The sequence below is a fragment of the Schistocerca americana genome, chromosome X (genome assembly GCF_021461395.2).
Source record: "Schistocerca americana isolate TAMUIC-IGC-003095 chromosome X, iqSchAmer2.1, whole genome shotgun sequence".
Taxonomy (NCBI): Eukaryota; Metazoa; Arthropoda; class Insecta; order Orthoptera; family Acrididae; genus Schistocerca; species Schistocerca americana.
In genome coordinates, this window is record NC_060130.1 from 799,532,444 (window position 1) to 799,657,929 (window position 125,486).

General features: G+C 40.5%; 1 protein-coding gene across 2 annotated transcripts; it reads left to right on the forward strand.

Moving 5' to 3' along the window:
• The first annotated feature begins 10,501 nt into the window (after window positions 1-10,501).
• On the forward strand, window positions 10,502-115,145 carry LOC124555644 (actin-like protein 6A). Of its 2 annotated transcripts, XM_047129627.1 has the most exons (5): window positions 11,177-11,301; window positions 60,777-61,038; window positions 67,355-67,606; window positions 93,540-93,719; window positions 113,616-115,145. In XM_047129627.1, exons 2-5 carry the CDS (start codon window positions 61,021-61,023, stop codon window positions 113,823-113,825), a joined length of 660 nt encoding a protein of 219 aa, XP_046985583.1. In that variant the 5' UTR covers window positions 11,177-11,301; window positions 60,777-61,020; the 3' UTR covers window positions 113,826-115,145. The 2 variants fall into 2 exon arrangements, with proteins under 2 accessions (XP_046985582.1, XP_046985583.1); XM_047129626.1 differs by lacking the exon at window positions 60,777-61,038 and having other exon boundaries at window positions 10,502-11,301.
• Window positions 115,146-125,486: the final 10,341 nt, after the last annotated feature.

The following is a 125,486-nucleotide window of genomic DNA, read 5'->3' on the forward strand; positions in this document are numbered from 1 at the left end:
AACAGAGCTGCAGCTATTCCCATGACAGATCTGATCCCTGAAGCCACAACTACATGTCAGGGGCTAGGCACAGGTGCAGCCTCACAGTGGCAGTTTCTTAAATAGGAAAATTTCAAAACACTTTTTTCCTCATAGGTTGTTAGATTTGTCATCACTTTATGCATTTAAGGATAGACTTACATAACATGTAGTCTGGCAGATTTTTACATTGATATGACACAGTTTCTATTATTTTTCTCTTATGTTCTTGACAGCTGATATAAAATGGAAATACAACTTCAAGAAATTAATCCTATCCAATCACAATGTAATGGTCTCCTCATTCTTTAGTGTAACTTAGTACAAATACATCTAAAACCAAGTAAAGCAAAGGATATGTTTTAGAAGACACCAGAGCAGCGAGGTTTTGAAATATATTTCAGGGAAACAATGAGTGTTACTGATGTGTATAGTTCCATAAAAATATTGGAAAGTGTCACCTTGTAACTATTGGAGTATCATTTGCAGTAGGCTTATGCTGTCTTACTAAGTTTAAGACTCTCAACATTCTGCTTTCATGTGCCAGGCTTTCTAATGATGAACTTGGGAATCAGCATTGTAATTCTTAAAATCTAAGAGATTAATAACAGTGAGTTGAATGGGAAAAGATATAAATTGGTGTACAGATGTGACCATATTAGTTTCTGCTTTGCTGCCAGGATATTTACATATGCAATAAGTGGGTGAAAATGTGGCATTGGAAGAAATATTTCGTAAGAAGAGGTACATATGGGCTATATAAAATATATCTTGCTCATATTTCGGCTTTTGTTCACCATTTTGTGCCTAACCAGCACTAGTGGAACACCATTTATGAGAGATAGTCATTGAGTGTGTGTTGAAATCATCAAGAGTTGTAATGTATGAAAATGTTTGAAATCACTGAAATTCAGCTAATCTTTGGCTGAAGGGATATGTATATCTGTGAAACTGTAATTAACTGTACTGAAATAAATTAAATACCACAGCACTTCCATTTTCAATATCAATGCTCTAAGACAAAAAAAGATGCACCATGAAAGGATTGGGAGCCAGTAGGTATGATGTATATGTACAAGCAAACAAACTGTTGCAATTTCAGAAAATCTGGATGATTTATTCAAGTGGAAGAGCTTCACAAATTGCGAAAGTCAGTAACACATAGGTCTACCTCTGGCCGTTATGGAAGCACTTATTCGGCTAGACGCTGATGGACAGACTTGGTAGATGCCCTTCTGAGGGATATCGTGCTAAATTCTGCTCAATTAACACATTCGATTTTCGACATCTCAAGCTGATTGGAAGGTATTGCTCACAATGCTCCAGACTTCCTCAAGTGGGGAGAGATCCACCAGCGACCTACCTGACCAAGTTAAAGTTTGGAAAGCACAAAGACAAACAATAGAAATTCTCACCATGTGAAGATGAGCATTATCTTACTGAAATGTAAACCCAGGATGGCTTGCCATGAAGGGCAACAAAATGGGGCGTAGAATATCGGCGATGTGCAGTTGTGCTGTGAGGGTGCTGCGGATACTGCTATGAAAGGAAATGGTACCCCAGACCATCACTCCTGGCTGTTGGGCCATATGGTGGGCGACAGTTAGGTTCGTATTGCACCACTGACTGTGGTGTCTCCAGAAACATCTTCGCTATTTATCAGGGTTCAGTTTGAAGAGGGACTATTAACTGAAGACAATTCTGTTGCAATAATTGAGATTCCAGGCGGGTAAGTGTCTGTAGACACCATGGTCAGTGGTGGGAAACCGATCTGACTGCCGCCTGTCATGCAGCCCGACAACCAGGACTGATGGTCTATGGTGACACTCCTTTTCATAGCAGGACTGCTTTGGCTGTTGATGATGTTATATGCACCATTCCGTTTCCCTTCATGACAAGACATCCTGAGATTAAATTTCATCAAGATAATGCCTGTTATTGACTGCTAAATTTGAGAGTAAATCATCCAAGTTTTTCTGAAATTGTAATTGTTTGTTTGTTTGTACATTTGCATCACATGTATATGTCAGCTGTAGTACTAGGTGAACTTAACCCCATTGTGAAGCCATCTAGCTACTTATAGATGTTGCCATGAAATGTAAAATAGCTGTAACTTTGGCTTAGCTGGAGGAGTTCAATAATTTCAAAATTACCTGTGCATGCAAGCTTCTTATGATTTGCAAGGTTCTTTTGCATTACTTGCACAGCTTCTTGTATAGGTATGTTTGAGTCAAAGGTGTAATGTATGCAATACAGACCCACCTGCAAAAATAAAAATCTGAACCCTCTAAAATATTATATATAACTTACCAGTAACTGACATAACTTCAAATAAAGAGGGTAGAGTAAAAATTTAATGCAGTTTGTTGTTTTTATCTCATGTAATATAAACAAAGGGAGTATTTGTGCCCCATTATCAAAGTATTAAACAAAACGCCACACTGTTCTCACCTTGATTTCTGGTGAAACTGGACTATGCAGGTTGTTTTCTGTGATGCAAAGTTATTGATGATTTCCCTGACATCATTAGATCTAGCTCTCTCACTTTTGATACTGAGGAGGCTGAGTTCAGTGAGTCAGTCTTGAGCCATAGGATTCCACAGATAGTTCTTTATAAGTCGGATATTCGAAAATAAGTATTCAGCTGAAGAAACAGCAACAGAAATAGTTAAAAACAGGTAAAATATTGTACATAAATCTGGAACACTAGTAGAATTCTCTGTTACTTATAGTTTTATTATGTCAACTACAGAGATTAATGAGGCTACCTGAACTTTTTTTATAGTGTTTTAGAAATGTATTACTTGGTTTGGGAATTGCTTGGATAAATTCTCTCATATTTATTTTGAAAAATTGCCATTGTATAGTAAATCACATTGTTGAATGCAGTATTTTGAAATTTTGGAAAATAATTTTGTAGAAATGGTTCACATTATGCATACACTCAAATCTGATTTTCAACTGGTCTAAAATAATGTCCAAACAGACATAAAAAACAGTGATACCTAAGTACATATGTTGACCCACTAGCCATTCATCTTGACACAGTTCATCAAAATGATTTTCCCCTTTATGAATTATTTTATTTTCAAATGGTGATGAAATGCCTAATGACATTGCTTCTTAAAAATTGTTTTAATAGCAATGTAAATTACCAGCTGCATTATGAACAAGAGAACTTGCTTTATGAGACTCCACATTTTTCGACACCATAATTTGAGTTGCTAAATTAGTAATCTTTGATTACAGCACTATCTGGAAAACGAATTCAAATTTCTGTAATTGGTTTTTCAAAATAACAGCTTGTTCTCCTTCCCTTAGAATCAATGTTATTTTTGAGAGAGAATTAAGTATATAGACATAAACATAATGAAGAGCTTTAACAGAAAAGTATCTCAAAGACTAACTTGTTGGACAAAGCCTTTTTAATGGGTTGGTTCTTGAACTCAGAGGGAAATCTTGAAAAAATTGTCACTTTTCTAAATATTGTATCTCAAAGAAAAAGAGTTGTGAGCCCATATGATGCTTACCATTTTTAACAGAGATTTTGGGAACGATTTTTGATGTATGAACTACAGATTTTGGTCTCATATTTTTATCTGAATTATATTTTGAATTGCAAGTGAAATTAAGTCTGTTAATTATTTATGTACAGCATAGATGCCTATGCTGTACATAAATAATAAATAATAAAAAAGTATAAAGTAGAAGCATGAATTTTTCTGGAAGATCTTTACACTAGTATGTTTAAAGCAAACTTTTAAAAAGCTGTTGCAGTGATAAATTATGGTTCAAAATTTTTTTAGTAATAATTGTTAAAAATTTCAGTAATTAACTCACACTTTTTTTTCAAAAGTCACCAATTTTCAATTTTAAGTCATAAGTATAGTTTACTTTTTAATTAAGTATGTAATAAAACAGTATACAAAATTTCAACCATTTATCTTTAATGACTTTTACTATTGTGTACCAGATCATAAAAAATCGGAACTTCTGAGAAATTTATATTAAAGCTTGTTTCTCTACCAACTCTGTATAACACTAATGCATCCCAGGTCTGTATTCATCATGTTTCTGGTGTTGTTCTCTCTCCCTTTTCTTTTTCAGACTTCTTCTTATTCTTGCTTCTTTGATGGCTTTCAACACTGGTTTCTCTTCTTTGAAGACTCTCTTGCACTCAGTGGCGATTAATGCGCTTTGCATATTTAGTCCATAACCTCAAACCTTGACACTGCACAATCATTGAAACATAGCATACCATCCAACCAACGAGTTGATTTAGTCTGTGGGAGTGACAAGTCGATAGTCGACAAGACACTGAAAGATTCTCTTTACGAGCGGGGTTCTTTGGAGGACACGAAGAGTGTTCGTTTTCCCGCGTTAACGTATGTATCAAGTGTGTTTGTGCGGTACAATAAAGGTGGTCGTTCACAGTATAAATTCCACACAAGTGTTTTCCTTTATGTAGTGAAATTACCCCTACATAAGTGGTGACCCCGTAAGTAAGCAGTGTGACAGTAGGCAAGTTTCTTGAGATATTTTCCGCGACGTCTCGTATCGACATGTCGTCTGCACAGAACCTCTTCCGCGACGTCGACGGCGTCATCCAAAACATCAAAAAGGAGCTCGACACGATGCAGCAAAACCCTCAGTTCACAGTGCCACGGACGCCTACATCTCAAACCGACTTCGCCCACGACGTTACGTTTCCAACCGCGCCGCGTGTGCCGGCGGGTCCCGCGCCGCCGCCACAGGACATTGCCTTGCACAACCAGCGCGCAGGACACGCCGATATCAGACCCAAAGTGCTCCCGTTTGCATCACCCCCCAGTTCCGACGAAAGGTATTCGACAGCATTCACAACCTGGCACATCCGGGAACCAATGCCTCAGTGAAATTAGTGACGGACCGTTTTGTGTGGCCTTCAATCAAGAAAGATACACGGGAGTGGGCCCGCAGCTGCTATCAGTGTCAACGTAGCAAAGTGGGACGCCATGTTCACGCTCCAGTAGGACAACTCCCAAACCCAACGGCACGTTTTGGGCATGTACACATTGACTTGGTTGGACCCCTCCCCCCTTCAGAAGGTTACAGGTACTTGTTTACGGCAGTGGATCGTTGCACGCGGTGGGCAGAGGCTACACCAATCAGGGACATTTCTGCAGAGACTACTGCACGCGCATTCTTGGAAACTTGGATGGCTCGTTTTGGGTGCCCATTTTTCGTTACCACCGACCAAGGACGCCAGTTCGAGTCAACACTGTTCCAACAACTGTCAAAACTCTGCGGCTTCCAACGAAACCGTACTACTAGCTACCACCCGGCCAGCAACGGTTTGGTGGAAAGGTGGCACCGGACCATAAAGGCTGCCCTGATGTGCCACGAGGACTCATGGACTCAAGCGTTGCCATTGGTTTTGTTGGGGTTACGGACCGCATTAAAAACAGACATCAATTGTTCCTCGGCAGAGTTGGTATACGGAGAACCACTCCGAGTCCCAGCTGAATTCCTTGCACCAGTTCCTCTCCCAGATGACACACAACTACCCCACCTCTTGCAACAAATGAGGAAGCAGGCAGAGACACTACGTGCAGCCCCGACATCTCAGCACGGCACGCATCCAGTGTTCATACACAAGTCCCTCAATACTTGTTCCCACATCATGCTCCGCACAGACCTGGTACGTCATTCGTTACAGCCACCGTACACTGGACCATACCAAGTGCTAGGACGGGACACACACACAATGGATATCCTCCTCCAGGGAAAGTCGACCAAAGTTTCCATTGAGCGAGTAAAACCCGCTTGGACAATGCCAGCACCGACGACAGTCTCACAGACGACTTCAGACACAACTTGCAACGAACCCACACCTTCCGCAGAACCAGACAGCTGTGTCCCACATGAGCCCTACACCAGGGGGCCTAATGCAGCAACAGAATCAGCAAACAGGACCCACACCCGCACTATCCGCACTCGGGCATTCCGAGAGGTGAAGTTTAAGTACCCCACCATACCGGGTGCTCCGCACTTCAGGGGGGGGGGGGGGGGCTGTGTGGGAGTGACAAGTCGATAGTCGACAAGACACTGAGAGATTTTTTTTACGAGCGGGGTTCCTTGGAGGACACGAAGAGTGTTCGTTTTCCCGCGTTAACGTATGTATCAAGTGTGTTTGTGCGGTACAATAAAGGTGGTCGTTCACAGTATAAATTCCACACAAGTGTTTTCCTTTATGTAGTGAAATTACCCCTACAAGTCCTTCCTGAACAGTTTTTGGTATTCGCTCCTATATACAGTTGTTAAAACTCTTGTCTAATAATCTTGTGTCACTAAAACATTAACGGCTAAAAAGTCGTAATAAACAAACAAGTGAGAACGAAATTATGTTTTAACACAGGTGTGCAGACACATTCAAATTCCTCTAATTTTGGGAATTTCTTCAGTACAATTTCCTTGAAGTAAACTTTTTCTTATTTAGAAAACCACGGATAATTCTTAAGTCAAAAATTAAAAAAAAACCATTTTTGAAAATAACTCACATAATAGCCCTCTTAAGATACAAGTTATACCTAAAGCTCACATCTTTTAGTACTATAACTCAAGAAAAGGTACAACGGTTCAAATGTGTCATAAAAGGACCTGACTTCTTGAATTCCACATGCATTATCGTTAAGCACTAGATTTGAATTATGCGCGGCACAATATACATATTTTGCAGTTCTTTGTCTTTGTTGAATTCTCGTTACACAACTGTCATCAGCCTGACATGGCATTTAATTAACAAGAATCCCTTTCTGGCGGTTGTATTTAGTATTTTCTTTTGTATTCCTAATGCACTTTCATCTTTTATTTCAGAGTAACCTACAAATCTTTTATTTATCTTCATGTCACTAGGCTTCCCAGTGACATATCTAAGTATCTGAATTAATTGATCTCTTTTTGTAATGTCCTGTGTTGTACCTGTAATTACAGAAAAGAATGGGGTACCTGTAATGTCGTTAATAATTTCTTTGTTAACTCTGTGGTATAGGACATTAATTAATACGTTTTTAATTTAAGGGCTAAGGTTCTTTGTGCATACCTTTTAGTTTGCTTATTAGGTCATGTAATACCTGATCATACTTTGTGATGAGAATTTTGATAATTGTTTTAAAGTCTCCACTGTTCAATTTTACAGTGTCCTTCCTATATCTGAAAGGGCTATATTACTGGATGTCAATATTAATGTCTCATTCGCAATGTGTTTGAGAACCTGTTTCCATATATTCTACCTTTTCTTTAGTAATATTTAGTGGAGAAGGACCTGCTTCTCTGCTTAACATTTTTGGGGAATGTACTCACTGATTAACAAGGATTGTGTCTAACAAAGAACTTTTTAGTTTCATCATCCACATCAAAGTGATAAACTGCAAAGTAATTTGAATGGTTTGCGATATTGATATGAATTATATTTATGGCGATTTTGTGACAATATTCTTTTCCACTTTCACAATTGCTGTTATCACTCTTCACTTCAGAAGTGCACTCACTTATGGCGCTGTAGACTTCAATAATCATTGACCTAGCACTACCACTAGGAAGAGACAATACATTTTCACTCATTTATATGTTTCTTTTAGTAATTCTTGATTCTTTCTTTTTTGTGTAGAATTTAGACATTCATAATTAATTATAAAAGTTTCATATTTCTACAGAAGTACACAGATAAATACGAAAAAATGTTTAAGTTTAAACTGTTCAATTCAAGTTTGAAAATATCACAGCACTTCACGAAACATCTGTTATTAACCTCCTGCAAACAGAGCTCATCTGAGTTGTCTGTCATCTGCTCGTTACTACATCACAATACATTACTGGATACTTGACATTGTTGTAGAATAAAGGTGTGACAAAAGTCAAATATTTAGAAAAAATAGGCATTATACAGTCTCTGGTACACTACACAACAGCAAGGAGAAATTTTCTACCTAAATGTGATACTTTGCTATAAATTTTCATTGTTGTCATTGTTTTGTAAAAACTAGTATGCGCTACTCTTTTGTGATGGCCAAGGAGTATGCTGCAAGCCAAGTGTTACGAGAGACGGCGAGGTGAAACATTTTTCACACACTCTTAAAGCTATGCTACTGACCGACTCTACGAAATCCTTGTGATCTGATCATTTCTGTGGGGGCTGGCATTTGAGTTGCCTATTTATCTTATGCATATACCTGTATTTATATTTCTATATATGTTTTAATTTTATATTCATTTAATATTAATACGAATAATGATATTAACAATAATATTTTATTTGGTTTTCGTGAGTCCCTAAAGTACCACGTCTGCATGCATTCATTACACCTCTCGTTTTCGTAAAGACTGACAATGTCTGGCGATAAAAACTGAGCATCTTTAGGGAGACTTTTGGCTTACAGTTCTTCAGCTAAGACCATGCTGTTTTTTATGGAATATATTGTTTCATCTGTACAATTCTTCGTCGGTATTTTATTCAGTTTCTGTGAGAGCTTGTATACTTGTTATTTACACAGGCTGTAGATGACATATAGTGTTCCTTCTGTTGACTACATATAAAAACGTCTTTGCAACCGTTTGTTTATGTAATTTTGCTAATTTCGTTGTATACCTTGTACAGAAAATAGTGTGAGATATTTAATTTGTATGAGTTTCTGCACAACTGTAAAACAGGAAAACTGTAAGTAGAAGCTCTTTCCAGATCTCGCCATTTACTCTATACAAAGATCAATCATTAATTAAAAACTGCATGTGTTTTTATGCATTACAGTAAAGAGAACAAAACAATGCAACATCTCACACATCGAAAACATCACTTAGCATACCGAAAACTGAAATCATTACCCGAAACGTGTCATGCAAAATATAAATAAAAAGAAAATCTTGACTTATAAGCAGAAAAACTCTTTCGTTAGTAAATCTGTAAAATCGTTTCATTTTAAATAGCAGCTATTACATAAGCAGGAAGTAATTACATAAATCTGTAACACTTTTATTGGCGACCTTCTGGAGCAGAAGTACAGAAAAGATGGAAAATCAAGAAGGATTCGTATATGAAATATGTGAAAAACCAACAAGGAAGAAGTGGTGATTCTGCTATATCTAGCGCTGTATCACAGTGTGCTGAAGAAATCGAGACAACCAGCGAAGAACCTTTTGTTTCACTATTTGATTTGCAGTGATACGTTTTGTAAGTTGTTTGAGAGCAAAGAATTTTAACATTGGCATAAACTATTTAAAAAATTATTTCTGCTTAAATTATAGAGAGAATAAAGGAAAACGAGCGTACGTTTTTAAAAAAAGGAGTATTGTGGTTTAGCGTCCCAGTGGCATCGAAGTCATTAGAGCTGAAGCACAAGTTCGGATCGTTTCAAGGATGGGGAAGGAAATAGACCGTGCCCTCTCAAAGGAACCGACCATGCATTTGCCTGGAGCGGGATAGAGAAATCGCGGAAAACCTACATCAGGATGGTCAGGCTCGGATTTGAGTCGTCATGCTTCCAAATGAGCCTATGTTAGGTTACTGGGAGTTTTTCCTCTGCACTGATACATTCTGTCGTGGTTGTGTTGCTTTTAGAAACACCGACTCTAACAATGCTCAAAGCATTTCAAACGGGTTAACAGACGTACTGCAGTATTCGAAAATCTTGTCTAGATTTGCTTTTCAGTTTGTTGAATAGAAGCGCAGACTTTCCGTATATTGATCTCTCGTTTAATAGCGGATTAACCCAATATTTTTACTCACGCCGTCATTTCCGACGTGTATGTACAATTATCACAGAATATAATGCAAGGACCGCAGTCTTATTTAACGAAATTTAGCCCATAGTTGTTATAAACTACGCACAGTAGATGTTGCCGCAGCTCGCCCCGACGCACTACGGATAGGATTTCCCAGGGTCGGACGTGTTGCGTGAAACAAGGGCTAGCCGCTGCATATAAACGCGGTCATTTGGCCGTTTTGTTGACGTCGAGTTTTTAAATAGACCTTAATCAACCACTATCTCTATTTTATTCGGGGATGAATTTCACAACATTTGTTTCTAAAACGTATAATTGATATCGTCTTATTGTTTGAGAGCTAATTAGTTAGTGAGTTAGTTGGTTGTGTGTGCAGTCTCGCTTAGAGATTAAATACAATTACTTTACATATCTTGTTGATAACTTGAGAGGGGTGTCTTATTGTTGGTATATGAGAGCAGTCTCACTGAGAGATTTAATACAGTTACATTACATATCTTGATGAAATGAAATGTCGTGTGGCTAGGGCCTCCCGTCGGGTAGACCGTTCGCCTGGTGCAGGTCTTTCGATTTGACGCCACCTCGGCGACCTGCGCATCCAAGGGGTATGAAATGATGATGATTAGGACAACACAACACCCAGTCCCTGAGCGGAGACAATCTCCGACACAGCCGGGAATCGAAACCGGGCCCTTGATAGTCTGTCACGCTGACCACTCAGCTACCGGGGGCGGACTCACATATCTTGATAATTTGGTGGAGTTTTGCTGTAGGAGCACACCCTGATGTGTTATCGATTACTCGAATTTGTGTATTGTGTATCGTTTTGTGAGTGCGAGAGAAGCATTGTTTGTTTACAAACTTAGTTCTACCGGTAGAAAGTAGTGAAGCTGTAGTTCTATTTGGGGCGGTAGTATGGAAGTTTCAGAAGATTCTTATTCAGTGGTGATAGATGTTGGACATTATACAGTGCGAATAGGGTGTTCGCAAGATGATAGTCCAAGAATGGAATTGCCGTCTCAAGTTGGAATTTTAGATCATTTGAGTTCGACGGAAGCTGGAAAAGCGTCGTGCTCCTACGTAACACAACCGAAAAAATATTTGTTTGGCAATGATATTAATATACCCCGGGGCGGTATGGAGAGCGCATCTTTCTTCAAGGATGGTATGATTGACGATTGGGACTCATTTGAAAAAATGTTGGAGTTTGCTTATGACACATGTTTTCACTCACGGTCCGAACACCATCCCATTCTCATTTCGGAACCGGCGTGGAATGTAAGAAGGAAACGCGAACAATTGACAGAACTTATGTTTGAAAAGTTCAAGGTTCCAGCATTTTTTTTAGTAAAAAATGCTGCCTTAACCACGTTCGCAAACAGACGCACGACTGCGTTAGTGATTGACAGTGGAGCAACTCATACCTCAGCAGTTCCAGTCCAAGACGGATTCGTTCTGTCACGTGGCATTGTGCGAACTCCACTTGCTGGTGATTTTTTGACTACACAGTGTGGAGAATTGCTGAAGGTTTGTATAAATGTAATGTAATAAACATTCCCTGCGCAGTGAAAAAAAAGAAAAAAAGTCAATAACTACTCCACCTCGCCGTTTCAGCCAGCTGCTGTTCGTGGTTGTGATCCTCTTTGTGTAAGATTGAGCCTAATTGGCTTTCATTGAGATGGAACCTGTTTCAGATATAAATGTAGCCGTGTACATAGAATTATCTTTATTTCTTCAATTCACCTTGGATGGATGCTAGATAGTTCCCTTGATAGCCCCTTTGCCATGATTTGTACTCTACAAATCCTGGGGGGAAGGGGGGGGGGGGTCGCTTTTTATTGAATCATACATTAAGATTTGTTCCTATTCCATTAATTAATGAACTAGGATGGGACTGCATGTTTGCACACGTCCAACCAAGCTGCTATTACTCTAAGTTGAACTTATGTGGTGGCCGTATAATACTCGTAGCTCTTGCCATGAAATGTTGGGACCGATGACCATAGCAGTCTGATCCCTTCAATCCTCCAAACCAATCAACCATGAAATGTTCTTGTATTTTCTGAGTAGATTTTCAGTCAGTGTTAAATATATTTGTTTGATTTCTGCCAGTTATGATTCCTCAACATTTCTGTGATACTCTTCTATGAGTCAAACAAGCCCGCCATTTGTAGTGCAGTTCATTTTAGAATCTCATGTGGTGTATAATTTGATTGTATCACTACTGTCAGTAAACTTGAGGAGGATTCCTGCTTACTATATACTTAATAATTCTAAGAATTATTTATCACCTGTAGTAAATTATAAGGTTGTCCCCCACTGATTTAAATCATTGTTTATCCTGTCCACCACTCTGAGATGCTGTAAATATTGGGACAAAACTTAATTCATTTATGGTGAGTTTTGAGTTTGTAACACCATCAGTGTAAAGTATGATCTAACCATTAATTCAAATTTATGAATTTCACTTGTCATGACTGTACATAATGTAAACACATCATGAACAAACAGGATTACTCTGCTGTTGTGTCTTCTGTAGCCTATTGTACACCTTTGATTTACTGTCACAATTATTAGTAGTATTTATTGCCATTTGCCATGCATAACCTGAAGTACATATTCCAGCAATTGTAACGTAAGCAAATCTGTTTTCACTTCTCTGCTTCAAAACCAGCTCAAACATTGCCCATCAATGACAATACTACCGCAGATCATCTACAGTGTTCCATACATGCTTGGTCAGACCTAAGAAAACACCGAAGTTTATACACATGCGTGATAAACTACAACTGAGCAGACCTATCTGTAGTTGTGTTACTTGTGATACAGTCATCTTAGAATAAAGTTGCCCTGGAACAGTATTTAGACCACTGGAAAGACTTGGTGATGTATCTTCATAAGTCTTGATCATAATTCTTCCTTGGTGAGCATCAATAAAACCAATATACTACTGGTAATGGCATCACAGGGCTATCCCCATGTGTAGGGCATTCAGTTTGTGCAGCTCATGGTTGAACTTGAGTGTAGAAACAAATTTACAAGGTGGCAATTATACAAAAAAAAAATGTGAATGTCATACGGCTTCATTGGCTGGGATATCCCAAGAGGAAGTTTCAGCCACCTGTTGAAAAAGATGTTCTTCCTCTGTACACATTCGCCCCTTTACTTGCGGATGCGTGAGAGATGTGTCCAATGTATGTTTGTGGAGTGTAGGTGAGTGTAATGGATGTGTGTCTAATGTAGTGTTATGTTTGTGTTCTGGTGTTTCTTAACACTTTGTGTCATGCCCTTGATACTGCGTTGTCTTCATTGTTGGAATGCCCGTAATATTGCAGGCTCATCATCTTAGTTAGGACTGCCATATGTGTAATATTATAGGCATGGCAGTCCTTGTGCCCATAGAACTATGGGGATGGCATTCTTTCCCGCACTGAACACAGTGTAATATTACAGGTATGACAGTCAAAGTGTTAAGTGACATTACATTTACTTTCATGTATGGCAATCCTCTTCAGTGTCTGGTGTTTCTGATCTCTCATGATTGACTTTTGCCTTCTATTAGTCACTGTTAAAGATGTGTTCCTGTGATTCATATGTAGCTTATTATTCTTCTAGGTATATAGGATGAACGGGTCTAGTGTAGCAGGGGATACAACCCGTCGGCTTTGGACAATGACGTCACAAGTCGCCAGAGAGCAGTTTACCATTTTCGCTTTTGCTGTTATGTTTCAGTTTCGTTTTTTTACTGATTGCTTAATAAAGTAGATCTGTTTATTCTATCTCGTGAGTTTTTTTTTTTTAAAGCCAAAAAACACTTATCAGCCACAGAAGGGAGCTACAACACTAAGAAGAATCGCTTCTCGATTGGCGACTTGTGACGTCATTGTCCAAAGCCGACGGGTTGTATTCCCTGCTACACTAGTCCCGGATGAACCACCTAAATTTTCACCTGTAAAAACATTTGGCTCTTTAAAGAAATTGGCAATCTCTCTTTACAAACATAATGATGAGTTACTCATAAAACAAAGACCAATGTACTTTTACAACTTCGTTTATCACCCAGATACAGTCGTCAGCTTTTTTAATGTGAAACTGTGGAATATGTTTTGTTCCAGAATAGCAGATCTGTATGGGACAAATTCAGTGATACAACTCTTTTATAGGTCTGGCAAGAAATTATGGAGTATAAATGCATGGAATGTAAGGATTTTGTTGTTTTAGCAGTTTGAATGGCATCTCACTTCGAAGTTTGCCCCATTCTCAATTGAGAGTGGCTCAAACATCATGCATGGATCACACTACTTTTCATGCAGAGAGCCATAAGGAAACTTAAGAAATTCAGTCTTCTGAGATAGAAACTGAGGTTGTATGCAAGATTATGTGGGCAAGAACCAGTATCAGGAGAGGGCATAAAAATATAATTGGATACTTCTAGCAACAACCAGACTCCTCTACTTACGTAATCAAAAACTTTCAAAAAACCTCAGTTCGCTAATATGTAAGTACACCAATTATATGGTAATCAATGGAGGAGCCTTTTGACAATCCAACAGTCAACTGGAGTAATTTCAGTTTTATTAATATGGGTGTGATAAGATATTCTACAAATAAATGCCTTCTCAGAAAACTACCTAGAACAGATGGTTCGGAACAGTGTGTATGATGGAAATATATTGAACCTGGTGGCAGCAAATAGACCTAATCTATTTGAGAATGTGCACTTTGAAACTGGTATCAGTCACCAGGAGGCATTTGTTGCAGTAATGATTACAAAAGCATGTAAAGGATATGTGAAACAAGTAGAAATATTGGTATGTTCAATAAACTAGATAAAGAAGCAGTGTGTCACATCTCAGTGAAAAACCTGAAACTTTTAGCCCATGACAGGAGGAGGCTGAGGAACTGTGGCTTAAGTTCAAACTCATAGTTGATCATGCACTTGATAGATATGTACCCAGTAGAAGAGTTCATGATAGGATGAACCCTTCATGGTAAACAGTCACTGTAAAGAAACAGAGACTATTGCATGATAGGTGTAAAACAGTGTGTAGGGCTACAGATACTGAATGAAACCTGTTTGGGTGTCAAGAGAGCAAAGTGTGATGGCATCAATGACTAGCACAGCAGAATATTATCAAATCCAGGATGGACTAATGACAATGTTCAAAGATGGAAAACATGGATGATGTGAAACCCAGTTTGTACTTTACACATGACATGCTGAAAGCCATGAATCAAGGCAGTCATGTAGATGCAGGATTTTTAAATTTCTGAAAACCTTTTGACTCAATGCCATACCTATGCTTATTATCAAAAGTGAAGTCATATGGGGTATCAAGCGAAATTTGTGATTGGATTGAGGATTTTCGATAGGGAGGATGCAGCAAGTTATCTTGGATAGAGAGTCATCAACGGGCGTAGAAGCAGCTTTGGGCGTGTCCCAGGGAAGTGTGTTGGGGATCCTTTCTGTTTTTTATATACACTCCTGGAAATTGAAATAAGAACACCGTGAATTCATTGTCCCAGGAAGGGGAAACTTTATTGACACATTCCTGGGGTCAGATACATCACATGATCACACAGACAGAACCACAGGCACATAGACACAGGCAACAGAGCATGCACAATGTCGGCACTAGTACAGTGTATATCCACCTTTCGCAGCAATGCAGGCTGCTATTCTCCCATGGAGACGATCGTAGAGATGCTGGATGTAGTCCTGTGGAACGGCTTGCCATGCCATTTCCACCTGGCGCCTCAGTTGGACCAGCGTTCGTGCTGGACGTGCAGACCGCGTGAGACGACGCTTCATCCAGTCCCAAACATGCTCAATGGGGGACAGATCCAGAGATCTTGCTGGCCAGGGTAGTTGACTTACACCTTCTAGAGCACGTTGGGTGGCACGGGATACATGCGGACGTGCATTGTCCTGTTGGAACAGCAAGTTCCCTTGCCGGTCTAGGAATGGTAGAACGATGGGTTCGATGACGGTTTGGATGTACCGTGCACTATTCAGTGTCCCCTCGACGATCACCAGTGGTGTACGGCCAGTGTAGGAGATCGCTCCCCACACCATGATGCCGGGTGTTGGCCCTGTGTGCCTCGGTCGTATGCAGTCCTGATTGTGGCGCTCACCTGCACGGCGCCAAACACGCATATGACCATCATTGGCACCAAGGCAGAAGCGACTCTCATCGCTGAAGACGACACGTCTCCATTCGTCCCTCCATTCACGCCTGTCGCGACACCACTGGAGGCGGGCTGCACGATGTTGGGGCGTGAGCGGAAGACGGCCTAACGGTGTGCGGGACCGTAGCCCAGCTTCATGGAGACGGTTGCGAATGGTCCTCGCCGATACCCCAGGAGCAACAGTGTCCCTAATTTGCTGGGAAGTGGCGGGTGCGGTCCCCTACGGCACTGCGTAGGATCCTACGGTCTTGGCGTGCATCCGTGCGTCGCTGCGGTCCGGTCCCAGGTCGACGGGCACGTGCACCTTCCGCCGACCACTGGCGACAACATCAATGTACTGTGGAGACCTCACACCCCACGTGTCGAGCAATTCGGCGGTACGTCCACCCGGCCTCCCGCATGCCCACTATACGCCCTCGCTCAAAGTCCGTCAACTGCACATACGGTTCACATCCACGCTGTCGCGGCATGCTACCAGTGTTTAAGGCTGCGATGGAGCTCCGTATGCCACGGCAAACTGGCTGACACTGACGGTGGCGGTGCACAAATGCTGCGCAGCTAGCGCCATTCGAGGGCCAACACCGCGGTTCCTGGTGTGTCCGCTGTGCCGTGCGTGTGATCATTGCTTGTACAGCCCTCTCGCAGTGTCCGGAGCAAGTATGGTGGGTCTGACACAGCGGTGTCAATGTGTTCTTTTTTCCATTTCCAGGAGTGTATATTGATGGTGCTGAAGACAATACTAAGAGTAACATCAGACTTGTCTGAGAGAGGGTTCACAAATGTTCAACCAGTTCTTAATAACATTTCAAAGCAGTGCAAAGATTGATAACTTATGTTAAATGTTCAGAGATGTATAATTGTGCATTTTGCAAAATGAAAAAAATCTGGTACCTTATGACTCAGGCTCAGTCATAAATAAAGTGAGTGGCAGACTGCAGTTCAATGGTGGAATACCAGGGAAGTGTGATCAGTCTACATAGGAGATTGCATCCAAATCACTTTTGTAACCCATCCTAGACTGTTGCTCAGTGTGTGGGACCTGTACAAAATGGGACTGAAAGCAGATTTAAATAGATGCAAAGAAAGGCAGCACAACTGATCACAGGTTCAGTCAACTCATTTCAGAGTGTCAGGAAGATGTTGAAAGGACTGAGCTGACAGACTCTTGAAGCTCAACAGCAATATTCCTGAGAAAGTGTACTAGCAAAGTTTCAATAACCAGCTTTAAATGATGACTCCAGGATTGTACTACAACCCCCGACATATCACTCCCATAGGGATTGTGAGGACAAGATTAGATTAATTACAGTATGCACAGAGGCATATAAACAATCATCCTTCCCATGTTCATTTGTGAATGGAATGAGAAAAGCTCCAATAACTGATACAGTTGGCCATACCCTCTGCCATGCACTTAATGGTGGTTTGCAGAATGGAGATGTAGATAAACTTCCTGGTGGTACGACATTCAAATAGCTGCAACAGCAGCGCAAAGTTTGCATGTTCAATGTATTTTTACTCTTTAATTTCTTGTGAGGCCTAAAAAAAAAGATTTAAATCGCCTAATTTCACTCACATAGATCTGCTCTTGCAGTGCAAAAATACTATGGTTCCATTTAAAATTGAAAAGCAATGGTAATACCTGTAATTTGGTGGTTAATGAATCTACGAAAACACGTTGGCCTTCGTTTCATGAGGTCCTGGTCACTTTTATTCTGGTGAAAATGATTGAAAGTATCTTTAATGGGTCAAAAGTTAGTTGAGGTGAAATAGATAGGCATCACTGGTAAGCAGTAGTTATCCACCATACATGTTCACACAGTGGTGCTGTTCACTCACTTGCTTTGAGAGAGTGGCTAGCTTTAGTATTTGGAAGGAAACCACAGCAATACTGAAAATTTGAGTCAATCTGTTCTTAACTTCTGCGAGCCATGTTCCCCACATTTCCTTCCATTACTAAACTGATAATACCTTGATGCCTCAGGATGTGTCATATCAACTGATGGCTTCTTCCAGTCAGGCTGTGCCATTAATTTCTTTTTTTCCCAATTCAATTCAGTACCACCTCATTTGTTATTCATTCTACCCATCTAACTTTTAACATTCTTCTATAGCACCACATTTTGAAAGTGTCTATTCTTTTCATGTCTGAATTGCCTGTTGTCCACATTTCACTTCCATGCAAGGCTACACTCGAGACAAATACTTTCAGATAATACTTCCTGACACTTAACTAATATTAGATATTAACAACTTCCTCTATTTCAGAAATATTCATTTTGCCATTATCAGTCTCGAATTTATAGCTTCCGTACTTTTCCCATCATCAATTATTTTTCAGTCCAAATAGCAGATCTCTTCTACAACTTTACTGTCTCATTTTCTAACCCAGTTCCCTCAGGATCGTCTTATTTAATTAGACTACATCCATTAAATTGCATTACTTTTATTGATGTTCATCTTATGATCTCGTACAGCACACTATTCATTCCTTTCAGTTGCTCTTCCAAGTCTTTAGCTGTCTCTGGTGGAACTAAAATGTCATTGGCAAACTGAAGATCTTTTATATCTTCTCTCTGTGCTTTAATTCCCTTTTCTGAAGAGGATATTGTTGTTCATATCTCACTCTGCACAGATTTTCATACATAATTATATATTGACTCAGACGTGGTCTCACAAGGGCTTTGTAACAGTCCTGTATCATACATGAATTACCATTAGGATTCCGCTGATAAATCTGACATCTGCTTTTCCCACAGCTAGAGATATGGTACACCTAGATACTGATTTCAGTACCTGACTGTTAATTATGTGACTACATTTTTTTCTCCTTCTGTCACATATGGAGGACGAGAAAAATGATTCTTTAAATGTGCCTGTAGTTATTCTAATCTTATCCTCACTATCCCAATGAGAACAATATGTAGGGGTTTGTAATATATTCTTAGTAATGATTTACAGCCGGTTCTTGAAACTTGGTTAGTATACTTTCTCAGGATAGTTTCCATCTATATGCAAGAGTCTGCCAGTTTAGTTCTTTCAACATATCCATGAAACCCTCCTGCGGATCAAACGGACCTGTGACCATTTGTGCTACTGTTTTGTGTATACGTTTCATGTCCCCATCTAGCCCCATTTGGTATGGGTCCCACACAATTGAACAATATTCTAGGGTGGGTTGCACAAATGGTTTGTAAGCAATCTCCTTTGTAGACTGATTGCATTTCCCTAATATTCTACCAATAAAGCAAATTCTGCTACCTGCTTTACCCACGACTGGGCCTATGTGATTGTTCCACTTCATGACCATACTAAGTGTTCCACTCAAGTATTTGTATGAGTTTACAGATTCCAACTGTGACTCAGTAATATTATATTCATAGGATACTATGTGTTTTTTGTTTTGTGAACTCCAAATTTTTATTTTTTTTGAACATTTAAAGCAAGCTGCCAATCAATGCGCCACTTTGAAATTGTACCAAGGTCTGACTGAATATTTGTACAGCCTCATCCAGACTGTATTTCATTGTAGATAACTGCATCATCTGCAAAAACATCTGAGATTACAGTTAATATTGTCTGCAAGTTCATTAATAAAACAACGTGAACAGCAAGGGAGCCAACACACTTTCCTGGGTACCTGTAAGTTACTTCTACATCTGCCAGTTACTATCCATCCAAGATAACAAGCTGCATCCTCCCTAACAAAATAACCTCAATTGAGCAACAAATTTTGTCTGATACCCCATATAATCATATTTTTGATAATAAGCGTAGGTGTGGTAGTGAGTCAAATGCTTTTCGGAAATTGAGAAATGCTGCAGCTACCTGACTACCTTGACCCATGGCTTTCAGGATGTCATGTGAGAAAGGTGCGAGTTGGGTAGATCTGAATTTTCGAACCCCATGCTGATTGTCAAGGAGGAGGTTGTTCTGTTCGAGATGCCTCATTATGTTTGAGCCCAGAATATATTCGAAGATTGTACAACAAATGGATGTCAAAAGTATTGGACAGGAGTTTTGTGGATCACTTTTGCTACCCTTCTTGTAGACAGATATGATTGGCACCTTCATCCACCTGCTGGATGCTGTTTTTTGTTTGAGGGCTCTACAATAGATTATACAAACAGAGAGGATAATGCAGCTGTGAATTGGGTATAGAATCTGATAGGAACTCCATCAGGCCATGGGGCTTTGTTCAGTTTTAACGATTTCAGATGTTTCTCAACACCACTGAATCTAATATCTGTTTCACACATCTTTTCAGTGGCACGAAAATTAAGTTGGAGCAAAGAAACTTTTGAAAACAGGATTAAGTATTTCTGCATTTGCTTTGCTACTCTCAACTTCAGTTCCAGTCTCATCTATTAGTTATTAGACACAAAATTTGGTGCCACTGACAGCTTTCACATATGCCCAGAATTTCTTTTGGTTTTGTGAAAGATGATTTGACAGTATTCTGCTACGGTACTCACTGGAGGCTTCACACATTGCTCTCTTGTTTGCCAAATGCATTTCATTCAGCATCTCTCTATGTATGTATGACTTGTTTATGCATATTAAGCAATAGTGTCTATTTCTTTAAAAGTTTCCATACAGTGCCTTTGTACCATATGGGATCTTTCCCATTTTGAACTGTCCTGCTGGGTACATATCTATCCAGTGAATGTTCAACTGTTCTTAACTTGAGCCATAGTTCCTCTACATGCTCCTGTCCTGAGGTAAAGGTTTCAAGTTCCTCATTGAGGCAAATGATATAAGTTCATTTTATTGATCTATGTACTCTAAATTACACTTGTTTCTGTAGGGGGGAGGTCAACTGCAAGTCTTTTCTATCTTCACAGTTTTCTGCAGTTTTTAGACCATATAACTTCCCTGTATACAACTGCTGTCATCTGTGAATTGCTTCAGAAAGGCAACTTTTCCATTTACAGTACTCCCATTAACCCAGATGCTTAAGTGACAAAAGTAGTGCAAAACAAATGCCTGATGTTAAGCTATTTGCATTTTTAGTTTTTTTATTTCAAATTCCTCTGTAACTGTATGTAAAATTGAGGTCAGCCTTATGGATATCTTATTTAGTATAGTTTAACAAGTAATGTTTATTTTAATTTTGTTATGAACCTTTCTTTTAGTGTCCTAATCAAGAGTAGCTCTTTTAGAAAGTGTGATTGTTTCAAAAATTTTAGTCTGATTACATTCTCTGGTTGATATCTCCTCTCTGGAATGTATTTCTTATTTTAGTGTCTTCTGTTGTGGCAGTTTGGGAAGGAGGAATGCATTAAAAATATCTGTTAGTATTTCATTTTCCCCTCAAATGTGGCTGATGTAGAAGATACAGCTGACAGTCGTCAGACGTTAACTCTCCATTGACACTGATGTTCCACCTGTCTAAGCCATTGTGGGTTGTCACTGGACCAATAATGCATGTTCCTTGTATTTACCTGGTCTTTGTTTGAGAAGGGTCATTCATCTGTAAATAGAACATTGAAGAAGTAGTTCGGATTGGCGAGGATTTGCAGCCATGCCCACTGACAGAACTGTACACGATTCTGGGAATCATTCCCATGGAATTCTTGATGTAGGTGTACATGGTAAGGATGGAACCGATGACATGTAAGAATACTGGTTTGAGGAATACCAATCTCGTGTTCAAGCTGTCATGTGCTCACATGTGGTTTCATAGCAACAGAAGCGAGAACAGTAACTTCGGCAGCTTCGTCTGTGCTAGTGCTACGACAATTGCATTGTCGTGGGTTGAAACATCCCTTTTCCTGAAGCGTTGTAACAACAAGATGATAAAACATCCATCAGGAAGGTGGGTTCTTGTCAGGACATTGCTCTCTGTACAGTTCCACTGCCTGCATAGCATTTCGCCTACCTTCAAGAACAAAAATAAAAGAAATGTTATGTCGATGCAGTTTACTTGAAAAAAGAGACAGCATTGGTCGTATATTTTTTACTATTGCAAAATCGATTTTCTGTCACTGAGTGACCATCTTCAGTGCTATATTGTATAACTTAAATTGGGATGCACTGTTGTCACTAATCTTACGGCAATCACAGACATACATATATCAGCTCAGTCATATATCAGCTCAGTCTGTGATTGCCGTAAGCTTAGTGACAACAGTGCATCCCAATTTAAGTTATACAATATAGCACTGAAGATGGTCACTCAGTGACAGAAAATCGATTTTGCAATAGTAAAAAATATACGACCAATGCTGTCTCTTTTTTCAAGTATACCTGTTATCTGGTCGTAGTGCACAAGACAACATGGAGTCGCCAATCGATGCAGTTTGTAGGAAGGGCAGCCTTTACTGTATGCCTACTCTACACAACAGTATTTAAAGGAACTAAACTACTGTACTAAATGTACCTATACATAAGAAAACATTATTGCAATTACTGTTCTGGTAACTTACATTCCCCATAGCTGAGTAGCATTTCTACCTTCGTTTTGTTGGTTTACATTCTACTCACACAACTCTTCAACTGACAATGGTTGATGGAATGATGGGTGTGCATTCTACTGATGTATACATTTGTCCTCTGTCAACGTCAGCACGTGGATGTGTTCCATTACCCCGAGTACCTTCCCTAAGCACTGGGAGCATCAATGTTGTGTTATGTAATTAATAATGTGTTTCAGTGAATGGTTCATTGTGATACATTTTTGAATAGGTCTTTAGGAGAGGAAATGAATTATTGAATAAAAAATACAGGGTGCCATTTAAAAAAAGTCATACCACTGTTCATATCGTTGTAAAAAACAAAGCTACAACAAAGGCAAGTATGCTGATTGATGTCCCCGTGAAGGCTAAAGAACATTTGCTTGAAACATTTTGTAACTTGCACCTGGACAAATAGTTATTTAGAGTGGTCAAGATAAATGGGACATCCTGTATACCACATAAATTAATAAGTAATGATACTGATCCTCCGTGACGCACAAAACAGCTCAGAACACTGTTGCAGAAGGGGCGGGGGAGAACATGCCAAATTTAAAAGTATGCAAAATCTCTGAGATTGGCAAGGCTTTACAGAAGCTTGAAATTTAGCACACACTTCAATGCGAGATGCTTTTAGTAGTTTCCACAACGAAACTGTGTCTCAAAATGTGGCAGAAAACCCAAAGATATTGTGATGATATGTAAGGTACACCAGAAGATGTGACCAATACTTTCACTGTGCGATAAAAATGATGATGTCATTGATGATGGTTCCACTGAAGCATTATTACTAAACACGGTTTCCTAAAACTCCTTCACCAAAGAAGAAATGTAGAACAACTGCCAAGATGAGTAACTTTGACCTAGATATCCTTGGTGTTAGCAAAGCCACTTATATCAGTTAATAAAGGCAAGGCAGCTGATCCAGATTGTATACAAGTCAGGTTCCTTTCAGAGTATGCTGTTACAATAGCTCCATACTTAGCAACCGTGTACAACTACTCATGCGTAAAAAGATCCGTACGTAAAGACTGGAAAGTTGCTCAAGTCACACCAGTACCCAAGAAAGGAAATACGGATAATCCACTAAATTACAGACCCATATCACTAACATTGATTTGCAGTAGGGTTTTGGAAAATATACTATGTTCGAACATTATGAGTTACCTCGAAGGAAAAGATTTATTAACAGATAGCATGAATTCAGAAAATATTTTTCTTGTGAGAGATAACTGGCTCTTTATCCTCACGAAGTCATAAATGCTATCAATATGGGGTGTCAAATTGATTCCATGTTTTTAGATTTTCAGAAGGCTTTTCTCATTGTTCCTCACAAGCATCTTCTAATCAAATTGCGTGACTGAGGAGCATCACCTCAGTTGTGTGACTGGATTCTTAAGGTCCTGTCAGAAAGGTCACTGTCATAGCAACTGACAGAAAGTCTTCGAGTAAATCAGAAGTAATATCTAGCATTCCCCAAGGAAGTCTTATAGGCCCTGTGCTGTTCCTGATGTACATAAATGATATAGGAGACAATCGGAGCAGCCCTCTTAGATTGTGTGCAGATGATGCTGTCATTTACCATCTTGTAAAGTAATCAGATGATCAAAACCAATTCCAAAATGATTTAGACAAGATAATCTGTGTAGTGTGGAAAGTGGCAGTTGATTGTAAACAACTAAAAGTGTGAAGTCATCCACATGACAGTTACATGATAAATCACACACATCTAAAGCCTGAAAATTCAACTAAGTACTTAGCAATTACAATTATGAATAACTCAAATTGGAAGGATCGCATAGATACATAGATAGTATTATTGGTAAAGCAAACTGAAGACTGTGGTTTATTGGCAGAACACTTAGGAAGTGCAACAGGTCTACTAAAGAGACTTCTTGCACCACACTTGTCCACCCTCTTCTGGAGTATTGCTGTGCAGTGTGGGATCCACATCAGACGGTACTGACAGAGAACATTGAAAAAGTTCAAAGAAGGGAGCTCGTTTTGTATTATTGTGAAATAGGGGGGGGGGGGGGAGAGAGAGAGAGAGAGAGAGAGAGAGAGAGAGAGAGAGAGAGAGAGAGAGCGCCATGAGTATGATATGTGAGCTGGGGTGCCCTGATTGTGAAAATATTCTGTTGTGCCCACCTGCATAAGGAGAAATGAACATCGTGATAACATACGATAAATCAGAGCACACAGAGAAAGATTTATGTGCTCATTTTTCCTGGATGCTGTTTGAGAGTGGAACAGTAGAGAAATTCTTAATACGCAAAAAGTGTTATGGAAAATGAAATCATGGTGTAAGAAAGATTTCCCTCTTTATGCTTTTCCTTCACTATTTTAAATGTATTTCTGTGTTCTTGTAGGTAAGAAGTAAGTTTAGAGTTATATCCCTGTAGACTCAAAGCCAAATGAGTTAACTATGCACCTTTCATTAGATTCCTTCCTTGTAAATTTACAGACAGTTGTGGAACATTCGGTTTTAGCAAGAATACCATAAAAATTTACCCACGCTTAAGAGAGTTTGGTACATATATCAAGCTAGCTGTTTCTGAAAAGTAGCACATGTGATTAGAGCTGATCAAAATTAATCATTCATAATTAAAAGTCACATCTATTTTATAAATGTGCAGGCCTACCCCTGAGAAAGTATTTTATCTTTATTGAATGTAAGGAAATTGAAGTCCCTGAAATGGTAAACCATATCATTTAAGCAATGAAAGTGAATGTACATATATCTCTGCTACATTCTACACTTCAGTCCTCTGAGAACCAGCCCCAATTTGTACAAGAAGTACAGTCACTGACAGTAACCTGTAATATGTGAAAATACGACTGTGTACTCTGTACTACACATAAATAAAAAGTTGGCACATAGAACTTTATGCTGCCACCCCTCCTCATCTTGCTGGCCATACAGACAGTGAATATATTCCTCCACCAGGTTTTGAACCAGATTACCTCAGAATCGAGTGCCACCACATAGGTGTGTGTTAGTGACTGCGGCTATTGAGGGGCTAACTAACTCCGTAAGTTTTAATAAATAGTGATGTAACTTAAAAAAACTTGGCACTGCATAGTGGCAAATAACTGAACATTGAATCATGACCCAGTGACCCAAACAAAATGTAACTTTTTCTTGACTTGTTTGTAGCCAGCAGTGTCTGTCAGCATTTTAGCATCAACTTGATCCTTGGACTGTGTAACAATTGGGACTTGGTACAGGCACTGATGACCCCGCAGTTGAGTACCCCACAAAACAAACATCAGCTTGATCCAAATGTTCTTCGACCTTTTCGAGTTGAGTTCTAGTTTGGAATATCATAACGTCTGTTCAATATCTAGTGTTTTGAATTTGTATCAAGATTGCCATAACCTATGAGACAGCTTTCTCAAAAAAGAATTCAATCAAAATACATTTGCCATTAAAGATGCCTATATTTAATGTTGTTCTGTCAAAAACTAATGCTATACATAGGACTCAAAACTGTATTCAGCCAGAGTTTCATAAACAGCCTGTTCTTTTCCACGATATTATGGGCACAGATATACACAATTTACTAGATTGTTGGTTTTAATACTTGCTCCAATCTTGGGGCCTTTTGTGGCACCCTCTGCTTGCTCAGCATCTCTGTTTTGTCAAATAACTGGTGTAAATGTTGATAGATTCCATGTATGAACCTTGTCTTCTTTCAGTCATTGCTAGACCAAAAACTGTGGATCTTCTACAATAGTAATTATATCCAAAGCATTTGTATGTAAAGAAACTTGTTTTTAACTCCAGCGATCTCTTAGAATGCTTTTTAGGGTTCTGCACCTCAATCGGTAAAAGCAAACCCTTATAGGATCACTTTGTTGTCCATCTGTCTGTCTGCTGTCTGCCTGTCTGTCATCTGAGACCCCTTTTTCTCAATAACATGTAGAGATATCAACTTGAAACTTATGTCAAATACTAAGGTAAGCAGTCCCTTGCTGATGTGAACTATTATTTAAGCTTCTAAGTCAATGAATGCAGTTAAAAGATACAGCCATTTATGTCACATATTATGATACTCGCAAACTCACCCATTGAAACCTGTAGGGGATTATCTATACACATAATTAAGTTTGTACAGAACCCTCAGAGTTAAAAGTCCTACTCATTCTTTGATTCTTGTAGCTACCTCTGTTGTTGATTCAAAGATTCTAATTTTGGTCTGCAGTATCTCAACCTTTGTGTCAAAATTCATGCTTTTCCTAATATATCTTTACTTCTTACACAGATAATGTGTCACTTTGATGCACAATTAATCTGCACAATCACAAATTAAATGATTGATTAAATTAAATTAAAACCAGTAATGTTTGTTTGACATATGGCAATTTGCTTTCAGTTTGTCCATCAAAACACTGCCTGTGCAAATAAATTATCTCTTATAAATTAACTAAATTCAAACACGTTGTATTTGGTATGATTGATAACATCTCTCAAAATCGAAAGACAACTAGGATGGTTGGGGCAGGGTTGTAAAAAGGAATATGTCTGCTGGATGTGCCCTCTCTCTACCTGTTTTGGGGTCACTGACCCATCACCTCACCTGACCAATGTGATAATGTGAAACACAAACTCCATTTTGTCCTGGAGTTAAGAAGACTGTAATAAATACTCTGTATACATTAGGTATTGATTAAATTTTTCTTGCAGAAGTACTATTTTACAAAGTTGATTTTTGTTTCTCCTGAACTTTGATCTGAAGGCCCAGGGACAACTTTTCTCCTTATAATACTGACCCCAAATTTCTCACAGCTCATGTTTACATTTAATTAAAGCATTAGAGAGTAGCCAAAAATAATCTGAAGCATGTAAAAAAGTGCCATATGTACTAGCCACACTATTGTACATGTTCCTCATGTGTCTCCTGTATTTATTGCTACATATCTTTTAACATCTGATATCATTCCATGTAATATATGGTCACTCAGTGAGGCACTTCTCATTATTGTAGACATAAGATATTTTCGGACATTAGAAGCTCTCATTCTTGATGGCAAATGTGAAATTTATGAAACAATTGAATCTCGTGGAAGTGAACAAAGTGCTCAAAATTGTTTCCTTAGTATACATTTCATGCTACAAGCATTGCCATTTGCAGCCTCAGTTAAGTTGTCTTGTCTCTTTTAATGACTCATTGCTGCATATACCCTCTATGGTGTGGAATACTTAATCAATGTAATATTACTCGAGAGCCAAGACTGTCTAGATTACTGGATGCAGATGTTCATATTAAGCAGTTATACTGATAACTTTGTTAATGAGTGCCCTAAAGTCACCATCACCATCAATATTGCAATGACCCATCTTGGAAATAAAAGTTACCTGTCTAGTAATGTGTCTGTGGCTGTATGGCCTACAAAAAATAAGAGTGTTACTTGTCTTCATCTCTCCTATTCAGGTTACCCACAGTATCCAATGCCTATGACTTTGATTGCATCCAGAGGATTGCTGTAGTACAATGCACAACACATTTAACTTCGTAGGAAAATGCTAGAGTTTGGTACTTATTTATGTGCATTCATAGATATCATTGTTTCAAATTCAGTGTGATGCCTTTACAAATACAGTGTGGGAATTTCTGGCAGAATGTAAATTATGTAGGGGTAAAGGTAACAAAACTTTCAGACAAATCCTTTTTCAACCTAGAATGCACGCGTGCACACACTTGTGTGCTCTCTCTCTCTCTCTCTCTCTCTCTCTCTCTCTCTCTCTCTCTCTCTCACACACACACACACACACACACACACACACACACTTGTATGTCACTTATACCACTTTCCGTAATTGTGATATCCGTATTTGTCATGCACTTTTGTTCTGTATGTTCATAATACCTGCACTTCTTTCTACTATGATATGAGGGAAGGGGAGGGTATGTACGATGATTGGAAGGAAAGAAGTGTACAAGGTAACTCATTAAAATAATCGATTGGATATGCTTCTGAGAGGCATAGAGATAAAAGATACCGTTATACTTCGGTGACATCAAGAAGGCCCAGTTCTTAAAATGCTGAACTATAGTTTAGGAGAGAGCACAATGAAAATGTCATCCTGATTTTTTAGGTTCTCTGAATCACTTTAAAACAATTCCAGCATGGTTCCTTCAAAAAAGACCATAGCCAATTTCCCTCCCCAATCCTTGTCTAAATGACTTTGTCCAGTGTCCCTAATGATTACACTATTCATGGAAAACTGTAATGTTCAAGCTTGATTTAATGTACCTTTTTTATGCAGTCAATAGCAAACAGTGCACATGAGCATAATGATCATTAAATTTATAAAATTTTGGCTTTATTTTTAAGATAGCATCCTCAAGTAAGCTGAATATACACATTTATAGTTCCAAACCCTCTGACCTTATTAGAATAGGCGTGGTAGAAGACTGATAACAAGAATGACTAACATGCAAGAATTTGTGTGTGTGTTCCAAAGTCTATAAAATATCCTCCACAGAACATTTTCTCAAACATCATGTGGATACATTTCCATTCTTTAGAGAAGAGGAAGGGAGAAATCTCTTTTGGAGTACCACAAGATGTGAAATTATAGCAGTCGTTTTACAGAAACTTATGAACTTCGGCTCTCAGGTGTAGAATAGAAATGGGAAATGCTGAAAGTACAAAATGTAAGACATTAGGAAAAAACCATTACAGAATCACATTACTAATCATTTTATGTGAAAGGATGAAAATTATGATAGTTTCACATAATTTGTATTTTCTGACACTTTTACGTGTAACAAGTTTAGAATTTTAAAATATATATATATAAATGAAAATTTAGGTAAAGATGTAATTGCTATGCTTCACTTCCAAGGAAACACTGAATGTGCACAGTATCAATTATTTCTGAACAGTAGGAAACAGTATTTATGTCGCTGACACAATGAGAAATAAAATTACCTGTATTCTGATTCAAGAAGATTGACCTTGGCCAATAGTTCCTTCTTTTTTTTCAGCACTTAATTTGTTGGCCAATAGAAGATGAAGAACATTTCCTAGGATGGGAAGATCATACAGTTTGAATTGCAAAATTATGTGGTATTCTGTTTTATTTAATTTTGCTGCTCAAGACACAGTTCATTTCTAATGATTTCAATTTATATCACATTGTGGCGGTTCTTTGTGACCGACAGCTGTCCTTTTTTTTGTTACATATCGTTTTCTTTGAGTTATTAGCTCAGTATTCATTATGTTCCATCATAAAACACTGGACACAAAAGATTCTTGTCAAAAATAATTGAAATGAAGTAAAATGTACTATAGCTTGTTGCGCGTAGGAAAGTGAGTGAGATACAGGTTGAAATATGCATACCACTGTGGTCAGACATGCTCAGCACATTCAGCGTTCCTCATGTCATGAACAAAAAAACTTACACACTGCTAAATATAATAGAGGTATTTTGAATTACAAGGAGGCTTCTGTAACACTTCCAACAAGTCACAGTTTATTAGCCATGGCGCATTAAACAGTGTGCAGGAGAAAAACAAAAATGTCCAATTTCAGCCTGCTCAACATTTCCCATTACCAGTCTTCAGTTGCTAGTTTGTGTGATGACTCTGTCAGCATCCATTCACCAAATTTGCAGCATGTTCTTCAGATAAATTGTCAATGCAGACATCAACATCTGGTTCTTAAAACATAATGCAGCCAATGGAGTAACCAAAATTGTTTTATTTCGTTTATATTTATATTGGTGAATCAAGACATGGCCAGATGTCAGTGTAATTTTGTATATATTCACACCATTGGCAGGTATATAAATGATTAGAGTTGTAATTCTCTGTGCCATGTAGCAACAGCTTTCAGAGTCAGTTAGTGTTGTCCAAGTTTAATGGTGTCACCAGGTCTGGTATGGTATATAAGGAGCATGACCAACGTCAAATGTTGAATGATCACTGTGAAGGACACAGGTATTATGCGTACTCATGTGAGACGCATTATTGACACCTGACAGAATTAAAAATGTACCTCGTTTTGTGTATCCATTTGGCCAGCTGGGCAAATTGTGGAATATTCACATTTGTGGGGCATTTGGATTTAGCAGTGGCCCAGTGTTGGACTGCATGGGAATGAGAGCAGGCATAGTAGTCGTAAGGATCTTGGTCGACCCTGTCTGACTACCACAAGCGAGGATCGCTATATTCTGCAGAAAGCACATTGTAACCCCCTTCACATTTGCATCTGGTATCCAAGAACAAGTAATCCACTCTCTTCTCATTTTTTGTCATCCTGCAGCTTTTGTTGAAGAGCACCAGCAGGTGGCTAATGAATTACCATCTCATGTAAGCTGCTGCTAACAACGCAACACAAACAACTGCATTTAAATTGGTGCCATGGCTGGGAAGCAGTGACTGGTGATGACCAGCATCACACTGCACTACATCAGATGACTATTTTTGACGAGCATGGTGGCAACGTAGGAAGAGGTACCATTCTTCCAGTGTTTGGAAAGGCACAATGACTTCAGGCATCATGCTGTGGGGAGCCATCATGTATCACTTAAAGTTGTGGCTGGTAGTCATTGAGGGAACTCAGATGGCACAATGGTACATCACGGACATCTTATGTCCTCGTGCGTTACCTCTCATTCAAAAGCACCATCTTGCCATTTTTTAACAGGACAGTGCTTGTCGACACATGGCTCCTGTGTCTATAAATTACGTGCATGACACAGAGGTCTTGGCCAGTAAGATCCCTAGATCTGTCTTCCATAGAACATTTGAGAGACCAGCTTGGATGTCGTGTCATTATCCAGAATATCAGGGAACAGTTACGACAGTTGTGGGCCAGCTTTCCACAGAAGAGGATGCAATGGCTTTTATACCCTTTACAACCAAATCAGTGGCATGTCTTCAGGCTAGAGAGGTACAACATCATACTAGTAAATGGGTTCATACCGCAAAGTTCTTCATAAATTTGACTCGATAATGTAAATTCATTTCATTTCCTGCGCTGCTTCTGGATGTTTGAAATTTTTTTGTCAGGCAGTGATGTTGTTGTATAGCTGTCCACACTCAGCAGTGGAAAACAGCTAGTTACACAAACTTTTGTGTAAAATGTTGACATGTCAGTAGTGGTTGTGTCATGTACTTACATTTTGTAATTTTAGTGTGACATGTACGAATATGACTGTAACATCACCCAAATGAATATAAATCCTAATGTGGAAAACCATATTGAAGTTGAGGTATTAAGCCTTGAAATTAATGCAAAGACAAGACTAGTTTTAATCTTTTATACTACTATCTTGCATGGTCACATTAGGTCAAACATCAAAATACATGCTTTCAAAAGAATATTAATGAATTTTGCTTTACTTATACTTCAAATGGTTAAACCAAGGTCCCTAACCTCTGTCGTATATAACATTCTATTACCGAATTTTAATACTTATTTATTGAAATTGTCCTTGTACACAGTACATTAAATCGGTTCTTCACTTCTTGCTGTGTGCATTCTTATTCCTCCTTGCTCACATTCATTTCATATGTTCCAATCTCTGCTTCTGGAGCTGTGCAGTGTTATAAGGCTGTTTTATTTTTCTTTCTTATTTGTCACTGAAAATCACTTTTTGAATTTTGTTCTTAAATAAATCCTTGTAATGTGTGTCAATTATGTTGTTGTTTGCTTTTTCGAGGTTATTTAGTGTCAGTGTAAATCATGCTGTTGTCCTTTCAGCTTCATAATTTTACTAAAGATATACTTTGTCAGTCTGTCAGTCCGTTCTAGCCAATGTCCGAAGAACAACATTCTTCTTTTGTGCATTGTGTATATTATGTCATCTACACATTCATAGATCTCTTTGCTAAGTCATGGCGTGTTTTAATCTGTCTCTGTTGTCCTTGGGCTAAGTATGCTTCAAACCAGCCTTCTCTCTATTTCCATAACTTTGTTTACGCCACCTTTCTCCAGTAGTTTTAGTGTTTCAGCATTATACAATGCCTCGGGTCTCACTATTGTATTATTATATTTAATTTTTGTGTCCCACAATAAAGCTTTTTTTTCCAATATGTTGCTGGTGTACTGGTATGGAATGTTCATCTTATTTGCTCTTATCTTTAGACTGTTCTCATTGTTGTGTGTTCTTAGCCATTCACCTAGATATTTGAATGAGCTGACTTTGATTTTGTTTTGATTTGTGAGTAATTTCTGTGGAAAGTCTTTAATGTTTGTTATAAATTCTGTCTGTGGGGGAAAAAATTGTAAATTGATTTCTGCTTGTACAGTTAGGTTTTCGATCTGGATTTTGTCATTTTCTTGTGTGTTTGCTATCAAGACAATGTTGTCTGCAACTTCCAGGCAGTCCACATAGATATTATCTCTTTGGTTTCGCAAATTGATGCTTTTCTTGTTGGATTTTCTCCTCTCGAAGTTCTCCAGAGTGCAGTTGAAAAGCGAAGGTGACAGTCCGTCCCCCTGACTGACACTTGTTTCTATGTCAAAGTTTTTGGAGAGTTCTCCACAGAACTTGACTTTTGATGAAGCAATTGTTAATATACCTTGGATATTGTTTGTAGAGTTTGGATCTAAACCAGATTGTTTCATAATTTTGATGAGGGATTTTCTGTTAATGGGATTATGTGCTCGCTTGAAATCTGCAAATGTAACTGTTGTATCTTTGTTTTACAGTTGTGTTATTTGCAAGATAGCTTTTAAATACCAGATCTGTTCTCTGCATGCCCTATTTTTGCAAAATCCACCTTGATATTCACCTAGTTGTGGGTCCAGTTGTGCACAGTCAAGCAGTGCTTTAGACAAAATTTTGTCACACTGCCAAAAGTTGATTATGTAGATTTTCCTGGCATAATTTGCATTTGACATGGTGCCCCATTGCAGGCTTTTAACGAAGGTATGAGCTTACAAAATAGGTTCCCAGATATGTAAGTGACTTGAAGACTTCTTAAATAATAGAACCCAGTATGTTGTCTTCAGTGGCGAGTGTACATCAGAGACAGGTGTATTACCAGGAGTGCCTCAGGGAAGTGTGATAGGACCACTATTATTTTCTATATACACAAATTATCTGGTGGATAGAGTAGGCAGCAATCTGCAGTTGTTTGTTGATGACACTGTGCTGTATGGGAAGGTGTCAAGGTCGAGTGACTTAGGATGATATAAGAAGACTTAGACAAAATTTCAAGTTGATGTGATGAATGGCAACTAACTATAAATGTGGAAAAATGTAAGTTAATGGGGATGAGTAGGAAAAACAAACCCATAATGTTTGGATACAGTGTTAGTAGTGTTTTGCTTGACATAGTCATGTGAGGATTGTAGTAGGGAGGGCAAATGGTTGACTTTGATTAATTGGGGGAGTTTTGGGAAAGCGGTCCATAAAGGAGATGGCATATAGGATGCTAGTGTGGCCCATTCCTGAGTACTACTCGAATGTTCGGGGTCTGCACCACACTGGATTAAAGAAAAACGTTGAAGCAGTTCAGTGATGGGTTGCTGTAATTGTTTCCGGCAGGTTGGAGCAACACACTAGTATTATGGAGATGCTTTGGGAACTGGAATGGAAACCCCTGGAGGGAAGGTGACATTCTTTTCAAGGAACACTATTGAAAAAATGTAGAGAAGCAGCATTTGAAGCTGTGCTGAATGATTCTACTACTGTCAACATACATTTCACATAAGGACCACTATGATAAGATATGAGAAATTAGGGCTCATATGGAGACACACAGACAGCCGTTTTTCCCCTGCTCTATTTGCGACTGGAATGGGAAGGGAAATGACTCATAGTGGTACAGGATACTCTCCGCCACACACTGTATGGTGGCTTGCAGAGTATGGATGTAGATGTAAATGTAATGGCTGCTCTAGTACATGGATGTATTCATTTTACTCATAGACAACTGGATTTTATATCCAAAGATTTATATACTGAAGAGCCAAAGAAACTAGTACAACTGCCTAATGTCGTGTAGAGGCCCCGTGAGCATTCGGAAGTGTCACAACGCAACATGACATGGACTTGACTGATTTCTGAAGTGGTTCTGGAGTGAACTGACATCATGAATACTGCAGGGCTGTCCGTAAATCTGTAAGAGTACGAGGGGGTGAAGATCTCTTCAGAACACCATGTTGCAAGACATCCTAGATGTGCTCAATAATGTTCATGTCTGGGGAGTGGTGGTGGCCAGCAGAAGGTGTAAACTCAGAAGAGTGTTCCTGGAGCCACTCTAGAAATTCAGGATGGGTGGGGAGGTGACATTGTCCTGCTGGAATTGCCCAAGTCCATTGGAATGCACAATGGACATGAATGGTTGCAGGTGATCAGACAGGATGTTTACGCATGTGACACCTGTCAGTCGTATCTATACATATCAGGGGTTCCATATCACTCGAACTGCACATGCCCCACACCATTACAGAGCTTCCACTAGCTTGAACAGTCCCCTGTTGACATGCAGGGTCCATGGATTCGTGAGGTTGTCTCCATACCCATCCACGTCCATTTGCTCGATACAATTTGAAACGAGACTCGTCTGACCAGGCAACATGTTTCCAGTCATCAACAATCCAATGCTGGTGTTGACAGACCCAGGCGAGGTGTAAAGCTTTGTGTCATGCAGTCATCAAGGGTACACAAGTGGGCCTTCTGCTCCAAATGCCCATATCGATGATGTTTCGTTGAGTGGTTCACACGCTGACACTTGTTAATGGCCCAGAATTAATATCTAGAGCAATTTGCAGCAGAAGGGTTGCATTTCTGTCATGTTGAACGATTGGTTCTGTTCTTGCAGGATCTTTTTCCTGCCGCAGTGATGTCAGAGATTTGATGTTTTAGTGGATTCCTGATATTCATGGTACACTCGTCAAATGGTCATATGGGAAAATCCCCACTTCATCGCTACCTCGGAGATGCTGTGTCCCATTGCTCATGCGTTGACTACAACACCACATTCAAACTCACTTAAATCTTGATAACCTACCATTGTAGCAGCAGTAACTGATTTAACAACTGCGCCATACACTTGTTGTCTTATATAAGCATTGCTGACTGCAGTGCCATATTCTGCCTGTTTACATATCTTTGTATTTGAATACACATTCCTATACCAGTTTCTTTGGTGCTTCAGCGTGTTATTTGCAATTGGAGATTTCATCTTGGCTTTTGGCCGCTTCGTGGGAATGGATGGATAGTTCCTTGTGGGCATTTTCAGACTCATTGCAGAGGAGTGCTGTCAGTAAACAGTCATTTTACATTTTACCAGCTTTGTGCTTAATCCACTATATGTGATGACAACACCCATCGATGGATTGTGATGAATCTCACTAAAAAGGAACTGGATGATAATCATGTTATCTGTCATAGAAAAAGGTATAAATGTTACTCCCACACATAGGAGTGTTTTTATTATTGATTTCCTGCAGATGAAGTGGAGGTCTCCCATAAGCTTCGACGAGCACCACCCCTACAGAGCAATATTTTATCTCGTATAAAAGGTGACCATCCAATCCATAAGAGAAGATCAGAATTTACTTATTCTTCCTGGCGAAAAAGGCAGTGCCATTGCTTTTCCCTCTCGTGGAGGTTATTTGGCTAAAGTGGATCTTTTATGGGAGGACTTGGCGTATCAAAGACTACACCAAACGAATAAAATGAAGACACTCTCACTTCTTAAGAAGAACTCCTTTCCTGATGATGAGGTGCTTAGAAAACATCATCCTAGAGCTGTTGTTACTCCAAGATTGTATGGTTTCACAAGCATGTGATTCCTCTTTAGCCAATGTGAATAATCTGGGTACTCCTAGCAACAATTTGGCCAAATATTTAGCTTTTGTTCTTAGGCCCCACATCGAAAAATGTGAACATTACATTTCTAGATCGGTGGTATTTATCAGCCCGGTTTCCCCTGGATGAGTCCTTGTTGTTAATTAGTGAGAAACTCAACAATGAAACAACTAAGTTATGTCAGCATGTACCAACATTGATACATTTCTTATTTAATGATTCGTACACCGACACAAAAGAGGCAACATCCAGAAGTAGTAGTGCGACATAAATGTAAGTTTGTAGGCGTGTTTGTACATCTGGAAGATGATGTCTAAATGCCACTATGAGGATGCAAATCAAGTTCATCATAAGCATTAGTTGCCTTTGAGATTGGACATGGTGAGTTGTCGTTTGTCAAGAATGCCTTTAAGGCAACAGACGACATTACAACAGGTCACTGAGTTTGGATGAGGTCATGTAACAGGGCTGCAAGAAACTGGATGTTCCTTTTGCAATACTGCAGAAAGTCTTGGCAGGAATGTAGCCACTGTACATGACTGCTGGCAGTGGTGGTCACAAGAATGAATGTGGTCGCAAGAAGACTGGGCTCTGGATGGCCACGTGGCACTACCGAGAGGAAAGACCGTCGTATTTGGCTTGTGGCTCTGGCGCATCGTACTGCATCTGCAGCAGCTATCTGGGCAGTTGTTGGCACCACGGTATCACAATGAATTGTTACAAATAGGCTATTTCAAGGAAAGCACCGAGACAGGTGCGCTGAAGCGTGCGTTCCACTGACCCCAGACCACCGCCATCTTTGGCTTCAGTTGTGTTGAGCGAGAGCTCGTTGGAGGGCTGGGTGGAGGTTCTACCTTGGTGCCAGTGATGACTGTGTGTTGGTTAATGAGACCAGTTGAGGGCCTGCAACCAACCTGTCTGCATACTAGACACACTGAGTCTGCACATGGAGTTATGGCAATAAGACAGCAGGAGCACTCTCGTGGTTATCTCAGACACCCTGGTGGCAAATTTGTATGTCAGTCTGGTGATTCAATCTTTTGTGCTGCCATTCATGAACAGCATTCCAGGGACTGTTGTCCATCAGGATTATGCTCGCCCACATACTGCTGTTGTATCCCAACATGCTGTATAGTGTGTCGACTTGTTGCCTTGTCCTGATCGATCACCAGATCTGTCTTCAGGCAAGCACATATGGGACATCATTGGATGACAACTCCAGCATCATCCACAAACAGCATTAAACATCCCTGTATTGACCAACCAAGTGCAACAGGCATGGAATTCAATCCCACAAACTGACATCCGGCACTGTACAACACAATGCATGCATGCTTGCATTCAACATTTTGGCTCTTATACAAGTTATTAATGTAGCAGCATTTCACATTTACAATGGCTTATCTTGCACCTACATTAACCTGTGACCTTGCAATGTTAATTAACCTGTGACCTTGCAGTGTTAATCACTTAAATATGTGGCCTAGACAAACGTATTCCCAAAATTTCGTTACTGTACAGTAATTATTTTTTGGTGGTGCAATTTTTTGACATCAGTGTATTTTGAGCAAACTGACATGGCTATTTGGAGCCTCCTTTTCCTCCTATAGTCACCAATCTTTTGATGAAAGACTTTGAGTAAGTGGCGCTCAGGGTTTCATTTCGTAAACACACTTGGTTTTGGAGATACATTGATGAAACTTTTATGGCATGGCCTCATGGATTCATGCTGTGAAATGCTTTTTGGATCATGTTAATTGTTCTCTTCCTAGTATCAGATTTAGGATGGCAGACTTCCTTTTCTTAATGTTTCGGTTCACAGAAATGACAATGGGACTTTGGGGCATAGTGTATATCATAAACCTACACATACTGATTATTGTCTTCATGCGACCAGCTGTCATCCAACACACAAGTGCATGGGGGTCTTGCACACTTTGGTGCATGCCATTTCTGATGCAGAAAATTTGATGCAGGAATTGGATCATCTTAAAGTTGTTTTTAAGCAGAATGGTTATACTGACCAAGAAATATGTCATACTCTTCAGTTCAGACTGCCGGGTAAACCATAAAATAATACTTGTAAAGCTGTTGCTTTTTTTTACTTTCACTGGGAGTATATCCTTGAAAATTTCAAGAATTTTAGGAGGATATGACATCAAAAGTGTATTTATACCAGCAACTAAGGTTAGAGCCCTTCTTGAATCAGTAAAGCATGACTTGGGACCAAGGGTTGCCCATACAGTAGTTTGTGGGAGGGTTAGGGGCTAGACCTGGTTGTGTGGACTGTTTTTAATATTTTGAAAGATGAATGGAGACTTGTAAGTAGCGATAAAAGAGTTCCAGTTCTGACCCTGTTAAAATCTTGCATAATACTGACTTTTAAACCATTTTCTTGAAAGAAAAACACCTGATTACCCTTTTTTTTTTTCTTTCTCTGAGAGCTGTGCGGAGGAGGGTGGACCTGGCTCCCCCTTGCCCCCTAGTATGGGCTTCCTTGCTTGGAACTGAGGAAACTCAGAGTATACAAAATTCCTTGTCATTGTGGGATGGCTTATATTGGCCAGTCTATCCGTGCTATTCAGGACAGATGTATAGAACACCATTGTCACACTCCAGCCAGAGAAATCCATAGTGGCAGAACACTGTCTTAATGAGGGACATAAGATGATGTATGAGTTGAAAATAATCGCTCCTGCTTGCCGCCGCTGGAAATTCGTTCTAGAGGAATCTATTGAAATTTGATTATCTGATAATATTATTAACAGGATAACAGTTACACTTGAAGTAAAGACATGAAACCCAGTTTTATCTGGTATTAAGCAATGGCCTTAATTCCAACCAGAAGATTATTTTAATTAGTGTTCTGCTAGTGGTATATCATTTTGCTTATTTCTTTCATGGGTCTGATACTAGTTGACATGCACTTGAGGGCAGCAGTGGCGCTGCTCGCACACATGTGGTGGGCCAGTTGCAGAGTAAAGAGGAGCTGCTGATTCTTTTGGGAACTCAGTTCTGCCGAGATTGTGCATCAGCATACTCACCTGATGGTGGTGGCCAGTTGGTCTGTTGAAATACTGTGTCAAGATGACTACATTATCTGGCTACATACCCAAGAAGAATATCAGTATATGAGGTTTGTTTTCCATTCCTCTGGTATTTCTTCTTTCTCCCAGATTCTACCTATTAGATTTTTAAGTTTAAGAAGGACATCATCATTCTGCCTTAATTCCATCCTCACCAACTGCCTGATTGTTTTTCAGTGAGCATATAATTTCTTCTAAATCTGGGGCCATTGAGTAATTGTTTTGAATACATTGTTTGCTGATGTTTCATGGCATTTTAGTAAATCTTCAAAAAAGGTTGCCGGTATCTCACAGTTTTTCATTTACAGTGAGCCATCTGGTTTGTTTTTGAGTTTACAAGTTGAAAAGTTGGTGATATAAATTTGGTCTGTTGTTTCTTAAACAGTTGATAATAGTTTCTTATCTTATGATCTTCACAAAGTGGTGCTGATGAGTAACTTTCTGTCTCCTTTAAAAGACTAGTGGCTTCTCTTCTTTTTCCTAGAAGGTGGTTTCTGTTTTCCTTACTTTTATTTTCATCCCAGTTTTCCCATACCTGCTTTCTTTTTGGTAGACACTTGTCATATCGATCAATCCAGCATGTATGTATGTTTGTTTGTTTGTTTGTTTTCATTTAGTGGGTTGTACCATTTTAGAAATGATGAAACCTGTGCTGTAAATAGGCGCACTTTTTAATATGCTGCTTTTGGATTTCCTCTGTAGCTTTTGTATCTGTTTGATTCAAAAGGTTCATTGTCCTTGTAGCAAGTTTCCTATACAGATGCACTCATAACGCTCTTTTATGTAAAAAATCTGTTATTGTTTTTAACTTTCCAAGTTTAGTGAGAGGCTGGACTTTTAAAGTTGCAATGTAGTTCAGTTGCTTGGATTTAATTTTGCATGTGTGATTGTCAGGGTGCTCCAATCCATCCAAAACTTTATGCAGTTGTCCCCCCAGAATCCACATGACTATTTGACACTTTACCTGAGGGTATGGTGGAGAATTGGTCCCATAGAGTATTCTGATTGCATAAAGGTTTCTTATCCATACTGGTTTGGTGATTAGACTATGCTAACTGGAACCAACTTTTACTTTTGAAGGTGAGATGTACAGGAAAGATTGCATCTCACATAGTGAACAGATCCCTACCAGGGAGCAGCTCAGTATAAGACAGGTACTGCTGGATTTAATCCTCTTCCTAGAGTAGATAGTGTTGCTTTTTCCAGGAGTTTCTCCATACCAAAGTCCTTCTCTTATACCATCATTGTCATTGAGATCTTAATTGTAACCCCCATGAGGGGCCTTCACGAGGTACTGCCACCCAGAGCCAGCTGAACCAAGGGTTTTTATAGAAGTTATAGAAGTGTTCCTCCTCCTCCTACTCCTCCTCTCACAGACGGGTTTCGGACGAGTTAAATTTTATCATACACATTATAATTTATTTAGGCGTATTACTGACTTTCAGCAAGTATGTGGTGAAAAAATCATTGTTGCTATTGTTTTGTAGAACCTCATAATTTACTGCAAGGCTGTGGACTTACTGAGGCTGTTGAACATAAGCAAGCACACTTCCTCTATGAGTAATACCAAGTCACAGCAAATGTTAAGATATCATATGGAATTACTTATTAATCATGATTTAAACATTATTTTAGTCCAACTTCCATTGGACTTGTACTGTAACAGTAGCTGTAGCAGAGGGTCATAATTGTTCGCACTGGAAAATCATACCATCAGTTTTGTAGCCAGTGTTTTTAACTGGCTGGCTGCAGCTGAAGAATAACAGTGGTAAGGAGATATAATTTATGGCTTCACTGTATTCAATCCTTCCTTCAGATAACGTAGTAACATGCAGTTACAAATGGTTTAGTGAAGCACCTGTGCCATACTCTGAGTGTAGTTAGATGCAACATATTGCTTATAAAATGCCCATTTTATGGTGTTCTGGGTATGTGTGGCATCTTGGAGGATTAACTTCAGGCCTCTTCAGTTTGATTAATGTATGGTAAGTCTCTGCAAGGTCTGAAGGGGTTATTCATCTCATGTGACGTATTCCATAAGACTGCAATCATTTTCATCATTAGAACTAAAAACCAGATTGACCAGATGCAGTCAGCTATTTATGCCATTTTAAGCACATAATGTAAATATTCAAAGTCTTGACCTCGTCCAACGAAGAAAACTTTATGGATCAATGTGACAGATCAAGTATCAGAATGAGAGACCTCTTTTTGGCTCCTTTTTAGTGTACCTTAATATCACTGGTGCTGGGGATATCTCTCTCTCTCTCTCTCTCTCTCTCTCTCTGTGTGTGTGTGTGTGTGTGTGTGTGTGTGTGTGTGTGTGTGTGTGTGTGTGTGCGCGCGCGTGTGTGCGTGTGTGTTTCTCCAAATGGAAAACCTGTCAGTCTACTGTGATTTTGGAGTCCACGTTAAACAGTAACTTGCAGAACCAGTTCTCAGATGGGAGGAAGGAAAGGGCATTTGACATCTAATAGGACCATACTGAAATAAGTGCTATGACATTCAAACCAGCTTTGTTGATGGTTGCTTTAATTTCTACTTTTAATTTGGTAATATATGAAGTATTCAGTTGCATAAAGTACTAAACATAGAACTAAAACTAAACTCCATCCGAACAGGCCTCAGAAAGCCCAACAGTACTAGCCGACCGCCGTGTCATCCTCCCTCGACAGGTGTCACTGGATGCGGATATGGAGGGGCATGTGGTCAGCACACCTCTCTCCAAGCTGTTGCCTGTTTTTGTGACTGGAGCTGCTACTTCTCGATCATGTAGCTCCTCAATTTGTCTCACAAGGGCTGCACCCCACTTGCCGACAGCAATCAGAAGACCGGACGGTCACCCATCCAAGTGCTAGCCAAGCCCTATAGCACTTAACTTCGGTGGTCTGATGGGAACCAGTGTTATCACTGCGACAACGCTGTTGGCTTCTAAACATCGGGCTATCTGATTTTTATTGTAAATATGAATATTGTAAGAAAGCAGTTGTGTAATGTTTGAAAATTTTCAAGTTAAGTGCACCCTCATCCACTCAAAACACTATTTTCACGTTGTCATATGTTGTTTGTGGGCCACCAGAGGTGAAGCAATAGCACACAAAGGTAAAGATGGGGAAACTGTCAACTGTGAGTGCCTTCACAATACAACTGTAACTTTAGTCTGACGTACTGTAGATTAAGAAAATGCGTCAACTTAAATTGGAATGAACCAGATCCATAAAATAGAGTTTAAATTTTTTGTTATTATACCACTACAGTTAGTTGATGTGATACATTTTTGTAACAATCAAATGACTGGCTGCACAAAATGTCATTAACTCTAGTCATTTGAGAGTAAGAGTATTTGCATGAGTCAGGCCACAAACTTTATGATTAAAAATTGTTTCATTTATTTTATCACCAGATTTGAGCAGTGTTGCCAAAGGGACATTTATTCCATAGAAGAATGGGATGATTTTGGAACATGTAGGGAGCATACTTGAATCGAAAGTCTGTGAGGGGCCATACAGCATTCTCTTGTGCGTACTGCCAGAGATCTGCATGCAAATAACAGAGGTTTTCTCGCAGATCACTGCTTGTGACCTATGATTCATGCATCATGTTTATTGACATGTGGGACATCTCAGAATCATTATTGTACTGATTGTTCATTGTGTTACATCTTTATTATGTATTAATGGCCCCATAGCTGAGGAACAGCTTATCTGCCCCATTTCCTAAACCATGAATAATTTATTCATTGCAGTGCCACTAACAGAATCTAGGAGCATGAGACACTTCCTTTGAGGCCTGATTAACTGCTTGAGTTAGGAAGTTATAGTTTCCTAGAAATTGTCTGTGTTCCTTAGTGGTGCAAGGAGATCATTAATACTTTGTTTGCAGTTCAGGGGTTTGATCAGTTTTGTTTCATTGACATGAGTATGCATTTCAATTATGTGGCTTTGTAGTCATATTGAATGTTAATTGTTACTACAATGATGAGTGGTAGTATACTGAGTTGTTTTGTGCAGGATTGTGCTGTAGATAACTTCCTTAAAGTTCTGTGTAGCCAGGAGTGTACTACGTGTGGATAAATAGTGTTTTATATGTATCGCTACAAAGATATATTCATGAATGACCTTTCTTTCATTTTTCATGTGTTTTTTATCTTGACAAAGTGTAGTTCAGCAGTAGGTTTGTCTCTTGTATGAACAGTATTTATGGTGTGTTTCACATACAATGCATACACTGCATCTGGTGTTGTGTTGGAACCAATAAGGGTAGGAAAGCTCTGATTGCCACATATGCTTCAGATCCTTCCTTGGACTTCAGCAGGTGGCATATTAGGTTTAGCTATACAGCACTTCAAACTAGTGTTTGTTGCATCTGCTCTGACCTGTACACAAAATCAAACTGAAATCTTACAAAATAACTGTAGTGCATCAACTGAAGAATTCAGATTCTGATACTGGCTACTGCAGTCTGTGCATGGTGGGGAGGATTGATACTTAAATGCTCCTTTTTTTCTGATGAAGTGTGGCTGCATTTATCAGACTACATGAACTTAAAAAACAGTTAATGTTGGAGTTCTGAAAATCCTTATCATTTCTGTGTGATGTGAAAACAGGAGTGTAGTGTTCAGTTGGAGCAACACATATTACTGGATTGAGCTTTTCCAACTAAACTGTAACTTTCGATAGGTTTGTAAACAATATGCTGTAAACTTTTTTTATAACTAACAGCAAATGAAAAGAGGGATTGTTATTTCATACAGGACAATGCAAGAGCACACAGCAGTGATGTGTGTATGAGAGTATTATGAGGATAGTTCTTAATATCAGAAATACTTTCCGCTACTGGTATAAATACAGTCATGTGAGGAGGAGGAGGAGGAGGAGGAGGAGAGGGGAGAAGATGCGGAGAATGTTGCAGTATATTGTTCATATAGTTTTCATGTCATCCAAAGGGCCCTTGATGTAACTGATGAGGATTTTCAGACCTTCAGCACGGATTGTTGTAAAAGTTCATGTATCCCAATAGATGGAGCCCTACTTGATTAGAATAAAGAGCATTTCAGGATCAACCTCTCCATCATGCACCGACTTCAATAGCCAGTTGCAGTACTGATGTCAGGCAACTGTATCTGCAGCCATATTTATCAGAAAAAGGACATTTTGGGATAAATCTGTTGATTAGTTTGTAAGGTTTCAGTTTGATTTCGTGCACACCTCTGTGAGCAGGTGCTGCCAACACACTAGTCTGAAGAGCATTTTCCTCTTTCCAAGGCGATGGCTAATTTGACTAAATCCGATGTGCCATCTGCCAAAGTCTGAAGAATGGACCAAAGAATTTGCAGCAGTTGGAGGCTCCATGTTCAATATTAGTTCCTGTCTTATATCCCTTCGAACAGGCCCGTACAGCTCATACACTCCCTGCTGCACTGCGGAGCACTCACTACTCCATGGAGTATTGTGACTCACAGTGAACAATCGAATGGCCATCATGGCAGAGTCTTGTAATCTGCCGGCTGTACCTTACACAATCACCAGTCTCATAGTTGTGGTCACTATGAAGTAGCATCATGCTATGTCTGAGAAATAAGGAAGTTAAGGAAATAAGAAACAATTGTTTTAAAAGTATTGAATGTTTTTATTGAGCTTTTGAAATCTGACATTTTCTTTTCAGATTAATGGTGGAAATATTGAGTGTCAAAGTGTTCGCAGTGTTAATGCGGAAGATGCTCTTCATTGTCAGGTCCTGAAGAAAAGATTGTACTTTCGTTTTTATTCTTTTCATTGCTCAGAAAAGCTGCTCACAACAGTATGTAGACACAAACATGTATATGATCTATGTGGCATTTTTGTGCAGCTTGGGAGATATTTTTTGCTGTAATGGATGATACCATCGTGACAAATTCAGCTTGTTGTACTATCTGTCTTTCATCAGATTTGAATTTTTCTAATGTGTAACTTCTAACTGGAGTGATGTTGATAAATCATTGGGTGATACCAAGAAAGGAGTGCTGAACAATTTTATTACAGAATGGTGAGCTCTTGCCATTTTATTTCAAAAGACATGATGAATTGCATTATCTCAGTTTGGTGCTCACAAAAACTGGTACCTTCAGGTAGTTTCAAAGAAGATTGAAGATTGTTAAACTTTCTTTACTCATTTGGGTCTCAAACAAGTGTAACTTTTCCATGAATGCTGATTTTGTCGTGAATGTCACCTATTAGCTGCACTTAGCACTACAATTATATATTTAAATTTTTGAGATGCATAGTTATGCCTGCTAGGAATGCTAAGCCTGCAATCCATTTTAAATCTTTAAGTTAACTTCTTCCTCTTTCATTTAAAGTAAAACAGATATTTCCTCCAGAACGGCAATGAAAATTCAAGAATTCTCCTCTGACTAACACAACAAACTGTTCTGTGGCAAGGCTTCCATATCTTCCAACAATCGGAATCAGCAGTGATTTACGCTGTGATATGTAAAATTAAGACATTTGACCAGAACTATAATTACATGACTGAGCTGCTCTGTTTCAGTACATAACCTCGTGGTGAATGAAGCAGTGAATAGTCACAAGGTCTTTCTCAATTTCACTTTTGAATTTATTTTTTAAACAAGAAGTGTAACCCTGGTGATGCTAGATAATTTTAGATGCACCATCTGTGGCTACAGAATGGAGCTTGCCTCATGGCAAATACGTACTATCTATTAATCACAAACAGTTTGAAGGATGGGTAACTGAGCAGTACCACATCTGACAGCTCATCAATTACTAACAGTGCCATATCGACACCACAAACAAATATTGAAAGCTGAGTGCAGTCAGTTATAAGTATCTGTACTTTCATCCAGAGTGAGCAAAAATGCAAGAAAATTTTCCTATTTTTGCTGAGCTGTTTGCCTAAGCCCACTGTCACGTCCAGGATTCGACACTCCACTGGTTGCTTCGAAAGGCAAACACCTTCAACTGCCTGCAACTCCCTTGGAAATAAACGTTTTGTAACTGCTGTCATATACGATTTTATGGGGATGAAAAGGCTCTGCTGTAATGTACTTGCTTGAACTGTTGAGTTTTCTTCACTGACATTCACCTGGAAAGGAAAGTATTAATACTTGAACTAATGCTACATAGTTCTACAACCTCTGTACTATGAATTCTGTTTTAAACTTATGCCTTGTTGTGTATTATTTTTAAGCCTAGCTCAGTGTATGCTCCGCTTTCTACCTGCTCGTAATGCACTGCTTGTAGGTGTGTATAATGATGCTGTAAGTTACACTTATTAGCATAATGAGTACTTTGCTACAAGTAAGTCACTGCGGGCATGCAACCGTATCAGTAACTAGAAATCTCTCCAGTTGATGGCCATTGCAGTCATTGTTTTAACTAGGATTTTTCGTAAATGCGGTCAAGAGCTGTGAGGTTGTTTTCCCCCAACCATGGCAAGGCCTCAGACACTGCCAACTGATTCGGCTCAAATTTGGCAGGTCGCTTGTGTACAACCTAAGACGAAGGACTCTAAGATAATTTGTGTCAGCACCCTCCCGTTCTTGTGAAACTCATCCCTAAAGGTTATGACGAACAATCGATTAAAAATTGGTGGGATCGATAGATAATTGTAAATAGAGCACTTTTCATCAGTGGGTACGGGGTCCACAAATGCATACTTTTCCAGAAATCGAGGAAAGAAACTTTCACAACTGCCGCTTGTTTACCCACATGGTAAACGCTTTTCGGGGAGAGCGCCGATTGCGCAACGGCCAAGGTAACTAGCTGGGAAGCAGAGAACCCGTATTCGAATCTCGAAGAAACTGTAGGATTTTCATTTTTTTTTTTAATTGTAGTTTTTTGTATCAGAATTCGTAGGGATAGGGGGCTTAATAAGGTACGCAACTCAACCCGGAATAATAATTGTAATAAGGTAGGCAAACTAATTTCCTAAACGACGCGAATTATTACAGAATTAAACTTGAAAGCCGCGCGGTCTGGGCGCTGCAGTCATGGACTGTGCGGCTGATCCCGGCGGAGGTTCAAGTCCTCCCTAGGGCATGGGTGTGTGTGTTTGTCCTTAGGATAATTTAGGTTAAGTAGTGTGTAAGCTTAGGGACTGATGACCTTATCAGTTAGGTCCCATAAGATTTCACACATATTTTTCTGAAACTTTTTAGCCTTGTCACATGAAAACAACTCTGAGTAATGGTGCTGCGAATTCCTCACGAGGGACCACAGATAGCCAACCGCGCGAAGCTGGTTTACAGCGATGCACGGGACAGAATGTACGCGGGGAGAGTTATGTTGTCCCGGTCGTCTGTTCATCATATCATAGTTGTGAACCTCGAAGAGTGAGGGTGTTCAGCACGAATCATATAGAAGTTAATCGGAAAGAGTTGTTTTCCATCTTCAGGCTGCCGCGAACCTCGAGGATACACGTAATGATTTTTCATCGTTAATCCGGCGAATTGTGAAAGAATACAGTGAACTTCCGTAAATAACATACGACTTGTACTGTATGTATATTGCAGTAATTAGCTTTCCTGTTTTTGCCGTAGTAACTAGTTATTGTTTGTTGTGTCATATCTTTCAACTGCATAATCTGAATAATGGAGGGTGTACACTCTTCGTCCAGTGCTGAAATATATAGCTGGGGGCCTGTCATAGACGACAGCAAGCGGGAAGTTACCGACGCTGTGTTTTGGTTTGTAAAAGTATTGCAAGACAGATGTATTATCAATGCACTACCGGAAGCAGGCAGTCTGTTTCTCGGCGTTCCAGATTGGCTTCCCAGCCAGTTACCTTGACGGCGTTCTCTCCGAAAAGCGTTTTTCATGTGGGTAAATAAGTTGCAGTTGTAAAAGTTTCTTTCTTCGGTTTACGGAAAAGTATGCGTTTGTGGACACCATACCTGATGAAAAATGCTCTGTTTACAATTATCTATAGATTCCGCCAATTTTGAATCGATTGTTCGTCATAACCTTTAGGGGTGAGTTTCACAAAAACGGGAGGGTGTTGAGCCAAAATATCTTATTAGAGTCCTTCGTTTTAGGTTGTACACAAGCGACCTGCCAAATCTGAACCGAATCGGTTGGCCGTGTCTGAGGCCTTTCCCATGTGAGACATTTTGGTGAGTGCTCCTGCTCTGTGGGGCACTGTTGGAACAGCCTGCCCTAGACAGACATATTTTTAAGAGCTTTTTTAATGGTATAAATTGTAATTTTAAAGATATCAATGGTAATGCCTTAAAACTTCGTGGTGATTATATTTTGTGTGTGTGTGTGTGTGTGTGTGTGTGTGTGTGTTTTACTGTAAAACATATGTCACATGACTCACATATACATTCAAAACTTCAATCTTTTTGTATTTTATTGGGCGTTATTCATAGAATGTCTGACCAAATCCACTAACATAAGATCTGTGTGTAAATTTCTAAGGCTTATAGTTGGTATGGACAATGTAACGTTTGAATAAGCATTCTTCTCCAGAGAGACAGAATTGCCCTATTAAAATTACAGCAGGTGAAATAGTGTTTCTAGTGCACAATTTTGCTGAGTCAAAGAACCATACGCCATTCTTGTTTATAGGATGCAATCAATTTTTAAGGGATAAAGTGATTTCATAGTGTGATGAGCATCAGATAATGTAGCATGTCTTAACTTCTGCTCTGAACTGGAATTCAGATAATGTTGAATTTTTGGTGAAAATGTTTGAATTTATAGGAAATATTCCCTGTCTCTAGCAAAACGCCAGGGTCACATGCTGTTTCCCCGCCACCTCCGTACGCACACACCTGCCCAGGGGGCACTGTTGGAACGGCCTGCCCTAGAAAGCCGTATACTGCCTCCTATAGCCTGATTGTCAAAATTGCTCTTTTTTCTGCAACATCTTTCACAATTACAACCAAGTTGAAGTCCCATAAAACAAACTACAGTGAAACCCCGTTTTTACACTTTTCCAGGGACTAGAAAAAAAGTGTAAAATGTGGGAAAATAATATAATATGTTGGAAATAATGTTTTAAGCAATAAAAGTTACGTACAGTACCCCCTTATATTTTCGCACATAATAAGCATGATAATTCTTGTCAGGGACTTGTTTATTATCTGATAATGCTTTATCATCTAATAAAAACCGCTGATTTAACTGGAACTGGTAATTGTCTGGGAAGTACAAAAGTTTGACTTAATTACATACATGATTTCCGATGTTTCTGGAAAGCCTGCAGCTGTCATTCATCACATAAATACGTTGGAATGAAACACTGCACCAGTTACGTATTTTTTCATGCTTAACATGACATGTTTCGAGAATTTATTCTTGTTGTCAGGTGCAAATGTTTACGTAAGTATTTTGTGTGGCGCTTGCATATGTGTTGTTCTGCGTCTTCTGCACTAATCGTCTTTTTGAGATTACCAGGTACTGTGCTGTCTTGGTTATTTGGAAAACCACATACACGCAAACTATCACTCACATTGTTTTTGTAAACCATCGCAAAAAATACTTACATTAATATTTGCATTTGATGACGAGAATAAATTCTTAAAACACGACTTACTAAGCATTTAAAAATGTGTAACTGGTGCTGTGTTTGAACCGAAAACATTTGCCGCAAGTGAGCATGGGTGTAAACTAGCCCTATTTTTATACATACGGTTCGAATAACGCAAAGGAGTTACGACGAGAATTAATCTCGAAGCTGCGCGTGCGCAGTACAGTTGGCCACCATGCTGAGTAGCGCTTGACAGCGGCAGGAGATATAGGACGAATTCTTCCGACTTCTATCCATTTATCGCCTCAGATCTGCTGAGTAGAGTTACCTGGTGTCAAGAAACGTAACCATGTAAAGTTTGTAAACAATAGTTGACGGCAAGCGTTATTTAACGTAAATTTCGTGAGTTAATTTCGCCATAACTCGCGGGAAAATTATAAATGCTAAACGCTAAATCGGGTGCGCATCAACATTGTGAACACGAGAAATTTGACCCGATCGATAAAAAATGTCTTAAACGTTAATTGTGGGAACAGGGTTGCCAATGTTAGGCTGCGGTGACAGTGACACCGATATCGGTTGATTCCGCCGACGGCCGACATCGTCCGAAGACGGCGGATCTTTTCAAATCAGTACGCCATTACATGCGCGGTCACAATGTAGCAGACATCATCGTCCGAGCGTGCAGATTTCGGACGACAATCTCTGAAATTCAAAACAGTTTGTTTTTCCAATCTTAATGGCCGACACGACACGAAACGTGGTTTGTGAGAAACTGATACGTTTGGTTGAAGGAGCAGCTTGTGCCATCCTGAGGCAGAAAAATACACTCCTGGAAATTGAAATAAGAACACCGTGAGTTCATTGTCCCAGGAAGGGGAAACTTTATTGACACATTCCTGGGGTCAGATACATCACATGATCACACTGACAGAACCACAGGCACATAGACACAGGCAACAGAGCATGCACAATGTCGGCACTAGTACAGTGTATATCCACCTTTCGCAGCAATGCAGGCTGCTATTCTCCCATGGAGACGATCGTAGAGATGCTGGATGTAGTCCTGTGGAACGGCTTGCCATGCCATTTCCACCTGGCGCCTCAGTTGGACCAGCGTTCGTGCAGGACGTGCAGACCGCGTGAGACGACGCTTCATCCAGTCCCAAACATGCTCAATGGGGGACAGATCCGGAGATCTTGCTGGCCAGGGTAGTTGACTTACACCTTCTAGAGCACGTTGGGTGGCACGGGATACATGCGGACGTGCATTGTCCTGTTGGAACAGCAAGTTCCCTTGCCGGTCTAGGAATGGTAGAACGATGGGTTCGATGACGGTTTGGATGTACCGTGCACTATTCAGTGTCCCCTCGACGATCACCAGTGGTGTACGGCCAGTGTAGGAGATCGCTCCCCACACCATGATGATGGGTGTTGGCCCTGTGTGCCTCAGTCGTATGAAGTCCTGATTGTGGCGCTCACCTGCACGGCGCCAAACACGCATACGACCATCATTGGCACCAAGGCAGAAGCGACTCTCATCGCTGAAGACGACACGTCTCCATTCGTCCCTCCATTCACGCCTGTCGCGACACCACTGGAGGCGGGCTGCACGATGTTGGGGCGTGAGCGGAAGACGGCCTAACGTTGTGCGGGACCGTAGCCCAGCTTCATGGAGACGGTTGCGAATGGTCCTCGCCGATACCCCAGGAGCAACAGTGTCCCTAATTTGCTGGGAAGTGGCGGTGCGGTCCCCTACGGCACTACGTAGGATCCTACGGTCTTGGCGTGCATCCGTGCGTCGCTGCGGTCCGGTCCCAGGTCGACGGGCACGTGCACCTTCCGCCGACCACTGGCGACAACATCGATGTACTGTGGAGACATCACGCCCCACGTGTTGAGCAATTCGGCGGTACGTCCACCCGGCCTCCCGCATGCCCACTATACGCCCTCGCTCAAAGTCCGTCAACTGCACATACGGTTCACGTCCACGCTGTCGCGGCATGCTACCAGTGTTAAAGACTGCGATGGAGCTCCGTATGGCACGGCAAACTGGCTGACACTGACGACGGCGGTGCACAAATGCTGCGCAGCTAGCGCCATTCGACGGCCAACACCGCGGTTCCTGGTGTGTCCGCTGTGCCGTGCGTGTGATCATTGCTTGTACAGCCCTCTCGCAGTGTCCAGAGCAAGTATGGTGGGTCTGACACACCGGTGTCAATGTGTTCTTTTTTCCATTTCCAGGAGTGTATAATCATTACATAATTCGTCGGAATCTATGAACTGAAATCGCAGGTTTAATGGAAACCACTAGTAGGGAAAATCTTAATCGGAAATTTTAGGTGCAGATTATAATCTCGAAAAATAATTTGCTCAAGTAACAGGGATTGAGTATCTTATGACTGATGTTACTGTAGTTGATCTTTTTGTGTTCTGGAAGGGGGACAAAAGCTGTCTACAAATTATTGTTATGTTTACTGGCGTTTTTATGGCAGTAGGCTGGAAATTCTGTTACATAAAGTAGTTTCCAAATGTGGAGCACATGTGTGTTTCTACTTTACAATGCTTTAAGTGTTCAGGGTATCTTATCCCACAATTTGTGTTTGTCTTTCACACGTATGCTGAATGATAGTCATGGAAGGTTAACTGCCATACATCTGCACAACTTCAAATAAATTCAACGAAATAGATTTCGAGTGCTTGTAGAGGTGTGATTTGAGCTCTATTAAAAAATTCATTCTCACATTACAGATGCAGTTCTGGCTCAGGTAAAACTAGAAGTGACACTTCGATATTCAACATCTGGAAGTTACATCTTTCCAGTGATTAGGCCTATACTGCTTGCTGAAAAGTAATTTTCAAAGTTTTTGTACGATATGTTGGATGCTATTTACGATGCGCTAAATACTAATTTTAAAGTAAATATTTCCACTCGTACGCCCCAAATACTACGAAATTTTTAAAATTTTGGAGCTATGCTTCATGCACGTGCCACAAAAGACACTGTAATAGTCGATATTCTTTATTAAAAGCTTCACTGAATCTGAAATAATAGTCTACTGACCCTCAGAAATCTTGTTCGTCCTTTCTCATATCCACTGGGCAATTGTTCAAAGAGCAGTGAGGTTTTCAGTATTAAAATCTGATTATACCAACTGCCAGTATTGCATTAATATTCACCGTTTTTAGAATAAAATGAGCTACTGTGAAACCACAAGTCTATCTTTTTAATCAATTAAATAATACTTGCTTACTCACACACAAATTTTGTGCATTCATCATATAATAGAAACATCCACTTTCACCATGTAAATTCACAATTATCTGCTCATAACCTCATTGACAAAATCTTTATACACTGAAGTCGCCACTGTATACTAATAATAAACCATATTGTGAACAACGCGTTTTGTCTATATCTTAATGCGATGTATCATTGAAACTACGTATTTTCGTACTAGATATGTATTTCGTAAAACTTGTGTGGTAATTCAAATAACTGAAGAGTGTGTGTACAGTACTCGACACGTTCTGTTCGAGACAGATCTCTCATTCGTCATATTTTTAATAGCAAACGTCGCATTGCAACACTCTTCTCCAATCACAGAAGCGCCGTGGTATCCAAAATAAATTTGAGGTTAAAATCTAACGTACTTCATACACAGAATATATTCTGTAGTAACCTAACCTTCTCGATCCCGTCAGAAACTGGCGAATGAGATCGGACGCACCGTGACAAAGCTGTCGTCCGATATTATCGGCCGACCTTTCGCGTCGCCGTCTGACGACCGTTATCGGTGCCACTGTGAACGCAGCCTTAACTGGAGCCAAAACTGAACAACTGAAAAATGCATTGTTATTATTGTTATTCACAACACATTACACAATACATACATTATAGCTGCTGGAACGGGAAGCACGCATTTATTTAACACGACATTCACAGTTAATACTGCGGATCCAGCCTTTTGTGCGAGTCTTTAGTTTTTTTGCTGTACTTCTTTCCTTACTTCACAGCTTTAAAAAGTTCTTTCCTGTTGTCGGATTTCACAAATTTAGCAAATTCAGAACATTTCATACGGTAGTTAAAATCCTCAAATAGTTCGGCTTTCACAATTTCCACTTTGTCCGTTGCTTTCATTGCTCCGGATATTTAGCATCACACTAAAAATCGACTTTACAAACGCATTGGACGTTGGCACTGCTAACGCAAGTTGAACAACTTTCAGCAAATTATGTGCCATTTCATAAAAAAATCTTACCCATTTGTTGGAATTGTTTGCGTGTGGTAAGCCCTTAATGAATGGCAAGCAGTCGTTCAATGCACATATTTCAGAAAACAGTTCGTCACCGTTTACATTTATGTTGAAATAATCTGCAAGTTGCATTATGTTCTCCATTTCAAGGAGCTCTTCAAGATTGAACCGAGAGCTAAGCTCGAAAATCTTGACTGAAGTCAAACCATTTTTCTAGATAGACCAGAATCCTAGTATGGACTTTCTGAGCTTCTATGAGAAATTTTGCTTGTTCATATTGACATTTTTTCAGCTTTTTTATCCCTTGAATCCAAAGAAATTATTTCTTTGTCTATTAATAATTTCTGTACGCAACTTCAGGAATGCAGAATATATTACAATTATCTGGGAGTTTTCCACGCGTTGTATGTTTGTATTAAATAAATGTATAACGTTGTGGACAAAATAAGTGTAAATCTCTGGGAGTGTTACTTCATCGTTCACTTCACTGCCATTTTCATGGGCTTAGAAAATAGGATTTCAACAATTGCCAGTTCTGGAGCAATCTGTCTACAGCAGAAAAAAAGCGCGTTGGAACATGCCGGATTAGTGTGTAGTACTCGGGTTGCAGGGACTCAAGAAAGTTCTTCAGCTCACTTACCTTCTATGCGCTTGAAGAAAACTCATTAAATATCTTAACCACTAACGATTCAACAGTTTTAGACCATATTTCGCAGTTTGTGCAGTACATGCTTGTGACAATGCCCTGTAATAAGATGTAGTGCTTCAAACATATTTTCAATTCCACGAAAGCAGATTGGTTTCTCCCGTAATTGACAGAACAGTTGTCCGCACCATCTACTGTCGTTGCGATCCTGAAAGGCCAGCCTGAATGATGCTCTCTTTAAGCCTCGTTGCTATAGAAGTTGAGGTTTCGTCAGCAACTTCGTAAAAGTCTGTAACAGCTGAAGTTCTCGTTTCTTGGTCAAAGTACTGAATAGCAATTGGAAATAATCTCATATTTCCTTTATTTGAGGCATCACATGCAATCGAGAATGGAGTTGTACCAACTTTCTTCAGAATTTGTTGCAGAGAATGTGTAGCCAATACATCCTCTACTACTGTAGTTTCAGCTTTAGTCCGACAATAGTGAATTTTTGATGATAGTTTCGAATCTTGAAGAAGGAAAAAAGTGAGATAGGAGTGCATTATTACAGCCTTGTGAAAGGTAACTGTGATATTTCACTCCATGAATGTTAATATTAGTTCCGTTGCTGACACCTCCTCTTCCTCACTAGTTCCCACTGTCAAGAAATACCTTGGAACAGTGGAGTTCAACACATCCTGCGTCTTATCAATATAAGTCTTAGTAATCGCATGATGATTTACTGCTTTCACTTAGTCGTATTTCACTGTAAAACTTACATGGCACGTTTTACAATATCCGGTATATTCATCATGTTTCGAAAGCCACCCCAAGAAGTCTGTTTCTTATAGGCACTTGTCATTTAACTGACACTCACGGCACTGTTTTTTTAGCCTGCTGTATTTGAGCTCACCATAATACTGTGTTATATACGTACACGTATCACTCAGGGACTACAGTGCCGTTCTTGAAACACTTCAGTTATAAATAAACGCTTACCGTGTGCGGTTCATCTAATACATTCACGACAAAATATTTCGTGACAGCAATCAGCCGCGTAATGGGTATACTCGGCGCGTTCATTTGTTCGACAGCGATATTCCTGTTAAAATTAGTAGGTCTTTATTGCAAGCACCGATAATAAAATGAAAATGCAATACTGTCGCTTAGTTTTTTTACCCGCTATATAATTTAACTGTGCAGAAGAATAAATAGTCGTAAATTGATATTGTAACTCTGCCCTATTGTCCACGTGGAAGTGACATGCAGCTGTCATAAGAAAATAAAGCTATTATTGGTCTGTCTTTCCTAGTTCATGCTTATTCGGGCGGACTTCAAATGACTTGACGACAATGGGCACCACGGTGTAATATAAGGGGCGTTCAAAAAGAAACTAGCAGTGCCTAGTCATTTCAATTTGATTGCTTGGCGAAGGGTGGTCAAAGTTTGTGAGTAACGCTGGGCATACACTGTTGTCCCATGCTGCAGGAAGTGAATCAGGAGGAGGCCATCTCGTTCAAAGCAGAACTTCAGCATAACCTTTTCTGCACACATGTGAATGGCCTTGGCCTTTTTTTTTTGTGGTGGTGGCCCTGGATGCTTCGACTGGAGACTTTGTCGTTTTGATTCTGGTGCGAAGTGATGACACCATGACTCTTCTGCAGCCACCACTCGTGCCAGGAACGCATTCTTTTCCCAAGCATAGCACTGCAGATGAGCAAGACAGTGGTCCATTTGACATGCTTCCAGGTGTGGTTGAAGGCTGTGCTGCACTCATTGGGCACACACTTTGCGCATGTGCAGTCTTTCCTTCATGATGGTGTAACATTTCTGATGCTCAATCTGACCATGACTGCCATGGCTTTCACTGTCACTCAGCGGTCCTGGGTAATGAATGTGTCCACCAGCTGGATGATGTCATTGGTAATATAGTGTGGTGCTCCAGACCGTGCATCATCAGCTAATGACACCTATCCTTGCCTGAAGCGCTTGTACCATGCCATGACCCTTGCAAGGGACATGCAATGTTTGCTGTACACTTGTGACATTCATTGATGAATGTCCGTTCCTCCTACTCCTTCCACTGTTAGAAAATGAATACCACCTCTATGCCGATCTGTGTCACTGTTTGCAATCCGACTGGCAGCACTGGACGATTGATGCATGCTGCTGCTAGCTCTGTATAGTCATGTGATGTGCACGCGTGCTCTCTAGCGACGGGCTTTAAACTTCCACGCACTGGTTGGAACCACACCTCATTACACATGCCATGATATTACCCTCCTGCCACTGGTTTGTGCATTCCAGACTCCGGCTCGTTTCTTTTTGAACGCCCCTTATAAAAATGCAAAGCCTCTTTGGCACGGCTTGTCAAACAAATGAATGCACAAACTTACATTGGGAATTCATTGCAACAAGTCCACAATTCTACAAACTTGTGACACACTCTGATATAAAATATTGAAACCAAAGAATAATCAAATTGAAAAGTTTAACTGACTCAATTTTCATTATTTGGCTTCTGTAAAAAGTTTTAAAAAATGAAGTTAGTAAATATGAATTTAGCCTAATTTAAGGGAGCCCAAAAACTGGACTTTTGATGTTCAGTCAGAACATTCGACGAGACACCACAGGTTTTATTAAAAAACCAGACTGTTTGGTCTAAAACCGGACAGTTGGCAATCCTGTCCAAGGACATAAAAGTGTGGTTATACTAGTTTTGTGAAATTACATTACATGACATACATCTGCTTCCTGTTCTGTTATCCTAAATTTCCATGTCCCAGATCAGAACCCTTGCCTGTCAACATGTACAGTGCCACCTTAAAAAGACCTCTAAATCCGTACCTTGGAATACCACCACCCACCAAACTCTCAAACCATTAAAACTGGTGTGCTAAACCTGCCAAAACCCCAGAGGTTCTTCCCTCCACCCAATAGAACCCGTAACACAAACGGATCTGTAATATATAGTCAACCCTTCTTCAAAAAACCCCAGTTTCAACACTGAAACCTAGTGAGGTGGCGCAGTGGTTAGACACTGGACTCACATTCGGGAGGACGATGGTTCAATCCCGCGTCTGGCCATCCTGATTTAGGTTTTCCGTGATTTCTCTAAATTGCTCCAGGCAAATGCCGGGATGGTTCCTTTGAAAGTGCATGGCCGACGTCCGTTCCCGTCCCTCCCTAATCTGATGAGACCGATGACCTTGCTGTCTGGTCTCACAGCCCAACCCAACCTCATCACTGAATACTGTCTCTTAGCTTTTACCTCTATTTAAATGTGAAACTCTCCTACCCCTACTTAACCATCCCTTGGTAACCTTCCAGGAATTCTCATTCGCACCACTTCTTGGACACCCAGTTTCTACATTCTTCCTAAAATCTGTAAGTCCAACCTCTTTTGAAATCTATTCTGCCTAGTTAATATCCACCATTGAAAGTATCACTACAATTGTTAACAACCACCTTCATTTTGTTACTGAAAACCTACCTTCCTATATAAAATGCACTAACACTCTCTCTACTTGTTATCCACAGGTTCTGTTTCTTTACCACCACATGTATTGCTTTACATTGTCAGTGCCTCCTACCTCTATAGCAATATCTACAAGGCCCATGGTCTTTCTGAACATGAACTCTCTCAACACTTGGCTGACTTCAAACCCAGAATGTCTTTTTTGGTAGCCATGACCACTCGCAATTACTACTACTTTGAAAAACACCTAAAAAAATATAAATAAAATAAAACAAAACAAATTTAAAAAAAAATTGACGCATTGCTGTTTGCTCTTGAATGGCGTTTCTGCGTACAAACCTGCTCATGACATCTTGAGGCATGCTTTCAAGTCATCCAGTCCTTGGTTTGTTGAGTAAATTTTGTGGGGGATGACTCCACGTCACTGACTTTTTCATAAGTACCTCTGTTCACATCAGACCTACCAATCACCAGCAATGCCCCCACTTTGATTGCTGCTACCCATTGCAAACCACAAAGTCTTTTCCATACAGCCTGTCCTTCTGAGGGTACTGCATTGTAGTGACAAACAGAGTAAGGGTAGCTTCTATGCTAAATGTCTTGCCAAAGCCTTTACAGACCAAAACAACCATCCAAATATCATGTACCATATTCCACACACACTCAACATTTGTTCCACTCTTTCTATGAAGGAGTTCCCCCTGGGATGGGGAGCCTTCCCTTCCCTTCCCTTCCCTTCCCTTCCCTTCTCTTCCTTAAGGAAAACTGTATTTAGTAACTCTGCTTTAGTGGCGCCGTCATCGGTAACATTTCCATCGCTATCGCGCAGTGACGGTATTGACTGTTTTTTGCCACTGATGTACTTTACGTACGACCAGAATCTCCTCGGATTTTCTACCATATTTTGAGACAATGTTTCATTGTGGAAGCTATTAAAAGCATCTGACATTGACATCCGCACTTAATTTCGAGCTTCCGTGATACTTAGCCAGTCTTGGGGATTTTGCGGTCTTCTGAATTTGGCATGCTTTTTTCGTTGCTTCTGCAACAGTGTTCTGACGTGTTTTGTGTCCCATGGTGGATCAGTCCCGTCTCTTATTAACTTATGTGGTATGAATCTATCTATTGCTGTCGATACTGTATCTTTGAATTTGAGCCATATCTGGTCTACACTTACATAATTAGCTTGGAAGGAATGGAGACACTCTCTTAGGAAGGCATCAAGCAGAATTTTTATCTGCTGTTTTAAATAGACATATTTTGTGTTTATTTTTAGTGGTTTTGGTTGATATGGTTTTGAGCCTCACTACAACGACCTTGTGTTCCCTAAGTTTGTATGTATAGCCTAAGTTGGTATGTATAGCCACTTGCAAACTGCAGCTAAGGTTCACAGTAGAAAATAATGTGGTCACCTTTATCTGCTGCTTCACAACTCATGCTATCTTGCAGCATTTTTCTTGTTCCTTCAGATCTCTCCTCCTCAGCTTGTCACTATAACCTATTTTCCTCCACCCCACCATGCCCCATTCCATCCTCGTGTTCCCATAGCAATCTCACAGTCCCTCAGTCACTTTCCTATTCAGCCCTGACTTTCACACTGAAACTTTCCTTCATCTCTTTCTGTTGCACTGAACCCTTCCTCTTACTTCTGTACTCTTTTTCTTAATGTTTCTTCCAGTGGACCCCTACAGCGTATCCTGCTTCACTGTATGTAGGTATGTGCCAGACACTTCCCCTGCAAGCAACTACATGTTTGGCAGTGAAGCAATCTTTGCTAACCACCTCCCATTCTATTCCTCTCTCTTGCCACCTTACAACCCCTTCCTATTCTCCACCACTTATCTCAGTCAAAATCACGATGTTCCCCAGTTTGGATTCAGTGCTTGTGTTAGCTCTGTAAAGTGACCATATCCAAAATCTAAGTAGTGTTACATCCTTCGACATGCCTGACCTGCCTCTTTTATTTTGGTCATATTAACAGTAGATGGTTTCATCCCAGTGGCACACAAGCGTACTTATTCTTCTCCCTCCTCCTAACCCCCCTTCCCCCACAGTCACCAGACTAATCTTATTTGATTTTTCACCTTTAGGGCAACATGAAGAACATAATCGGCAAAATTTGTTGTTTTTTCCCTTTAGGGCAATGTGAAGAGGGCAACGTGAAGAACATAATCGGCAAAATTTTGATAGTCAGTGGCGGGAAATCTCGCACAGTTTCTTGGTGTGGTGGACATGCTTTCCAATAGGAAAAATGTGAAAACATTTGTAGCTGGATGTTTAATTTGCTCTGGTTTACCGTTTAACTCAGCAGGAGCTGGAGACATAAACATTTCATTTTGTGTTGCTTCTAACAGGGAAATGATTTATTGCTGGACATCAAATCATTGGCACATCAACACCAATGGTTTATGATAGTAATTTAAAATTTTCATCTAGTGTAAACTCCAGGTACAACTAATTAATCATTCAAATGCAGTTTTATTACAGCTGGATTTCTTTCCTCCATTTAGTTCATTATCATTGCTACAGTCATCTATGCCAACAACACAAGTATCATTTTGCTGATTTCAGCAGTTTATAGAATTAATTTTGAGTTGATAGTGTATTATTAACTAAGAATTACTACCCTAGTCTCTTAAAAAAATTCTTATTTTTACCAGGAGAAAGTAGTCATAAACATTAGTCCCAGGATGAGGTACAACATGACCTCCGCTTCTCCATGGGAACTGACTGTCATTCTAGAGGACAAGAGCCAGTCGTCAGTCAGAATAATGGAAGTGAAAAAATGCTCAGTGCTGGGCATCTTATGATTAAATGCAGCCGAGACAAGTGAAATCACATCTTTCACTTGTAGAGTTCCTGCTTTTGGTGAACTGAAAACTGCTATGCGTGTGCAGTCTATCAATGCACTTCAAATTCAAGGTCATTCACTTTGCATTACCATTACTAAATGGGATGGTTTTATCTTCATGCATGCTTTATTATCGCACCTAGAAATTCCGTGCGTTCTTTAACAGGGATGAGCCTGCTTTTATTAGAAGATTTTGGTTGCTCATATGGTGAAGGAATTGGCTTGCATACCTATTTTTAAGCATCTACATACTAACTGAAGTAAATGGGGTTGGGTAAACAACTTATGTAAGGGGAAGAGAGTTCATTGAGGTGTACCGCAGTTAGTGTGTGTGTGTGTGTGTGTGTGTGTGTGTGTGTGTGTGTGTGTGTGTGTGTGTGTGTGTGTGTGTCAGTCAGACAAATGATAATGAAAGCACTCGTATTACAACTGTCCTCATGTGTAACTACGGCTAGCTTTTTAAATAGGCATAACAAAGACTAAACTACATGTGTGAGTGCACACAGACAGTGTTTGCCTATTCTGATAACTCACAGTGCCTCATGAAAGAGTACAGACTGTGACACAGCTGCCATAACCTCATTACTTGCGTCATGCTACAAACAACGTGTATATTTGAAACTCCCTGACGGATTAAAACTGTGTTGTGGACTGGGACTTCTGTCTTTTGTCTAACTGTCTGCATTATATGAGCCCAAATCGTGATCCACCCTCACAGCTTTATTTCTACCAGAACCTCATGTGCTATCTTCAAAAGAAACACAGCATTAAGAAAAGGATAGATAGCTACTCACCATATAGTGGAAATGTTGAGTCATAGACAGATACAACAAAAAGACTGCTAAATAGGTAAGCTTTTGGCCAAAAGCATTCTTCTAAATTGGACAACACACACACACACACACACACACACACACACACACACACACACACACACTTGTGTGAATGCAACTCTCACACACATGACCACTTATAATTATATTTGATAACTCTTGCAGAAGAAAATAATACTCTGAATTATTTATTCATTTTACTTTAACACTCCAACTGCATATTACTGAGTTCTAGAACATCCACCAGATTTTATTTGTGCTTTCCCAAAAATATTGTAGATCTTCACTCAGTTTGGAGGCTGCTTCCTGGCTATCCCACAACTTATTTCAAAATAATAATAATAATATAACAAGCATTTTGTTTCAAATGTAGTACTGAACTTTTTTAACTGTAATGATTGCAAGGAATTGGTAGGTGGTCAAGTTGATGATTATTATTGTGGGTACTGTGAACTTGTGCCTCACTCTGCCAGCCCCTGGGGCTACAACTAATGTGTGTCTTTGGCCTGCTCCCTTTCGTGCTTGATCTTTTAAACTCCTCTAAAATATAAATCTTTACATTATATGTGTAACAGAAAAATGTATATACCATAGTGTTGGACATAGAAAGGAGGACAAAACACCTGTAAGAAAACCATATCGTATTCTATTTGCCTTAGGTATTTTACAGTGAGAATTTTGTGAATTTATATAAAACATACAGGTAGCAAAAATAAATATCTTCTGTGTGTTAAGAAGCAATTTTTGTAGCAACTCCTAGACACACACAAACTGCTTCTGCTTTACATCCCTGTATGACATTGGCTGATGTAATTTAATTCCGTAAACACTGCTAGCTGTGATGTCTGCTAATTGCACTGTTATTGAGTCAGTTCCACCTGCACTTTGGCTCACTACAGCCAACTTCCATGTGAAAAGCTGTTCACTTTTTCCAGTGGCACCTACTGTACCTGAACTGGTTTCATTGCGTGGCATTTGTAATTATCTATTCTTGATGCACAATACGAAGGAATTAGCAAACATATAAACATAAGTTGACATGGATACACTTACTTAAAAATTAAATTTGCTTTATACATGTATTTAACAACACAATGATGGTCTTTATAGTTACTAAAGTGCACAATCTCTCTTAACACCACTCACAGCAGTACCCTCCAAACAAGAACCAAGGGTCTTTTTTTTTTTTTTTTTTTTTTTCCCCATGCAAGATCCTGAACTATGGAAGTAGACTGTAATGTGATTCTCCCTTGACCAAACAGTATTTTGTGACCTTCTCCATTACTTTTGAAGGAGAACTTGATAGGCGGGTTCATAACTGATAAGGTATTTGTTTTGGAAATAGCCACACTTTGTTTCGTTTTCAACTAGTTTCAGGGTTGCAGGCTCATTCTGAAACTATTAGTCATTCCATTGGCCAAACTAAAATTGCACTTCCTGTGAAATGGCTGTGACCAGTGGTGATGCCATATCCCAGCCTGGTGGCATGAATAATTGCTTAAGAATGAGGTTATTGCTCTGAAACTAGTAGCAAAGAATGAAAGGTAAATAGATAAAACAAACAGAAACAAAGTATAGCTGTGAAATGGTTTTTTTAAAACCAGCTTGATCAGCTATTGGCCTGCCAATAAATGATCACATAATACATCACTGTTCATGTTTCATGTAACATTCTAATCTAAAGTTAATGGTTTTACCATGGGGTATTTCCTTTCTCCACTAGAGATATCATGGGCTTGCTCCTTCATCCAAGATATTCTGTGAAACAGCCATATATACATGTAGACTATGGTTGCGCAACTGCAACTCTTAGTTTGCAGGCTCATATCGTGGGGTAGGTACTCTGTATGGGAGGCACGCACGTGTGTGTGCCACTTTTGAGTTGCAATGCGAGTACTGTGAAGTGGAATGCTTAATTTCCCAACCTGAATATTCTGAAGCATGTTTGGGATGCTCACACTAAGTGTGTTGTTGCTCACAATCTTTCCTAGATCCATGCCATGTTGAGGGCAGTTTTGTGAGAGGAATGCCGTCCACTTGCTATGAATCTCTGACACCAACAATAACAGCATCCTCCCCTGTTGTGACCTCATTTATGAACTAACAAACTGACATATCCATTCTGAATATTTCAAATGTATTCTACATCTGACCATAAATTCATTGCCTTGGATTGGTTTGCAATATTTTATTTATGTTATGACACATACTCCGCACTATGATTTGTCACAGTCAACACATTACTTTTTGAATTGCTGCTATTTTTGTGAATTGTTGTTGGTTTATGGATACTGACATACATAAACTTTTTTCCTCTTGCACAAGTGCTGCAGATCTATATTAAAGTAGCCATTAATAACTACTGGGTACATAACTAATGAGCAGTTTCTAGTGAAATGTCTGTCTGTGTGTAGAACTGTAGAAGCAGTTTACTGGATTCAGTAGGAAGCAGTTGGTGATCTGTTTTTTTTTTTTTGTGTGTGTGTGTTATTCTAATGGCAGTAACTAAATTCCCAGTCTGGATTATGAACAGTATTTCTTTACTGCATTCATGGTAATATGTCGTACCACCTCTGTTTGTTCCTGGAATCTAGTAATTTGCTGCACTGGCTGTAGTTTCTGTTTATTGTGAGATACAGCTGTTAATTGTCATGAAATGTCTCGTTTGCCTTTCAGGAGTGTGGGAAGTATGCATACTACCAAAGTAATTTTTCCACAAAATTAATATTTCTTTTTGTGGACTGCGGGAAGCATACTTACTTCTAACTTAATTGTTTTACTATGCTCATGAGAGCATGTCTTACCACCTCTGTATGTGCCTAATATTGTATGGTAATACACTGTACAAGATGGATAAAAACTGCAACAACAGCCAGTTTCCTTTTGTCATGACATCATTTGGGAAGTTTGAAAACATTGCTTTGTTTCTACAATATACGGGTTGAGTCACTAACTATTGCCACCTAGAATAACTCCGAAAATATGATAGTAGCTGAAAAGTTTGTGGGACAAATGTTGCATGGGACACCTGGGGCCATAATATGACGTTGATTTTTTGTAGCTATATGGGGTCGCATCAGAGATATGAAGGTCAACTTTGTTTTTTTAAATGGGATGCTACAGTTTGGTACTTATTTTCTGATAGCGGCTATCGAGGTAAATCCAGGGATGTGTAACAGTAAGGTCTTTGAAGGTCAACAAAGGTCAAGAAGGTGGCATGAACATCTATTTGCAGAAGGTGTTCAAAGTGATGACCATTGGTACCAGTGCAGTGCTGCAATCTTCTTATCATGGATTGAGTGGTATTCCTTATCACTTTGGCAGTTATTGAAGCACATGCTCTGACAATTCTCTTGTATATCATGCAAATAGTAAATATTCGCCAAATACGACGTATCCATCTGCCGTGCCATTGACATGTAAACACCATTTGACGGTTTGACAATAGAACACTAATAGGAATGGTAAGACTAGTATCGTCAAATCAAGCAAATATGAATGATGTATTCCTTTGAAGAACAAGTCGATATGCTTCTCATTTATGGAGAATGCCAACGAAATTCAGAGGTAGAGACTTATATACTGAAAGATATCCTCAGTGTACTCATATCCTCAGTGTACTCATCCTACACGTCGTACATTTAACTGTGTGTGTGATAAATTGAGAACAACTGGATCTTTAACACATTGGAAACATATCAAGCAAAGGAAAGTTACTAATGGGGAAACGGAAAGTGGTACTCATGCCACTGTGGTTAGAGATCCTTGTGTTAGTTCACATCAAATCGCAAGGGAATCTGGCATGAGCCAGAGTAGTTTTGTTCGTGTTCTGCATCGCCACAAGTATCATCCTTACCGTATCAGTCTCCACCAAGAATTAACTGGTACAAATTGTATGTGTCGCATTGAATTCTGCCAATGGGCTCAACTTCAGATTCAGAGGGATGACACATTATTAATTTGATTTTATTTACTGGTGAGGCTACATTCATGAACCATGAAAATGTTAATATGCGTAACATGCATTATTGGGTAACTGAAAATCCATGTTGGCTGCGGCAAGTTGCACATCAAAAATCGTGGTCACTGAATATATGGTGTGGGATTCTGGAGGACAGGATTATAGGTCCCTATTTCATTGAAGGAAATCTTAATGGTAGGAAGTACACCACATTCCTGCGAGAAACATTGGAAGAAATACCTGTAGGAACAAGGAACAGAATGTGGTATCAACATGATGTTTGTCCAGCACATTTTTCGCTGATGGGTAGAAATGAATTGCAGAGACCATTCCCAAATCATTGGATTGGATGCGGAGGGGATGTGTCAGGGCCACCTCATTTGCCAGACTTGATGCCTCTGGATTTTTTCTTGTGGGGGGATTCCTAAAAGACATTGTTTATAAAGACATTCCAACTACACCTGAAGATATGAGAGAGAGAATTATCAGAGCATGTTCTTTGACAAGTGCCGATGTGGTAAGGAATACCACTCAATCCATGATAAGATTGCAGAACTGCATTGATACCCTCGGTCATCACTTCGAACACCTTCTGTAAATGGACGTTCATGCCACCTTTGTGGCCTACGTTGATCTTCAAAGACCTTACTGTTACACATCATTGGATTCATCTCGATAGCCGCTATCAGAAAATAAGTACCAAATTATAGCATCCCATTTAAAAAAACAAAGTTGACCTTCATATCTCTGACATGACCCCACGTAGCAACAAAAAACCAACGTCATATTATGACCCCCGTTGTCCCATGCAGCTTTTGTCCAACAAAGTTTTCAATTCATTTCATGCTTTTGGAATTATTCTTGGTGGCAATAGTTAGTGACTGACCCTGTATACTACTGTGACTTGCTGCATATTGATACACTTATTGTAATGAACAGAAACTGCATAATTTTTGTATATGGTGCATAGTGAGTTGGCTTCTTATATAATGGCAACCCATAAAAACTCACAAAAGGGCAGTGGGAAGAATGCTTACCATTCTAAATCTCAGTAGTAAAATTATCAAAAATTAAATAGTCAGTTGATGACAATTCTAGTATGGCTAACAAAAAATCACTGGGGGCTACTGCTTTAATTTTATTTATATTGCAGTTTCACTTTTTTGTGATAATGTTATGTGAGAAATCTGTAGCCTTGATTGTGTGGCTGGGAAGGGAATAATGTTTAGTTGATAATGAAGGACTTCGAAGAAACTGCAGTTTACCTTATTACACATTGCTCATTTCGTGTGTATGTGGCAAATCACACTACTTGAAACTTAGAGCAGTTTGCAAGTGCAAGCTGTAAGTATTCTTGTACATGTCAGGACAAATTTTAATGATATTATTAAGTAAAGACAGAAATTGTTTAATAAGTGACAAGGTGTTTCCACAGGGCAGTAAAATTAGCAATATTTGTGAAAAACAGCAATATTATTATAGTATGACATCTCAGAACATATTAGTATATATCCACCTCATTTAAATATGTGATTCTCAATTTTATTTAGTTCTTAACTTGAATGTTTCTTTATTCTTCAATTGTAATTCCAGGGATTTGCTGTTGAAGTTGTCCCACCCTACATGGTTGCATCAAAGGAAGCTGTTGCCAAAAACGAGAAGTCAAAGTGGATGAAACACTCAAATCTGCCTGCAGTCACTACATCGTGGCATAAATTTATGATTAAAAGGGTATTGCAGGATTTTCAGTCAAAAGTTTTAGAAGTGAGCAGATCACAGCTGCACGAAGAAATTTATGCCTGTATACCACCAGCAACATATGAATTTCCAGATGGGTACTGTCAGGTATGTGCAACACTGACTTTGAAAATGTCAGAGTAAGTTATCTGCTTTTAATACACATTTTTCGAGAAAGATATTATTGCACATGTCCTCTGAATTTCATTCCCCGTATAATGATAAACAAGAGTATTAAGTCAACAACTAGTTTGACTAATAGATGTCTTAACTGAGTGTTATTTACTTTCAACTAACAGAAACCACTTTTATTGTAACATGCTAAAAGTAATTTGATTACAATGCCCAAATGAATATTTGTTTTTCTAATTAACAGACACAAATATAGATTATTGCCAATAAGTCAACTGTACTTATTGTTGTGAAACACTGCACAATTCATTTTAAATTCCCATTTATAACCCTTGTTTTTTATCATTATCTGTTAAACTGCTGGTATGAAAGCCTGGTATGTTCTCCATCATTGAGATTTGCTGCTAAGCAATTCAGAAGGGAAAAAAAAGGAACACAGATACATTTTTGTGAAAAGATGCACACATTTCACATTACTTCTTTTTGCATGTTTCCTGAACAACATAAATTTTTACCATTTTTGACAAATTCATTGCAAGAGACTCCACAGTTGTGTAGATATTTACACTCCTGGAAATGGAAAAAAGAACACATTGACACCGGTGTGTCAGACCCACCATACTTGCTCCGGACACTGCGAGAGGGCTGTACAAGCAATGATCACACGCAAGGCACAGCGGACACACCAGGAACCGCGGTGTTGGCCGTCGAATGGCGCTAGCTGCGCAGCATTTGTGCACCGCCGCCGTCAGTGTCAGCCAGTTTGCCTTGGCATACGGAGCTCCATCGCAGTCTTTAACACTGGTAGCATGCCGCGACAGCGTGGACGTGAACCGTATGTGCAGTTGACGGACTTTGAGCGAGGGCGTATAGTGGGCATGCGGGAGGCCGGCTGGACGTACCGCCGAATTGCTCAACACGTGGGGCATGAGGTCTCCACAGTACATCGATGTTGTCGCCAGTGGTCGGCGGAAGGTGCACGTGCCCGTCGACCTGGGACCGGACCGCAGCGACACATGGATGCACGCCAAGACCGTAGGATCCTACGCAGTGCCGTAGGGGACCGCACCGCTACTTCCCAGCAAATTAGGGACACTGTTGCTCCTGGGGTATCGGCGAGGACCATTCGCAACCGTCTCCATGAAGCTGGGCTACGGTCCCGCACACCGTTAGGCCGTCTTCCGCTCACGCCCCAACATCGTGCAGCCCGCCTCCAGTGGTGTCGCGACAGGCGTGAATGGAGGGACGAATGGAGACGTGTCGTCTTCAGCGATGAGAGTCACTTCTGCCTTGGTGCCAATGATGGTCGTATGCATGTTTGGCGCCGTGCAGGTGAGCGCCACAATCAGGACTGCATACGACCGAGGCACACAGGGCCAACACCCGGCATCCTGGTGTGGGGAGCGATCTCCTACACTGGCCGTACACCACTGGTGATCGTCGAGGGGACACTGAATAGTGCACGGTACATCCAAACCGTCATCGAACCCATCGTTCTACCATTCCTAGACCGGCAAGGGAACTTGCTGTTCCAACAGGACAATGCACGTCCGCATGTATCCCGTGCCACCCAACGTGCTCTAGAAGGTGTAAGTCAACTACCCTGGCCAGCAAGATCTCCGGATCTGTCCCCCATTGAGCATGTTTGGGACTGGATGAAGCGTCGTCTCACGCGGTCTGCACGTCCAGCACGAACGCTGGTCCAACTGAGGCGCCAGGTGGAAATGGCATGGCAAGCCGTTCCACAGGAGTACATCCGGCATCTCTACGATCGTCTCCATGGGAGAATAGCAGCCTGCATTGCTGCGAAAGGTGGATATACACTGTACTAGTGCCGACATTGTGCATGCTCTGTTGCCTGTGTCTATGTGCCTGTGGTTCTGTCAGTGTGATCATGTGATGTATCTGACCCCAGGAATGTGTCAATAAAGTTTCCCCTTCCTGGGACAATGAATTCACGGTGTTCTTATTTCAATTTCCAGGAGTGTATAATTTTTCATTTGTTTGTGTGGTTTTAAATGAAATGACCAGTTTTGATAAAAGTCATAATCAACAAGTGCCTAAGGTACAACCAGTCATTGTTGTATGTGAGGAATTGACAGTAAATTGTGGCTCATTCAGCTGAAGGCTTTAGGATGTGTTTATGCTGTCACCTTTCTCTTTGCTGGTATGGCTCAGCATTGATGAAAAAAAACACACTGAGTCTTACCAGCCAGTTTAACCTGCATTGTCATTGCTCTCCATGCTGCTCGCTACAATTCTTGCCAGTTGATGATGTCGAGCTGGTTTGTGTTTTGCACCACGACCATTGCCATATGTCCTGAAACTTGAGCCATGGTTGGCTGCTTCGAGGTCACTCCAGCAGTGCCGTGTTTGAGTATGTTAGCAATGTGAACAGCTGCAGGTTAATTGCTTCCAGCAAGCAGTGAGGCTGCAGCGTAAATGTAACAAGGCTTCCAACGAGCAGCGAGGTGCAGTGTGCCAGAAGCAAGCAGCGAGATGCTAGCAGTTCGGTTGCAGCATAAACATACCCTTAGTTGTCTGCTGAATGATGACTGGAACAGGAATACGAATGAATGAATCATCTATAAAAGGTTGAGATGCAACCCTCGTTACTTATCTCACCATCAACCACATTCACTGGTACTAATTACAATCCATGATCAATCAACATCCAAATTCTTACAGACTGGATGCAGTGCAGTCCAAGATCTGTACATCCCCCTCAAAAGCCTCTCAGAGGTCATAAGTAGGACTGAGTTCAGATGATATCTTGGGGCCAGACAAGTACTCCCATTTCTGTGGAATGTTCATCAATATCTGCACTGTTAAGATGTAATTGGTTGGTGCACTGTTTGAATGTACTGGTCTCCATCATGGTACTGAAGGTAGACAAGCAGGTGCACATAATATGCCAACACGTATTATTCACTTTTGGGAGATGATGCAGTTGTACCAGACATTCCATTTCATTCTATGTAAACATTCATATGCACTATCCTAGAATGTAGCATCGGGTCAAGGGGGATCCACTGGCCCATGTATTTTTGGTTACATTCATCTGCATTTGATGTATACCAACATGTATCATGGCTTATTAGGAGAGACATGAAAAAAATGTTTTATGTTATGACCAGTTTCATATTACTTTTTGGCAATTTTGATGTTAGTTTCTGACTGCTTGTTTTTCAAGTAACCTGTGTTCTTTATATTTGTCTGTTTCTCAGCATTACGTTGAAAATGAAAATATACCTACCAATTACATTATATTTATTGACATAACATATATTTACATTATTAAAAAAGAAACGTCTATGTTACACCTATTATACCTTATTAAAGAAAAAAGGTAACTGCACACTGTTGAAAGTTTTTTTAAAAGAAACCATTGTCATAACTTTGAAGTTGTCTTCTTTGATATTATTCCATCAATCCTTCAACACTTCACTATACTGGGAACCAGCTGCTCAAAGCTTGTATTTGAACATTTCAGCACAATGACAGACATTTGACTAGGTACAGATTTGCTTCTGGCATGGGAAGTTGCTTTTCCAATAAATTCTGAAGGGGTTGGTGTCCTTTCAAAATACCTGCATTGCTGAAACCTGCCATTCGAGGCATATGTAGCACTCTTTGCCATGTCAGCATTAATAGAGTTCACCACCATCCTAATGTTGAACAAGAACCTGGGACTGTGAACATAGACTTGAATGGATCTGTGGCCATAATACTTGTCGACTTAGTTTGAAGGTGCAACCCAGTGCACTTCAGAGTTTCCTTAACCTCCATGTGCTTTGGGACACTACGACACTACGAATGTGGTGTGTGGACATACAAAGTGAGAATGTAGGTCTCGCAGGAGGCATGTGCGAGATAGTCCCTGCAGTAGCGCTATCCTCTGTGCCCTCAGTGGCTCAGATGAATAGAGCGTCTACCATGTAAGCAGGAGATCCCGGGTTCGAGTCCCGGTCAGGGCACACATTTTCACCTGTCCCCATTGATATATATCAATGCCTTATTAATATAATTGTAATTCCATTTGAAGTATTTATCTGTTCATGTCTTGGATGGTTTCATCACAAAAAACTTTTTCCCTGATTATGAAGCCACCTTCAAACTCTCTAACTTGGAACAGAGGTTACAGTTTTATCCACTGATACCCCTTTTTCTAATACTTCTGCACAACAAATCATATAAAAAATGACGTTTTCCAAAGATCTTTAATGCAGTGCATCAGTTACACTGCATATTTTTGTTGTACACAAGTATAAATACAATACCATGAAGTACAACATTTTTATCTTCACAAGCACATAGAGAAACATGGCATCAACTTGGTATTCTGTGCTGTGATTGGTTGCTAGATGCGCAACACATAAGGAAACAGTTCACAAATGTCATAAAAACTACTGATTTCACATTATTTTTCCCTTTATAGTTTCCATGAAATTTGCACATCCTTCCTCATCAGTGCTGAAACACTGTCCCCAGGTGCTGGGTGCTCATGAGAAGTATTCCTGCTTCACTGTGACATGCAGTTTGTAAGGGTCCTATATCGTTACGTGTGAAGATATTTGTCATTATCTGTAACATTCAATTATAAATTTATCAATCTTCTTTATTGCAAAGTGTATATTGCAGCTATGTTGGGTTTTACTGGGGTTGAATTCCAAAGTAATCACTGCCCACTGACAGTGCTTTGAATGATGTACGATTGTTGTTCCTGGGTGAGAGCACTTTGCGTGGCAGTCTAGTGGAGGGAGTAGAGTCTGAAATCCACAGTTGAGTCAAGTGGAACTCAGACAATGCGCTTTCTGGCATTGTTCAGATGAAATTGGTAATTTGTTTTTGATACAATAATCTACACCATAATTGGTTGGTTTAGCCCTTTGCGGCACATTGATTTCAGTCTGAAACCATATTTTTACTTTGTTTGCATATCTGGCCCACTGGTTTTATCTTGACGCCAGCACTGCACAGTGATATGCAAATTAGATGTTGTTATATACATAATTTGTCATGTTTCTGCAACAGACTTTTGGAATATTGGGTAATGATTCATTCTTATACTTCATTTACAGAATTTTGTAAGATGTTTTTATTAATAATTATAATAAGCAGTTTCATTTCTTCCAAAAGTACAGGTGGTTTCATTCTCAAATGACCTTCATAAGTAAATCAAAGGGTAGATCTTTTTATTCCTTATAGATTGTCAGTATGGATAGTAGACTGCCGTCAAGAAGCAACCAGTGATTTAGTGCTTGTGACCTCGGCACTGATATGCTAATGGACATACTACCAGAAATTCCAAGTGATCCAGAGTCGACTGCTTCAGACATTGACAGTGAATCAGATGAAATTGATCAACAACCACAACTTACTGTACCCGATGCGAACATAGTTCAACGTGCAGGCAATGTGGGTGAAAGTGTTTCTGTTGAGAGTGACTCTGTTCGCATTAGTGACTTCAACAATGACAATAGCGTGTGTGATGATACTGTAGAACTAATAAAGCATGTAGAGTGGGTGCAAGACACACTTGGAAAAGAAACTGTCAAATTTTCACATAAATATGGTTCAAATATTCTTTCTGGCAAAACAAGCTGCATTGAAAAATTTGGCTGCTTATTTCATAATGATTTACTAGAGCATCTTGTGTTTCAAACAAATTTATATGCGACTCAGAAACTTGGAGGTTCCACTACTTTCAAACCAACTGATGCTGAGGAAATGAAGAAATTTATTGCCATCAATGTATTAATGGGGATCAAAAAATGTCCTCCATACAGGGATTATTGGTCTTATGACCCAGCTCTCCGTGATTTGTACATTACAGCTCTCATGCCTCTGAATAGATTTTTATGGTTGCTAGGATACATGTGAATGATGATAATCAGCAGCCAAAAAAGGGAGAAAAAGGTTATGATAAACTGTTCTAGATACACCCACTGATGAACTATATAAGCAAGACCTACTCTGAAAATTATTTGCCAACAGAACACCTTGCTGTAGATCAATCTATGATTTGATTCAAAGGTAGGTCAAGCCTAAAGCAGTATATGCCACAGAAACCTATAAAATGTGGATACAAAGTTTGGGTACTGGCAAATGAAACTGGCTGCATTTCCAAATGTCAGATCTATACTGGGAAACTTGGGCAGGAGACAGAAAAGTGCTTAGGTTCCCGAGTTGTAAAACATCTTAGCTCAGAACTTGCAGGAAAATATCACAAGTTGTATTTTGCTAATTATTTTACTTCTGTGCCCCTCATGCTTGATCTGAGGAAACAAGGAATATATGCCTGTGGAACAGTGAGAAAAGGGAGAGTTGGGTTCCCAAAAGACTTTGAAAATGAAAAGCCCATGTCACGGTGAGAATTCAAGTTTCAATGCAGCAGCCAAGGCATCACAGCAATGGTTAAGAAAGATCACAAACCAATTACAGTTTCTTTTAAATTTTCACAATATTGAAAATGTAAGCACGGCATCTCAAAAGTAAAGGTGGTACTCATGTAGAAATTTCATGCTCAGATGTTGTAAAGGATTACAATGCCTATAAGGAGCTTGTGGACAAATCTGACGTGTTAAAATCAGTCTATAGAATTGATAGAAAGAGCAAAAAATGGTGGCACAGAATTTTGTAGCACTTTCTTGGTGTCACTGTTGTAAATTCCTACGTCATTTATAACAAACATTGCAACAAAGAGAAAATCTCCTTGAAGCAGTTCAGACACTCTGTAATAGGTGGTCTAGTTGGAGCATCTTCATCATCTCCTAACTGCAAGAGGTCCCAGATCAAGCAGAATGGTTTCGAGCCATTCGTTACACCAGAAAAGTGCTATGGGAATGTGTCCCACATGCCAGAAAGAGGACCGTCCCAACGATGTGCACACTGTAGTACTGCTAAGGTACCGCATCGCACAAGATCAGTGTGTAAAACATGCAATTTGGTTTGTATATAATGAAAATAAAAAAAACTGTTTCACTGAATTTCACAAAAAAATGTAGCCATTAAAATCATCTGAATGTCCCAGTTGTTTCACTTTGAAACCACCCAAAATATTTTGTTATGGAATTCAAGTGTTATTGTTGTTTTAACATATTATTGCTTTCTGTGACATTAAAGATAGATTTTGAAAGAAATTATTATATTTTTCTTCCTATGTTTATTCTTGGTCCACAAAGGGTTAGAGTTTCAGTGTTAACTGATCAACATTATTGGTGGCATGGGGATATTGCTAAGTTGTGCATATTTAAGTATTTGAAACAAGTAATGGTTTAAGTAATAAATCATACTGATGGTGATTCACTAACAGTAAATGTTATGAATCGAATTCTTCATTATCCACTTTGTCAAACTACCGGGAATTGAAATAGATGCCATTAAATTCATGGAGTGGAGAGAGGCAGAATCGTCGTAATGTGAGACACCCAACTATCATGTTATAAACTGAGTTGTTGCCATCTGTACTCCGCAGTGTGGAGATAAATCTAGCTAATGCTGCTACTCTCGTGTTATTTTTTAAGTTTTAAATTAGAAAGCAATGTGATGGGGGGTAGTGTCTGCATCTGCTGTTAAAGTCTGAGTTAGCCAACAGTGGAATTTATCTTTGCATTTTGTTGGCTACATTATTTGACAATTTATGTTGATTTTTTTAAACCTGTAGTAGACCATTGATATGAAAATACTTGAGCCTGCATGATTGGAGACATGGATTGCAACCTACATCGAACTTCAATGATGTGGCCATTAACAGATGCCTTGATATCTGATCTTCGGTCAATTCTCTGTGTGACTATGTCAGATGTGACATTGGTATGACTATTTTCGCTTAGAGTAATCAGTATTATCATTTCTCTGAAGATAACGAAGTCGTCTTTTATAGTCTTGGACTCTTTTCTTTTTATTTATTAAAATAGAATTACAGTAAAGAAGAGAATTGAAGTGCTGGACAAAAGAGCACTCAAGACATTCGCACCGGCTTTGTAGTAGGTCCTAGCAAGCTTAGATTTACTTCTGGAGAAGGCCAAGTGGATACTACAATGCAACAAAATATTAGATCACATTATTAAAGCTTGAACAAGATAGAATACTTAACTTGAAAACAATCAATATCCACAGGAATGTCTATGTATGTATTTGTTGCTGTTGCTGCATTCTATCACTTACAACTTGATACAACAGAGAATTATAGTCATTTCAATATACAGTTGACTGTAAACTTCAATATAATTCTGACTCATAATACAACTCGCAATGCAGGATCTGAAGCAAGACAATGCTGTCATCATAGGCAATGATTAGAGAGTGGGTGAGCAGTGCTGCGTTCTGACATAAGTAATCTTCCGGCAGTGGTGACGTATGGAAAATCTTGAGGGTATGTCTATGTTGATGTCTCTCATTCGTTGCTCCATCAAGCTGCAACCGTCCTTACTTGTGGTTCTGTCGTGAGGTGCCAACTTTGACATGGGACCGTGTACTTCGGATGACACCACAAGAATGACATTTACTTTACTTGTTTACAAAAATTTGGCAGTGTGTGTGATCCATAATAATGTAAGGAAATGTAAAATGGATTTCATGTTGTGCTCCACTTTCAGTCTTGATTTTATTGATTTCTTATTTCCAAGAGCCAAAAAGAATAACTGACTGTGACAGTGTTGTACTTTATACCACCATTGACACCTTGGTGGCTGTTTCTAGGAATTCTGGACAGGAACCTGAAGAAAGTGCAAAGAATGTGTTCTCATAGATGCAGTAGTGATACAGACTCAAAAATTAACAATAAACTAGATAAGTGTAACTAGTGAACCACATCAGGGATTTTAGGAATACTGATTTTTGTGTAATTGGTGAGTATTTGAATAGTTGTTCACTTTTCACCAAAAAAAGGACAGTCATTTGTTAGTAAATATTGTTTAAATTAACTAATTGAAAATGCCATATGTGGTACACTTTGAAATTTTATTTCAAAGGTGTGGTTAAATATTTAAAAAAAAGGATTGAAAATTGTTGGAGTTATTCTGCATGCTGTTTCGAAAAATCGTATTTTGACAAAAAGGCATTTGAAGTTTTTAAATGTGTTATAGACATGCATAAATGAAAAAAATTCTACTTTTAGAAAACTCTTGCCATCAATCTGCTGATCCGGGACTGGCTTGTCATACTGTTGCTGTTGCGATTGAAATTATATCCACTAGTTTATCATAGAATGATTGAAATATTGGTCGTGGCAGTTCCATGAATGCACAAAACTTTACAACTCTGTTTAGCCCTATGCCAAGCAGGCACATTGCTAGGTTGATTTCATATGCATTCCGTATAAACTTACTATTAGGTATAACAACTTCTGGGTGGTTTGGACAAGCCATAATTACTGTGAAGCCTAAGCCTCGAGGACTTGCAAGATAATATCTGCATTGCACGTTTTACATTTCACACTTTAAGAAATAACAAAGAAAACAGCAAGAAAATTTATAATCCTATACCTCAATCTGTAATTCACTTAAAAATCCTAGTCACTGTGTTTCAATTTCTTAGCAAAGGCACTGTCTCATTCTGAACTGTTCTCAGCTTCATATCTATCCTTTGGATGCTTTGATGACATACTGCTTCGACACTGCATTGGGTGTGATGTTTTCATACTTTTTCTGCCAGAATACACTTTCTTACCACACAAGGCAAAACTGTATACTATAAAATCACAAATAAACTATCAAAAGTCAATACTGCACACAAAAATTGAGAGTCAGAATGAAAGAACTGTCTTTTTCATACATGTACTGATGCTTGCTGATGTCAAGCTAATGTATTATTGTTTTGAAATGCTTCTAGCTATACCCAGACACTACAGGGTGTGTCAATTTGGTGTTGGTAGGCTGTTGCGGGTCATCCAAAGCACTAGAAGAGGTGCTCGGAATTCCATAGAACGAAATTTTTTTCAGTGATTAGACTTTTTGCCTCAAATTTTAGAAGGTTCAAACCATATTTTAAGCCAATAAAAAAGAAATGATTTTTTGAAAATTCTATTGTGTGCTAGATAACAGTGCAGTAATGGGTAGCCCTTGTTTACAGGGTGCTGAAGAGTATTCCTGAACAACACAAGAAACTTTTCAGCACATGTGGATACAATCTGTCAAAAGGCAGATGAAATAATGCATAGAATTGCCAGTGTGGCTTTCTTACGGGGTCTTTGTAACTATAATGCAATACAATACTGACTGCAACTGTGGACTGTGTAAGAAGTGTAATGGGCGGCTGGTTTGGGAAGGTGTAGGTGATCAGTTCTCTGGTGGAGGTTGGTGAATATGGAGACAATGTAGGCAGCCAGTCTGTTGCCAGAACATGAATGTAGAACAATGTATTATTATTGGAGGTGTCTCAGTATACATATTTTCTAATACAAGTGAAACAATACAGTTCCTAAGTCGCTGCTATAGAGCTTGTAGAACAGTTAGTCTTCAACTGGGCTGTGGCCAGGCGGTGCGGCACTTATGTCTTCTGTGTGTAGATGCTGCTGCCGTCTCATTGTCGTCCTAGAGAGGGGTCAGTTAGCATACTATTGGCTGATGTCTTCTTCACAGTCCTCCCTGCTTTAACATTCCTGGCTCGCATGCTGGCGCTTGACTTTACACCAGAACAGTATTGGGCCAATATAAAAACAAATTTCCTACAACCAACAATGTAAAGGTGTGGACAGAAGTCGCTGTTGACTTTAATTTGCAGAATATCAGACCAGATTGTGACTGGAAGAGTTTGAAAATGTGTAACAAAAATGTTAAGAAAATGACCAAGAAAGCATTTGCACATAGTGAGATACAATTTTAAGATCCACTTTACAGTTATTACTTTTCATCTCTATGTAATTGCATTGTGGTTTGTAAACTGGGGCAAAAAGAGTGTCAAAACTTTTCATGTTTGAAATACATAAAACTTGAAGCATTAATTTTGTCAGGTCTGCTTTTATGGAAAGTGGACAGAAGCTGATTTCAGCCCTGAAGCCACAATTTTTTCTTATCGCTAAGCCCTATGACGACAATTCAGATGTTCATCCCAAAGTTGTATGTGATGGTTTGTAAGCATTTTAATACGCTTGCATAAATTTTTTGAAGCAAATTTGCCACTTAAAATGTATTTTGTAACATTATTCATTAAGTTCTTGTCCCGATACAGATAAGGTAACACTGAAGGTTGCAGTTCTTTCACATCATCAGTAAATAAGAAGAAGATTGTATCTTCAACTGAAAATATTGTTTTTGCTGACTACTAAGAACAATAATGTACTAAAATAATGCACTAACTTAACTATGACAGCACAACATCACGTATATTGAACTAAAACTAATGGTCTCCCAAAACAAAAGAACAGAAAATGCTCTCAATGAAATGAATATGAAATCGATGTACAGTGCCTACTTACGGAACATGATGTAAGAATGGAAACATTGAGAGTTGATAAAGAAATTAAAGAACTGGAACCAAAAGAAATGAAAAGACAATCAGTCATTGAAACTGGAGGTTTGTAAATTCATTCCAACTTTTGTAAATATATTTGTGTAAATACATTTTGAATAAATTTTGCACTCACTGTATTGTGGCTCTTGTTAGTCTCATTTTCTGGTGATACTGGAACTGCTTTGTAGACAGATTTTCATCCTGAAGTTATACATTGTGCTTCGTAAACATTTTAATATGCTCTGCTTAATGTTTTGAAATGAATTTGCTGTGTAAAAGATAGCTTATAATATTATTCATGACATCTTACTCTGATACAGTTTTAAATAACCAGTTAACAGAGAAATAACCATTTTTAACTTTTTACATAAATACAGTGTTAATTAACGCTGCCCTCACTGCATTGTGACCCCAGTTTGCCTCATTTTCTGGAGGTACTGGAATTTCTTCGAACACTCTTCTCCCAGGAAATACATTGTCATCCGTTTCGGCCCCCTTATCTTATGCATTGACAGCAATATTATGCAACACAAATGCTGCAACTAAAATAACTGCCACGCGATTTACCCATATTCTGAGCCCTAAACTTAAACAGGGAAATCTTTTTGCCGCACTAAACATTCTTCCAACTGCTGACCTGTTTTTCTTGTGGACTTGATTGTAGGTTCACTCAGCCGCCGTTTCTTTGTGGACTACTGGCGTCAGCAGATACGTGCAACACCGATAACCACTGTCTCCTGGAAGTATGCCTTCTGGAATTTCTCTCGTTTCCAACTCAGCACGTATGCGTGAGTTTCCAAAAATGTTACTCTTGTGGACAGATCCTGGCCATCTAGCCACTATATTTAAACATCTCAGCTTAGCATCTGAGACTGCTTGTACCTTTAACGAAAAGACCCGTGACTATTCCTAAATATCTCTGCACTTTTGCCACCAGGATATTTGATGGGGATATGGGTACACTCAGTAGCTCCTAAAACAACAGGAAAATGCACCATTTGATGAAAATCACACTGGGTTTTTCTTGCATCATTTTCTTCCATAAGCCGTTTCATAAATTCATTCTTCAGCAAGGCAGTGTAGGCCAATACCTTGTGGACAGCTCTGCAAACAGTTGCTGCATCTGTACTAAACACATTGTTGACCACCACATGAAAACTTCCGGTAGCATAAAATCTTAATGTTAAGACCAGCATGCACATGGCTGGCTTCTTTTTATTTGTTTCAGCAGATACTTTCTCACTCTTAGTTCTAACTGCCACACAGTGATCTTGTTCAAGCGAAACCTCAGCTTAAGTGGTTTATCATTTAATTCCAAAATGGGCCCATTCTGTCACAGAACATGCAGGGAGCTTGTTGGGTCTCATCATCTTCCTCAGTAGACACATCAGAATACTTGGATATCTGTAAAGTAAACGAAAGTAAACAATGTTATTTTCATTGCATAACTTTCCTGCCCATATAATGCTGCACATCCCTCTGGCTCAGAGCACTCGGAAAACACAAAGTATGGGATGGTTTTAAAAGATAGTGCTGTTGTAATTACCTTTACGGCCAGTACTGTAGTGAAAGTAGTATTAAATGGGAAAAAATCAGGAATTGAGTTGGGTTTGAGCTTCACATCATCTGCCTATGCTAAAACACTACCATTATGTTACCACACAAGTTACTTATGCTTGCTTATGTTATATTCATCAGTGTGCATGCAGTTGTCACAGCGGTTTAAGCATGTGTTCAGTAATTAAAAATTTAATACAAATTGTGTGGTTGCTGCTACTCGAGATGAGAGAGCACATTTATAGGAGGTGTTTAATCATTACTGGTGCTGTCAAAATACACATACTTAACTGTTCACTGCAAATATTTTTAATTTCCCTTACTTACTATGCCACTAAGTGTGTATAAAATTCCTTTAAGCTAATTACATAAATTATGAGTTGTCTCCCAAGAATTGTATGAAATCAGTTATCTACATTCATTACATACATATAGCTGGTAATTTTCTTAACCTAACCTTTCAGATCGAAAAAGAAATTTCAAGCATCAGCAGTGTGATAAGGGGTATAGTCACATATTTACTTACCATTACTTATTATTGATTTTAATTTGTATTTTCTAAAAACAAAGCATTGTTTTGTAATATAATTATATTGTAAACTGTTGATTACAGTTGAAGCTGACTTTAAACTGCGAATTTCTGCCTGTCAAATATAGTCCTTCATTATGGCAATATAACCCCGGATTAATGTTTATACAATGCAGATTTCCAGTTTAAGCTTGATCTGAGGTCATTTTCTGTCTTAATCTAATGTTAAATGCTTTATGCAATCAGCCCCAATTATTATGAGCAGCCACAACTCATCTCCAAGGGTATGTATGTAGGGACAGCTGAACCAGTCCAGCAAGGAGAAGAAACATACTCCGCCCCCAGTGCAGACAACAAAGGAAAGGAAGTTACTATTGAAATGCAAAAATAATCTGGCCTGACTGAGCAACAACGCCAGGAAGTGTTAACCATTCTGTGCCCATTTTTGGGTGCTTTTATATCGATAGTGGAGAAAAAAAATGGACAAAGTGGGGTTCAATGGTAAAACATCATATCAATACTGGGGATCATCCACCAATTAGCAAGAGCTCTTATAGGATGTCACCAGCTGAATGACAGATAATCCAGTAGGAAGTGGAGAAGATGCTGCAGGATTACATCTTTAAACCGTCAGTGTGTCCTTGGCCTCTCTGGTGGGAGGAGGAGTATGGTACATTGTGTTGCTGTGTTGACTACCAGTGACTGAACAAAATCACAGAAACAGATGTCTACCCTTTGCCATACATTGATGACACCCTGGGCTTCTTAAAATTAGCAAAGTATTCCTGAATTACTGACATGCAGACAGGCTGCTGGCAAATTAAAGTTGATGTGGCTGACTGGGAAAAGACTGTCTTTATAACTCCTGACATCCTCAATGAGTTCAAAATTAAGCCATTTTGAATATTTAACAGTCTACCTATCATCAGATGTGTAATGGACAACCTGCTTTCACACCTTAAAGGAATGACATGTCTTGATTATCTGGATGACATGGTTGTTTTTGACTAGCCACTTGACAAACATGTTGAAGTGTTTGACTGCAGTTCAAAAAAGTGGCTCTTCACCACCCAAAAAATTAAAATGTTGGGGCACCTAATGAATGGTAGTGCAGTCTGGCCCAATACAGAGAAAATATGAGCAATCACAGATTTTTTTGATTCCTCAGCATATTCATTATGTGAAAAGTTTACTGAATGTGCTCATACAATTGGAAGTTCATAAACGACTTCTTTACCAAGACACGTCCCTTGCACGAACTACTGCAAGGAGACACCAAATTTTCTTGTAAGTAGGTACAAGAACGATCTTTCCCTGTCCTTAAAGAGGAGCTGACATCATCCTGAGTCCTAGCATTGTATGACAAGAAAGCAGAGGCAGAACTTCACATCAACATCAGTGGTGATGGGTAGGAGCATTACTAGTAAAAATTCAGGGAGTTGCTGAAAAGATGATAGCTTACTTCCAGAGTACTATCCAAGTCAAATTACTCTACAGCCAAGGAAGACTACCCTGCAGTTGTTTGAACCATCAATTAGACCAGTCATTTGTTCGACAGACCATTCACCATTGTCATGGATCACTGGTTTCTGTGCTGGCTGACTAACCTGAAGGATCCATTAGGTCAACTGATGGGATGGACTTTGAGGCTTCAGGAGTACATAGTCACAGTGGTATACAAAGCAGACACAAACACAAGGATGCTGACTGCCTTTCAAAGAATCCTCTGACATGACACATCAGTGTAGACAAATCTCAATTGCCACTGTGTTAAATGACATTGCTGCTGAACAGAGGGAAGGTCCAGCAGTGCTCAAAACCATAGGAGCATTGAAGAATGAGAAACTGACCAAAGGAAAATTATGATTAATTAACAGAACAGTGTATAAGAAGAACTATGATCTGATGGGACAGAAATGGTGGTTGCTCATCATCCTGGTTCACCTACATATAGCTATCCTAAAGTTTTTCCACTATGCTCCAACATCTGATCATCTGGGCATTATGAAGAAAGAATCGGACACAGGTATCACTGGCCAGGTTTGTGCTGATCCATTAGACATTTGTAAGCCACTGCAAGGAATCCCAGCAACAGAAATAGGTGTCATAATTACCTTTTTGGGATCTGGTAACAGTGCCACCTACAGCAGTGCTGTTCCACCAAATTCAAATTGAACTCTGTGGGAGGTTCCTTATGTTGCCACGCTGGAATCTATTGATAATGATCTTCAGTAACTACATCACCTGCTACACTGTCACCAATGCTGTTCAAACTGCCAAAGCTCCAGAAATTGCAAGATTCCATGTAGAAGACATTATTCTGAAGGGTGGAGCACTCTGTGTGATGATCTCTGATTGTGGAAAAGTTTTTCATCAGAGACTAGCATCAGAGGTAATTTCATGTTATGACATTACCCGCAGGATGACAGCTGCACACCACCCACATAATGCTTTATTAAAACGCTGGCAGATATGCTCTTGATGTACATTGGTGTCGAACACAGAGATTGAGGTACAGTGCTGCCCGTCGTTACTCACATACAAAACAGCAAAGCAAGACACTACAGGCTTCACACTGTTCTTTCTGTTCAATGATTGTGAGGCTGAAATGACAGTGGGTATACTTCCCCCATTTCAAATGGTCGATACTCAAGATGTGACTACATGCAACACCTCATCACCAGGACTGAAGCACTGTAATGCCAAGAACTGGTCAGTGAGAGACAGCCTGGGAGACTAGTTACAAATTCTTACACCTGTGTAGAAAGTGGGACTATTGTAAAAGCTACTAAAGTGCTACTTTGGGCCATATAATGTCCTTTGGTGCTTGTTGGATTCACAGAAGAAGTCGAAGATTGAATCTTTATCAAGAAGACAAATTTGCAGAGAAGTTATCCATGTCCTTCATATGAAGCACTACTACAGACCTGAAGCACAGATCAACGATGATGTCTTCTTGTTCGATTTAACTGATGAGCCACTCAACAATCAGGAAGCTCTGATGGGAGGAATTGTGACCAACGCTTAAACTGATTGTAAATCACATTCTGGAGAAGATTGTGCTGAGTTAGTGGATTAAGGATGGTTAGACCCACCATGGCTTAATAACAGAATTCAAAAAAACACTGAGGAAGCAGAGACTGTTGCACCCTCAGGTAAAAATAAAAAATAAAAATAAAAATAAAAAAAAAAAAAAAAAAATGTGGAAATGTCTACACACAAAAATCAGCAGAAATTTGTGCTCCTATCAAAAACCGTTTTGTAAGCATACAGTAACTTCCATCATCATACCTTAGGGAAGGATCTTGGTGAGAACCTGAGAAAATTGAGGTACTATGTAGTAAAAATCAGCAAGTCCAAGGCTGGTATCTAGGTACTTGTTGACCAGTCTTGCGTAGCAATAGAATACAGCATAACAAAATCTGAAGTCTTCAATTTCGTGTTTTAAACATCATCATACACTACCTTGTATGAGGGACAACTGCAGCCGTAAATGGACATCTTAAATAATAACTGCTTGGCTGCTATTGAAAATAATTTATTTAATGATTGGTTTCATGGCTTAGAAGCCACATCAGGTTAGAGCAGGTAAATTAGAACTGCGGCCTGTCCCCCCCCTCCCCACCCCCTCCATTTCCATATTTTTTAAGATGCTGGTGCTGAAAATTTTTCTTTTACGTGGGAGTGGTCGCCGGTGCTGAATGTAGTAAACAGTGTGCTGCTTCAACACCTCAAGTGCTAGCCTGTACTGTGTTGGTGGATACGGTACTCATTTGGTTTTTCTTAGTCCTAAATAGAGTCTGAAAAGCGAAAATGTGTTGTGCTGATGATACCACAGAAACTGGAAATAATACACAAATTTGAAGAAGGCAGTAGTGTAAGCTGATCTGACACTGATTTACGATGTGAGTGAAATTACGACCCGTGATATTTGGAAAAACAAAGCCAAATAATTCAATTTGCTAGCAGGTCTGACTCACCTAAAGGTTTGTCAAAGTGGAACGCTATGAAAAGTCTCCATACGCAGAACTGTATAAGGTCATGTTGGTTCATCAGAAAAGAGCAGAGAGCACACAAATATCTGGCCCAATATGTGCCAAACAGCCCAGTTCTTCTTGAAAATGTTGGAGACTGAAGGAGATTTTAATGCATCTTCTGACTGGCTAACAAGATTTAAACCACATCATGATATCTGGGGATTGCTGTCCAAGGAGAAAAGTTAAGTGCAGATAATAAGGCTGCTTCTGAATTTTGTAATTATATCCAGGAGTTTATTGCACGAGAAAACTTGGAACTGGAGCATATATACAACATGGGCGAATCTGGTCTGTTTTGGAAGTGTATACCAACAAAGACTTCAGCTTTTGAGACAGAGCATGGTGCACCTGGTTATAAATCAAGTAAGGAAAGGATAACAGTGTCATGTTGTGCTAACAATATGGGATCACATAAAGTTAAGCTTGGTGTAATAAGTAAAGCTAAAAACCTGTGCTGTTTCAAAGGAAAAGAAATGCACAATTTACTTGTCCATTATTTTCAGCAGAAAGGGGCCTGCATGAACCACACAATATTTCAAATGGGGTTCCACATTTGCTTTGTGCCACAGGTGCGAGAACATTTAATGTTGAAGCATCTACCTGCAACATTACTGGACAATGCACCATTGCATCCAAATGAACTTGTCTTAAATTGGATGACAGCTTTAATTTAGCCAATGTATCAGGTTGTCATTGCTGCCATGAAGAAAATGTGTAGAGGAAATCTGCTACAAAAACTTCATGGAGAGGGCAGCAATCTTGAATTGATGAATTCAGTGATTCCGATGATGATGAAGACTGCTTATTAGCAATGTTAACTGCTGTTTTGAAAAGTACTCCAGGGTGGAAAACTGTTGACAAGGAAAATATTTCTGAATGGTTTGATGTGGACCACGCAGAGCCAGGTCATGAGATGTTGAGTGACAGCACTATTTTTCAGCGAGTACAAGGGAAATCCGAGGAGGTGAATGACAGTGACAAAGATGAAAACATTCATTTAATTCCAGAATCTGTAGTCAGTCATGCATCAGCGCTTCAATGAGCTGAAGGGTTACTGGACTACCTGGAATAGCTGGAAGATGCTCAGTGTTGTATAAAACTTGTAGTGTGATATGTAAAAGACAAGTTGCCTCACTGAGACAGAAATCAATTCAAGACTGTTTTATTTCAAAGCAGTGTAATGTAGGGTGAAATTGGCTTGCACTCACTTCTTTGTGGGTACTGCACTCTCACACATTATGCAATGAGTAAAGTAGAATTTATTGTAAACGTTAGTTAAGTATTTTAATTATGACATTGTAATAAAATTTTGTTTTTGAACAACTCTAATTCATTACCATGTACTTTAATTGCATGTTATCCATAGAATTTGATTATCCACAACTACTGTGGATAATAGAGTGCACACTGCCCGTGTAAAATCACAACATTAACCTTGTCATGTGGAGGGGACGGAACATTCCTTGTCTCTGAATAAATTACTCAATTAGTGATTCATCAGGTAAGCAGAAGGCATGGATCTGCGATTCCTCAAGTGTGTCTAAGAAATGTTTTAAAAACTGTAAGAATCGTCAAGAAATATGCAGCCAACCTAATGTGACCTAAAACCAGTAATGGTCTGTAATGTCCAATCAAAATTAAAAACACATAGCATGAATCAGGAAAGGATGGCAGTAGAATGAACATAACTGGTTAACAAGTAGGTCGAGAATCACAATCCATCAAAAGAGGCTAGAAATTAATAAAAAAGTGTAGGAAGTATTGAGAATAACATACTTAATAATAACAACAGTATAAAAATGATAACTGATGGGGAACTTTGTGTGCTGATGAAAATAACATACCATAAATACAGCAGACGGTGATACCTGAATATGGAGGCAAAAGAATGCTCAGGTATGGACTGAGCGAGAAGTCATGTTCGTGTTGGAAACTGGGGCTGCGCATGTGCAATGGTTCAATTTGATCTATAGAAATATTGGCATGCGTGATAATATTTGTAGACAAAAAATATTAGTATCCTGCCCTTAATAACATAAAGTAAACATAATTGTAACATTACAGGTGACAAAGACCCATGAGCATAAATTAGTATGATTTGGTATATGTTAACTAGACACCTGATGAGAATAATACTGGCAAAAATCACTAGCAGAATATGAATGTATAAAATAATTATTTGAAGTGTGCTTGCTTGAGCATATTGTTAGAAATAAGTGATAAGTAAACAAAGCATGTGACTGAAGATTTCAGTGAACAATGTTAACAGGTTCCTTGAATAGTAATGACATGGCAAAAAAACTTTTTTATGTTGTAAAAACTGTGTATACTGAAATCCAAACAATAAAGGATAAAGTAAGGTATACTGGAACAATAAAAATACAGATTCATTGGTGCAGTGCTAAAGAAACATGAAGTACAGGTATAGACTACCTTATCTGACTTTTTTATTTAAAAACTCAAAGTTATTGAGAATGTTAAGATGACGTAGTTCCAGTAGTCCATTTACTGTCTGATCGGGAAATAGCTTAATGGCTCTCATAATTTCCCCTTCCTCAAGGATGTTAAGTGTGTTCCCCTTATTTTCTCAATGTAAAATGGGCAAATTTTAGGCTGGATCAATAGCCGTGAGCCCTTGTTCCCAAATGTGGGCACAGACTGCTGATCTGGAACCTGAACTGTTATGGTGTTCTTTACATCTAATATTAAAACTTCTACCAGTTTGCCCCCATATAACATATTGGACAATCTTTACAAGCAACTCTGTACACGCTTGCTGCATTGAATTTAGAACTTTTATACTTTTCTATATACCTGTACCTGTCATCTACTTTATTAGGGATTAAAAAAAGCAAGATTCAGTATTTTTTCCCCTACACCTGTTGGTCAATTTTTTCTGAGATCGTATCAAAATAAGGGATCTTGTGATATGTATGTGTTTTTTAATCATCCATACTCATGAGGGTAGTAGATGGAATAACCTTTGAGACTGGTCGTTACATAAATTAATTACAAGAGCAGCCAAGCAGTTATTATTCACAATGTCTAAAAAATCATTCATATTGGAGGATCAGACATACCATAGTTTGACCATTGCATGGACTCGCATATGGAGAACATAGAAACAGGCATTGCTGAAACTGAGAAACAACTGAAAGAGTTGAAAACAAATAAGTTGCCAGGTTATGATTGAATTCCAATTCAGCTTCACAGAGAGTACTCTTCCGCATTGGCCCCATTTGCATTTATTGCAGATCTCTTAATTTGCACTAGTCCCAAATGACTGGAAGAAATGGTATGCTAAGTCTGCATGTAATAAATTTCCTCGAGACAGAAAAGCTGCTGTCCACAAATCAACGTGGACTTAGAAAGCACCGCTCATGCAACACTCGGCTTGTCCTTTTCTCGCACAATATCCTGCAAACCATGGATGTAGGGAGACAAGCAGATTCTGTATTCCTAGATTTCGGGAAAGCATTCGCTACAGCACCTCACTGCAGACTTAATGAAGGTGTGAATGTACAGAATAGGTTCTCAGATATGTGGGTAGTTTGAGGACTTTTTAATTAATAGAACCCAGTATGTTGTTCTGTACAATGAATGTTCTTCAGAGACAAGGATATTTTCACATGTGCCCCTGGGAAGCGTGATAGTACAGCTCTCGTTCCCTATATACATAAATGATCTGACAGATAGAGTGAGCAGCATTCTGTGACTGTTTGCTGGTGATGATGTGTAAGGGAAATACCATTGTTGATTGACTGTAGGAGGATACAGGGTGACTTGGATAGAATTTCTATTTGGTGTGGTGTAAAAATGAATGTTAAAGCACATGATTAGGGAAAACAATCTTGTAACATTCGAATACAGTATCAGTTGTGTGCTGTTTGATGCAATCACTTTGATTAAATATATTGGCATGGCATTGTAAAATGACATGAAATAAAACAAGCACATAAGGTTGGTAGTAGGGAAGGTGTATGGCTGACTCCAATTTATTGGGATATTTCTGGGAAAATGCTCATCTATATGGAGACTGTATATGGGAAACTAGTGTGACCCATTCTTCAGTGATGCTCAAGTGTTTGAGATCCCCAACAGTTCAGATTAAAGGAAGACGTCAAAGCAATTCAGAAATGTGCTGCTAGATTTGAACCCGTAGGTTCAGTCAGCATGTATTATGGAGGTTTCACGTGAACTCAGCTGGGAATCCCTTGAGGGAAGACAGTGTTCTTTCTTAGAAAAATTATTGAGAAAATTTATATAACCTGCATTTGTGGCTGACTTAAGAATGCTTCTACTGCTGCCAACATAAATTTTACATGAGGACTATGAGGACCAGATAAAAATTAGGACTGGTATGGAGGCATAGTCATTTTTGCCTCACTCTTTGCAAATGGTACTGGAAGGGGGATGACTAGCAGTGATACGAGCTGTGCTCCACCGTGCACCACACGGTAGTTTGCAGAGAGCACACATGTATGATGCTCAACATAGTGAAGAGGATCCACCAGTGCTGGCATACAGAGGACCAATGACGAGATCTAGATCCAGTGTGCTGTTATCAGTTCCAGTGATAACATCTGAAACTGCATGTCACTGTTGTGCCAGAAGAGGGTGCAATGCTGCAAGTTGTGCTGAAAGCAGTGTGGTGTAGCGGTTAACGTCGCCGACTGCCGTGCTGTGGGGCGCTAGTTCAAGCCTAACAACCAGCAATTATTTGTTATTTAGTGTTCATTATTCCTGGAGTGTTCTCAAATTTTCTTAAATTTGTATATTATGGAATATTTGATGTTTGTATAAATAACAGCCCTCTCCATCCAATGGTTCAGTTCTGCTCTGGTTGTACATTGATGTTTGTAATAAAGGTGCTTTCAGTACTAAGTATTGTACTTCATTGATGATCTACTTTCGGATTTGGACTCAATTTGGTTATAATGTGACAATATATTACCAGCTCTCTGAAAATTAGCATGTGTTGACAACTGGATCATGAAATTACCAAATATGCAGCAACCAGTCGCAAAATCATGTTTTATTTATTCACTTTTGCAAATCGCTTTTCAACTGATTAACAGCCATCATTGGTGGAGCCATCATTGGTGATGTTATTGTGACTTAGTTTGCGTTGACGCCCTTTAATTGGGCTTTTGCTGTCTTGTCGGCTGCATCAACAGACGTATGGTGTAAATTTATGTCTCATGATATACGAGCACACCGTAAGAGCCCCTACGAGTTCTCAATTCATCCTATCGAGCCAGTGTTAATTTTCCCATGTATGAAGTGTGCTAGCACTTAATTTTTGCATTTGGCCTTGTTTCGTTAATACGTTTGTTTCGTTTGTGTCCGTAATTTTCTTATCTCAACTTAGTTTGCATTCAGCAATGTGGCGCCATCTGCCGAAAAAAAGTCCGATCTTCCTGAATGTCATTAACTGTACGCTAGATGGATGCCAACACCGTTTTACGTTTTGGCATTTTGATTAACTTTTGCTCTTGGATAAAAATAGGATAAATAATTTAAAAAAAAATTTTAAATTTTTTCAATGGTGTGCTTCTTATCTATGTTTGTTCCTTTTTACTAATTTGTACAATTGCTTTTTGGCGTATATAACTGTACTATGTGATTGACAAAATCATTGCCAGTATATCCATTTCATGTAAATATTTTAGTATTATATCATGATATTTTACCTCACATTGTATGTCATACCTCTTTCTTCTTCTTCTCATTTTATTTTAGCTGTATCTTTTTGCATAGAGGGTGGATTTGCTTTACAGCGCCCCCTTATGGTTTCTCTTTGTCATAGTCAATTCTCGATGTATCACTTTATGTTTTACCTCTGCTTAAGACAGTATTACTACTCAGGGCACATATTGGTTGAAAGGAAAATGTGTATGTTCATTTTATTGGTTTAATGCGTCTATATACATTTAATTGGTTTACATTGGTTTATGTACATTTATTCATTTGGTCACTGTTATTAATTATTTTTATTCTTGTATTTGTAGCACCGATGATGGCTTTTAATCAGTTGAAATCGATTTGCAAAAGTGAATAAATAAAACATGATTTTGCAACTGGTTACTGCATATTTGGTAATTTTATGGTTTACGGTCGCTGCACAACTTAGGAACCACACGGAGCCAGCCATTCGTAACTGGATCGTGATCATACCAATTCATTTCTGAATAATAAAGATGTTTGTGTGTACTGATCCCCAGATAGGGATGCCATATTTAATCAGATGCTAAAGGATCCTTTATTGTATGATTATATGATAGCGGAACAAACACTGGTAGCAGTTACTTCTGTAAAATATCTGGGAGTATGCGTACGGAACGATTTGAAGTGGAATGATCATATAAAATTAATTGCTGGTAAGGCGGGTACCAGGTTGAGATTCATTGGGAGAGTGCTTAGAAAATGTAGTCCATCAACAAAGGAGGTGGCTTACAAAACACTCGTTCGACCTCTACTTGAGTATTGCTCATCAGTGTGGGATCCGTACCAGGTCGGGTTGACGGAGGAGATAGAAAAGATCCAAAGAAGAGCGGCGCGTTTCGTCACCGGGTTATTTGGTAACCGTGATAGCGTTACGGAGATGTTTAATAAACTCAAGTGGCAGACTCTGCAAGAGAGGCGCTCTGCATCGCGGTGTAGCTTGCTGTCCAGGTTTCGAGAGGGTGCGTTTCTGGATGAGGTATCGAATATATTGCTTCCCCCTACTTATACCTCCCGAGGAGATCACGAATGTAAAATTAGAGAGATTAGAGCGCGCACGGAGGCTTTCAGACAGTCGTTCTTCCCGCGAACCATACGCGACTGGAACAGGAAAGGGAGGTAATGACAGTGGCACGTAAAGTGCCCTCCGCCACACACCGTTGGGTGGCTTGCGGAGTATCAATGTAGATGTAGATGTAGATGTAGAAGGTGTAGTAGAGGCTGCTGATTTTGCTCAACAGTTTATTTATATGTATGTTTTTCAGTAGTGTGTTTTGTGTCTGCAGCCCAAGAAATTTAGTCTCACTGACCTGTTCAGTAGCTTTATTTTCAGTGACTGTTGGTTCCTATGTATGTTGTATGGTTCTTTGAGGGGCAGATCATATGAGCTGTTGTACCCATATTGCACAAGAGGCTACTGTCGTGGAGCCTGTGCAAGATCCTTCCAGTGCTGTTGATTAAGTTGGCTCTCATCTGCTGTGGAGAAATGATACACAAGAGGAAGTTTGTATCATCAATGAATAATGCAGTTTTCTGAGAGATCGCAAATAAAATGAATGAAGATGAGTGAGCCAAGGGTTAAGCCTGGCAAGACTCCTGAGGTGATTGATATTATATGTGAATGAGTTTTAGTTTAATCTTGTGCAGAGCAAATTCAGATGTTCCAAAAAATTGTCCAGTGTTTCTTTCCTGCCCATGTGGCCACAAGACAAAGGCCACTGCATGTTAACAAAGATTGTGACTGAACGCTTGGCACACTGAGGGCACAGCACGAAGCAGGTTGTGAATCCAGTGGCAGTGCAGCAGAAATTGAGGCCTCAGAGCATGTCCCCTCCCCACCCTCTCCAAACCCTTACCATTCATTGTGACCACTATTGGGGAGTGGGGGATACCCTTATAAAGGGATACACCGGTGGACCAACAGATCAGTAATCGTCATTACCTCAACGTAGCAGAAACTCTTATTACTGAAAATTAATAGAATTACTGTGACTGTACACTGCGGAACACCCAAGAAGAATTTAAATTAGTAATGTAGTTGTTATCAATTTTTTAACATTGCTCTAGTTAGAATATATTTATCATGTAGTTGACAATCATTTTTATTGTAATGTCCTGTCTGTGGCGTTGATGGGAGTGTAGGATTGATTATCTTTGATGTGCTATTATTTGGCCAAGTGAAGTGTTACAGTGGTTGAGACACTGAACTTGTGTTGAAGAGGAAGAGGTTGTTATTCCCACATGTAATCAAATATTGTCAACTGCAACAGCAGCATGAAAACCTGGTTTCTAACGTCGACTGTGTATGATTAAAATTAGTATGTCCAAAAAATTGCTGCAGTTTATATTGGTGGTATTATAATTTTATTATTATCATAATCATTATTATTGTTGTTATTCCACTGTTGTAAGAAATTCATCAGGTGAAACCCAAAATCGTTTTTAAGTTGCACTGTTTGTCATTCATATTACATGTTTTTGCACTTGAAAAAGGGTAAGATACTGAAGTTTGTGAAGTTTTTAAATGTATACTTGCATTTTAAATTTTTAGGTAAATATATGTTAGTGTGTGTTTTTAATGCTTTCTGTACATTTTTTTTTATTTCAGGATTTTCATGAAGAACGTATGCAAATCCCAGAAGCATTATTTAATCCAGAAATGTTCCAACTAAGTCCATCATTGGGAATTGGCTACGTTGTTAAAAAAAGTGTGTCAAGATGCGAGGCAGATGTAAGAGCAGCATTGTATAGTAATGTAGTCATTGCAGGTGGTAATTCTTTGCTAAAGGTAGGTACTGAAATCCACAATGCCAGAACAGTATCAAACACAAGCCACTTATTACTTTCAGCCTTGTGAAAGTATTTGCTTTCTCCTCAGTATCTGTCCTTTCCTCCAGCTCATTTACCATTGTTGCCACTCTATAATGTACATACAAGGGTTGCCAAAAATATGGAAGCACCATGAGAAGTGCATGCTTGAACATAAATGCAGATGTCAGCCAAACCTGCAGGTGGCACTGTTGGATTTGACCTCGAATGACGCCTGTGCAATACCCTCACTATGTTGCAAATGTCAGTCGTGGTCAAAACAGTGTTCTTTGTAGTTGTGAGTACATTATGTCAGAGCTAAGTGAATTTAAGCATGGGCAAATTGGTGGTGCTTGTATGGTGGGTACTTCCGTATCAAAGGTAGCTGAAGTGATTGTGATGAAAAATAAGGGGACAGCAGCTGCTGCAAAAGTCACTGCAGAAATGAATGTCGAATTTGTGAACCCTCTCAGCACTAAAGCAACATGAAGGGGGTTCCATAAGATGGATACTGCAGGGCGAGCTGGAATTACACAATCATGTATCTAAACTGAACTGAACTATATACCGGGTGATAAAAAAGTCAGTATAAATTTGAAAACTGAATAAATCACGGAACAATGTAGATAGAGGGGTACAAATTGACACACATGCTTGGAATGACATGGGGTTTTATTAGAACCAAAAAATACAAAAGTTCAAAAAATGTCCGACAGATGGCGCTTCATCTGATCAGAATAGCAATAATTAGCATAACAAAGCAAGACAAAGCAAAGATGATGTTCTTTACAGGAAATGTCCACCATCATTCCTCAACAATAGCTGTAGTTGAGGAATAATGTTGTGAACAGCACTGTAAAGCATGTCCGGAGTTATGGTGAGGCATTGGCGTCGGATGTTGTCTTTCAGCATCCCTAGAGATGTCAGTCAATCACAATACACTTGCAACTCCAGGTAATCCCAAAGCCAATAATTGCACGTACTGAGGTCTGGGGACCTGGGAGACCAAGCATGACGAAAGTGATGGCTGAGCACACAATCATCACCAAACGACGCGCGCAAGAGATCTTTCATGCGTCTAGTGATATGGGGTGGAGCGCCATTCTGCACAAACATCATACGTTCCAGCAGGTGTTTATCAGCCAGGCTGGGGATGATGCGATTCTGTAACATATCGGCGTACCTCTCACCCGTCACCGTAGCAGTTACAAAACCAGAATCATGCGGTTCCTCTAAGAAAAAAGGCCTGATAACAGTAGATGTGGTAAATCCAACCCATACCGTGACTTTCTCATCGTGCAATGGAGTTCCCACAACATTTCTAGGATTTTCGGTAGCCCAAATTCTGCAGTTGTGGGCGTTGACAGACCCTCGGAGCGTGAAATGAGCTTCGTCGGTCCACAAGACGTTACTCAACCAATCGTCATCTTCCACCATCTTTTGAAACGCCCACACCGCAAATGCCCTCTGCTTCACTAAATCGCCAGGTAACAGTTCATGATGGCGATGGATTTATTATGGATAGCATCGGAGGGTACGCCTCAGTGCTAACCAAACAGTAGTGTATGGAATGCCTGTGCGATGTGCGACTGCATGAGCGCTGACTTCCCCGTGCATAGACGAACCCGCTACAGTCTCCATTTCTTCCTGAACTGTCTCAGCAGCATTACGCCTTGGGCTTGGTGGGCCACTACGGAGTTTATCGTCTAAACAACCCGTGGCTTCAAACTTCGAAATCATTCTCGCCACAGCTGCATTTGTCAGCAGACCTTTACCCTTTCGAATCCCCTTCCTATGGCAATAGGATCATAACGCTGAACTAGCACATTCCCCATTCTGATAATACAGCTTCACTAAAAGCGCCTTTTCAGGTAACGTCAACATGCTGCGACTGCTGGCGCATCTGATTCTCTCTCTCTCATTACAGCTCCTTTTATACACAATTGTCATGCGCAGTCACTGACGTTTTGCTGTCCAGCGCCATCTGTCGAACATTTTGCGAACTTCGTGGTTTTTTTTTTTTTTTTTTTAATAAAACCCCATGTCATTCCAAGCATGTGTGTCAATTTTTACCTCTCTATCTACATTATTCCATGGTTTATTAAGTTTTCAAATTTATACTGATTTTTTGATCACCCGGTGTGTGTGTGTGTGTGTGTGTGTGTGTGTGTGTGTGTGTGTGTGCGTGTGCGTGTGCGCGTGTTTATATATATAAAGATGGTATCTGTTCTTTCGGACATGTCCATGCAGCTCGTTAGAATATAAATCAATGGGAACAGTTGAAAATGTGTGCCCTGACCGGGACTCGAACCCAGGATCTCCTGCTTCGAGCACTGCTTGTGCATCCACACAGAAGAAGATGGTCAAATGGCCGGTGAGCCTTAACTTATATAATTTTTTTTTTACGGGAATCGTCAAAAAGCCGCGAGTAATGAGTGTAATGGGCAGAGGCACTATGAATATAGTGCGAGACAATAAGTTGGGAATGTGGGTCTCATGGGGGGGGGGGGGGGTGTTGTTCCAGAGATAAGTGCCTGCAGTCGCACTATCCTCTGTGTCCTCGGTGGCTCAGGTGGATAGAGCATCTGCCATGTAAGCAGGAGATCCCGGTTTCGAGTCCCGGTCGGGGCACACATTTTCAACTGTCCCCGTTGACTTACATCAATGCCTGTATGCAGCTAGGGGTATTCATTTCATTGTAATTTAAACTAAACTAAACTAAACTAAACTAAACTAAACTCTGGCTGAAGAGGCCATGAAGGCCCAACGGTACTCACCAGCTGCTGTGTCATCCTCAGCCCAAAGGCGTCACTGGATGCGGATGTGGAGGGGCATTGGTCAGCACACCACTCTCATGGCCATATGTCAGTTTATGAGACTGGAGCTGCTACTTCTCAGTTGAGCAACTCCTCAGTTTGCCTCACAAGAGCTGAGTGCACCCCTTTGCCAGTAGCGCTCTGTAGACTGGACAGCCACCTGTGCAAGTGCTAGCCCAGCCCAATGGCACTTAACTTCGGTGATCTGACAAGAACCGGTGTTACCACTGTGGCAAGGCCATTGGCACAACCACAGATCAGTTATGCAAATGCTTATAACAGGAAACTGTGGCGCCTAAGCTACAAAACCGGGAATATGGAACAATGGAAGAAATTAGTTGGGCGGATGAGTCTTGTTTCACACTGTTTCCAACTTCTGTGTGAGTTTTGCCAGGAGTGAAACATGACGGGGGTTCGGTGATTATTTGAACAGCCATATTGTGGTATTCCATGGGCCCGATGTTTACCATACAAGGTCATAATTACTGCCAAGGATTATGTGACCATTTTGGCTGATTAAGTCCATCCCACGATGCAATGTTTGTTCTCCTGTAGTGATTCTGTGTTCCAAGATGACAGGGCCCCTGTTCACACAGCTCACATTGTCCAGGACTGAATTTGTGAACAGAAGATGAATTGTCACATCTCTCTTGGCCACCACAGTCACTATATCTCAATATTATCGAACCTTTGTGGTCTGCTTTGGAGAGAAATGTGTGTGATGACCATTCATGTCCATCATCATTACCTGAATCCGCAACTAGTTTGTAAGAAGAATGGTATAAGATTCCCTTAAAAACCACTGAGGACCTGTATTTATCCATTTTGAGATGACTGGAAGCTGACCTGGATGCCAACAGTTTTCCTACATCATATCAGACATGATAATGTGTTGTGATTTTGGTGTGCCAATATTTTTGTCCACCACCTGTACATTATTGTGACCTGTTTTTTGCTGATGCAGGTCAGTTGTATCCTTAAAATCACAGTTCATTTATCCATATTGTCCTTCACCTTCCTTATTCTTACATGCTTTCAAAAGTTGCTCCTTTAATGATCTTACCACACCATAGTGTGATGTATGTTTATCTAGACCCAGGAAATATTTCTGATAGTTCACCACCACAGAATTAACAAGAATTATGAATACATACCATTTGTTAATTGTAGATTTTTATGGCAACAATAACAGTGTCTGCACACAGCATACTTAAATTCTCAGGTGTATTTACCACATTTGGGTTGTGACATCACTGCTGTTTTTTTTTTAAAAAAAAAAAAGCCCAAGGGCATTCCCATGAGGTTATTAATTGCTTATCCATGTTGTCAGAGCTCACCTCACTCCCAGACCTATCACATGTGAAACTGCTTACCAGTTAATCAATGTGTTGATGCTATAGGTATGCATCTGACAGACAGAGGTTTATTGTTCATATATAGATCTGGAATACCATATAAAATCACAATGTAACTGAACGTGTTGATTAAATAACAACCATATTCAACTGCACAATCATCATGGGCTAATAATCCATAATAGGCTAAGTTTCACATTAATGCTTGCATGTAGTGTATTAAGAATTTAAGAGGTTTGTTCGTGCACTGATGGTCTGGTCTGTATCCATAACCAACAGCCCATGTCAGATAAGGGATTTGTTATATGTAGTACAGTAGGTTCAAGAGAAGGAGTTGTTATCAACATAATAACTTTAAGATAGAGATATGTGATCCACACTCGGCAATGCATTGGTGTAAGGTCTTCATACTGAATGACTACAGAGCAGTATGCTATATATTTCTCATCAGACTGAGAACATTGGTGCTGCAGCCAACATATAACAATTGCCATTGGTATAATCTCTGGTCACAGGGAGCATCTTCACATCTCTACATCTGGGAATTCATGTCCTTTGTCAGTTAGCTGTTTTTGTGATGAAAACAATGCTATATATTGTAAAAAGTTTGAAATTATACCAAAATGTATGGATACTAGTTTACCAGAAATCCATGGTGGAAAGACTTTGTGGTTATATCAGCTTGAGTGGTTTACACCTGACTTTGAGGGAAGACAAATTGCAGGATGACACTACAGAATGTGTGTTACGGTCATGATAGTGCAATAGGCAGCAGCTTTGAGATACGGTGACATTTCAACAACTGTCGTACTCGTCATCTTCTGATGAAATGCTGAGATATTGTGGATGCCCCTGTATATACACATGGAAGACAGCCACCCCTCCATCTGGCTGTGGGCATCATGGTCTTGTGGAGTCAGTTGGTAGGGAGGGGGCAGAGCATTAGGGTGGAGATAGGCAGGAGGCTGCATTAGGCTTGAGGTTGCATTCAAATCCCTGTGTTGAATCTCTTGATTCGCTTTTTATGCTGTCCACTGCTGGATATGCCCTCATTGTATAGCTACTAATGTGGGATCCTCACGTAACTTAGTTGATATCTTCATCCCTACTGCCAAAATTCATGTGGATCCTAATTTATAAATATTCCTTCATTATATTTTCCCAATAGCTGTTAGCTTGGCACAAAAACTTGGTGTTTCCAAAATAAAAATTATGTTCTTCATGTAGGCTGTGCTCTGACGCTGCTGATTCCCTTATGCTTACATGCAATGAGTTCCCTGTAGCATTTTCAGGTACATAGCCTGTATTTGTTCAATGTGTTTGTGGCCACATTGGATGGTATCCTGGGTACCTCCAGTTTTCTTTGCAGAACCAAGAATATCTTTCAATCGTCATTTGTAGTCAGAAGACGGTTTTCATGTAGATTTTCAAAGCAGCCTCACAGTCTTGGCTGAAAGTGGCCTCATATACTGGAAAAAATGTGAGCCTCTTGTCTCCTTCCTCTTCTTCCTGGTTTGCTGTGTCTTTTCGTTCCTTCAATGCCCTTCTTATGTTACACTTTGTTGTACCCATTTTGATGAAACAATTTCTTTGGATATTGTAGCTAGGCTTGGAGGCTTCCTTTATCAGATCACATGCAGCCTATGGACCAGTGTGATTAGCACTGCACACTTCTGTGCCAGACAGTGGCAGCTCATTATGTGTAGGTACAGTTCTGTGTGGCTGTCTAAGTGATCCAGAAACTCAGTCAGTGCCCATTTATCATGCATCCACACCACGAGTGTGTGAAGTGGTTGGGTTTTAGCATGCAGTTTGAAGTGCCAGCTTCTCAAAGTGTTCCATGTAGAGATTTGTAATCCACATTCATGGATCTCAGTACTGCCACCTGACTAGAAAGCTGACAGCTTTTCATCAATTGCATACACTAAGAAAGTTTATATTCATGCAGTGTGAATATTTTGTTCATTATGTATTGTATATGTCAAATTTTATAGTGCAGAATAGATACAAATAGTATCACATTAAAAGGCAATGATGGCTGTACAATATTATAATAGCAGCTTTCATTGTTCCATGCTGGGTATGATGCTATTATTGCCTCCAGTGTTGTGAAGTCGAAGCAGGATTACAGTGAATGGAAATGTCATTGAACCATGTCAACAAATGCTCATATTGTAGGAAGCATTTGTTGCGGTACCCACATATACTAACCCTTCGAATGCGAAGGTAATGATCTATCGCTACCCCCTAGGTCTTCTCAGTATTAATCCTCAGAGTTTTGACTTACATGTACATTGATAGTTATTGACTTTTGAGTGTCATTGCAGTGAAGTAATGATGATCAATAACTCTGCTGCTGCACTTGTCATTTTTTGTTGTTATCATGCTTCGTAATATTCATTTACATTTTTTTATCATCCAGCATTCATGTTTTTGTCCAGTGTTGTTATTTAATATGGTTTCTGTGCTATTTGTCCTTAAGTTAATGTTTTCAGTTTGTTTATTTCATTTGCTTTTGCGATTTATTTTTGTAAAATATGGTTCAGAAACTGACTGTGATGGTCTTGCTGGTAATTTGATCGAAAATTAAGACAGACTGGAAAATACACAATGCTCTGAAGTAAAGTGATTGCACCTGAAACACTAAATTTGCTACCTTATCCGTTTTATGAGGTGCCTGGACCAAAAAATATGACACCCATGAGACGTTCTGCAGTTGAAAATTTTAATTTATTTTTCACTGCATCATTACTTCAGCTAATTCTCATAAAAACAAATCACTCAGCTAAGCAATTTATATCCAAACATGCCGCTACTTTGTACAGCCCATATAAAAAATGGAAGAATGTCAAAATAACTGAGGTAAGAGGTTTTATAGCATGCCCACTGAATATGAGACTAAACAAAAGATCTACATTGTTTTCACATGGGAGCACAAAGCCATCTAATGCATTTTCATGGTTTGGTAGAATGTATTCTGCTCCAAAACACAAGTGTTAGCTGATACAGAGCTGCATACATTGGACAGACTGCAATGTACTGGACAGTTATTATAATTATTATCTCTGTAAATAATATTTGAAATTTCATTTTTCTTTTATCATTTTACACAGAAATTTGTACGCATTGTATGGACATTAGTGAGCTGTCTTTAAATCAAGTGTAGTGTAAATTACAATGAAACAAAATCACATTTATATTATTTTTTAAAAATACGTCTTATTTCTGCAGTTATAAACAATATAAAGTGAAGAAGTGTTACAATCTGGGTATACCATAATAAACTACATACTTTTGTGGGCAAGAGGTATTTTTTCATATTTTTAAATGTATGGCAATTCAAATAGAACTCTGCATGACAGTATACAACACAACATTTTTAGCATTAATCACTCAAATTGGCTGAATGAAAAAGGGTTCAATAGGCATGCATATTGAAATACATAGATATGTAAACAGGCAGAATACAGTGCTGCGGTCGGCGAAACCTATATAAGACAACAAGTGTCTGGTGCAGTTGTCCAGTTGGTTACTGCTGCTACAATGGCAGGTTATCAAGATTTAAGTGAGTTTAAACATGGTGTTATATTTGACGCTCGACATAGCATCTCCGAGGTAGCGATGAAGTGGGGAATTTTCCTGTACAACCATTTCACGAGTGTACTGTGAATATCAGGAATCTGGTAAAACATAAAATCTCTAACATCGCTGTGGCCGGAAAAAGACCTTGCAAGAATGGGACTGACAATAACTGAAGAGAATCGTTCAACGTGACAGAAGTGCAACCCTTCCGCAAATTGCTGCAGATTTCAATGCTGGGCCATCAACAAGTGTCAGCATGCAAACCATTCAATGAAACATCATCGATATGAGCTTTTGGAGCTGAAGGTTCACTCATGTACCCTTGATGACTACACGACACAAAGCTTTATGGCTCACCTGAGCCCATCAACACTAACTTTGGACTGGTGATGACTGGAAACATGTTGCCTGGTCAGACGAGTCTCGTTTCAAATCATATTGAGCAGATGGATGTGTACAGGTATGGAGACAAATCTCAAGAATGCATGAACCCTGCATGTCAACAGGGGACTGTTCAAGCTGGTGGAGGCTCTGGGTATAAAGGTGTGGGATGTGAGCAGTTGGAGTGATATGGGACCGTGATATGTATAGATACGACTCTGACAGGTGACACGTACCTAAGCATCCTGTCTGATCACCTGCATCCATTCATGTCTATTGGGCATTCCAGTGGACTTGGGCAATTACAGCAGGACAATGCGACACCCCACTCATCCAGAATTGCTACAGACTGGCTCCAGAAACACTCTTCTTAGTTTAAACACTTCCCCTGGCCATCAAACTCCCCACACATGAACATTATTGAGTGCATCTGGGATGCTTTGCAATGAGCTGTTCAGAAGAGATCTCCACCCCTTGTACTCTTATGGATTTATGGACAGCCCTGAAGGATTCATGGTGTCAATTCCCTCCAGCACTACTTCACACATTATTTGAGTCCATGCCACATCATGTTGCGGCACTTCTGCATGCTCACGGGGGCCCTACATGATATTAAGCAGGTGTACCAGTTTCTTTGGCTCTTCAGTGTATTTAACATGCAATGATATTGCAGTATTCGATGAAAATTGCGTTATTGAGTATAATTGATAATTTGTTTATAAGTAAGTTCTTCAAGGTTCACGTTAACAGTAGGAACTCTTCAATATCCCTAATTTTGTTGCAGTTCTTGTTTCCTTTTTCATTTTCATTTTTAACCTTTAAATCGGACCACTTTTCCACATTTTGTTCAGATTCTGGGAATTTTGTATCCTGTATGTTTGGTTCCAGTAACAGTTTATTTGATTTTATTACAGCTCAGATTTATTTTCTGAACTGTTAACTAGAGTTGTATTTTATTATACTATGATCTGAAGCAGTATATTTTGCTATAAAAATTGTTTTAAACCTTCAAATCATCAAGGTGGGCTTTCCAAGACTTGCTATGCTTTCTGTTAACACTCAGCCATCTACTATATGCATTAGAGTTCTCTGAATACATTTTCCTGTTTAAGTTCCACAACTATTGACTTTTCTTTTTTAGTACTATGTTAGATAAAACACTTGCATAAACAACTCTTCTTTAGAGGTAGCGCGTAAAGCAATAAGACTGTTGTTCATGTTTGCAAAGATTTGATCATAATAAGCATCAAGCACCTTTATCTTCCTCCTCTTTTTAGATAACTGTAAACTCAGTAGAAATATTTAATATGCTGTAGTTAAATAAAATATCATACCATTTTATCCCACTTACAGATAACACTAATTTAGACATGTTGATACTTCTTAGCTTATAAAGTAATAGTTATCTTTGAGTTTGTGTTTACATGTAGGTTCTTACAGATCTGACAGAGGAACTGTAAAATACTTACTAAAGCAGAGAGCCATCAGGAAAACCAATAGTAATGTTCTGAAGCACTAGCTGTAATATTTAATAAAAAAATCGGTGAAGCAGATGGTGTCCTTCCTCATTAGAAGCGATGAGTAGAGTGCAAAAATGACCAGTTCCGCTGCTTTTGTCAGATACTATGAAAGTCTTAAGAATTCATGGAGCTGAGAACAATTTTCACATAGGAAATACGTCTTAACAGAGGTGAAGGAGATGACCCAACTCACAAATTTACATTACTACACTCTCGATCAACTTATAAAGAGAAAGTTTACACTCCACATTATCTATACAATGATTTAAATATTCCAGAATGAGATTTTCACTCTGCAGCGGAGTGTGCACTGATATGAAACTTCCTGGCAGATTAAAACTGTGTGTCGGACCGAGACTCAAACTCGGGACATTTGCCTTTCGCGCGCAAGCGGCGAAATGCAAAGGTCCCGAGTTTGAGTCTTGGTCCAGCACACAGTTTTAATCTGATTTAAATATTGTTATTGCATGGGTAAGATCTGGAGTTTCTGGAAAAAAAGGCTTTCCCATTCTCCTCATTTTTAACTGAAAAGCTTGAGGATGATTGCCAGTCTGGTACAAAGTGAGGCCATGAGAAACTCAGCACTCATTTGCTGGGTATAGGCTTTGTGGCCTTGGGCTTCCTGAGCTGCCACTGTAAACTCTGGGCATGCTTTAGTGACCACTACATGGTGTGGTGGTGGAACATTGTGTGTCACAAGGAACGGGGATCTTAGCTTGACTGTCTGAATCATGAGGATCATAAAAACATTTATTTAAAAAAACAACAACAACAACAACACTTAATCTCAAGGGGTGCTGTGCACCAATGAAATACATCGCTGTGGAGATGGAACAGTCATTAGCAGGCAACCTCTGGGGAACCTGCTGCATAAGGCTTACCTAGGCATGCGGGGCTCTGTCTAGGTGGACATTTATTTCTCTAGCTGCTCATGGGGCTGAGATGGAACCTTCAAAATTCTCTCTTCTCATCCGAGTAGAAAGGGGCAGCGAATGGTAGGTACCAACACCCAACCAAACTAGAGGGCTTGTGTAGTCAGTCGTCCTGACTCAGGAATTAATTCCAAAAGCTTTGTCTCTAGTAACAGAATGCATGCTGGTAATCAGAATGTGTTTTTAGTTGTGGAACAGAAAGAGGACACTTTCCAGACAGTTTTGCTTTTCTGTATTCAAAAAGGCTTAGAGGGCATTGCTGGCACTTCAGAATCAATCAGGTGATTGCGTAATGGGACACTGTTGGTAGAAACTTCTAGTTCCCAAGAAGTTAAGACCCTCCATAAAAGCTCATTGCCATGGAGAAGATGCCATCAAAACTGAGCTACACACCACCTTCAATTACAGCAAAAGTGTTGTGATGTGCAGTGAGCTGGTGTAGATTCCATAGGAGGAATTGAAAGATGAGTGGGGTCAAGAAGGTGTAGTCAATGTGCAAAACATCATGAAGAGAGTGGATGGAGTTAATGTGAAATCTATCTTCATCATGGAGTTCCATAACACAAAACCTCCTGAGCATGTCAAGGCAGGTTTCCTTCACCTAAGTGCGTGACCTTATGTCCTCAAGTCAATGCACTGTTCTAAATGCCAGTACTTTGGGAATACAGCTCTTGGTTGTAAGGGAGAGGCCACTTGGGGCAAATGTGGTAAGGTTGCCCACAAAGGAGTTACTTATTCATCTTCTTTGAAGTGTGTGAAATGCTCTGCGGCTTGCACTGTGTGGCGTAGGGACTATAGCATAAATATTGAGCAGAAGATACATGAGCTTAAAACTATGAAGCATCTCCCATTTGGTGAAGCCAAAAAGATGTAAAAATCCGTACTGCCCCCCCCCCCCCCCCCCCACATTCAGCTCTTAAAAAGCCTGTTCAGAAATTCGAAGCTGTTACACTAATGGAGGTTGCTAGTGTTAGCACTATTACCTGCATTTGTCAATGCACTTGTGCTGCTCCAGTTATTTCAAAGCCCATACCTCCCCCAGAACATCAGAAAAGGCTGTGGTTGCCAACATTGAGGAGCTCTTCTGCCCCTCTTAAGGGTCAGTCTGGTCCACTGTCCAGCACTGCCACTACCACCACCACTTCCATTTCCACTGATGGAGACAGGAAGTAAACAGACCGACGATGTCGACATCAGCCTTTCTGATGTCTCTCTTCGAACTGTGTCAATCTTCTCACCATACAATTGAGCCTCCAGCCATAACAGACTCCCCTCCCCAGCATAAAGTCAAGGTGAAAGTGTCACCCCCATGTATGTATGTATGTATGTATGTATGTATGTATGTATGTATTAAACCGGGGACCTAGAAACGATGAAGAGGCTTTGTTTCGCTGTAGCCCTCAGTGGTACACAAACACACAACAGGCCAGAGCAGTCCACCCACTCCACCGTCGCCCCACACTGAACCCAGGGTTATTGTGCAGTGCGGCCCCCATTGGACCCCCCAGCAGCGTCTCGTACCAGACAAGTGTGACCCCATATGTGTGTGTGGTTGAATAATTATGGTGTACGCGTACGTGGAGGAAACAGTGTTTGCACAGCAATCTCCAACACAGTGTGACTGAGGTGAAATAATTGGAACCAGCCTGCGTTTGCTGAGGTAGATGGAAAACCGCCTGAAAAGCCATCCACAGGCTGGCGGACACCCTGGACCTCGACACTAATCTTCCAGGCAGATTCATGCCGGGGACCAGAATGCCTTCCTGCTCGGGAAGCAGCATGTTAGACAGCTCGGCTAGCCGGGCAGGCATTACCCCCATGATAGATGGCTCCAAAAGTGCAGTGGAACGTTAATGGTTTCAGGACACATGTGGAGGAAATGAAACTCCTAGTGCAGGAAAGCCGTTTGTGTTTGAAGGAAACACATTTTAAAGTGTATGGTGCCCCTGTACTATGTGGCTATATGCTATCGCGTGGATGACCTGATTGGGGAAAGGGCCAAGGGAGGTGTCGTCGTGTTTGTCAATAACATGTACCAGTCCTCTGCACTCCCCCGGCTACCGAGCTGCAGTTTAAATTTGTTTGTGCCAAAGGATTACTATTTGCTCAATTGTATTTACCTGTGCAACATGTGATAGACTGTGAGACTCTCACAGATCTTATAGAACAACTCCCCCGACAATTTCTCCTATGGGAGACTTCAATGCCCAAAATGTATTGTGGGGCTTGACCTCCACTTCCCCTCAGGGTCGGGTTTTAGAGAGCCTCGTGATGTCTCACGAGCTGTGCATCCTTAACACAGGCTCTTCTACCCATTCTTATGCTAGTACTAGGTCATTCTCAGCCATGAACCTCTCGTGCTTCTCTCAAGCCCTTGCGGACTCCATTTAGTGGGAAGTCACTGATGACCTTCATTCCAATGACCATTTAACCACTGTGCATTCACCTACTGGATAGAGCTCTCACTGAAAGGATGCTGCCACAATGAATGATCAGCAGAGCCAGCTGGATGTTGTTCAGCCAGTTGGCTGTGTTTGAATGCTATGACAGCATCCAGGAGTTAGTGGACCACATCAAATGAGTAATCCACCATGCTGCTGGTTTCTCCATGCCAAAGTTCTCAGCTTATCTTAGGCGATAACTTGCCCCTTAGTGGACTGTTGAGTGCTACTCAGTAATCTGGCTCAGCCGTGAGGCTCTGCAACAGATTAATAAGTGCCACCCAATGGCAGAAAACATCACAGTGTTTCCATTGGTGAGGGCTAAGGCTCAGCGCATCATCAACAAGAGCAAGAAAAGGTCATAGCAGGCGTTCCAGACTCCATCAACAATTATACTTGCCCTACAACAGTATGGGAAGCTATCAGGAGGATTTCCAGTGAAGGCAGTTGGTCACTTATAGCAGTGTTGTTGTATTGGTGTTGTCAACAAACAACACCAGGAGACGTCGCATAGACAATGGCAGAGAATTTCGCAACAACTACTACCACTGCTAGCTAGGTTCAAGCATTCCGTTGTTACCATGCCACCGTGGAAAGGGCTGAGTTGGGCCTCAGGTCCTACACTGCAGAATCCTGCAACTCCCCAGTCTCCATGTGGGAGCTGGATTTGACACTGTCCAACACTCAAGATTCTGTGCCCCGTCATGACCAGATCTGACACAGCATCCTCTGGAACTTGAAACCAGCGTTAAAAGAAGTCCTTTTAGGATGTTTTAATTCGATATGGCAGACAGATCACTGTCCCAGCTCGTGGTGGACAGCAATTTCCATACCTCTCCCCAAGCCAAGAAAGGACCAAATGTGTCCCAGTAGTTACTGAAGCATCACCTTAACGAGCTGTGTAGGAAAGAACTTGGAATGAATGGTTAACCAAGTCTGGTTTGGACGTTAGAGAACAGACAGCTCCTCAGTCGGCCTCAGTGTGATTCAGGAGATGGTGATTCATTGTCAACAACCTGACCCTGCTAGAGGCAGCTAACCAGCAGGCTTTCCTACGGAAACAGCATTGTGTAGGTATATTCTTTGATATGAGTAAGATGTATGCCACTACTTCATGATACTTTACTCTAGGGCATGTCCACCACTGGGGCTTCCATGGCCATCTCCCCGTCTTCATTTGGTCCTTCTTGTCTTTCTCGGTAGTGTGTTGTTGACGTACTGTCAAATAGTTTCAAGTGGGAGAATGGTATTCCTCAGGGCAGTGTTTTAAGTGTTGCCCTCTTTGCTATAGTCATAAACAGTATCATGTCTATGGTAAGGAGTCCCACACAATTCTCCTTATTTGTGGACAATTTTGCAGTTTTCTGTTTCCTCCAGTATAGCAACAGCAACTCATCAGTTGCAGCTTGCACTAAAGATGATGGTGATGGTGATGGTGATTGGTTTGTGGCGCGCTCAACGGCGTGGTTATCAGTGCCCGTACAAATTCCTAACCTTTGCTCAATCCAATCTTGCCACTTTCATGAATGATTATGAAATGAGGAGGACAACACAAACACCCAGTCATCTCGAGGCAGGTGACAATCCCTGACCCTTGCACAAAAGAGGCCGGAGGACTGGGCTGGTTTTACATTTTGTGTATAGGAGAAATATATATATATATATATGTGTGTGTGTGTGTGTGTGTGTGTGTGTGTGTGTGTGTGTGTGTGTGTGTGTGGGCGCGCGCGCGCATTAATTTTAATCATTTTTATTGTATTTTTAAGTTACTTGAATTGTTTATGTGGAATACCATTCTCCCTTTTAAAGACTTTGTGCGGTATTTTGGACCTCATTTTTTTACTCCAAATGATCTTGGTTACCACACCTAAAGGACCCGAATCTAAGTCCCAGAAGGCACTGCTCATGTTTTATAGGCCTTTTGTGCAAACGCAGCTGGGTGTGGGTCAGCAACACCTTCATACCAGAAGATCACTGATGCTGTATGCCATGAGGGGACCAGCCCCATACCCAGTCTGTGTGTTGAGGCTGGTGAACTGCCATGTGCCATTCAGTGGCTTCTCATGGTGTGTCAGGTTCTTTGCTACTCCCAATTCCTCAGTATATCATATAGGGTCTCATCCAGCTTTGGAATGTCTCTTTATCGCTCATCCAAAGACATTGAGGCCATTTGGAATCTGTGTGAAGTGTGTGCTGGAGTCCCATGGTGCGGGGCACATACAGGCTGAAATCTGGGGTTTTAACCAGTTGCTACCCTGGTTACTGCAGAGGCCCAGAGTGCAGTGTGGGGGAGGTTGCACTCCTGCATACGTTTTAATACACAATTATCTGATATTTTAAATAAGCACCACAACTCTGTAGCTAGCTGTACTTATGGATGGGTCTAAGCTGAGGGGACTCCGTTGGTTGCTCTGTTGTTTTCCCCAATCAAGTCCTCAGGATTTGACGGCCTCAAGACTCTACTGTCTATGATGTGGAATTATACACGATATTTTGGGCACTGGAGCATGTGAGACATATTTTGAGTGTTAAATTCCATGTCTGTTCTGATTCCCTGAGTGCCCTTCACACTCTCCAATGCTTTTACCCAGCAGGATACCATCCTTCAATTACAAAGGGTGGGGAAGGTGGTGTCTTTGTGCTGGGTACCAGGGCACATGGGTATTGCGGGGAATGAAAGAGTGGATGTAGCAGCCAAGGAGGCATGTCATGATCCTCCATTAGTTCGGTGTGGCATCCCCCTGCATGCTATCACCTCAATGTTAAAGTACAGGGTTATGCGTCTCTGGTACCGTGCGCCGCAGAATTTGAATCCCTGCCAGATGTCATGGCTGTCGAAGACCCCTAGAGGTCTCTGCACAATCGCGCCGTAAGCTGTGGCGGCACGCGCCTCCTGGTCTGCATTTAGAGTGAGGGCGCCACAATGGAACACGTGGTTGCAGCGGCCAATAGCAGCGTCCCCGATAGCGTACTTAAGCGCCTGCCTCTGGCTCAACCTGTCAGTCTAACCTTGCATATGTCTCAGGACATATCGCCTCACTTTACACAGTGTATATACATTCGTGTTTTGTTTACGAGTGGACGTGGTTGTCTAGTTAGGTTTTCTTGATTCTGTTGTTTCATTCTTGTTGTTGTCGTAAGGTCCTTCATTTGTCGTGTCCGCCCTCTCCCGTTGTGTTGTTGTTCGCGGGCCACTCTGCGGGTCCCGCCACGTTTTGTGTCACTTCAACCCCTGTGACCGTTCCGGTCGCTGTTACAACATTTTCGCGATGAGGTAAACGGTGGTCGTTGTTGGTATGGAGGTGAAGTTGGTCTGTCTGCTGGAGCAACAGCAGCAGCTCATGCAGCATCAGCAGTTCCAGTTAGACATCTTACAAAAGTTGCTGCAGTTGCTAACAGACAAAGTCGATGCCCGGGATGCGTTACCACAACAGCTGCCGAGTCCTCTGGTGTCCGATGCTTTCCCACGTCCGCCATCATTTCCACCATTTAATGATGCTAACGAGGACCGGGAAACCTACTTACATCGGCTGAAACAACATTTCACAGCTTTTCAAGTCACGGGCGACTGCTTGCAGCAGTCATTGTTTTTGTCTTGGGACTCTCCAGACACGTTCTTTCTTCTCCGCAAGTTGGGACCATTGTCCGCGTATATACTTTCGTGTTTTGTTTACGAGTGGATGTGGTTGTCTAGTTAGGTTTTCTTGACTCTGTTGTTTTGTTCTTGTTGTTGTCGTAAGATCCTTTGTTGGTCGTGTCTGTCCTCTCCTGTTGTGTTGTTCGCGGGTCCTACCGCGTTTTGCGTCACTTCAACCCCGCGACCGTTCCGGTCGCCGTTACAACAGCATCAATGGAAGGATGTGTGGCTGGAAGTGACGGACAGTAAGCTCCATCTAGTGAAGTCCTCAACATGGCTGTGGCGTACCTCATTCCAGCCACATAGAAGGGACGAGGTCCCCCTTCCTCGTCTTCACATAGGCCACAACACTATGACACATGGCTTCTTGCTCCATCGAGAGGGCCCTCTAACGTGTGTACAGATCACTGTGCACCACATTTTATTAGACTGCATTTTATTTTCAGACCAGAGGGCAGCAACAGACTTGCCCTCTATTTTAAGTGACTTTGAAATGGATGTGGTTAGGGTTTTAAAGTTTTGTGAATTGTTCAACATGTGTCCTAAGATTTTAGGGAGAGGCAGATAATGTGTTGGTATGGTAACTGGCTCATCCATAATTTTTGTAAGTGGTCAGCTGGTCACATTTCTGTGGACCATTGTTTTAGCACTTCTGTCATTTTACTTATGTTTTAATCCCTGGTATAGTACATTTCACCCTTTCTCCGTTGTCTTAGGATGTGCGAGACAGAGTGATTGTGTGGTTAAATGCGAGTGAGGTGGGAGTGAGTGCGTGAGTGCCGTTTTGCAGGTTTCGTCCTCACTGTGTGCAACAATTTTAGCTATTTTATCCACAATCATTTCTTTTAATACATGTAAGGGCACTGATAACCACGCCGTTGAGTGCCCATAAACTCGAAATGCACGCACGCCCACACACGTGTTTGGTGGAAGTGGGGCAGTGGGTAGGTCAAAAGTAGATGGATGAGGCCTGCAGCTGAGTGTGCTCCTGTGGGTCTGATTGTGATGCGATTCAAAGGTAATAATAATATAATTGAGTTCACAGAAGAACATTCAGTAGGACAACAGATTAGTTATTGCAGATGTTGCAAATCTAAATTGCTAGAAACTGGAATATGCTATTGAGGAAAAAGAAGTTGTCTTTGATAACTTCTGAGACTCAAGATTAGCTGAGGTGGCAGAATATACTGGGCTCATAGATATTACTTTTTATTTAAGAACAATGAATTGCAGAATTTTAGGTTGTGGAGATAGATTAGTGGAATTTAAAGAGGCATTAAGTAAGATAAAATGGGATGTAATAGGGTTATCAGAGAGAAAAACAACCAGAACTAAAATCAGGCCATGTGTTTTATTTTAGAGGAACAGGGCAGGAAGTGAATCCAGGTGTACACTGCATTGTAAACATGAAAATTAAAGAATTATAGGTATGGAAGGAATCACACATTAAATAGCAACACTGGTTAAAAAGTATTCCATGGAAATCAGTCAAATCTATGTAACGTCATGATCGCATCCTGATGAGAAGAAATAATACCTTTGCAAAAAGTTACAGAAGCTTGTATAAGACAACAATGTGGACAGTTTTAATGAGAAAGTAGGACAAAAACTAAAAACTAGACTTTGGATATGATTCCAGACTTTGCAGAAAAAAACAAGATATCTTTCTTTATCATATTCTTCCAGAATTAAACAAATAGAAAATTGACTTGGCTAGAATGAAATAGAAATAAAAGAGAAACTTAGTAAATTTGATCAAATAATAAAGAAAACAAATTATAGAGGATGTGACAGTCCTAAACCACTTTTGAACTGCAAGTGACGACAGGCTTGTAAGATATTGAGTAAAAATAGATACAGCATGAAAGAAACAGACTCGCCAGGCAGTAAGAATTTATCCAAAAATAGTGAGGTATACCAGATTAAATGACAAATTCATCTTTGAAAATGAAAGTTATACAAAAATAGAGGACAAGTGCAATTATTTAACAGAAAGTACTTATATAAACAGCCAAACAAAATTCAGAAATGAAGAAAGCAAAATATACAGAAAAATTTCAAATAGGACAAAGCAATTATTTTATAGAAAGTGAGAGTTTCAGACAACTGATAATAGAAACATGATATAATATGCTGAATTAAACAAAATTATTCAAGAGAATGTAAAAACAATAATAATGTGAATAAAACAAAATAAACTTTTGTTGGATAGATGCCACATTGCATCAGTTAGGACAGCCAATGGCACAGTAACTTGTAAAAGTATTTGAAGATTTCATTAAATGTATAGTTAAAGATATGACTTAGAAACACAATAACGCTGTTGTCGAAGTAATGCCACATGAAGCATATGAAGGCATTCAACATATGAAGAACAAGAAGGCACCGGAAGGTGGTGATGTTTTATTACAAATGATTAAATATGGATAAGAATAATACAAAATTAACTAGTGAAACTATTTATGGGATAGTTCTGAAAGAAGATAATGCCAAAAAACTGGAACAATGCTGTAATTCCTGTATTTCATTAAAAAGTAGACAAAAGCTGTAGACCTATCATTCTCCTATCTGCAAAATATATACAGGCTATTCACCAACTTTATCACCAATAGCATAAAAAATAATTTTAATCAAGCAAAGAAACGAGCTGGCTTTATAAATGAATACAGGACAATGAGCAGTTTGCAGGTTGACAGAATTATAGGATGGAGTAAGAATATAAGTTTTCACTTTGTCTAGGAATTGAGTTTGTAGAAGACATTGAGTCAACCTATTTTAATTTACTGAAGCAAGTACACAGTGAACCCAAACTACACCAACAGAATTCTGGAATTTTTTAGGATTATTTTCTGAGTATTTTAGTGTAAGGAACCCCATGGTCTCCTCTCCAAGCCATTAATTTGTTACACTTAGTACAAATATTTAACAAAATTAGTATCTTTTCTTAGTTTTAAATATTTAGCCATTGAAATCGGTGAAATAGAAGAGGAAGAATGAAAAGCTAGATGGTGAAGTTTAATATGAAAGCTTTCTGGTGAGATAAAGAAATCAAATTTGGTTAGGTTTCTAAGGTAATGTTGCCACTAATCATACTATAAGTAAAAAATTGAAGTAACCCCTTTCATTTTGTTTATTTTTGTTTTTTAAATTTTAGCTTTGGGATTTCTTGTGCAAAATTCAATATTGTCTTCTGATATTTTTTATTTCGACAGGGTTTTCCAGAACGTTTGTGTACTGAGTTGGCACATAGAACGCCAAGCAGTATGCGTTTGAAGGTCATCCATGGTGGTAGAAGTCGACGTATTAGTTCCTGGATTGGAGGGTCAATTGTTGCTTCTTTGGGAACTTTCCAGCAAATGTGGATCTCAGCACAGGAATATGAAGATGCTGGAAAAAATGTGGTTGAGAAGAAATGCCCATGAATTTCCAAGAACTGTTGGTAAAGAAGTTGAATGCCGCATGCAAATGTCACATGATCAAGGAGAAACAAGACCTTGATTTACGTAATTGTTATATTAAGTATGTGATTTACTTAAAAGGCAAAAAGAAACAGTATCATTCTGTGTGTGTGTGTGTGTGTGTGTGTGTGTGTGTGTGTGTGTGTTTTTGACACATTGTGGTTGTGTTATTTGTAGGTTGCTATGTACCTTGTTGCACTGTCGACAACAGCTGTTACATTTGTAGGCACTTCACTTCAGTGTGACATTTTAAATATATATCTGAGTGCTTTTTGTATGTGACAAGGGACAGCAACCTATTGCATTTTCAGACTGATAAGTGATCTTTTACACCCAAATACTCATCTATTTGCAGTAAACTAGTCTCGTTATGGCATTTTTTCTTGAAATGCAACTGACATATGGACAGAAATATTCCTTACTTAGACCTACGAAACATCTAAAGGTCCAATGACTGCAGAAAAAAGAATTACTGTAACCCAACAGCACAAACATGTTGCATACGGGACAATGAGCAACAGAGCACCCAGATTCCCTACCAGTAAAAAAGATATACAAACCAAACTCAGTACAGTTAGAGAAAGCAATCATCAGTATTGCATTTGCTAGACACAAAATAGTGTTTAACACTTGCAAAACCTGGTACATGGACCGGACAATTGAAAAAACATGGCTTATAATAATGCATACTGCCTGTATAAAAGAAACAGGTTATCCATTCACAGTGTAGTAGCTCACTTGAGTTATTCCAGGCAATAAAATTGATTTATTTGAGAAATTCAAAATTTTCACAAAAACTTTTGCATTATTTAATGTGTTTTCCAGTGAAAGAATATTTTGTGTGTAGTGTCACTTGTCAATAATTCAGGTAATATAGTGTTGATTTGTTAACCCTGGCTAACACTGTATTGGATTGTATACAAACAGTTGATTATGTGTTGTAGTCTCACTGCCCCATGATAGTTTGTATGCCTATTATGAGTAATTACAAAGAAGCAATGTCCATATGTAGCTCAAAGTAGTTGGTTTAATTTATGATAGTTTGACACATTGATTCTGTGAGAAAGCAGACATTCCATACCTAAAAAGTTAGTTAGTGTGATGAAATTGTGAAACAGTAATTACAGCAAGAATACTGCACCAGAGGATCGCAGTGCCTAAGTGGATTTTGTTTAGTTAATTAGTAAGTAGTGACTGAAACACTTAACTCTTTTAATTTATTGTAAGAGTTGCTTAAACTGTTGAGCAGCATCAAATAAAAACAAACCCTTGTGAATTTCAGTACTAAGTTTCTTCTTCTTTTTTTTAAAATTTTTTTTATATTTTAAACATGTCCTCAGTTCAGCATTTACTAGAAACACATTCATATACAGCAGCACAGATTTATGAATGAATTTAGTTCTTGCAGAGCTATTCATATGTAAAGAGAAGGGTAGGTATGTAATTGCATTCATTTTCTCTTATTGTGGCCGAATGTACAGATGATTGTACATTGTTTACATTACAACAATCGAAAAATTTTGGAAGAAATTCTTATTCATACTTTTGGTCCTGAGCCATAGCAAGTGAACCTGTAACAAAAAACGTGACTTTCAAACCACTGCAACGATTATAATAATAACAATGGTATAGAAAATCTGCTCATTTTGTTTTAAAGTGGCTTGTAGTACTTTGTTGTTGATAAATATCTACAGTCTGGTTTCAGCTGCCAGAGACCGTGATTGTGTGTGTGTGTGTGTGTGTGTGTGTGTGTGTGTGTGTGTGGGAGGGGGGGGGGGGGGAGGGGTGTTTTTTTGACAAAGGCCTTGTTGGCCGAAAGCGCACATTTTGTGACAGTCTTTTTGTGACAGTCTTTTTGTGACAGTCTTTTTGTGACAGTCTTTTTGTGACAGTCTTTTTGTGACAGTCTTTTTGTGACAGTCCTTTTGTTGTGTCTACCTATCTGTGACTCAACATCTCCATTATATGGTGTTTCGCAACTGTCCTTTTCATAATATTGTTACATTCATAAAGTAATTTACTGATAACTTTGTCGTTAAAAATACACATCCTTAATTTTCCAGAATCCAACTTTATTCTATTACAGAAATTAATATAATAATGAAGTGTACATTTTGTTTTATGTACAATGACCTCTTTAAGAATAAAATTTTTTGTTTTGTTTGATACATTTTAAAACATGGTAATTTGTGAAGGGCCCCTTCACATTCATTACCCTAGTAGCTTGTGTTTCTGTGCCACGCTTTTCCAGTTAATGTCTTCACACTCTGAGAGCACGTTATGAATTGTTTATGTTTCTCTCTCTTCCTTCGTTCTCTCTCAGTCTTTTTAAGGAAATGGTTTCTGGTTGATAACCTGGAGAATCCTTATGCTTTGAAGCTTGGTTTGAGAGCTCAGCTTTCTGCAAGAGCTCAACAAATGCTTGCCACATACTATGTTGTTGTTTTGATTTTTTAGCAGGAAAATACCTATGTCACTTTTTAGATAAAAAAAAGGTAGTCACGAGATAATTCACAAGCAATTTCATCAGTCAAACCACACCTCACAATGTTGATGCAACTGAGCTGGCATAGCAGAAACATACTGCTGTGAAGACACACAAAAAGAGAGGCAAATAGAGGCAAGTCATACTTTCTCAGCATGCCTGCACTATCTAGTAGTAACAGAAATGAGCCAAGGGGTGCACTGAGAAAGAACGCCTATAAAATCATGGGCATCAGACTGTTGAGCAAGCTGGCAGCACCCGTAGTTTTATGGGTGTCAGCTACAAATTTTCCAGAAGATTTGTTTCCACATTGCCACAGAGTTACTGTATCCCACGCAATACTGCCTTCATAATAAGTATAAAAAAGAAGGTAACTCGTCACTTAACTAGTGTACCTTTATGTGTCAGTTATTTTGAGAAATGTAGACTATTATAGTAATAACATTCAGTAGCTAGGCATTTATAGTGTGTACATAAACAACAGTGTTGTAATACACATAAATACTGCAATTTTTGCTTTCCTCATATTTACTATTTGAAAGGAGGAAAAAAAAAGTGTGTGCTTCCTTTTTATTAACTCAACATTACTTGGACAATCATTGTTGAGTTGTGAAGAAGATGATAGTGATAAATAATCTCAGAATTTTGCTAGAGTAAGTACTGCTTTTGGTTACAAAGTAATTAAATGTTGCCTCTGCTGCATGCCATTTCTATGATGTGTTTGTGATTCATATTCTAAGATGTATTTTCCGAGTCATGGCACCAGAATCATTCAGTCTGAATAATAATTTGCAGGGAGAACAACTCAGTTGAAAGCAAGTCAAATAGGAGGGGGGAGAATTTCACAGGAACACATTTCATTGCATATTTAAGCAAATCCATCTTAATCATTCCTTTGTTAAAATTCTCTTTCATGTGATTCTTGAGTTTCTCCCGGCGTATTTGATAATCAAAATATCCACGGGTATGCTGCCGGTCTATAGTGTCCAACGAGCACAATATTTCGGCGATCATACATGTCGCCATCATCAGGTGAACTGACGGACTGAGCTCCTGTGAACGTGCCGGCACGGAGATCCGTACGCTATGGCTGCTCAGAGGGAACTGGGTTCGGTCGCGGCGGCAGCCGATTTAAATACCCTCCGCCCGCGGCGTGCTCCCTCCGCCGTCCGCGCCCCGCGCCACGGTCGCGCGGTGGAACAGATTGCGACGGCGTCTGAGATTACGTCGGTGTGATGGCTCTGTCCGCCGTGGTCGTCAGAACTATACGTTTGCTCGATTTACTCTTGATTAACCCGATCGCTGGTTCCCAAGCCTTGCTGAGATTATAGCCACAGTCACGGTTTATGAGGTCGTCATTGGTGCGAATTTCGATGGCCTCTCTAACAACGCTGTCCCAGTATCTCGACGTCTGTACCAGAATCCTCGTGCGGTCATACTCCATGGCGTGATTTTCCAACAAACAATATTCAGCGACCGCCGACTTGCTCGGATACATCATTCGAGTGTGCCTCTGGTGTTCGCGGCATTGATCCTCGACGGTACGCATCGTCTGACCAATATACGACTTGCCACATTGACACGGAATCTGGTACATGCCGGCCTTCCTCAAATATCAGCAGTAATTGTTGTCTTACCGGCTGACAAAGGCAATGCTACAGTTGTTGTCTCCCATAAGGACTACACTGATAAGATGCAGAGCTTGCTAAATGACGATTCCTACCGGAAGATCAGCGTTGACCAAAGAAGGTGGAGAACAAGACGAGGGCGCTTCTCAAGGACGCAGATTTACCGGAGGGTGACGCTAAGAAATTGTTACCCCAAGGTCCGGTACCGCCTAGACTATATGGACTCCCGAAGGTTCACAAAGAGGGGGTACCATTACGCCCCATTGTCAGCAACATCAGGGCACCTACATATTTGTTGGCCAAATACCTGACGGGAATATTAAGTCCTTATGTGGGTAAATGCCCTCATCACATCCGTAATTCCGTGGATTTTGTTAAACGCCTTGATAGCTTCAGGTTGGATGAGTCAGATATCATGGTGAGTTTTGACGTCGTTTCCTTGTTTACGAGGGTACCCCTGCGAGAGTCACTAGAATTGATTAGTCAGAAATTTGACGAGAAGACCACTAAACTTTTTAAGCATGTCTTGACTTCCACGTATTTTCTTTTTAATGGAGAATACTACGAACAAACGGAGAGAGTCGCCATGGGTAGCCCACTCTCACCGTTGGTAGCGAATTCGTACATGGAGAACTTCGAGGAGGAAGCCCTGTCGTCATCCGTATGGAAACCTACTTGCTTTTTCCGTTACGTGGACAACACGTTCGTCATCTGGCCACATGGTATGGATAAACTCCTTGATTTCCTTACACATCTAAACTCCATACACCCCGACATCAAATTCACTATGGAGAATGAAACGGAGGGTAAATTACCTTTCCTTGACGTCTTGGTCAAGAGAAGGGATGACGGCACCCTTGGTCATGGGGTGTATCGGAAGACTACGCACACTGATCTGTATTTGCACACAGACAGCTGCCACCACCCTTCACAGAGGAATGGGGTACTTAAAACTCTAGTACATAGGGCGCGCACTATCTCTGATGCAGAGAGTCTACCCCAGGAATTGGAACATCTGAGAACTGTATTTCGAAAAAATGGATACTCAGAGTGGCAGATTCAAGGTGCTCTCCGCCCAACCACTGCAGCACAACCTGTTGAGATGGATGAAGTCACGAGGGAGGAGGTAGGCACTGCATTTATTCCATACACAGGCGCACTCTCGGGGAAAATCGCCCGCATTCTGAAGAAACACCTGGTCGGAACTGTGTTTTGTCCTCCAAATAAAACTCGTGCACTGGTGGGGAGCGCCAAAGATGACCTCAGTTTGAGGAAGGCCGGCGTGTACCAGATTCCGTGTCAATGTGGCAAGTCGTATATTGGTCAGACGATGCGTACCGTCGAGGATCAATGCCGTGAACACCAGAGGCACACTCGAATGATGTATCCGAGCAAGTCGGCAGTCGCTGAACATTGTTTGTCGAAAAATCACGCCATGGAGTATGACCGCACGAGGATTCTGGTACAGACGTCGAGATACTGGGACAGCGTTGTTAGAGAGGCCATCGAAATTCGCACCAATGACGACCTCATAAACTGTGACTGTGGCTATAATCTTAGCAAGGCTTGGGAACCAGCGATCGGGTTAATCAAGAGGAAATCGAGCAAACGTATAGTTGTGACGACCACGGCGGACAGAGCCATCACACCGACGTAATCTCAGACGCCGTCGCAATCTGTTCCACCGCGCGACCGTGGCGCGGGGCGCGGACGGCGGAGGGAGCGCGCCGAGGGCGGAGGGTATTTAAATCGGCCGCCGCCGCGACCGAACCCACTCCTTCCTACAGCTGTTTAAAGACGTCCCCTCCCTAGCAGTTAAGACCCAGGGATGCGATCTGTTGAAAACAACTGTCCGCTCGATAGACGACTACCGTCGAGCCATGAAAGTCGTCGAGCAGGAGAAGCTGAAATGCTTTACCCACAATGCCGACCCCCAGAAACAACTAAAGGTGGTCCTTCGCCATCTACCAATGAAGATGGCGACATATCACCTCAAAGAAGAACTGGTAGCCATGGGCTACCCAGTCAGCTCGGTGACTCTCATGAAGTCACCGAGGACCAAGCGAGACATGCCACTGTTTCTGGCTATCCTCCCTGACAACCTGGACAACAGGAGAATATTCCAGGACGAGAGGGTAGCGCGGGTGACAGTGGCGGTCGAGCCACTACGCGCAAAACGAAGAAGGGCCCAGTGCTACTCATGCCAGGGCCTGGATCATGTCGCATACTATTGCAGCATGCCACCCCGCTGCGTTAAGTGCGCAGGAGAACACCAAAGCCAGGACTGCGCAAAAAAGAGGGAAGAACCCCCGCAGTGCTGCAACTGTGGCGAGCCACATGTGGCGAGCTACAGGGGCTGCACTAGATTTAAGTGCACAAGCAGACTCCAAGGCAAAAAGCCCCCCTCGCGCAGAGTACAGCCAGGCACAAACTATGCTGCCGCTGCCAAGGGGACCACTGCTACCCCATCGCGCCAGTCAGCACAGAAGTCTCCGCCCCAACACCAAAATGCGGAGACCAACTTCACAGCCACAGAGAACTCAGGAATGCTGGACATGCCCTTGTCCAACAACTCAGTGTGTGGACACCCCCAAGTGCCCTCCACCACCAGCAACCCACCGCAATGTGCAGAACGCCCCATGCGGCGACCGGTAGCGGTGTCGCAGCCGCAAACCGTAGCCGCCGCCTCGGCACCCGCCCACGCAGCCGCCACCTCCCCAGGTACCGATGCAACCAGTTTGGGTGAGCTACTACGCTCACTCAACACTCTACTGACCCAACTGCCAGTGCTCGTCATGGCAGTAACGGGGGCCCTCCAGGCCGTCACCGTTCCCTCAGCAGCTCACCATGGATAGACAGCAGATCCATGGTCTATCGGTATGCGTATTTAACGCAAACGGACTGATAAAACAACAAGGTGAGTTTCGCCAATTTATACAGGACGAGGCAGTCGACCTGTGCCTAGTGTGCGAGACTCACCTGAAACCAGGAGTCCATGTAAAGGTAGCGAACTATGCCTGCTACCACCACGACAGACCAACCGCCGGAGGAGGAACTGCCATCTATGTCAGGACCTCCCTACGACACCACCAGATCCGTCTCCCAGCCCTGGCAACCCTTGAAGCCACAGGGGTCAATGTCTCCTCCATGGCGGGACAGATCACCTTCGTGGCCGCCTACAGGCCGCCACGCGGTAATCTCTTGGAGGCAGACTTTGACATGCTACTGACGATGGGGGGACGGGTTTTCCTGGCTGGCGACTTTAACGCTAAGCACACGGAGTGGAACTCCCGTCTCACCAACGTCAGCGGTCGTCGACTCCTCCATGCCGCCCTCCGCAACGGCGCCATCGCGCTCGGACCCCAGGACCACACCATCTATCCACACCGAGGGCAGTCAGATGTTCTCGATATCGCCCTTATTAAGGGCATTGGGAACCACATGACCGCCACCACCCGGTGTGCACTGTCGTCAGACCACCTACCAGTGGTCTATGACATCGACGTAAGGGGGGCCACCCTCCCACCCCGCCGTAGGAACTACCACCGTATGGACAGCGAGAGGTTTCAGGAGAACGTCCTGGAACTTCTCTCGGATGCTCCAGACCCCACGGAAGTGGGGCTAGACAATGTACTACGGTACTTCAACCGCCAGCTGCTACTCGCAGCTGAAGTAGCATCACCTCCTCCCCCGCGCCAGCCAAAGGATTTCGCCCGTAGCCTCCCATTGCACATACGAGAGACTATACGGGAGAAGAACAGAGTGTTCCGTGAATGGCAACTCACGCGACAACCTGCCACCAAACGCCTCCTAAACAGGATGAGGAGGGAGATCAAGGCGGCGGTTGAGGAACATAGAAACCGCGGCTGGGCCGACCTAGTCGCCACCCTCAACACACAGGACGGCAGTGCTTGGCGAGTCATCAAGTCCTTCCTGCGCCAGCGGCAGCGAGTCCCACCGCTGCAGGCTGGGCAGATGGTCGTCTGCAATCCAGATGGGAAAGCAGGATTACTGGCCGACCACTTCGAGTCGTCATTCACCCCAGTGGATGACAATCTCGATGTGGCCCACATTGGCAGAGTGGAGGAAGAGCTCCCCATCTTCCTAGTAGCGAGAGAAGAAGGGGACAGGATCGACCCCATCTCAGAGGAGGAAGTGGCAGAACAGATACAGACACTCAACACCAAAAGGGCGGGAGGCGCCGACGGCGTCAACAACCACCTGCTGAAGAACTTGCCGGAAGGGGCTTACCAGCTCCTTACAGGCATCTTCAATCAGGTCCTCTGCTCTGGGATCTACCCCTCTGAGTGGAAACATGCGGAGGTGGTAGCCATACCCAAAGCGAATAAGGACGCCCGGCAGGCTGAAAACTACAGGCCAATCAGCCTTCTCCCGTCCTTCTCCAAGGTGTTCGAGCATCTGTACCCCAAGAGGCTGCTCCGACATGTGACGGTCGAGGGCATCATCCCGGACGAACAGTTCGGATTCAGGAGCGGTCATTCCACCACCCACCAGCTTCTGCGGCTGGTGGAAGAGGCCATGCGCGCCCTGGAGACCAGGGAATACCTTGGGGCGGTGTTCCTTGATGTCTCCAGAGCCTTCGACTCTGTGTAGCACGATGGCCTCGTGTACAAACTCTTTGTGCACGGGGTACCGACATCACATGGAGTCCTCATCCGCTCCTACCTGGCCGACCGGACCTTCCACGTCCGACTAGATGATGGCACCTCGACCCACAGGCCGATACGAGCAGGAGTACCACAGGGGTCTTTCCTTGGCTCCCTGCTGTACTCCATTTTCACCGCAGATGCCCCACGAGTGGCGCCGGTGAAATTAGCACTCTACGCTGACGACACCGTGCTATTCGTGCGGAGCATGAACGTGAGGGAAATGCGACGCCTCCTCCAGATTGGCTGCGACACCCTGGGAGTGTGGTCAACCAAGTGACGGCTCAAACAGAACGCCGCAAAGAGCCAGGCAGTAGTATTCACTAGAAGACTGCTGCCTCCCAATTTGCCGCCGGTTACTATCACGGGAAGCCCCGTGCCGTGGAGTAAAACCGGCAAATACCTCGGGGTCACACTCGACCAGAGGCTTACCTGGAGACCACACGTCCAGGACATTAGGAGCAGGGCTATAGGGCGACTTCACACCCTGCACCCCCTGCTTAACCCCATGTCGACGCTGGCCCCCCAGCACGGCATCACCCTGTACCTAGCGCTGGTCAGACCAGCGCTGGAGTACGCAGCCGTGGTGTGGGGCATGGCAGCCGACACCCATATAGGCATGCTGCAGAGGGTGCAGAACAGAGCCCTAAAGCTCGCCCTGCGCCTTCCACGAAGATATTCCTCCACTCTGCTACATGAACAGACTGGCATCCTGCAGCTGCGGAACCGCTTCAGACAGTCTGCACGACTGTTCTACAGTAAGGCTGAGAACTCAGAAAACCGGCTCATACAGGACCTACTGAGGGACCCTCAGCAGGCAGGATGCAACTGTATCCCCATAGGCCGAACCAATAAGTCAGGCACCATAATCAAAACAACAGGCATAGCAGGAACAACAAAGCATTGTTTACCTTGCTCCTACGCGAGCAAAGGACAGCTCATAAGGAAGAAGCGAAGCGACCGAACCCAGTTCCCTCTGAGCAGCCATAGCGTACGGATCTCCGTGCCGGCACGTTCACGGGAGCTCAGTCCGTCAGTTCACCTGATGATGGCGACATGTATGATCGCCGAAATATTGTGCCCATTGGACACTATAGACCGGCAGCATACCCGTGGATATTTTGATTATTCTCTTTCATATTTTGCTGGTAGCAGCTGTTTGTTGGTCTGCCTCAGTAAAATGGAGCACACCAAGAAGAAATTCATGTGCACTTGGTTTATTTCCAATACAATTGGTTTTGTCTGTTTTTATATACCATAAAGATATATTTACTAATTCATGAAATCATTGCTTGAAAGTATTTTCTGTAGACTTGAGTTTTCTTTACTGTCCTACAATCTTGATTTGCTGCTCACAAAGTTTAGGAAAATATATTGTAAGAAAGATAGTACATATCTAAATATTATTAAATCAAACTTGTCTTTATTTGCTGAGGCACTGTGGCAGACTTGGATATGTTTTCTCAAGTATACACTAAATATGTGGTGTCTGTCCTTTCAGACATGTCTGAAATAATATACACCATTTTGATCCTGGAGCCACTTTGAATCAAGTAACAGAAAGGAATTAATGATGTTAACTGCCAGTGGGCATTGGTTTAAATCAGTTGAAAATTTGTGCCAGACTGTGATTTGAACCCAGGTCTCCTGCTTACTAGGCATATGCAACGACCACTGTGCTATTCAAACCAAGTGATCACCGCAACTGCATGGACCAGACGAGCATGCCCCCCAACAGACCCAAATTCTTAACTTATCCACACACTACTCATGCTTGCCCACTATCCTCATTACTCGTGATTTCGCCAATTCCCATTAGAGTCCATGTGAGGTGTGCATCCACACTAAAGTGATCATTGGCTGCCGCCTTAATTGGATGCGTGGTGTCTGTTCTTCAGACATGTAATGATCACTTTAGTGCATGCACACTACAAACGAACTTTTATGGGAATCGGCGAAATGCCGTGAGTAATAAGAATAATGGGCAAGGGGCACCACATCAGAAGTGTGTGTATAAGTTGAGAATTTGGGTCTGTTGGGAGGCGTGCTAGGACGTTCATGCAATTGCGATGACCACTGCGTCCAGATGACACAGGGGTCAGCACATCTGCCTAGTAAGCAGGAGACCTGGATTTGAATCCCAGTGCAGCACAAATTTTCAACCTATCCCATTGATTCAAATCAATGCCGACAGGCAGCTAGTGTCATTAATTCCTTTATGTCTTTAAATATACGCTAGTTAACATCACAGGCATGTAATGTTGTTTGTAGATTTGTTATGAGAGCCCTGCAATAAACTTGCTAAGCTTAAAGCAGGAAAGTGCATTTTGTTATAGGTGCTTTATATCTTTCCCACAACATATACGGAAAGTGGGCACAAGGTATAGAAGGCTTCCACACAGAGCTATAGACATCTCAAATAAAACATTCATCTAATATGAGAACCTGTGTATCTTGCTACGAGCTTTACTTTATTTCACAGTAGAATGTATTCACAGTCACCAAATATACGTTTCACAAATTTCCTATCAACATTTAACTTCTACCTTAACACTGGTTACTATCACGGTACTCTAAGGCAACCAGTTTGAATACTGGTTGTGGAAGGTGTCATGGTGCTATTAGAAATAAACAAATTACATGCTGGCACCAAATTTCCTCTATCATCATCATCAACAACAGTATTACAAAGCGGACATTCTACGTCTACGTGCTCTCATCACAGCCTTCTACACTAAATAGCTAGATCTAACACACTCAACCACAAATGGCGGCAGTAAGCTCATGAAATGATGGTTATTATCAAACATTGACTATGTGAAGAGCGAACCACTCACCTTCAACA

What these genes read in the sequence shown, in the direction of transcription:
- LOC124555644 (XM_047129626.1), top strand. Translation starts at nt 10,690, where the DNA reads ATGGAAGTTTCAGAAGATTCTTATTCAGTGGTGATAGATGTTGGACAT. An exon ending in AGTGTGGAGAATTGCTGAAG is followed by an intron (nt 11,302 to 67,354) that starts GTTTGTATAAAT and finishes TTGTAATTCCAG; the next exon opens with GGATTTGCTGTTGAAGTTGT. An exon ending in TTCCAGATGGGTACTGTCAG is followed by an intron (nt 67,607 to 93,539) that starts GTATGTGCAACA and finishes TTTTTATTTCAG; the next exon opens with GATTTTCATGAAGAACGTAT.